The 144179-nt window shown below is 37.0% G+C and overlaps 2 protein-coding genes and 2 pseudogenes across 5 annotated transcripts; 2 read left to right on the top strand and 2 right to left on the bottom strand.

Moving 5' to 3' along the window:
* Positions 1-16140: 16140 nt before the first annotated feature.
* LOC122903597 lies at positions 16141-26839 on the top strand (annotated as a pseudogene).
* Positions 26840-29701: 2862 nt separating this feature from the next.
* NDC80 (NDC80 kinetochore complex component) lies at positions 29702-80448 on the bottom strand. The gene is made up of 17 exons (XM_044243329.1): positions 80348-80448; positions 78756-78865; positions 77126-77203; positions 74553-74676; positions 74302-74474; positions 73501-73603; positions 66080-66169; positions 63369-63462; positions 62047-62153; positions 61151-61295; positions 57005-57210; positions 52205-52357; positions 49306-49395; positions 38206-38298; positions 36862-36992; positions 34892-34994; positions 29702-30199 (listed from the first exon to the last, which is right to left on the bottom strand). Exons 2-17 carry the CDS (start codon positions 78854-78856, stop codon positions 30062-30064), a joined length of 1929 nt encoding a protein of 642 aa, XP_044099264.1. The 5' UTR covers positions 78857-78865; positions 80348-80448; the 3' UTR covers positions 29702-30061.
* A 69-nt stretch (positions 80449-80517) lies between these two features.
* METTL4 (methyltransferase 4, N6-adenosine) lies at positions 80518-116336 on the top strand. Of its 4 annotated transcripts, none has more exons than XM_044243324.1 (10): positions 80518-80619; positions 82251-82328; positions 82662-83062; positions 85399-85461; positions 89867-90236; positions 92242-92311; positions 106138-106312; positions 109100-109206; positions 109622-109713; positions 115370-116336. In XM_044243324.1, exons 3-10 carry the CDS (start codon positions 82670-82672, stop codon positions 115513-115515), a joined length of 1416 nt encoding a protein of 471 aa, XP_044099259.1. In that variant the 5' UTR covers positions 80518-80619; positions 82251-82328; positions 82662-82669; the 3' UTR covers positions 115516-116336. The 4 variants fall into 4 exon arrangements, with proteins under 4 accessions (XP_044099259.1, XP_044099260.1, XP_044099262.1 ...); XM_044243327.1 differs by lacking the exon at positions 80518-80619 and adding an exon at positions 81044-81063; XM_044243326.1 differs by lacking the exon at positions 80518-80619 and adding an exon at positions 81250-81279.
* Positions 110017-110595, bottom strand: LOC122903003 (annotated as a pseudogene).
* Positions 116337-144179: the final 27843 nt, after the last annotated feature.

The following is a 144179-nucleotide window of genomic DNA, read 5'->3' as shown; positions in this document are numbered from 1 at the left end:
TTCACAATCATGGGTAAGTCCCTGTTGTTGCTGGGATGGTCTCTTTCTGAACAAAGCAAGAAATAAATCACCTCAAGGGAAATTGAAAATTTTCCTGGAGCCGTAAACCTTAAAGCAAGTAATGATTCTATAGTTAATTGGATAATTTAAATAAAAACTAAATTGGGCAATTTAAAGTAGGCTTATCACAATTCCTATCTATATCTATAATTATATTAGTGCAACAGTTTATTTGCAAAACTCTCTGGAAGGAAAAATTCTACCATTCCCAATAACCTCTCCACTCAGAGGAGAAGACTACAAATAATGCTGTGTTTTAATAAGCCAAGCAAGGCTTAGTTAAATGAGCTTTCAAAGTTTTTCCTAGAGTATTATACTAAGCAAGTAAGTCAATCAAAGATAGACAATTATCATATGAGCTCACCGATATGAGGAATTTGAGAAACAAGACAGAGAATCATAGGGGAAGGGAAGGAAAAATGAAACAAGATGAAACCAGAGAGGGAAATAAACTATAAGAAACTCTTAATCTCAGGAAACTGAGGGTTGCTGGGTGGGAGGGACGTAGGAGGGATGAAGTGGCTGGGTGATGGACATGGGGGGGGGTATGTGCTATGGTGAGTGCTGTGAATTGTGTAAGACTGATGAATCACAGACCTGTACCCCTGAAACAAATAATACATTATATGTTAATTTAAAAAAAGATTTTTAAAAGCTCCTCCTAGAGAACCATTTCTTTACAAAAGTTTGAAATCCTTGCGTATACTGACTAAAAGATCATGATTTGTGGAAACCAGACAGATGATTAGAAATGTTGCTGTTTCAGACCTACTAGCACAAATGAGCAAACAAACTTTTGTAATTTAAACTATTGATTTGTGTATTTTTTCTTTACCCAATCCCTTTTTTACATGCAGACTCAGTCTTTTCAATATTTGTGTTAATGATTCAATGGAAGTTTGAAAAAACAGTAACTTTATAGTAGTCAGAATGTTATCCAACTGTGTATTACTTACTTTATTGTGAATATTGATGAACAATGGCCAGTGAGTAGTTTTCCATTTCAAAAAACTTAGCGGCTTCAAATAGAAGCCATGCGCGTTTGCTCATAATTCTGAAATTTGGGCTGAGCTTCATTGAGCAGTTCGGCTGGTCTCACTTGAGATCATGTATACAGCAGCGGACACAGGGCAGCATGAGTGGGGCTGACTGGTGCTCATTCACATGGCTGGCAGCTGAGGCTGTTGAGAACTGAAGGTCTGTTCTCCCTTATTAGCTATCTCTAATAGGATAGCTTGGTTTTCTTACTTGGTTGTCACAGAATTTCAAAAGAAAAAGTTCTAAAGTGCAAGTGACTGCACTTGCATTACCTTTGCTGATTTCATTGGTCAAAGCTAGTCACACAGCCGAAATTCCTGAGTAGCCCCCACAATAGAGGGAAGCTGATGGAAATCCCTGCTGACTGGGGGGAGGTGTTAGTGCTATTCTCTGTGTACTGTGATGGTTTGATAAAATATTACAGATCAAGGATAGTTGTCAGAAAGAAGTTGTGTGGGTGTGGAATACAAGCTTGTTAGGATTTGTTGATGAGGTCAAATTATCCTCAAATAACAATACCTAGAAAACAAAGAGGAAGGGGCACCTGGGTGGCTCAGTTGATTAAGCATCAGCTTTCAGCTTGGTCATGATCCTGGGGGTCCTAGGATCATGCCCCACATCTGGCTCCCTGTTCAGTGGGGAGTCTGCTTCTCCCTCTCCTTCTGCTTGTTCTCTCTCTCTCAAATGAATATATGAAGCCTTAAAAAAAAAAAAGAAAGAGGAAGGGGGATGTGGGGATGAGGGGGTAACTAGGGGTGGACATTAAGGAGGGCACATGATGTAATGAGCATTGGGTATTATATAAGACTAATGAATCACTGAACTCTACCTCTGAAACTCAAGATACACTGTATATTAATTGAATTTAAATTTAAAGAAAAGAAAAAGCAAAGAAAGTGAGTTTTTTATATTGCTATCTTCTAAAAAAATAATTTTTTTTTAAGAGAGCACACGTGAGTGCGGGGGTGAGACAGGGGCAGCTGTGGGAAGGGCAGAGGGAGAGGGAAAAAATCTTAAAAAAATTCCACACCCAGCTCAGAGCCCGATGTGGGGCTCGATCTCATGACCCTGAGATCACGACTTGAGCCGAAATCAAGAGTTGGACACTTCACCAACTGAGCCACCTAGGCACCAATCAAAAAAAAAACAAAAAAACAAAAAACAATTTTTTTTTAAAGATTTTGTTTATTTATTTGATAGAGATCACAAGTAGGCAGAGAGGCAGGGAGGGGGCGGCGTGGTGGGGAGGGAGCGGAGCAGGCTGCCTGCTGAGCAGAGAGCAGGAATGCAAATGCGGCTCCCTGATGAGCAGAGAGCCCAATGCAGGGCTTGATCCCAGGGTCCTGGGATCATGACCTGAGCCAAAGGCAGAGGCTTTAACCCACCGAGCCACCCAGGCGCCAGGAAAGGTGAGGACAATGTTAGTGATCTGAGTTCAGACTTCGCTAGCTAAAAACACTTACTGTAATACAGTTTATGACTCTAAGCCTCAATCTACCAGACTGGTAGAAAACACCTTGGGTTTCCTTCTTCTGCCAGTTTTAAGAAGTACTACGTTCTGAGTAGTGGGGAGAGAATCTCATCCTTGTCATCATGGCCTCTTTAGATCTGGTGGCTTCCTGTTGCTTTTGCGCCACCTGGGACATGGGAATCACTGACAAGGCTTCTCTTGATCCTGTCTGCTCGGATGTACTGTATAGCTACTTAGGAGAGTTGGGAGTACCATTTCATCTTACCAGCCCAGAGGGAATCTCTTTTTTAATTTTAATCCATCTCTCTTCATCTTTCTTCAAGATACTCTATCAATCAATGCCTATAAGTCTTTCACTCATTTTTATCCCCTCTTCAAAACCACCTGCATTCTTCTAAGAGCTTAGGCTTTTAGAAAAAAAGTTCCCAGGAGGAAAGTATGCTTTCTATTCTGTCCTTTGTTTCAGTGATCTATTGCCATAATCAATTGCCTTAAAACCTAGTAGCTTAAAACAATAATCTTTTTCTTTATTTGTTCGTGATTCTGCAATTTTGGCAAGGCTTGGTGGAACCAGATTTCTCTGCTCCTTGTGCTATCAGCTTGGGCAGTGTTTAGAGGAGTCACTTCCAGGATGCCTTACTCATGATGCTGGTAAGTTGGTGCTGGTTGTTGGCTGAGAGCTTCCTGGTGTTGTTGGCCATGGCCCTCAGGTCTCTTTTCAACCCTTCCTCTTGGCTTGTTTGGGAATCTCACAGAGGTGGTCTCAGGGTAGTCAGACTAGTGGCTGACCCCCGCTAGAGCAAAAACATAGGAGCTTGCAGAACTTCTTAAGGTTTAGGACTAGAACGGCGTTCGATTGGTTAAAGTAGGTCAGAGGTTCATCCTAGATTAGAGGCAAGGGACTATACCACAGGCAAGAATATGGGAGAAATGTATCATTGGGGGCCACCAAAGTAAGAGTCTGTGACAAAGTTCTCTTGGGGCAAGAAAGCACAGAGCCTGCTATTTTTCGAATGGGGGTAGGGAGTTGGTGGAGTTGGTTAAGGGAAAATCAAAGAAGGAAAAATCATGTTAAAATATGTTAATATCTCAGAATATATCTCTAGCCATATAGGCCTTTGCCAACTTTCTCCTGATATATCAGCTTTAATTTCCATGTCGTTTAAGGAGCTAACTTTGAATGAAACACCTTTCAATTTTTAAATTAACTGTTTGAGGGGCGCCTGGGTGGCTCAGAGGTTAAAGCCTCTGCCTTCAGCTCAAGTCATGATCTCAGGTTCCTGGGATCAAGCTCTGCATTGGGCTCTCTGCTCAGCAGGGAGCCTGCTTCCCCCTATCTTTCTGCCTGCCTCTCTGCCTACTTGTGATCTGTCTGTCAAATACATAAATAAAATCTTTAAAAAAAATTTTAAATAAATTAACCGTCTGATTGTGTTTTTACTTTTTGGTAACAAAACACTGAGTATTTTTTCCTTCACGAAATCTATGTATTTGGCCAGGACCACGGGGCCAGCACCACCCCAGCCAGGGCCTCGAAGCCTCACAGCCCTGCTCATGGCCCACTCGCCCCAGAATCTGGTTGGCTCTGCTGGTGTGAGGAGGACACCGTGGCTGGAGAGGCTTTAAGACTAAATGAATTCGTCCAGCAGAAAAAGGTCCCCGAAGAAGCAAAGAAAGGCCCCAGGCCCCTGCCTACCAGCACTGCAGCATTTTAGAAACCCAGGAATCACATTTGAAGCTGAATGAACCTTCTCACATCCTGCCTAGAAGGGAGGGGTATCAGGAAAAGCTAGCAGCTGAAGAAAGAACTAGTAGTGAAGAAGAAAGGTGTAAGAACACAAGCAGACATGGGAGGGCTCCAGTGAATGAGAACTCAGATTTGGAAGGACTCATTCATTCATTCATTCATTCTGTCCTGAAGTATTTATCACGGCTCCTTCCATCATGCTTAGGGAGGAAACAGACATGTTTTGCATGTCCTCGATACAGCTATGGGCTTTATATAAACTATCTTATTTAATTATTGCACCAACCTTGTACCTTAATAATTTCACAGATTAAGAAGCTGGAACTCAAAATATGTTAGTAAATATGCCCAAAACTCATACCCGGACTGATGCAAATGCTACTTGTTCTTCCAATTATTCTTTACCAAGGGGAGATAGGGAAGCTTTGTCACCAATAAGAAATTCCTCATCTCTATCAGCAATACCTGTCAGCTTTTTTTTTTTAAGATTTTATTTATTTATTTGACAGACAGAGGTTACAAGTGGGCAAGAGAGGCAGGCAGGGAGAGAGAGAAGGAAGCAGGCTCTCCATGGAGCAGAAAACCCGATGTGGGGCTCCATCCCAGGACCCTAGGATCATGACCTGAGCCGAAAGCAGACACTTTAACCCACTGAGTCGCCCAGGCACCCCACCAGTCAGCTTTTGTTGTTGTAACAAACATTCCAAAACTATCAATGATTTTTCTTGATAACATTTTTTATGTGTAATTAACATACACATAAATGAAACTAATTATATTAGTTTCAGGAGTACAATACAATAATCCAACAGTTCTGTACCTTTCTCAGTGCTCCTCAAGATAAGGGTACTCTTAATCCCCTTCACCTATTTCTTCCATCCCCATACCCACGTGCTGCAACAGTTTGTTCTCTGTATTTGAGTCTGGTTTTCCTTTGTCTCTTTTTCCTTTGTTAAGTTATTTTGTTTTTTAACATTCCACATATGAGTGAAATCATATGGTACTTTATCTTTCTCAGTCTTTTTCATTGGCATTAAATTTTCATTAGCATTAAATTCTCTGGGTCCCTCCATGTTGTCCTAAATGGCAAGATTTCATTTTTTATGACTGAATAATATATCATTGTGTGTGTGTGTGTGTGTGTGTGTGTGTACACACATACATATCACATCTTCTTTATTCATCTATCAGTGGACACTTAGGTTGCTTTCATATCTTGGCTGTTGTAAATAATGCTGCAATAAACATATGGTGGGTACAAAAAAATCCATGTAGTTGAATATTTTCTTCATATATGAAATATGTTACTTAGCATCCTAAACTAACAGTACCTCTACAAAGACTTGCATGTTCCCAATCTATGTCTACATTTTTACATTTACATCATGAGAAATTTCATACATCCAAAGAATAGATATAATCTAACTGTTAAAAGACAAAGATAGGAGCGCCTGGGCGGCTCAGTGGGTTAAAACCTCTGCCTTCGGCTCGGGTCATGATCCCAGGGTTCTGGGATCGAGCCCCACATGGGGTTCTCTGCTCCGCAGGGAGCCTGCTTCCTCCTCTCTCTCTGCCTGCCTCTCTGCCTACTTGTGATCTCTGTCTGCCAAATAAATAAATAAAATCTTTAAAAATAAATAAATAAAAAATAAAAGACAAAGATATATGTAGCTGTTACAGGATTTCTTTTCCTTTGGTGCCCAGGCTTCTTGGTTATGCTGCTTTGAAGAATAAAGAGGTAGACCAGACAGAATGATGGGCAGCAAAGCAAGTTTTATTGAGATACGGTGAAGTTACTGATTGATAGTACAAAGCGCTTGAAGAGGGAGGGAACCCAAGAGGGTTGCCACCACAGTTTCTAAGTCCAGGGGTGTTTATGGGCTTGCTAGAGAGCTGTTTTATTTTTATTTTTTTAAAATATTTTACTTATGTACTTGAGAGAGAGAGTGAGCATGAGAGGGGAAAGAATCAGAGAGAGAAGCAGACTCCCCGCTGAGCAGGGAGCCGGAGGCGTCACTTGATCCCGGTACTCCAGGATCACGACCTGAGCTGAAGGCAGTCTCTTAACCAACTGAGCCACCCAGATGCCCTAGAGAGCTGTTTTAATTTGATTAATGCACCTTGAGTTGGTCACTCAATCAGGTTTTTGTCATCTACCTATCATGTGGGAAAGGGTGGAGGGCTCTTTCCAGGCTGGTATAAAATCCTGTTAAGGGCGGTTTCCTCTTAGGGAAGGGGGTTGCTTGTCCCTGCCTGCCTGCCTTCCACCTGTTCTTCATCATAGCCACCATCCAACTTAAGAAAAAGAGCATTCCTAATATTCTGAAGGCCCAGTATGCCCCTCCCAAAATAGCATCTCTTTACAACTGAAGTATTCTCTATCCTGAAATGTGTAGGCATCCTTTTTCCTTTTGTTTACAATAGATTATTTAGTTTTTGAAAGATTTTGAATTTTAAATAGTGTTAGGGACAAACACATTCCTGCTGGGTGTCTCCTCCATTCTCAATATTCTACTACAACACTACTTCACTTCTGACACGAGATGCGTGAGTTTTCCACACATCGAGCAATTTTGCAACACCAGCTGGGCACCCTACAGTTTATTAGATCCCACAGGTTAAAGGTTCAGTCCTATAGGACAATCCCCTTGCCGCATTTCAGTTGCTCAACCACAAGCCCAAACTGTTACCTGTGCTTCTTTCTGACCCAATGGCTATTAATCGGAGGTTCCCACCACCCCCTCCCTGGGTTCAGTTTGTTAGAGCTACTCACAGAACTCAGGAAAACATTTACTTAGCAGATTACAGGTTTATCATAAAAGAATATAATTCAGGAAGAGGTGGGTGGAAGAGGTGCCTAGTGTGAGGCACGGGGGAAGGGACACGGAGTTTCCTTCCATCCTCTCTCTGGGCTCTCCACTCTTCCAGAACCCCTGTATGTTCAACAACCCAGAAGCTCTCCAAACCCTATCCCTTTGGGTTTTTGTGGAGGCTTCATTACATAGGCATGATTGATTAAATCATTGGCCATTGGTGACTGATTCAACCTCTAGCTCATCTCCCTTTCTAGGAGGTGGGCTGGTGAGGTGGGTGGGACTGAAAGTGCCCCTACTTTTGGTGGTTTCCTTTGGCAATGAGCGCCCATCCTTAAGGACTTTCTAAAAATCTAAAAATCCTATCACCAAAAAAAATAAAAATAAAAAATTTTTTTAAATCCCCTCATTAACTCAGATGTATTTGAAAGGGGATTGTTAAGAATAACAAAAGACACTCTTATCACTCTTCTCACTTAAGAAATTCCAAGGATTTAAAAAAAAAAAAAAAAAGAAATTCCAAGGATTTTAAGGCTATGTGTCTGGAACAGCAAGACCAAATATACATTTCATATCATAAGTCACAGTTATCATATATACATTTATATATTCTTCTGCAACAATTTTTTTTGTTCAAATATTTCTGAGATTTATTCATGATGAGTGTAGCTGTGGTTCATTTTTTTTTTTTTACTGCTATATGGTATTTCTTGATGTAAATATACCATAATTTTTTTCATTCTACTTTCAATGGAGATTTAATCAATTATTTATTATTATTATTATTATTATTAATTTTTGGTGTTAAAGACCCATTCAATGTAGACACTCAAGGCCTGGGCAGAGTGGGGAGTGCCAAGGAATTGAGCAGGCAGGCATGGTAGGAGGGGTTCTGTGCTCAGACCTGACCCCATGAAGGGATGCCAGGTGGTGGGGGCTGACCCAGGCACAGGGGAGGGCCCAGGCAGACAAACCAACCAGGAAACCTGTAGGTCAGCCCTTGAGAAGGTATCTAAGCCAGGTGATAAGGGCCCAGGCCAGAGCCTAGCCCTGAGAGACAGATTTGGGGTGCATTGGGGGCTCCCACAGCCTATTCGATGGCATTGTTAGGAACATCCCCCAGCTGCTACCAGCAGCTTAAGACCAGTTGGATTCAAGCAGCTCCCAGAGCCAGGTGTGGAGGTGGTCATTCTTCTCCTCTAGGTAGTCCAGACAGGAGCAGATTTGATCCAACATGGAGCTGATGGTAGTATACACTGCTTCCCTGGAGCTGTCACCCCACCTTCTGTTCTTACATCCAATCGCTTCTCGGCCTTTTGGCTAAGATCAAGTGTTCTTACATCCACAGGCATGTCCAGGTCCCCACTGGGGCCGAAACTGTGACCTCCAGAGCCACTGGAGCCACCCAAGATGGAATGCAGTAACCATGGAACCACTAGCCAGTGCCAGGCAGAAGGTGGACTCAGTAGACTTTTTTTTTTTTTTTTAAGATTTTGTTTATTTATTGAGAGAGAAAGAGAGCACAAGTAGGGGGAGCAGGAGAAGTAGGCTCCCGGTTGAGCAGGGAGGTGGTGGAGGCATTCAATCTCAGGACCCTGGGATCATAACCCTAGCGAAGGCAGAGGCTTAACTGACTGAGCCACCCAGGCACCCCATAATGGACATTTTAATTATTTCCAGGATTTGGGTTTCTTGTTTGTTTTTGCTTTTTAAAAAGGCAGACTTCTAAGAATATTTGTGTGTTATATTCCGGTGTTCTTATGCAATAGAAATATTACATAGGATATATATCAAGTGTCAGGGATTACATGTACTTATAAATTTACCAGATAATGCCAGTTTTTTCTCCCCAGCACTATAGAAGAGTTCCCGCTGTTCCATTTCCTTGTCAACACTTACGAGTGTTTTTTACTCTAAAAAATATTTATCAGGGGGTGCCTAGGTGGCTCAGTGGGTTAAGCCTCTGCCTTCGGCTCGGGTCATTATCTCAGGGTCCTGGGATCAAGTACCGCATTGGGCTCTCTGCTTGGCAGGGAGCCTGCTTCCTCCTCTCTCTCTGTCTACTTGTGATTTCTCTCTGTCAAATAAATAAATAAAATCTTTTTTTAAAAAATTTTATCAGTTTGGTGAATGTGGATAGTATATCATTGTGGTTTTAATTTGAATTCCCCTCCCTATAAATGAGACTGAGCATCTTTCCATATGTGTATTCCTTAACTGTATTTTCTCTTAACTGTATTTTCCTTAACTGTATTTTCTCTTCTGTGAAATGCCTCTTCATGCTGTGCACTGATTTTTCTATGGATTTGAATTTCCTGTTGATTTTTAAGAGTTCACTCTACATAATGACTACTAAACCTCGGCTGGTTTAGTATAAGTCTTCTTGACTTATTAATAAATTATTAACTTATTATTAATAATTAATAACTTATTAACTTATTAAAAGGCTTATTAACATCTTTTCTTCTGTTTGTGGCTTGTATTTTCCCTTCTTTGGTAGAGCTTTTAATGAACAGTAGTACTTAATATGATTGAATTTATTATGTCCTTTATATGGTTAGTGCTTTCTGGTCTCCTTTTAAAAATTCCTCTACTTCCGGGCACCTGGGTGGCTCAGTGGGTTAAAGCCTCTGTCTTCGGCTCAGGTCATGATCCCAGGGTCCTGGGATTGAGCCCCACATTGGGCTCTCTGCTCAGCAGGGAGCCTGCTTCCCCCTCTCTTTCTCTGCCTGCCTCTCTGCCTATTTGTGATCTCTGTCTGTCAAATAAATACATAAAATATTTTTTTAAAATTCCTCTACTTCCAATGCTTTCTCAAATTTTATTCTTAAAGTTTAAATATTTTCCATTAAAAGTTTTTCCTCTAATTTGTATGGAGTTGCTTTGTATCATACTGACAAAGGAACCTACGTCATTCTTTTTTAATGAATAATCGAGCATCATTTATTGAGCAGTGAGCCTATCTTTTCCCTGCTACGTCCCATATAACTGAATGCATGTTTCTATTCCCAGGTTTCCTAGAATGTTGTATTGATTATTTTTTTCCTTTCAAGTAATATTGCACTGCCTTAATAATCTAGCTTCATAGTGCTTTGATATCCTATAGAGCAAACCACATAACCTTTAGGTGTCATGGAGTTGGTTCTTAAGTATCACTGAAAGAGTGATGATTTCTTCCTCTTTTTGCTTAGTATTTTCTCACATAAGAGATACTTGAAGGATGCCTGGGTGGCTCACTCAGTTAGGTGTCTGCCTTCAGCTCTGGTCATTATCTCAGGGTCTTGGGATGGAGTCCAACATCAGGCTCCTTGCTCAGCAGAGAGCCTGCATCTCCCTCTGCCTGTCCCTCCCCCTGTTTGTGCTCTGTCAAATAAATAAATAAAATCTTTAAAGAGAAAGAAAGAGAGAAAGAGAGACACTTGACATTGTATTTAATTGCCATTTCTACAGTAGCGAAACCCATAGTTTAGTAAGTACTGTATAAGCTTTTAAAATTGACTGGTATTGCTTACTACTAAAGACTTGGCTATGCTCGGAAAACTGTTATCTGTCTCCACATCAAGCTCATTATGAGATTTCCCCCAAATCCTTTTTCATATTGTTCTTAACTACCCTGTGCTTTCTGATTCAATTACAACACAGACAAGTTTACCTAATAACACAGAAGGAACAAATTTTCTAATCACTCACTGCTTATACAGATTTTTTTTCCCTTCCTGGATTTTCATGATTTCTACCCAACTGAACTAAATTTGTATATTATTTTGTATATAAATATAAATTTCTATATTAACATGCATGTGGCAAACTTCTTTTTTAAGATTTTATTCATTTATTTGACAGACAGAGATCACAAGTAAGCAGAGAGGCAGGCAGAGAGAGAGGAGGAAACAAGCTCCCCGCCCAGCAGAGAGCTCCATCCCAGGACCCTGGGATCATGACCTGAGCCGAAGGCAGTGGCCTTAGCCCACTGAGCCACCCATGCACCACTGTGGCAAACTTTTTAAGAGGAATAAAATTAGAAACTTTCTCCCTCAAATGCTAAAAGTAAAATTTGACACTCTAGACTAGAATGATGTATTACTTTGTTCTGTGATTTTTCCAACTTCTCATACCCCAAATTGAGAAACACAGCTATCAGCAGTAAGAAGCTAGAGAAAATGTATGTATGTATGTGTGAGTGGCATAACAAGATCTATCTTAAAAACATGACTCGGGCAACAGTGTAAAAGAAGGATGACATTTTGTGCAGACACTCTTTTATACATTTTGTATAGTAAGTAGTGTACCTTATGTATCTTATTTAGAAGATAAAGTGATAATTAAAGATCTATTATCATTCATTCATTCATCAAATAATTTTTGTGTGCCAACTAGATGTTGAGGACATAAATCAATTTCCTGTTTTCATGGTGCTCATATTCAGTAGGGGAAGGCAGAAACAATTTAACAATGAAATATACAGAATGTCAGATGGTGATTAGTGTGCTATGAAGAAACATTTAAAAGGATGGGAGTCCTGGGGGCCACAGGACTCACAATTTTATATAACAGTCAGAGAACATTTTCTGATAGATGATATTTGAGAAGAAAGCTGAAGGAAATAAAGGAATAAGTTGTAAAGATCAATGAGACAAATGTTCTTGGTAGAGGGAAAAACAAGTGCAAAGATCCTGAGTTTTGAACAACACGGGCATTGTGATAGAGTAATAGCGAGTGAGAATAATAATAATAGAGAGATGAATGGGGCAGAGAAGGACTAATAGAAAGGGCCTTGTAGGTTACTATATAATTTTGGCATTCACCCTGAACAAAAGGGAAAGTATTGGAGGACTTTGAGCAAGGGAATGATATGGTCAGACATATTTTTTTAAGTCAGAGGTTTTTGAAGATTTTTATTTGTTCATTTCAGAAATAGAGAGAGAGCGCGCGAGCACAAGTGGAGGTGAAAAGGCAGAGGGAGAAGCAAACTCCCCACTGAGCAGGGAGCCCGGCCTGGGGCTCGATCCCAGGACCCAGAGATCATGACCTGAGATGAAGGCAGATGCTCAATTATCTGAACCTCCCAGGTGCCCCCTGACATATTCTTTAAGAGAACTACTCTGACTGCTATTTTGAAGATAGACTATAAGAGGCTTAATGACTGGCGGCTGATTCAATAATCCAGGGCGGAGATAATAAGGGTTTGCTCTAGGCTGGTAATGGTGGAGCTGAGGCACAGTGATCATGTTCTGATGTATTCTGAAGGTGAAGATGACAGACTTGTCAGCAGTTTGGAGTATGGGGAAAAGAGAGGAGGCAAGGCAATCTCTAAAATTTGTGGCTCTCTAGGAAGGATAATGCATACTTGTGTATTTTTGGCTACTCAGCCTCTCAGGCTCCTATGTTTGGAGGATTCCCCATCATATAAATGTAGGTGCCAGACAGAGCCCATCTCTGACTGAAGGTGTGGCTGTGGATGCCAGAAACTCCTTGTTTTAGTGTCCCAGGCCTCTTGATACACTCATGTAACCAATCAGACATTAATGGGGCAGCAACCACAGCATCCAGCTAGTGGAGGCAACAGAGGCACTCTTAGCCCAGGGTAGAGCCAGGGTAGTGTCCACTGTGCAAGGGGCAGCTGGCAGTGGGGTTCTCATGGAAACAGTTATTGATTCTTATGCTTTTGGCTATGTAGCTCTCAAGTCAGGTGTGCCAACTTCCCAGGAAATCCACAAGCTACATACATTCCAAGTCAAAAATATTGTGTCTGATTTTACAAGAGCTAGAGATCATATTTCTCCCTTGCAACTAAAAACCACGACTGATACATTGCAAATTAATATTCTTAGTGTGAACGTTGTCTTGATGATAACTGCCATTAATGTGTAACTGAGGCACTTATTTCAATTAATTCTGTTGGACAAATACTATTTCTGTACTGAGACATAAAGGCAGATCACTTGGCCAAGTTCGTATGTTTAGTAATTGACAGAGCTGGGACTAAAATCCAAATTTATTTGACTCTGAAGCGTAAGCATTTAAACACTATGGATAAGTTCATTTGGGATTCATATGCAATTGTGAACTGAACCATCTTTTAAAAAGATTTTATTAATTATTTGACAGAGAGAGAACAAACAGGGGGAGCAGCAGAGGGAGAGGGAGATGCAGGCTCCCTGCTAAGCAGGAAGCCCTATATGGGACTCGATTCCAGGACTTCAGAATCATGACCTGAGCTGAAGGCAGATGCTTAACCGAATGAGCCACCCAGGTGCCCCATGAACCACTTTTTTCCATTAATTCAGTTCCCTGTATTGCCTCTACATATATTCACACCAAGCATCAAATTTTCTTGAAATCCTCTAAAACTGTAGAAAGGTATTAAGCTGTGTCATTGTTTTGAAAACTTACACTCTGGTAAAGAATCATAAATCTAATTCAAAATAAATTCTAGTATTTGTCCGTGTTGTTTAAATTTCAGGCAAAATTGGTTGTTTTTTCTGAAAGTTTCAGTCTTAATGAAATCTGTTTTGATCAACTAGAAGTCAGAGGCAAAGTGCTGTTTTGGCAAACACATCAAGATTTTCTTCAGATGGCATCTATCACCATTAAGACATTAGGCACCATGGCAGATTCAAAAGTACACACTTACTGCACTCTTTTAAATACATTAGATACAACGTTTCTATTCACCTAAAATACAAAGGTTTGAATATTTAAACTTCACAGCTTCAGGAAAATGTTGCTTACCCATAAGAGGTGTGGCTAACCGAGAAGAAACGAAACTAATTATCAGAAAAGAAGCTGTGGTTTGTGAGCCTCTGAGAAGCCTCAGAGGAGGAGCGTATGTTTACTTGTACAGCAAGTAAAGACTCACCATGGTGGTTAAGGACAAGAGAAGAGAGCTATGAGTGAGCTAGCCTCTACCTAGCTATGCACCTGAGGGCTATTCAACAACTACTGCATGTAAGATTAATGAATCAGAGATGAATAAAACAGGCACAGAAACATAAATAACTGGGATGCCTTCTTAGATGTATTCACTTGTTTGTTAATCCATTTGGCACTCACTGCTAATCCTATGTATACTGTGTGCCAAGCCCTAGGTGTTCGAAGATGAACAAAAAAGCATCCTCTACCCTATACCCAGGGTATAAGAATCAGACTCACCGTGGTGCTGGCATTGCACTCCCCTCCTCCAATAGACTCCTTTCCCCTTTCTGTGGCTCTTCTAGCTCTCTCCTCTACCAAACACCTCCCTACACCTTTGTTTAACTAACAAGGCTCACTTTAGACTTTATTTCCCCAACTAAGACTTTTTGTGCCCTGGACTGCATATACCCTTGACATGTCCCAGGCAGGAAAGATCTTTAGAATCCTCAAATCTGAAAATGTGATTGTGTCTTCCACTCCATAAGTGTAATAAAACTACAAACAATACAAAACTATAAAATGAGTAAAACTATATATAGTTAATCTTCTCTTCTAGATAATTTAAACCTTGGAAAATCTAATGTAATTTATCATCTTTTCTCCAGGAGTGGGGAGAGAACATATCTGAGCACGTATCAACACATGTGTTTCTGAAGAGACACATGGTCCCCAGATGATTCTAAAACACTATTTAACCCTGAATTTAGAAAAAGGGTTAGTTCCTAGATTCAACTTCAAGGTTTTGTCCTGTGCCAGGACAACAATGAGAGTACAGAACTATGGAAGGTTTTTAATCTGGGATAAGGCACACTTAGATTTGCTCCTTAGAAATTTCTCTCTGGGAGCACCTGGTGGCTCAGTCGGTTAAATCTTCTGCCTTCAGCCCAGGGTCCTGGGATCGAGACCCACATCGGGTCCTCTGCTCAGCGGGGAGCCTGCTTCCTCCTCTCTCTCTGCTTACCTCTCTGCCTACTTGTGATCTCTGTCAAATAAATAAATAAAATCTTGAAAAAAAAAAAAGAAGAAGAAAGTTCTGACTGTAGCATGGAGAATGGACCACAACTTACTAGAGACTGTTATGGGAACCCAAGTGAGAGATTATAGTTAATGGCTAAAGGGTGCTGATTTCTTTCTTGGGTGATAAAAATATCTAAGGTTAGACTGTGGTTGTACAACCCTGTGAATATACATATAACCATTGAACTGTACACATTAAATGGGTGAATTTTATGGTATGTGAATTATATCTCAATAAAGATGATTTCAAATTGCAATAGATTAAAACTAAAAACTCTCATGCATACATAAATAAATGGATTAATAAATAAAGAGATCATGATTCTGTTATGGATATAGTCCATATATCCTAAAAGCCTTTCATAGGATTTTAAAATCCTATGAAAGGCTTTTAGGATATAAGAGAAAGGAATGAGGAGAGGTAGGAGTCAAAAATGACTATTAGGTTTTGGGTTCAGGCCACTGGCTGAATATTGTTGCTTTTATTGAGATGGGAAAAAAATTGAAGTAACCTTAGTGCAGTGGAAGGGTTTCTGGAAGGCACAATAGAAAGGGCTGGAAGGGAACACCAAAGGAAAACTGAAGAGACTGTCACATTTAGGAAAGGAAGGACAAACTTTGCTCATCGTCAGGGCAAGGTGTCAGACTTTCTGAGGAAGCCAGAAAGATTGGCTCACCAAATTCAAAACACACTTAAAGGGAAAGAAAGGTTAAATTATCAAGAGTACCAACTTCACTTTAGCCTGTTCATAGTTGGGATGGGGGGTGGGGGGTGAGGGACAACTTTTTTTTTTTTTTTTTTTTTTTAGAGAATCCAGTTTTGCAAGAAACTTCCCAGGGTTTATTATTCTGGAGACCAGAACAAGTCAGGATGACCCTAGTGTTTTCAGTTTATCCAGCAGTGCAAAATGGTTTAATTTTGCTTCTAACTATAGTATGTGATATGCTTAATCATAGTGGAAGCAGTACGAAGTGTGAGTTTTGCTTTTATAAATTAGTGGTGACATACCTCATGCAGGGGGAAGGAGAGGAGGCAGGAGGGCGGGGCAGACAGTGTGTAAGCATATAGTAGGCTGGACATGGCAGGTAAGTGAGGCAGCGAGAAAATATTAAAGAAGGAAGTATTTGCTCTTTCTGAGTCTCCCTTCAGTCCTGTGTGAGTGGTCAGGCAGTCTAGGTCATTAGTTTCCAACCTTTGACATTGGCTCCAAATAAAATGTTGGTGAGGAGTCATTGTAGTACCTGGAGAAGACAGAACCAAAATACCCAAGAGAGAGCCTACTCAAATGGTAGCAGAACGATATTGTCTGGCTTAAAACAAAACACCTTCATAAGGATTTAACACCAGCCCAACTTGAAAGTTTCAGACTTCGACTGATGGCAAACCAAAGATAAGGTATGTGTAAGCTTCTCTAGAAAGAAAGAGTCAAAGTCTACAGGAAATTACCATCACCTGCAATAACAAAATAAGTCTTCTCAGTTGGCGATAGGAGGTGAATTTACACACAGGCTCTATAAAAAAGCTAAATAGTAAAGCTCCAATCTTCCACTTGGGAATCTCTTTATGTTGTGCTCACCACCAGTTCTCCCTTTACAATTCTATCACTGTTATGAACACAGATCTTCTCCTTAATCGCTGGCAGCACAGCTGAGATCCTGCTGGAGTGATAAGACTTTAGTATGCAGAAGAAAAAAAACCCTGTGAGGGATCTTTGAGACACAGATTTCTAGGTTCCATGTCCAGCGATTTTAAATTAGTCAAGTATAGGCGTACCTCATCTCATCATGCTTCACATTATTGCATTTCACAGATACTGTGATTTATCTGTTTACAGATTGAAGGTTGTGGCATCCCTACATAGAACAAGTCTGTTGATGCCATGTTTCCAACAGCATTTGCTCATTTTTTGTCTCTGTGTCATATTTAGATAATTCTTGCGGTATTTCAAAGTATTTCATTATCGTATTTGTTATGGTGATCTGTGATGAATGATCTTTGATGTTCCTATTATAATTACTTTGGGACACCATGAGCTGTGCACATTTCAAATGGCAAACTTATATGACAAATGTTGTGTGTGTTCTGACTGCTACAACCACCAGTATTCCCGTCTCCTTCCCTTTCCTTGAGACTTATTCCCCAAGACACAACAATTTTAAAATTAAGTCTACTTATTACCCTACGATGGCTTCTGAGTGTTCAAGGGAAAGGAAGAGTCTCACATCTCTCACTTGAAATCAAAAGCTAGAAACAATTAAGCTTCGTGAGGAAGGCATGTTGAAAGATGAGACAGGCCAAAGGCTAGGTCTCTTGCTCCATTTAGCTATGTTATACATGCAAAGCAAAAGTTCTTGAAGGAAATTAAAAGCACTAGCCCAGTGGACACATGAGTGATAAGTAAGCTGAATAGTCTTATTGCTGATACAGAGAGTTTGAGTGATCTGGATAGAGGATCAAACCACCCACAACATTCCCTTAAACCAAAGTCTAATCCAGAACAAGTCCCTACCTCTTTAATTCTGTGAAGGGTGAGACAGGTGAGGAAGCTGCAGTAGAAAGCTTGTAGCTAACAGAGGCTGGAGCATGGAGTTTAAGGAAAGAGGCCATCTTTATAACATCAAGTGCACGGCGAAGCAGCAAATGTTGATGGAGAAGCTATAGCAAGTGATCCAGACGATGTAGCTAAGATAATCAGTGAGGGTGGCTACCCTAAAAAACAGATTTTCAGTGTAGACCAAATAGCATTCTACTGAAAGAAGATGTCATCTAAGACTTGCATAGCTAGGGGCGCCTGGGTGGCTCAGTGGGTTAAGCCGCTGCCTTCGGCTCAGGTCATGATCTCAGGCTCCTGGGATCGAGTCCCGCATCGGGCTCTCTGCTCAGCAGGGAGTCTGCATCCCCCTCTCTCTCTCTCTGCCTGCCTCTCTGTCTACTTGTGATCTCTGTCTGTCAAATAAACAAATAAAATCTTTAAAAAAAAAAAAAAAAGAAGACTTGCATAGCTAGAAAGGAGAAGGCAATGCCTGGCTTCAAAGCTCCAAAGGACAGGCTGACTCTCTTGCTAGGGGCTACTGCAGCTGGTGACTTTAAAATGAAGTCAATGCTCATTTACCATTCTGAAAATTCTTGGTCTCTTAAGAACAATGCTGTTAGGGCACCTGGTGGGTCAGTTGGTTAAACGTCCAACTCTTGCTTTCAGCTTGATCTCCAGGTCCTGGGATCAAGCCCTGTATCAGAGTCCATGATCAGCAGGGAGACTGCTTGAGGACTTTCTCCCTTTCCTTCTGCTGCTTCCCCTGCTCATGCTCTCTCTCTTTATCGAAAATAAGTAAATAAATCTTAAAAAAAAAGAATTATTCTAGGTTTACTATGTGTTTACTCTCTAAGTGGAGCAACAAAGCCTGGATGACAGCGCATTTATTTATAGCATGGCTTACTGAATCTTTTAAACCCACTGTTGAGACCCACTGCTCAGAAGAAAAGATTCCTTTCAAAATAGTACGTATTAATAATGCACCTGGTGAGCCAAGAACTCTGATGGAGATATGCACTTGAATGTATGTTGTTTTCATGCCTGCTAACATAAAATCCATTTGGCAGCTCACGGATCAAGGAGTAATTTCGACTCAAGTCTTATTATTGAAGAAATACATTTCATAGGGCTATAGCTTCCACAGACAGTGATTCTTCTGATGCATCTAGCCACAAAGTCGATGAAAAGTTTTCTGGAAAAGATTCACTATTGTAGATGCCATTAAGAACATTTGTGATTCATGGGGAAAGGTCAAAATATCAAAATTACCAGGAATGTAGAAGAAGTTAATTCCAACTCTAAGGGATGACTTTAAGGGGTTCCAGATTTCTATGGAGGAAGTCAATGCAGATGTGGTGGGAATAGCAAGAGAACTAGAATTACAAGTGGAGCTTGAAGATGGGACCAAATTGCTGCAAGCTCATGACAGAGCTTTAGTGTGAGGGGTTGGTTCTGATGGATGAACAAAGAAAATGTTTCCTTCATGTGGAATCTACTCCTGGTGACAATGCTGTGAACATTGTTGAAATGACAACAGAGGACTTAGAATACTCCATAACCTTAGCTGGTGAAGCAGCAACAGGGTTTGAGAGGATTGACTCCCAATTTGGAAAGAAGTTCTACTGTGGGTAAAATGCTATCAAACAGCACGCATGCTACAGAGAAATCGTTCATGAAAGGAAGAGTCAATTAATGTGGCAAACTTCATTGCTGCTGCCTTATTTTAAGAATTTGCCTTAGCTACCTCAGCCTTCAGCAACCACCACCGTAATGAGTCAATGGCCATGAACACAGAGGAAAGACCCTTCACCCTCAAAATGACGATGACTCACTGAAATCTCAGGTGATGGTTAGCTTGATTTTTATTTATTTATTATTTTTTTTAGCAATAAGGTATTTTTAGGGGCGCCTGGGTGGCTCAGTGGGTTAAAGCTTCTGCCTTCAGCCTAGGTCGTGATCCCAGGGTACTGGGATCAAGCCTCGAATGGGGCTCTCTGCTCAGCAGGGAGCGTGCCTCCCCTTTCTCTCTGCCTGTCTCTCTGCCTACTTGTGATCTCTGTCTGTCAAATAAATAAATAAAATCTTTTAAAAAAAGTATTTTAAAATTCAGATATGTACCTTGTTTCTGGACATAATGCTATTGTACACTTAATAGACTACAGTATAGTGTAAACATAACTTTTAGAGGCACTGGGAAACCGAAACATTCATTTGACCTCCTTTAATGCAATAGTCACTTTATTGTGGTGACTGGAACAGAATCCACAATATCTCCGAGGTGTGCCCATACTGTATGGGACTAGGAATTTTTACTTTTAACAACTTCCAGGTGATTCTAGTGGAGGTAGTCCAAATACCAAATTTTGAGAAAGACTGGACCAGAGGGAATAAAAGGGTGATGAATATAAAAAAGAATATGTAGTCTGATTTACAAAATACCAGTGACTCATTTGCAGCTCACAGCCCCTGCCTTCAGATATGCAGAGGTAGTCTTCCCCTAGCAATCAACAGTCTCTCAAACATTTCTACCTTACTTCCAATACAGTTCCCAAAGAAAGCTCAAAGAGAAAGACAAATTCCCCCGTTAGACTGTTTCCATTTCCTATCTAGGTTTCACTTTCTTGAAAGAGAAGCTTTTCCCTGAAAACTGGTTACTACTCATCCTCCCCTTATAAGGCAGTGGGCCTGTCATAAAGGTGGGAGTCAGCAACCCTCCAGAGATACACAAGTAGCTCATTTACTTTTACATAACCACATAAATTATGAAAAACAAGGACTATTTTTTTCACATTCCTCAACATCTTTATTTTTTAGTTCTAAATGGTCTCATCAGTAATTTAGTTCATACTGACCTCAGCCAAGCTCAGACCTGTTCCTCTTCACAGACCCTCCTTCAGCATGAGGTAAACATCACTCCTGTAATTAATTGCCTCCCTGCTGCCTAATGGGATTTAGCTCCTAATGCTTCCGGAATGTGATCTAGAAAAGAAATACTCTCCAAAGGAAACAATAAATTTGCAAAGATAAAACTGCTTACATCACGCTGGATACATTGCACAAAGAACCAAGCATCTCCCTTCTCCATCATACACTGAGGAAATATGGACTTAAAAAAAATTTTTTTTTGAAATATGGACTTTTTAAAGAGAGTTAGTTGGAACAAAATATGTACAAACACTCGCAATTTTCATGTTTTTGTTCTTCAGTTTTAGAGTAGATGCTTCCTGCTTCTACAGCTGTTGGGTGTGTCCCTCCTCCTGTTCCTGTGATCTAAACCTAAAAAAAGGCTTCTCAAAGAGGAAGAAAGAAGTTGAGTAGAGTCACAACTTCACACAACACACACACACACACACACACACACACACACACGCACAGTATTTTATAGGGTCTCATGAATATTTTAGATTTTTAGATTCACGGTATCTCAACCCTTCCCATTTTAGAAAATATTTTTGCCTGACATTACAAAACTAAATCTGCCCAACCTGTTGCTTTTTCAGAACAAAGGAAGTTTAGGGGCGCCTGGGTGGCTCAGATGGTTAAGCATCTGCCTTTGGCTCAGGTCATGGTCTCAGGGTCCTGGAATCGAGTCCTGCATTGGGCTCCATGCTTGCTGGGGAGTCTGCTTCTCCCTCTCCCTCTGTCTCTCTTCCAGCTTGTGCTTTCTCTCTCTCTTTCTGGCTTACTCTCTCTCCAATAAATAAATAACATCTTTTTAAAAAAAGGAAGTTTATAGTAAATAGTGTATTGTCTCCAATTTTGCTTGCCTGAGAAAGAAACTGCTTATAACTCAAAGCAAATTCCTCAAGGTGTGTTCTAGCACAAAGCCAACCACAACAGGAAGGGGAAGTACATGGTATCTTACATTTAGTACGATTTTGTTATTCTCTCCCTATGTGGCAAAATCTCCTCATAGACTAAAGTATCCATGGAAGTGCAAGAAACAGCTTGTGGGTGTCTGAGGTGAGTCTCACCTTAGATCTTTCAACTATGTTGAGCAGTACACCAGCCATAATTCCCATTGGTCTGCTTTCATGGAATTTTTCCTTGAGTGCTCCTCTAGAGCTACAACCTACTGAGGCTTTTCTATGGCCTACCACTCAGCCAAATGACTTTTCTCAACCAGGACCTTTACTCTCATCCCAGCCTGAGAAAGGACAGCACAATTCTGCTAGCAGTCAGACTGTGATAAACAATGTTTTCCACAGGACTTGGGTCAACAGAACAAAGTTTCTAACAAAACACATTGAAGACCCTACTGCAGTTACAAGCATAGTGAACAACCCATCCATTTTTAGAAATGACCAGCACAAACACAACCCTGTCCTCTCTTACTGAGACATTCCATGATCAGTTCTTTTTAACAATAATCATCAGGTATGACCTGATGACCTTTTCTTTGGTTGGTGGGCTCTAACTGGCTTTTGTTAGTTCTGGGTGACCTCTTCATCTCTCAGAGTGACTGTCCCATAGAACTGGAGTCCCCTTATTTTCCCTTTCCCTAGAAACCACAGTATGCCCCTCACTTGGTGAAGCTCCCCAAATTCCCTTTCTTTGCCCCAGAATAGAGCTTTCTGTAAGGAAAGACACCAGGATATGCTGTTCTCAGTTGCTAGTTACCAAATTACTCCCCTTGTCTTCACCTACAGATGAAGAGTATCACCACAGGCTGATAGGGGATTTGCTGCCTTCGGCACCAACTGCTTACCCATCGCCTTCATCCAGAGGCTCCTGCTGGATGTGTGAGAATCACTTCAACCTTCCCTTCTTCTCCACAGCCAACTTCATTTCTGGCCTGATTTAATTCCACATCGTCTCTTGCTTGCTTGAGAATGGACAATTTCAAGTAACCAGCTGTTCCACCTCTCCATATTTTTCTTCCAGGGTATGAGGCATTAAAGTGAAAGTATGAGAGCAGATCTGGAATTCCTTTTCCATAGTCCAAATAACTTCGAGCCTAAGAAGCCAAGCCTCTCAAATAGACCTAATCTCATCTTCCTCAATCCCAAACTGTCAGATACCTAGGAAATCAGTTTTACAACCATTCCATTTATTCCCTAGCATATTGGTGGAGCTTTGCATTATCCATCTTTGTGAGTAAAGAAGAAAGGCCTTTTCTTATGGTCTTGGGCAACTAATTTGTAGAGAACAAATATTCTTTTTTTTTTTTTTTTTTGAGATTTTATTTATTGGGGCTCCTGGGTGGCTCAGTTGGTTAAGCGTCTGCCTGCAGCTCAGGTCATGATCCTAGGGTCTTGGGATCAAGCCCTACGTGGGACTCCTTTCTCAGCAGGGATCCTGCTTCTCCCTCTCCTCTGCCTTCCTCTCTGTGCTTATGCTATTTCTCTCTCTCTCTGTCAAATAAATAAAATCTTTTAAAAAATTTATTTATTTGAGAGAAAGAGCACAAGCAGGAGAAGCCATAGGCAGAGGGAGAGACAGAAGCAGGCTCCCCACTGAGCAGAGGACGCCCCCCCACCCCGCCCCCACTGTGGGGCTCCATCCCAGGACCCTGGGATCATGACCTGAGCAAAAGGCAGACGCTTAATGAACTGAGCCACCCAGGCGCCCAAGAACAAATATTCTTCCTATTTCTGAGGCCTAAAGATAAGCAGAGAGTAATTTTTCCTTGTAACTATAGTGCTCTGGTTTGTGTCCTCTTTTAGACATTTTACCAAACTACATCCCTCAGGTGAGCTCATTTCTACTAGTAAACAAACTAGCTTCTTCAGCACAGACACCTTTCTCCTTTCTTAGTTGCTTAAAGTCTTGCCATGCCAGTAGAGAGCTACTCATCACTCCATCCTCCATCACAATGGAGCTGTTGCCTCCCTTTCACAGGCAAACAACTCAGGGGCCTTCCCCATTTGTATCCTCCTCCTGCAGTTATCTGGTGGGTGGAGTCTCCGGCTTCAGAGCTCCTATCTTGCTCCCCAGTCAGAGGTTGCGAGGTCTGTAAGCCATGACTATCTCACTATCATAACCCTTTTACAAATTGTTGGTGGAGCTTGTCCCTAACCACTCTGTTACTGGACACTAGCCATTTACAGTCCCCAAATTAACTGTACCCCGCCCTGCCCAATCACACTGTAACCTTGCTAAGTAGGCCACACCCTCAGCAACTTCACTGACCAATATTCCATTAATTTAAGTTCCTTTCTCTCTAGGTGTGTTATATTTTGCACAATTCTTCAATTCTTCAGCTCCTCAGAGAATTACCTGACTTCCTGGATACCTTGCTAAATTGCTTCACAAACTCCCATGTTCTCACAATCCTTTTTTTGATTTTTTTCCCTGGGAGATCTCTGTTCCTCCTACTGAATGGCTTGACACCCCAGAGATGCCACACAGAGAAAAGTCTGATGAACGCCCACAAAAATCAGCATGATATAATTGCTAAAAGTTGAGGTTCTGAAGTCAAACTGCCTGAATTCAGTTTTGCCCTTCCCTAAAGAACATTACCATTTACTAATGAAAACTTGATAAAATTACATTGTCTTTCTGTGTCTCAATATATGTGAGGTCAAGTAAATAAAAAATAATTATGGAAACCTTAGTTATATAGTTGATAAGGTAGATTCGATTGATAATATATCCAATTAAATATCCTTAAAAGGGAATGCTCTTCTCTTTCAATTGCCCATGAATACTCACAAAAACCATTAGGCCACAAAGAAAAGCCTCAGCAAATCCAAACAGTAAACAGTAAAGACAGTATTCTCTAATAACAACACAATGTAACTGAGAATCACTAAAAATTGGGGGGACTTCTTCCATGTGGAAATTTAAAATTATTTAAAACAATGCCTAGAACAAAGAGAAGTCAGGAGCTGAAACTGCAGACAATGATAACACAACAAAGACTTGTGACGTCACTTCCTGCAGGCAGCCTTCACTCCCTCTGCTCTTGTGTCTCTGTCTCCTGGCACCTCTGCTCCCAGGCCCCACAGATTGCAATGCAAAAAGAAATCATACTAGTCATTGACAATGGCTTTGTCAAGTGTAAAGTTGGCTTTGCTGGGGATGATGACTGCTAGCCATATTCCCATTTATTATGAGGTACCCAGTGCTCGCTTCAGCAGCACATATACTAAAATATTATGAGGTACCCAACACCAGGGCATCATGGTGGGCATGAGGTAGAATGACAGCTACATGGGTGACAGGGTCCAGAGTAATTCCTGCATCCTGACCATGACATAGCATCATCACCAACTGGGATGAATTGGGGGAAAACCTGGCTCCACACCTTCTATAATGAGCTACATGTTGTTCTGGAGGAGTGCCTGGGACTGCCCACTGAGGCACTCCTGAACATCAAGTGCAGTGCAACAGACAGAAGATGACTATGGTCATGTTTGAGACCTTCAACACCTGGGTCGGGTATGTGGCCATCCAGGCTGTGCTGTCCCTTTATGCCTCTGGCCACATCTTTGGTATTGCAATGGGTCCTAGGGATGGGGTCACCCACAGGGTGTCCATCTATTAGGGCTACACCCAGCTTCAGTCATACTGGGTCTGGACCTTGCTAGCTGGGACCTGGCTGACTTCTTCATAAAGATCCTCATGGAGCGTGGGTATAGGTTCACCTCTACCACTGAGCAAAAAAAATCATACATGGCATCAACAAGAACTCTGCTATATCACCCTGGGCTTGCAGCAGGAGATGGCTACAACTTTGTCCTCTTTTGTCCAGTAAAATTATGAGCATCCAGACAACCAGGTGATCACATGAGCAATGAGTGGCTCTGGTGTGCAGAGGAGCTCTTTTCCTTTCTCCTTCCTAGGTGTTGAGTCCTGTGAGACCATGTCCATGAGACCACCTTCTACTCCATCATAAAGTGTGATGTTGACATTTAGAAGGACCTGAATCTCAACATGGTGTGTCTGGTGGGACATTGCCAATAAGATGCAGAAATAGATCATTGCCTTGACTTGCAGTACAATGAAGGTCAAGATCATCACTCCTCCTGAAAGTAAGTGCTTAGTGTGGGTTGGGGACTCCATCCTGGCCTCACTGTCCACCTTCCAGCAAATGTGGATCAGCAAGCAGAAGAAGGACAAGTCAGCCCCTCCATTCACTGCCCATTTCTTTTTTTTTTTTTTTTAAGATTTTATTTATTTATTTGACAGAGAGAGATCTCACAAGTAGGCAGAGAGGCAGGCAGAGAGAGAGGAGGAAGCAGGCTCCCTGCTGAGCAGAGAGCCCGATGCGGGACTCGATCCCAGGACCCGAGATCATGACCTGAGCCGAAGGCAGCGGCTTAACCCACTGAGCCACCCAGGCGCCCCTCACTGCCCATTTCTAAATGGGCTTGCAAGAAGATTCACAGCATTTGTTTCATGAGATGACTCAGAAGTATACATTTGCCTCACCTCCTGCTGGCCTCATGGAACTAGAATAAGCCTTTGAAAAGAGGTTTATCATTTATCTGTTTTAGCACTGGATTGTAGAATTTGCTGCTGACTTTGATGTTATATTCAAGTTAAGTGTTCTCTTTATATATTTAAAACCCTGCATATATCTTCGACTTAAATCCTTAGTACATGTGGTTTAGTCACGTTCTAACTAAGGTGAGACAGGTTTATAGAAGAGAAATCCATTGTCTTGGTGAGAACTTGCAAGATCATCAATTTCTTGATATGTGCAGTGTTAATGTGTAAGAACTGACTATTCCAGGATTTCTCTAGAGGCTGGCAAGAGTTCTTGGACCACTTGATTTTTCTCTTTCTTTTTTTTTTTTTTTTAAGTTTTTATTTATTTATTTGACAGAGATCACAAGTAGGCAGAGAAGCAGACAGAGAGAGAGGAGAAAGCAGTATCCCTGCCGAGCAAAGAGCTCGATGCAGGGCTTGATTGCGGACCCTGCGATCATGGCCTGAGCTGAAGGCAGAGGCCTTAACCCCTGAGCCACCCAGGTACCCCATCCACTTGTTACTTCTGTCTTGCTAATCATATAGGGTTGACAAAATGCAAGTCTTCTTGCTCAGTTTCTTTTCTTACCAGGTATTTCCCTGTCAGAACTTGGGGGGTCATTACTTGCCTTGAATTGGAAATGTTTTACATTTACGCCTGTAAACTTATTCATCATTTTAATCTATGTCATTCTTCAGGGGCCATCCTGTTTCTGAGAGCGCCAGACTGGTGAATCAAATGGAGATAGTGAATCCTTTGTCACCTCTGAATTCTTCAGGTCTTTCTATAATGGTTGTATTAATGTTTGCTATCCTTCCTGGTATCTGATGTTATTTTTATTTACTATCCTGATGAAACTGGTAGTTGCAGCAGTTTCCATATGGCTTTCCTCACTATTACAGTTTTTATGCTTGCATACCAGGGACAGATTATGGGGTTGTGGGGTATTCTTCAAATCCCAAATATACCAACTTCATTTATGTACTTGGAGGTTGAGGAAGCGAACTTTGGGTAGGTCCATAAGACCTAATGGGTATATGATGAACCAGATTTTAGCCAAGACTCCATTAATTAGTCCTTGTAGGCCCTACTCTCATAGAAGGGCCATCTGCGTTGGTGCTTTTCGTTAAATGTCAATTCAGATCCTGTGTCAAAGAATCCTAAAACAGTTTGGTTAGTCTTCTTTTCACACTGTACAATCATTCAAATAAGTGGCTGTGGGTCTTTTTCAGGGAAGGACTGGGGGAGTTATCACCATATACATTTGCCATAATGTTGCTAGGTCCTTCCTCCTAGAGACTCAGTTACCTCCTCTTTAGTAATGGGATTCAAATCTGAAAATGGTCCATATCTGGGAACTGAGCAAGGGATTATGACTTTTTGTAGGGATGATCACCCTAAGTGCCACCCCCCCTCCAGTATTCTTGCTTTTTGTTGATTGTAGAGTTAAAAATCACACTTGTTCAATTTCATTGTTAACCTAAGACTCCTCTAAAATATAGTCTATCAGGCGCCTGGGTGGCTCAATCATTAAGCGTCTGCTTTGGCTTAGGTCATGATCTCAGGGTCCTGGGTTCAAGCCCCACATCAAGCTCCCTGCTCCTCGGGAAGCCTGCTTCTCCCTCTCCCACTCCCCCTGTTTGTGTTCCCTCTCTCGCTGTGTCTTTCTTTGTCAAATAAATAAAATCTTAAAAAAAAAGTATCAATTAAAAAAAAAGATTACCCCCTCCTTGGTGTATTTCTTTGGACTTCATTATCACAAAGAGTGGGAGAGTATAGTTCTGTCCTTCCCTTTGGCCTCTAGGGATACCATCTCTATTAACTATGTCCCAGACTTCTTCAGATTAAGCCCCTTCGACCACTTTTCTGACCTAGTCCATCACTGTGGGCAGCTTCTTGGCCTTTGTTACTTCAGAGCTCCATTATCCCAATGGATGTTCATGAGCTTAGTGCTATGCCTGCCTCTGCTTCTGTCAACACAGTCTGTAAAAGAGCTACCACTGAACGTCCTAGTGATACTGCTGCCCTTCTCACCAGGACATTCCCTGTGGCCTTCATGCATGAGTTGTCCTCAAGGTCCTCCTATGAAACCCTGGGGACTCTTCTGCCTTCACATTGTGTGTTGCAGCATTCTCACTTCCCTCAGCCTTTCTGTTCTTCCTTTACTCTCTGCAAGGGCAACACAGGCATTTCCATTTGACTGAGTAATAGCCGTCATCTTATCTATCCAGCCTCCTTATCAGTGAGTTTACCAAATCTGCTGGGGTCCTTTACAGGGTGTTAAATTCTGTATTCTGAAAAAGTATCCCTAAGCCAGGGAATTCTTGCTTATTGAACTTATGTATTAAGCACCTTTGTGGTACTGGAGTGGAACTGGAGATATTAATATGAACTCATGGTTTGTAATATATTGATTCAGATAGAAATATTTAGATATATGTATGTATATAATAAATATTGATATTTTCTAACTCTGTCCTTGGGGAAGACCTGGAAACATTGGCACATTAGGAGCAACGAACACATACAGTGCTCAAGCTTTGGTTTCCAAATATTATTGTCCATTAAAAAGGACCAGTCATCCTTGGAGAACTGGCCAATACCAGGGATTGAGCAGGGAAAGTAAAGACTAGGCCTGAAACATTGGATTGTGCCAGAAAGTAAGTGAATACTCAAAGAATGACAGAGAAATGTCAAAAAAGGATAGAGGAGTCAGCCGGAAGGGGGCTCCCACTGGTCAAACCTGGGACAATTTAAACAACAAAATAAATAATGATAGCTATAGATTATTACCCATTGATTAAAGTATGAATCCATGGGCCCATAGTCATATAAACAGCAGAGAAGGGAAAGTTCTTTGAGTAGAATGCCAAGTGATTAGTGTAGAAGTAATGAATAATAGAAGTTAAAAATCACTTTGCATGTAAAAATTTCTAGAATTAGAAATTAAAAAAACACTTAATGTATAGCAGTGTGGTTACAGTTAACAATACTGCAGTGTGTATTTGAAAGTTGCTTAGACGGCTGATCTTAAGTTCTCAGCACAAGAAAAATGTGTTAACTGTGTGATGATGAATGTTAGACTTACTGTGGTGATCGTTTTGCAGTTATATGAATACTGAATCATTGTATTGTACACCTGAAACTAATATGTCAATTATTTCTCAATAAAAAAAGCATTTTTTTGGCAACTATCATAGTAATAATTCATTCAAGAGATATAGATATTAAAACTAGTAGGTGAAAGCTTAGTGATATTTATATAGTCCCAAAATATCTTCCCATTTCTTTTTTTCAAAGATTTTATTTTATTTTTTTATTTATTTGACAGACAGAGATCACAAGTAGGCAGAGAGGCAGGCAGAGAGAGGAGGAAGCAGGCTCCCTGCTGAGCAGAGAGCCTGATGCGGGGCTCAATCCCAGGACCCTGGGATCATGACCTGAGCTGAAGGCAGAAGCTTTAACCCACTGAGCCACCCAGGCACCCCATGAACTATGTTTTTTTTAAAGAGCCCCAGCCTTTGTAGAGTGTATACCAGGGATTGGAGAAGTTTATGTAAAGGGGCAGATAATTAATTTTTGGGCCTGCAGTCTAACGAATGTAATAAACATTGCCACTGTAACGTGAAAGTAGTCATAGATGATGTGTCAATGAATGGATGTGACTGCATTTGGCCCACAGTTTGCTGATTCCTGGTTTAGATAAAAATAATTGTCTTCTAACCATCTGAAGTTAGATTGAGAAATAAGGGAAAAACACACTTTGTTGATATAATTTTATTAACTCTGGATACATAATATAACTAGTCTTTCACATCTAAAGATAACAATCTAACAAGTTACCATAATTTTGGGTTATACATACTTTAAATTAACAAACTAGGTTTATAAAAAATATAAAAATATTTCACAGGCTTGGGAAGATACGGTCATAAGACTTCATTGTAAGGAGGGGTATAAGATATGTTAGAGATTTTTTGAACTTACAAAGGACATTTAAAAATTTACACTGTTAATAAAGTTCTTGTTTAGATAATCAATATTTTATCTTCATTCATCAGAAGGCTTAATTAGAGCAGCTTTCTTCTTATACTTGTCTCCAATCTCTCTAATATTTTCCAAGAGATCTTCAGACATGTATTCTTCATACTCTCTCTCAACTTTAGCAATCTGCTCCTCAAGATGTTTCTAGTAAAAACAATGAGCAATTATTAGAGAAGAAACATTAATTCATTTTAAAGAGTTTAATTGTGAAATATATAAACAAGTGGTAACATTTGTAAGAACAGGGAATGTAAGGGATACTCTTTTGTGTCCTTTCCTAATCATATCCCCATTTTTCTTCCCAGAGCCAACCACTCTCAACAATGTTTTGTTTTTCTTTATGCTTTTATCCCCCGCCCCACACAGATATGTATGTATCTCTGAACAATATGCTAGTTTAGTGGTACCAGGTTTTATCATTCATATTTACTGAATGATATTAAATATAATATTCTATGACTTTTTTCCACCCAGTATTTCGATTCATTGATGTTAATACAGATAGCTTGTTTATTTATGTACTGCCAAATAGTTTTCTATTGCATGAACATACCAATATTTATTATCCATTTTACTATTAATGAATTTTAGTTTATTTCCAGGTATGGTAGGCTGAATAGCAGCCTCCTCAAAGATGTCCATGGCCTAATTCCCAGAACCTATGAACACATTATCTTACAGGGCAAAGGAACTTTACAGATGTGATTAAGTTAAGGAGTTTGAGAAAAGGGGATCATTCTACATTATCCTGGTGGGCCCAATGTCATCATGAGGATCTTGGTAAAAGGGAATCAGCAATGTGAGAGTCAGAAAGAGAAAATGTAAGGACAGAAAAGCAGTCAGAGGGGTTAGAAGATGTTGTGCTGCTGGCTTTGAAGAGGCTGCAAACCAAGGGGTATAGGTGGCTCTAGAAAAGGGAAAAGGCAAAGAAATTCCATCTAGTCTCTAGAAAGATTGTAGTCTGGAAGGCCCATTTTACATTCCTGACCTCCAGATATATAAGGAAATAAATCCGTGTTGCTTTAAGCCATTAAGTTGGTGGTAATTTGTTATAGCACTAATAGGAAATTAATATGCTGGGTTATGTTTTTTACTATTTCAATTATACTATAACAAATCTCAACATACTATATTGCTTAAGAAATTTATTTTCTCACAGTTTTGGAGGCTTGAAGTCCAAATCAAGATACTGACAGGGCCACTTTCTCTGAAGGCTCTAGGGGAAGAATCCTTCCTTACCTCTTACCAGCTTCTAGCAGTTCTGGGTAATCCCTAGTTTACAGCTGTGTCACTCTAATTTCTGCCTCCATCTTCACAGGGACTCTTATAAGGATACTGGTCCCTAATCTATTATGACCTCATTTTAGCTAATGACATCCACAAAAACCTTATTTTTTCAAATGTCACATGCTGAGATGCTAGATACACATGAATTTTGAGAGGATACTATTCAACTAGTATAGTACTAGTACTAATAGTGCTAGTACTCTAGCACACGTGTAAAAATTTAGCTTAATACCTAGAATGGAACGGCACCATTTTATTAGGGATTGCAAATTTGTTTTCTAAAACTGTTAACATCAGTTTGCAACCCCTGTAGTATAAAGGAAAACTTGCATTTCTCTATGTTCTTGCTGGCATTTAGTATTCCCAAACTTTAAATTTTTTGCCAATTTCTTGAGGGTGGGAAGTGGTAGATCTTTTCCTGTTTATTGGCCACCTTAGCTTTCTGTGAAATTCCCATTCAAGTCTTTTGCTCACCTTCTGTACTTATTTATCAGAGGTCATTATGTATCTGGATACTATTAGTTGTTGTCTTAAAAAATTATTGTTTTGTGGCTTGCCTTTCCACTTTAAAAAAAGAAAAATTTATATATGTATTTATTTAGAGAGAGAGTAAACAACTGGGGGGCGGAGGGGCAGAGGGAGAGGGAAAAGTGACTACCCAGTGAACAGGGAGCTGGATGTGGAGCTGATCCCACGACCCTGGGATCATAATCTGAGCTGAAGGCAGAAGCTTGACCAACTGAGCCACCCAGGTGTCCCTCCAGTCTTTGTCTTTTGATGTAGAGATCTTAATTTTAACAAAGGTGAATTTATAAATAATTACTTTTGTGGTTTTTACTCTTTGTGTCTAATTTAAGAACTCCTTTACAACTCCTGAGGAATAAAAATAGTGTCTATAATTTTTCTGAAAGTTAAAAATTTAGCCTCACTTTGGGCTGCCTGGGTGGCTCAGTAGCTTAAGTGTCTGACTCTTGATTTCAGCTCAGGTCATGACCTCAGGGATGTGGGATCAAGCCCCATGTTGGACTTTGTACTGGAAGAGGAGCCTGCTTAAGGTTCTCTCTCCCTGTTCCCCTGCCCCTCTCCCCAGCCCTCATTCTCTCTCCAAAAAAATAAATGTAGCCTCACATTAATTTCTTAATCCATCTTGAAGTGATTTTTGTTTATGTTTTAAGGTAGGAATCCCAAATCCATTAATTGAACAATTCATTTTACCCCACTAGTCTGCAATACAACCTCTCTTAAAAATATAACTTCTGTCTATGCTTATCCATCTTTTTCTGCACTCTGTCAGAGCTTGGTTTATATGCATCAGTACTATAATGGGTTTGTTATTACGGCTTTATAATAATTTCTGAACATCTTAACAGACAATAAAGATTTTGTGCCCTTCGAGAAGGTAGAATTCTGGAATAGGAGTCAGCAACTTTTTCCTGTAAAGGTCCAAATAACAAATACTTCAGACTTTGTGAACCAAATGGACTTTGTTGCAACTGCTCAACCCCGCTACTGTAGTGGGAATGCAGCCATAAAGAGTATGGAAGTGAATGAAGTGTCTGTGTTCCAATAAAACTTATTTACAAAAGCAACCTGTGGGCACAATTTGGCCTGTGAGCTGTAGTTTGCTCTCTCCTAGTCTAGAATATCAAGACACATACAGGACCTGCATGGGGCTACAACCAGGAACTGCTCAAGGAAACATTTTACCTCAGAGGAAAAATACCCCCTTTTTTTTTTTTTTTTAAAAAAATTTTATTTATTTATTTGACAGACAGAAATCACAAGTAGATGGAGAGGCAGGCAGAGAGAGAGAGAGAGAAGCAGGCTCCCCGCTGAGCAGAGAGCCCGATGCGGGACTCGATCCCAGGACCCTGAGATCATGACCTGAGCCGAAGGCAGCGGCTTAACCCACTGAGCCACCCAGGCGCCCCAAAAATACCCCTTTTAAAGATACCATTAGATCCACAGTCCTCTGTTTTCCACAGTCTAATTTTATCACTTGTAAAATTTCCTCACATTAGGTTTTAAAGATGATTGGTTGACTTTAGGGGCTCCTTCCATAGTTTACTGGCTACTTGTAATTTTTACATAGTGCAAAGTAAGTGCTCTGAAAATGCCATCTGATCTTGAACAACAATGAACTAAATAGAAACTAAAAAGTAATAATCGTTAGGGTTTCAAATCTAACTTCATGTTAACTGAGTAAAACTTTAACAGTTGTGGTTTCCTTTCACATAAATCCCTTGTGATAAATCACTATCGGATTAACACTGAGGTCAAACTAATTGTTATAGATAATAGAGATGCGGAGATGTTGGCAGTGATTTAGCACAACCCTCTCATTACACAGATGGAGAAAGTGAAGACCAAAAGAAGCAAAATGATACATATAAGTAGACTTTCTCAGTCTGAGCCAATCATCACAGGTTGGGAATGAATTTTCCTCTAATGCATTTGTTATACATCATCCTTGAGAGAACAAGAAAGTAATTACTCCTATAATTATCTGGTCTGTGGTTCAAATTAACAATAGTTGTGGAAAAAGAACCTATGAAAGGTTATAGAGCCACTAAGCAGGGAGAAGCCAGGTTTTCTGATGTAGGATCCAGCTTATTTTCTAGTTCTTTTCACCAAGCACTCAAGAACACTAGCATACAAGAAAATGCAGTTCAGTGTCTTTTAGGAGAAAGGAGGAGAAATAGCATATTACATGCTATTTTCAATAAATGGAAGACTAACAATGTGATATAATGAGGTTTTTTTTTTTTTTTCCTCTTAAACTATTCACAATTGGAAATATATTATCACCTAATAGACTACCCTGGAATTTTAAAAGGTTAGCAGTTTAGCTTGGCTTCTGGGCTCTGTACAGCAGGTTGGAGGAATAGTATTATTGTTGAACTTCAAAGCTATGCTTCAGGGATGCCTGGGTGGCTCAGTTGGTTAAGCAGCTGCCTTCAGCTCAGGTCATGATCCCAGCGTCCTGGAATCGAGTCCCACATTGGGCTCCTTGCTCGGCAGGGAGCCTGCTTCTCCCTCTGCCTCTGCCTGCCTCTCTGTCAGCCTGTGCTCGCTCTCTCTCCCTCTCTCTCTCACAAATAAATAGATAAAATCTTTAAAAAAAAAAAAAAGCTATGCTTCACATTTCATAAGTACTTCATTCTATATTTTATAAGTACTTTACATGAAATTAATGGAAAGGAAAAATATTTGTCATAACACATGCTCTTTCATCTTAATCTTACTGAAATCTTAGACGTGTTGATATGTTTTCAGTATGTAGAATGTGGCCTGGCACATGATTATATACTACTGATGTAATAAATACCATTACATGTTGTTTATGTTGTTGTTATGTGAACAAAACAGATTGTTTTATGAAATGCAGATGCTCCTTACACACCACTAAACAGGACTCTTCTGATAACTTTTTACTAGAATATATTTTCCATAGAAATAAAATTCATCATTTAATTTCTATAGAAACAAAATAGAAATACAGTTTTAAAAATCTTCATTAGAATGTAGGAAAGACCTTCATACACTTACCTCCACAGACCCTACATGTGTAGCAACCATCTCTAACAGACGCTGCAAGTTATTTCCCACTTTTCGTCGTTCTTCAGTTGTGGTTTGCACAACTAGTTGGTATCTGTAGAATAAAAACTCTTGCTTGAGTTGTCTAGGAAAAAACCCCTAATCCATCAGTTCTTGTTAGCTCACTTCTCCTTTTCATATTCAATAAACGCAGACTGTGTTTGGTATATGTGCTGTTTGCTTCTCAGCCATTAAGACGGAAAAACATTTTCAAAGATCCTTTGCAAGCAGCAAAACAAAACAGCACCAAAACCTTGTGCCTTAACATACAAAACTTGGGGGCAATTGGTCTTCACTGAATCTCCAAAAGGGTTGTAAACTTAAATGCTTTCAGGGAGAAGGCATTCAATACATTTGAATGGGGAGTGGGAGTCTCTTTTTTTTTACGTATGTAAATTCAAATTAAAAACAAAGACTGCAAGCCAAAAAAATGCTTCAGCTAAGATTTTTTTCCCTAAACTACAAATAAGCAAATGAAGAGGTGTGATTTTCGTAAGGGTTGTACTTCTGATCTCAAAGTCAGAATTTTTTAGTTGAGGGTCACTTAATTAAGACTTTAAAAAAAAGAGCCTATGGATTCAGTATATTGACTTTCTATGCGTTGCATGAGAAAATTATATACACAAAGGCAGAATACTCTTTAAAAAAGGATGTCACCATTTTAGTTACTGTTAATACACAATGTGGCCAAAACGCTTTCTATGTAAGTTTTAAAATAATATGGAAACGAAGAGGGAAAACTTGACAATGTATAATTTGATAATGAAGAACTAAGAAATGTAGCATATAGAGTTAGTTCTGCTGCTTGTTTGGAAACACGCATTTGCTCCATTTGGATTGAAATATTACGTAGCAATTTGACCATAATGCAAAAATTTGTATTTGCTTATGACATTTCTTTCCTTTTTAAGAGTCTGTTTATCTATTTATTTATTTTTAGTATCTCTACACTCAATTTGGGGCTCAAACTCACAATCCTGTGATCAAGAGTTACATGCTTTAAAAAAAAAAAGCTGCATGTTCTTCAGCTGAGTCATACAGTTGTCCCTATGCCATTTTCTTCTTGAGAAACACTAAGTGAATGCAGAAAACTGCCCTCAGCTGAATCCAGATGCAAAGGAATATAAAAACATATAAACACACACCTCAAATGTGTACCAGCTCCCTCAATTCATTACATTATGTGTTGAGTCACATGCATCCACATCTGGTGTTAAAACTTCCCATCTGATTTTGGATAATTCTCCCTCCACCTCATTTCAATAATTTAAAAGCTGCAACCCTTTGAATGCCCCTTTTCCAGGCAAACTTCCGGACTCTTTAAAATAAAGTGTCATATTTATCATAGCATTTATGTACTTCTTAAACATTTAATATATGTACAATTGTGCTAACATTTTACTTAGGTTCCCATCTTTTGTTTATGTGTGTCACTGGCTGATTTTGAGTGTTGTGCCCAATCCCAATTTTACTGTAGGTCCTGATTTTTCATTGCATGATTTTGCAGTGTGGTGATTATTATGAGGGCACATAATGTGTTACAGCACAATGATCATATAATTTACAGGATACAGTTTGTTGTATATATAATTTCCAGAAAGTATAAATATCTTAAAAATAGTAACAAATAGCCAAAGTATTTCAACTGACTGAAAATTTTATGCTGTTTTCAGTGTTTAAAAGCCATTTATTAATCATATGTAAAAATAAATGTTTTCTTAGGAGGCAATAGCTGTAATAGTAGCAGAATACATTTAGGGACAGTATTTCAAGTTATGGGCTCTTTTCTGGGTTCACTACTTCCTCTTTCCCAAGTAGCTCTATAATATAAATTAAAGCTAATAAACATAGATCTGGTTTTACAGAAATGTTAAATAATTAATCTGAAATAAACATTATAAATCATGGTTAAATGAACTTACTCTCGCTGAATAGCATCTAATTCATTCATAGCTTCACTGAGGCCCTCGTTAACAGCGCTCTCCAGCAGATGCTTGTGTTTCTCCAAGGACTCCAGCTCACTGGCACATTTTTTGTCCTCTTCTTCAGCTTCCTATCAAGATAAGCGTATGGTTATCATTTTTAATGTTTGTGTTCTATATAGTCCATATACTATACTCCACATACCATATATATGTAACACATTAAAAAAATCAGGTTGCACCATCATTTATATTCTCAGAATGTGTACTGTTTTACATGTATGAGACTTTAAAAAGCTTCTTTGGAAATTTTATACTGTAAACCTAAATATGTCTTTCCCAACAGGCCTTATATGGAATTCATTCAGCGGTATTTTCAGGTAGGTACTATAAGAAACCTTAGAATAATGACTTAAATATTTCCTATGATCATCAAGAGGTCTTTTATACATGCAAAAATGTGGTTAACTTTCACACTACCTTTATTTCACATATGTGAAATATGCACAGGAAAAGGAGCCCAAAGTCATCAACTCTTAGGTTAAGATGAAATATGAAAGGCTTTCACTGAAGTGCTTTAAGAGGACAAATGCAAGTACTGTCATGGAGAACATATGAAAATAACAATGATTACCAACTGGCTCATATTTCACATGTAGATCATATCACTGTGGTTTATTTTCTAAAAATTTCTCACTACTTAACAAAATGTATAGGCCCTAAATGCAATACAAGGCCAAGAGAAAATTTCCAATTCCTAATACTATGTTGCTCTAACTAAGTAAAAGATATTAGTATGACTAAAATTCTCTTGTAAGTTTTATAAATGGTAATGAATAGTCCCATGAGTGCTTCCCTAAGTAAAACATAGTGAGAAGGTGGATGGGTTAGAGGTGGTGGGAAAAGAATCCTATTATTTTACCCACATTCTAAATTTCATATAAAATATCTTTGTGATTTGGCCAAGTCTTTGTGATTTGGTCAGTTTGCTATAACTCTTTCCAGGCAATCACATACACAAGTCTTATTGGAGGTTTATGCTTTAGGAATACTTAACACTAAATTTCTAAAAAAGGTAGAAGAGATTACATTTAAAACATGTTTTGGTCTTACAAGGGTACAGAATCTCAAGTCTAAAATATTAATGAAACAGTAAACGTGTTCTTGTGTGAAACAGCCCAATTCCTGGAAAAAAATCCTTTAAAAGGACAAAATAACTCTTTATAATAAACTTTAGAAGATTAGACTAAACTTAAACACAGGTTATAGGATATAGCTTAAATGTTTACTTAGATGTAAGACTAGGTCAAAGCTTACCTATACAAACTGTGGCAAAGTTCTTACCTTAACCTTTTGCTGGTAAAGATCGTCCAGCTTTTGAACTTCTTCTTTCAGAGTTCTTACACCTCTCTTGCTTTCTGTTATCATTGTATTTAGCTTGGAGAATAAAACTTGGGTTGAGAAATCATAACCATACACCAAAAACATTTTAGTAAGTTATATAACTTTCATATTACTGATTGAACCATGTTATTTTTAGTCCTTTTGGATTCTCACCTATCATTTGTTCTCAGAATTTATTATTCCCCAAAGAGGAGTTAAGTAAAAACAAACACACAAAAAGACATATATTTTTTTTCATGTACAATATTAAAATACAGAGTTAATTAGGAAAAAAAAGTCTGGCTTAATTCCCAGTAAAAGGAGGATACCAGGTACTTTTCTACTCGTTGCTGTGGGAGTGTTTGTAAGCAATCTTATATAGTATTATAAATATTACATGTATTATATACACTCTGAACATTTTTATATTAATTTGTTAATACATGTAAGTTGTTTTTGCCTTCTAGTTTTGAAGTCTAGATTTACTTAGATTTCATCTCTTTTATTAGTTATCTAGCTTTCCATTTGTGTGTTTCCTTTCTAGGATGTTAAAGAAAAGTTTTCATATTGATTTTACTGGATGTTTTCTAACTGGTTATTAATCAATGGATTCTCCCAAACAGTAATAAATTTAACATATTTAATCTTATTAAAGTTTGCGCTTTAAGATCTGTTGAAACCAAAATTAAAGAAAAAAAGTGTTTCCAAAGCTACTAGAAATTAATATAGAATGTTTTCCAGCTAGGTTAAGAAAATATTTGCTCTAGGAAATAAAAAATAGAAAAATGTATCTATAAGCTGGATCTTTCTTTAAAAGGATGATTCAGCACATATATGAAGTCACAAAAAAATTACGTATACATATTTTGAGGAGAAATTTAGTGAAGCAATTGTTGTTTGGTATATGATAGGATGGTAAAGTGACTATATATTTATTAGAGAAACTTGCATATACTTCTCATTTAATTATCAAAAGTCTCTTTATAAAGAATATTCCTTTTCTATTTTACAAATGAGAAGAGTTGGCTAGAATGAACGCTATTCACGTAGGATCATACAGAGAGCATATGCCCACAACTGCAACCTAGACGTTCTAACTCCAATCAGCTCAACTGATTAAGCGTCTGACTCTTGATCTTGGCTCAGGTCACGATCTCAGGGTCATGGGATCAAGCCTGTGTTGGGCTCTATGCTGGGCATGGAGCCTGCTTAAGATTCTCTCCTCTTCCTCTGCCTTCTCCCTGCCCCCATAAGACTAAAGTTACTGAAGCTATTCAAGCAGGAAAAAATTTTCTCTACCCTTAAGGTTCTTTTGGCTGGTTTAAGAAATTAACTGACATAAGAATGATTAACAGGAGAAAACCAAATTTAATTTTGTATATATGGGGAATGCACAAAGACATGAGATTCTAAAGACAAGCAAAAGGAAGTATATTTGTCATCGTGAGCTAAAGATAAGGGGGTAGGGGTCTGGGATTTCAAGAAAAGCAATTCACAGGAAGATGGAAGAGTTAATGTTTGGTAAACAAATGTTTTCTAGGCCATACAGACACAAATGGGACATAGAGAGGAATTTTAAGAAAGCGACTTTGCTAAGTTCCTCACTGTCTGCCATCCCTAGTTTATATTATACTGTAGTTATCTATGGTGATACCTCCCTTCTGGGAGGAGGACCTTTAATTCCATTAGGCAATTAGGGGGTAGGTGGAGATCAAAGTTTCTTCCAGAGTCTTTTGGGTATTGAATACTTTCAGTTCTGAATAAGCTGCATGCCAAAGTGGCACATCTTGGGGTGATTCACCCTTGACACCTACACTATAAACTTCACGTTTGAAGATATGCTATTTCGGGGGCGCCTGGGTGGCTCAGTGGGTTAAAGCCTCTGCCTTTGGCTCAGGTCATGATCCCAGGGTCCTGGGATCGAGCCCTGCATCGGGCTCTCTGCTCAGCAGGGAGCCTGCTTTCCTCTCTCTCTCTGCCTGCCTCTCTGCCTACTTGTGATCTGTCTGTCGAATAAATAAATAAAATCTTAAAAAAAAAAAAAGATACGTTATTTCTGAAGAAAAGTGCTGAATTAAACCAGTTGTTTCATTAAATTTATCTGCAGTAAGACTATTGCATAGCCAAATAATCAGAACTTCCACTAGGAAGTCATGTTTGTCAAAATCATGTTTACTTAATCTCTGAGCAGCTTCTAACTTTCATGTGAGCTTTGCTAAAATTTCATCAGTTAAACATTCCCATCCCTCCCCCAACCCTATTACAGAAATATACATTTCCACTGTAGTAAATAAGGGAAAAATTAAAGAAAATAAAAATTACTAATAATTCTATAATCTCAAAGAACTGTTATTAATATTTGATATACTTCCTTCAGTATTTCATTCATTCATTGAGTAAACAACTCTCCAACAGTTTATAAGCAGAGAAGATATCATTAGTTACTTTAGTTAGAAATTTTTTTTCTTCTGTCATTGAGAAGACAGAAGCCACTAGATTGGATTTCCATCACTTCCTGACTCCCAACAACTGAAATTATTTCTTATGAGACCCTTCTTCCTTCTGTCAGTTTCAGGAAGCATGATACCCATTTTCCTCATGAAGAGAACCCTTTTACCTCTTCTCTAGACCCCAAGCCTTGGTATTTCTTCATGAACTACGTTCAAATCCATCAATACCTTTCACTCCTAATTTTTTAAACTAATTTTTTAAACTCTTTTCCTTAAACTCATTCTTTCACCTTTAAATTCAAACAACCCTTCCTTCACCCCCTGCAAAATGAAAGTCTTTCCCATACACCACTTTCTAACTACTGTTCCATCTTGTCTCCTTAGACTCAAATTTTGTGATGATCTAATTGTAGCATTCCATAGAAAGTAGACTATTAATACTATAGTATCTTCTGCTACTACCATTCAAATTTAAATCCACAGCAATAAGCTTTCTGGCTCCTCTGCTTCATGAAGTTGCCTTTGCAAAGATCACCATTAACAAATTGTTTGCTAAAGTCAAAGAACACCTTTCATGATTTATATCTGAGTAACATATTTAGTAGATCACTTCCTTCTGAAATCCCCTTTCTTGGTTTCTATGACCATAGACGCTCCTGGTTTTCTCTTTAAGTCTTGTGAGGTCCTTCTAACTCTTCCTTATGGATTTCTCTTTCTCTGTTTGTACTTTGGAAGTGAATGTTCTCCCAGGATTCTGATCTTGGCTGTATTCTCATCTGCTCATTTGGGAGAGCTTGCTCTTTCATTTTCACAACTGGGAAATTTCTTGGCTTTAATTAAATGCATGCTAAATAATACATATATTTATATCTATGTACACAGTCCAACTGCCTACAGGACAGTCTCCACTCTGATGTTCTAGACAATTGAAACTCAGTATATCCCAGACTGAAATTCTTTCTTCTACAACCTTCTCTTTATCAGGATCTAGAATATCACCACCAAAAGATTCTCTCCTTGACCAAACTACTCAGCTCTTCTGAACTCTCTTCTCAAAGAGAGTTTCCCTTTGGCTTCTGTGTTTGTCTTTGATTGTCCAATTTTAGCAAGAATCATGCTTAAGACAGTTTAATTAGAATCCCTAACCTCAATATCTAATCAAGTCCCTTCAACATCCTTCAGCTGGTATCTGATCACGTTGGCCTGCTTTCAGCAAGAACACTATTAGGCTGGTTTAGATAGTATCGTCCCTTACCCCTATTAGGCTGATTTAGACAGTATCGTCCCTAACCCCTAGAGTTTCTTCTCAGTAATTCTTTAACCACTGATCTGCATTCTACTCTCCTTGGTTACAATTCCCTTTTTGTTGTTGTTGTATTTGGAGTTGAGCCTGATATCTCTCACGTACTATAAAACCTCTTTGTAATGGTCCCCCTTGAATGAAATCCACCTTACTTCCTTTAACAAGTGTCATAAATAAATTTTTTTCTTTAACATCATATACCAAAGCTAGACATCTGAACATTCTTAATTCCTCTCTTCTGTAACCTTCACATCCAAATGGACCAGTAAATTACATTGTTCCCATCTTTAAATCATTTTTCCACCCTCACTGAAATAGCCTTGGATTGAGTCTTTACCATTTATCACTTGGGATAGTGTTAGGTCTCTGAAATGTATGCCTCTAGTTTCATGTACTTCTAAACTAGCCTTTATACATTATGGGGCTTACTGTAATACAAGGGTGTTATGCCCTGACTTAAAAATCTTCAGGGGCGCCTGGGTAGCTCAGTCAGTTAAGCATCTTGACTTTTGATTTTGGCTCAGGTCATGATCTCAGATTGGGATTGAGCCCTGTGAGGCTCACATCCAAATGGACCACTAAATTACATTGTTTCAATCTTTAAATATCTCTTTTACATCCTTACTGCAATAGCCTTGGTTTAAGTTTTTTACCATGTATCATTCAGGATACTATTAGGCTTCCTAACTGTGTGCCTCTAGTCTCTTTCCCCTTCTGCAGTCATTTGGAGCTCTCTTCTATTTGCTAAATGGGATGCTGCCCGACTCATGAATTGTTGAACAAAGTCAATTAGATCTTCAGATTTATTCACTTCTTTACAAAACTAGAAAATGCAACTCTAGAAGCATTTCAAAGTTCATCTGTTTCTTTTTACCAGTCCCCAAACCATCCCTAATTTATTTTAAAAGTCTTGTAACTTGTATTCTTTCCTGTGTCTTTGAAATGTAAATGTTAAAGTACAACTTCAGGGATAATTCTTATCAGGAAAAAAATGAAAAAAGAAAACATCATTTAAAACTTACGTTTAAGCCATCCACTCAAGTAGCCTTAAATTACTCTATCTACCAGATAAACAACTTAGATACAAATTCTTTTTAACTAGTAAAACAGGCCAGAAGGTCTCTGTTTATATCTGTTATATGTTTATGTGTGTCTATTGTAAGTGCATTAAAGGTGTGTGGTATTTTTCTACCTCTAAAATTAGTTTGTAAAAAAGCTCTATTTAACTGACCTAAACTAAGTGCTTAAATAAATTCACTATTCATAAAAAGTAAAAAAAAACCCAAAAAACAAAAAAACAATGGAAACTAACCCAAATGCTTTCTGAATTCACAACACCTAAGAAAATATTCATTATTAAGGTTAACTTAAGTTTGTTTGATTTAACTAAAATAAACTTTTCTTTCAAGTTATAAACATTGAATAAAATGCATACATACAAGTCTTATTCCACCTGGGTTTATTGATCAAATCAGTTTATGTTATCTCTTTACAAAATTTGTCAGCAAGAAAAATCATCTTGGGATGATGACTGACTTTGTCTAATGTCTAATGAAATTTTGGTTGGTAATCGAAACACAGGAAAGAACAAGTAAATTAAAGGGATATAAAAAGATAAAAAGTTTTTAGGTGAACTTTTAAATAGTTTCCCCAAGTCTTTTTGGTAACCTGGAAACTTAAAGTTTTGCTAGGTTAAGTTAAATGATCAGTAAAGTTAAATTCATTCACTTTTCAGATCATTTCCAAATAAGATAAAATACTAACACATTAGTTACTGAATATTGGTTTATCTACTTTTTAATTCCTTTTACACAGGAACTAAACATATGTGGACTTAATAATAAACATGTGTCATGACCCTGACAAATTTTCTATGAGAAAACACATTTCTAGAAATCATGAAGAAGTATTTATTAGTCTGCTAATCTACAGAATGGTAATGTAAAAGATGGTTTATAATTTCTTACTTCTTAGATTTCACTGGAAATTAAAGGTTTCTAATGGTAGAAATTTTAATAAGTATAATTAAAACTGGTAGAAATAATAAGGGAAGGACATTCTATGTGTGGTCAAGGTTGTAAGATTGGAATGAATTTAATTAAGAAAAAGAGTTTTTTTTTGTGTTTTTTTAAAAAAGATTTTACTTATTTACTTATTTATTTGAGAGAGGAGAGAGAACACAAGTGCACGTGTGTGTGAGGGGGTAGGGTCAGCGGGAGAAGACGACTCCTCGCTGAGCAGGCAGCCCCATATGAGGCTTGATTTGTGCAGCATGCTTACAAGTCTCCAGTAAAGCAATTTTAAAAAGAGATTTTATGGTCAATTGCTTTTCTTGCTATTCTTATGTAAATAATGAGACCAAGTTTAATGCAAATAAATTACTTTTACCGTGGTTATCTTCAGTAAATATGGGTGTAATTGCAGAGAGAAAAATTAGGTTTGAACCTTTGTAGATATTAAATTATAATCCTGTTACCTTTGAGGTTTTGTTATATACCTATAAACCAGACTAGGTCTTGGATTATTCTAATTTCCTCACACATCTGACTATGACTTTCCAAATTAATGTTTCCAATTTTCTCCTCTGACTTCTGATTTGGAATTACTAAGAACAAAGACTGCCTTGAATCTTCCCTTGAGAGACTATTACTACCTTCTTACTACCCTGATGGAAGGAAAACTTCAGGGACCTGAACCCTAGACATAGCGTCTCACAGCTGAAGAAGGTTCTGCCTGACATTGGTCCAGTGCAAATGATGGAGATCTCCAAAGCAAATTAAGATTAACTAAGAAGAGAACTAGCGGACAGTAAGATAGATTGTTTCCTCCCAAGGTGCTGGATCGGGACTTCATACCTTATCTAAACATGACACCCTCTATTCTTCTCTTTCTTTACTTTGGCATTGGCCTGGAAAGATAAAGCCATCATCTGTATTTCCTAGGCCACTGCTAAGGGAGGTTTTTCTCTGGTATTTGGAACAACTTTTAATTTCAGGCTAGGAGAAAACCTAACTGACCCCCTGGTTTGTACGGGTGAACGCAGCAATTCCTGTGATTTAATCCATTAATGGGACAGCCTTACAGGAATGATCTGGGCCCCAACAGGGTTTTTCTTTGTCTGTGGTAGTTATTATTCTGGCTGGGCCTATGAATGCCTGAATGGCTAATATATAATTGAGCAATGCTTCTTAGGTTATTTAATTGTGCCTCTAACTATCCACAAACTGAGATACCTCACTGGTCACCTCCCTAAATTTAAATTGTCAAGACAGAAGGGATTTACATGACTCAAAGGCATTCATGACTCAAAATTAGCTTACTTTGACTCTGGCCAAAGTTGTTCTTGGTAATAGGATAGCCCTTGATTATCTTTTAGCCAAGCAGGGAGGTACTTGTGTTGAGGTCAACATTACCTGCTGCACCTAGACTAGCAATTCTGGGGACGATGAAAATCAGTTACGTAAGATCACTGAGGAAGCCACTTTTAAAAAGGTGACTGTTGGTCCTGGGTATCATGGTTGTAAAGGCATGCCAAACACTGGGAATTACCTTATTTATTATAATCATAAAAATTTCCTAGTGTGTTGTATTCTCTCAAAAGCTTTAAATGTATGTTTGCAGTCTTGAACTACCAAGCAAATGATCTCCCTAGGACTGGTCAGTCTGGAGTTTCCTGGTTAACATGGGTGAGGTAATCCACCTAATAAGACCCTTAATCTTTAAAGGGAGGTGAAATCTTGCCTGAAATAATTTTTTTTTTTTTTAAGTTTATGACTTCCTTGTCCTGCCTTAAAAATTGTTTTCCTTTCTGTAGTCCTTTAGAATTCTTGCCTGCTAGTTAAATGGGATGCTGCCCAATTGCTGACTTGCTGAATAAAGCCAATTAGATCTTCAAATTTACTCAGCTGGAATTTTAACATTGTTTTAGTTATTTTAATTCATTAATTTATGATTAACCATTACTATTTCATTTTTTAAAAAAAGATTTTATTTATTTGACAGATCATAAGTAGGCAGAGAGGCAGGCGAAGAGAAAAGGGGAAGTAGGCTCCCCGCTAAGCAGAGAGCCTGATGCGGGCCTCGATCCCAGAACCCTGGGATCATGACCTGAGCTGAAGGCAGAGGCTTTAGCCACCCAGGTGCCCCTAGCCATTACTATTTCAAATGCTATCTTATTTGATTAGATAGCTACCTTATGCTATCTTAATTTGGTTAAACTGTCAAATTTTAAAAACTGTTTTAGTCTTTAGTCTTTGAAGTATATGACATTTCTGAGCTTCCTTTTTCTCCCCTAGTTTTGAGATATAATATATACCATTGTAAAGGTTTAAGGTGTACAAAAAATGATTTAATATATGTATATAATATGAAATAATTACCACAGTTAATTTAGAAAAAGGGCTTTCCTGAAAGTCTTCCCTACTTTGGCTTTTATAGCATTTTTCTTCCCGTGACTGTTCTCTATTTTATCCACTTCTTCATCTTTTTTTTTTGTTTTTTAGATTTTTATTTATTTGAGATAGAGAGCATGAGAAGGAGTAGGGTCAGAGGGAGAAGCAGACTCCCTGCTGAGCAGTGAGTCTGATGGGAGACCTGATCCTTGGAGTCCAGGGCTCCCTGAGCTGAAGGCAGTCACTTAAACAACTGAGCTATCCAGGTGACCCTTGTCCTCTTCTAAGAGTTTTTCCCAGAATCTCCTTCCTTTGTCTATCTCATAAGTAGTGCTGTTTCTCAAGATTTGATCCTCTGCCACTTTCCTCTACATAGTCTCAGAAATATCATCCACATTTGAGTTTAAGAACCACCTATATGGTGAAGACTCTTGAAATCTGTATTTTCAGACCTAATCTCTCCCCATGTTCTGAATCTATTACTTTGGCTTCCTTTTGGATGTCTGTGTTCTGCAGACGGCAAGCTCAATATCACCAGTACAGGGCTGATTAGTTGCACTCATTTTTCCTCCCCAAGGTTGCCCACATTGGAAAAAATGGAAGTTACTGTTGGTACTTCTTTCCCTCCCAGCTTTTACAGTCTGCCAAAAATTGCCCGAGGTCCACCTCAACATTTCCTAAATCTGTCCCCTTCCTTCTATTGCTACTGTAATACTTTGGTTTAACTTCTTAACAATTTCAAGTGCTTCCCCACAAGTCACTTTTCTATGACCAAAAGGGTTTTGAAAAATGGGAACCTGATTAGTGTAACTACAGGTCAGTCTTTTCCTCCAAATGGGAGTTTATACTTCATTCAAACTTTTTATATTTATCTACAGCCTATACTATAGTATAGCCTATAATATATAGTAGGCATTAAAAAAAAAAGTTTTATTAATTTCAGAGAGACAGAGAGAGTGTGAGCATGGAGGGCAGTGGGCAGAGAGAAAATCTCAAGCAGACTCCCCACTGGACATGGTGCAGTCCTGACCCCAGGACCCTGAGATCATGACCTGAGCTGAAATCAAAAGGCAAGGATTAACCAACAGAGCCACCCAGGTGCCCCACCTATAGTAGGCATTTTATAACTCCGTGGGCGTCCCTTCCAAGTTTTCCTGCCTACAGCTTTTAAAAAGTTTCAAGTCAGTTTGAAAGTCTGCAGGTTTAGTGCCCATTCCAACGAAAGAGAGAAATCAAACTGAAGGAACTTAAGTGAAGATGTCATCTTAAATAACCCACACACCTGCAGAGTACCTGTTTAAGTAGTCCTAGTTCCTTATCTTCTTTCCATTGTGTGATGTTATAGAAACCCCAAATTATAATAACAATAGTATCATGAAAAGGCCCACTTATCTAATGTTAAAAAGTCTGCTATATTTTTTTTGAGTGGGGATTCTTTCTAATACAAAGTAAGTTTTGATAGAATTTGTTAACTTGAAAAAAATGTGGGTTACTTGCATAATTTGTGAAATGCATAGGTTTTATTTCCAGATGAGAAAAACAAATTTCTATTCTGAGCAAAGACAGGATTTTGTACCTTGAGATGCCACGTTACTAGTTGAAGAGCTGAACTAGAGTTTTCCTTCAGTTGTTTGGTGTCATATAAACAATACCTTTTGTGTGCAGTTGAGAAATAGCTTCTTAATCAACTTTAACAATATTTAAAGGTTACTGAATCAATAGTAGTGTTATCTTTTGGATATATTATCTTTTGGTTATATTATTTTTATATTTATATATATTTATATTATATTTATATATATTATATTATATTTCAAGTATCTTAGAAGAAGGAACTTTATGAAACCTATTTTTGGAAGTAGACTTCTACTGGCATTTGAGTTCCCCTGAATTTCATAGTGCAGAATGAAAAATGTGGTTAATAAAAATCTCTCTTCTTTTTTTTTTTTAAAGATTTTATTTATTAATTTGACAGAGAGAGATTACAAGTAGGCAGAGCCATAGGCAGAGAGAGAGAGGAGGAAGCAGTTTCCCTGCTGAGCAGAGAGCCCGATGCGGAACTCGATCCCAGGACCCTGAGATCATGACCTGAGCCGAAGGCAGCGGCTTAACCCACTGAACCACCCGGGCGCCCAATAAAAATCTCTTAATTTATTATAGCTACTTTGCCTCAAGCCCCAAGTGATACATATCTACTTTTAAGGTAGCCATCTCAAATTCCTTATAGTATAAAAAGATATTAAGGGGCACCTGGCTGGCTCAGTCTAAAGAGCATGCAATCTTGATATCAGGGTTGTAAGTCTGAGCACCATGTTGGGTTTAGAGATATACTTAAATATATAGAAAACTTAAAAAGAAAAAGGGATATTAAATTATCTGAAGTGGAAGGAGATAATTCTCCACTTATTTTTATTTTTATTAAAGATTGTATTTACTTATTTGGCAGAAGCACACACAGCAAGAGAGGGAACATAAGAAGGGGGAGTTGGAGAGGGAAAAGCAGGCTTTCTGCTGAGCAGGGAGCCCAATGCAGGGCTCCATCCCAAGACACCGGGATCATGACCTGACCTGAAGGCAGACACTTAATGACTGAGCCACAAAGACGCCCGGGCAATTATTCATTTAAAATCAAGGATAATTTACTCAGTATTTTATTATTTCATCATCAATGACATGTATAGCCTAGGATGTTTAAGTTATCTTAAAAGTTTTATTTTATGTATAGCCTAGGATGTTTAAGTTATTTTAAAAGTTACCTCAAATGTATCTAAGTCAAGGGCATACTCAATTCTCCTTTTACACAATATATTAAAAATTCATTACTTAAAAGCTACAAATTCATTCCTTAGAAACTACAAACCATCTCTAGAGTTAAAAATCTTATTTTTGCTTTTAAAAACTACATTTTGTTACTTACCTGTTCTAAAGTATCCTCTAACCCCATTTTTTTATTTAGAGCTTTATTAATTTCTTCTTCAGTTTGGTTCAAGAGTTCCTTGAGTGGTACCTATAAAATACATAGGAATATGGGTTACATATGATATATGTAAGTACAAAAGCTCTCATGAGGCATCTACGTATTTTTTGGAGAAAAAAAAGTGAAGCCATTTAGTTTTCACACTAAAATAATACACCATAAATAAGACAATAAAAGTAATTTTTTTTCTTTAAAGATTTATTTATGAAAGAGAGAGAGAGAGAGAAAGAGAGAGAGAGAGGCAGACAGAGGCATGCAGGGGTGGGAAAAAGGAAGAGGGAGAGAATCTCAAGTAGACTCCCTACTGAGCAAGAAGCCCAACTCCGGGCTTGATCTTTGGACTCTGAGATTATGACCTAAATAGAAACCAAGATGATGCTCAACCTAGTGAGTCACCCAGGAGTGACGATAAAACTAATTTACAATGTAATTTCTGTAACTATAGAATGCAACTTGCTTTTGGTTTTGAATACTTGCAAAATTTTAGGTTTGCTTATGGATTCTGGGGATTCACTGCTATTATTCAAATATTTTATAAATACACTTATTTTAATGCAGTGTCTTTTCTGAAAACAATTTATATTTTTCTCTTTAATCCTTTTCAACTGTTTAATCTTAAAATTATCTGCTTATATTTCTTCTTTCTGCTATTCATTGGAATTCTGCTAGAATAGCAAGACTTGAAACATAGCATATGTCCACCAGCAGCGAATGACTGGTTGAATAAGCTACCCAAAGAAGACTCAGAGACTGCAAAAAGAACCACGGACTCCTCGACATACTACTGCAGAGAGATCACCAGGGTGGGTTTTTCCGTGAATAAAGCAAGGTGGGTATCCAGCATAGGCAAATGTTTACCAGTTTATTTAAGAATGATGAAAGTCAGAAACAGCCAGATGGAAAAGATGCATAAGGCAAGGTACTTGGGAAGGAGGACAAAGCTTCCATACCCTCTGGGTGTGCCCTGCATTTCCATGTGTTCACCAACCCTGAAGCTCTCATTGCTTGTTATTTCTTATGCTTATCATCTATTCTACTAATTTTCTTTCAACACAGTACCTCATTGTTTCCCATTATTATTATTTTTTTATTGACATCAAACTCACACTTTAAAATGATTGAATTGAAATAATTTAAAATGAATTTAATATAAAACGACCTCTTTTAAAGTATACAATTAAATGGCATTTAGTACATTCAGTGTTGCATTTAGTACATCAGTGTTGTATAAACACCACCTCTCATTCCAAATCATCTTCATCACCAAAAGGAGACCCTGTGTTACTATGTTTTTTAGTAGGTCTTCTGAAATTACTGTTTTTAATTTTGGCACTCTTTTTTGCAAGATGCAATGCCTTTTTTTTTTTTTTTTTAAAGATTTTATTTATTTATTTGACAGACAGATATCTGTCTGTAGACAGAGTGGCAGGCAGAGAAAGAGAGGGGAAGCAGGCTCCCCGCCAAGCAGAGAGCCCGATGTGGGGCTCGATCCCAGGACCCTGGGATCATGACCTGAGTCGAAGGCAGAGGCCTTAACCTACTGAGCCACCCAGGTGCCCCGATGCAATGCCTCTTTTTTCTTTTCTCCAAATACTACTTGTAACAGTTGGGGTTGCACCTTTTGGATGCTATTTCTATTTTTATTGTTCTATTATTATGTAAAACTCTTTCCAGAGACCATAGTAAAACCTTTCCTCTTTTCTTAGAATGTGAATTCTTTTTGTATTGGGTAATCCTTTCTACACTGATTTGAAGCAGGTAATTATTTTCTTGCATCAGTGTCAAATTACTCAAAATAGTGGTGTGTAAACTATCTGGCTGCCAGCCTGTCTGTCTACCTGCCTACCTAGCTATTGCTTGAGAAACAATTCAGTAAAAGACTGTATGTTTACCAGATGGATTTTTTCAATTGAAAATGAGTCTAGCTTTATTTAATCAAAGTCTGTTCACCAATAAACTGTGATCTCTGGAAATGCAGGAATTGTATCTTTCTGGGTATTTCATCTCCAACACCTAGCTGGTGGGGGCATACTATGTATTTAATCAATAATTTACTGAATGCATGAATGACTCTCAAGGGAAAAATGCATAGCTTTAGACCCTGACATTCTTTATTAAAAAACTAAGTATTTTGAAAAGTGTCATTTTTGAAGGGGTCACTAAAATACTAAAATCTGTGAATAATTCAGAAGATGCAATAGAACGATTTAAAAATTTCCTTCTATAAATTATATCCTTGGCCATATTTAAAAATTAGGTGCAGATTTTTCATTATTGACTGGTGTTACTTAATCCCCTGTTATATTTATGCTTTCACACATGACTTCATGAGTGTCCTTATGCCTGAAGCTCTTTCCACAGACCATCCCAATAAATACCTCATCTTTCAAGATTTCATTCCAGGTTCACCATCTCTGGGGACACTTTTCTTCCCCCCAGTTCTGGCAAGAATTGATCTCAACACCATAACTTTTGAGCATTTCTAATAAAGCACATATATAGCAATTATTTATTTACTTAAGAGCAAGGGTCAGGTAATTTTTCTCTTTACTATTCTGGTGTCTATATTAATTATAATCGAAGTTTCTATTGGTTATTGGTTTCTAGTTGAGTAAATAAAGTAGGTAGAGAGGAAGAAAAGGCTTTATAATTCAAAGAGGATGGTACAATAAAGACTTTTAAATACCAAAACAAAGGAGGATTAAAAGTGTCAGTGTTTTATTCCTGTGTTCAGTCCTCATTTATGAAGATGCTGAAGTTTAAACTCTTACTTATAAGTAAATGAACAAGACATTAGTCATATCATTTAAAAATCTTTTGAACTACTTATAGTACTTACATAAACTTGAGCTCTGTATTTGACAAGGCAGTTGGCACCAGCTTCAGGATTAAACTTAATTTCAAAGTCATAACCTTTGGAATTTTCAGCACCCTTCGGGATAAGTTTTAATTTTCTGGCCAACTTGTGATATTCTGATAATTGTGTTTCAATCTGTAGGAAGAGAACACAGAAATGTTAATGTAAACAAAACAGCCCCTTTCCATATGGTTTTCAATTGGCATTTCTGCAATTATACATAAAAATTACAGTATTTTTTGTAGTTTAGTAATTTGGTTTATTTTAGTAGTAAGGGTGGCAGTTTTAAAATGCAAAGAATTAAAGATTTTATTCACACAAAATCTGTGTAATTTAAAAATTATAGTTAATTAGTAAGCAATATACTACTCTTCTTTCATTTACTGGATAGTTTGGAACGAGAATCCATATTTAGGTATTAATTAAAATTTACTTTAATTGTCAGAGAAATTATGAAACCAAACAAACCTTGGTATCATCAATGTACAAAATAAAACATTTCATTTCTCCAAAATAAGTGAAATGCAATCATAGAAGTCACAAATGCCATTTTAACAAAAATATTTTAATAACAATTCCATATTTCCTGGTCTCCTTCCCTTCCTTCAGGGCTCTGTTCAAATTACATCATCAGAAAGGCTTTTGCTCTATATTTCTCAATCCTCTTTACTTTTATTCATAGCACTTACTAATACCTGATGTATTTATTTACTTTCATTGTAAGCTCCATGAAAGCAGTCCCTGCAGGACTCAGAACAGTGCTTGGCATTTAGGAGGTACCCAATATTTGATTAAATAAATGAATTTGCAGAGTCTAGACAATTTATTTTCATACTGCTTCCTCCATTTCATTTTCTCACTGTTGTTACCTATCTACAAAACTGAAGACTGAGTGAAAGAATACAATTGGGGAAGAGCACCCACTGAAACTTAATTTGTAATTTCCAAAAATTTATCAGCTCTCAAAAGCAAGGCTACTTATATATTAATATATATATATATATATATATATATATATATATATATATATATTACACTTAAGATTTTTAAAAGTTATTTATTTATTCATTTAAGTAATTTCTACACCCAAAGTGGGCTCAAACTCATGACCCCAAGATCAAGAGTTGCAAGATCTTCAGATGAGTTAACGAGGTGCCCCACATTTAATGCCCCACATTAGTAAGATTTCTTACTAATGAATCAGGAAATAATTTCAACTACTCTAATTTCTAAGATAGTAGCTCTCTGGGGATTATTAAAATGTGTAAGCTCTGTTTGTCCTTGTACGAAATGGTTTTATAGGTAGTTGCTTCTGTTCTTCACTAGCAGTTTATTTATCTGAATGAAAACAGTTTTCACAAGCCCATGCACTTTATGACGTCTTACTGCAGGGAGAGCAAATGTGTGGCACATTTATTCTTCCCACACGCAACTCAGAGAGTGAAAGCCAATCACACTTTTTCCTGATGAGCAGATGTTGGTTCAATGGTTATCTTAACATAGAGATCCAAAAAGCTACACTAGCCGGAGGTGGCATGTGGAATAAAAATCAATTCAGAAAAAAAAGATGACGGATCAAATGTTCATATTAAATTTTTGCATTCTGCTATCATTTTAATCTCTCTCTCATCTAGTACCCTAAAGTTTTCTTCTCACTGTGTATGGCTTACTCTGCTCTAATCAGATCACTGCTTACCTATTTCCCACAAAATTTTCTTCTTTTGCGTGATCCTCCAAAATAAAAAACAGCATTTATACAGCTAATTTTAGCTAGTCAAACTCAAGAGTTCACCTTGTCCAGAGATTCATAACTTCCCCATTCTCACACAGTGCTTGAGAAATAAAATATATTAATGTTTGTTGAAGGAGCTTATTTCATATTCACTGATGTAGTTTAACCACACCTTACTTTATTAATAAAGAAACTGAGACTATGAGAGGTGAGATAACATGCTGAGTTCAAACAGGTATATGATGGAAAATCCAGGGTTAAAATATAGGTTTACCAAATTCTAGGTTCAAAGACTTTTGGGATCACCACTACAGCCTACTTCTTATAAATGTCTATGTTTCCCCTTAATACACAGGGACAGAGGTTATCTAGAGGGTAGGATGAGGGAGTAAAGATAGTCAAGGCAAAGCAAAAGTATGGTGAAACAGGGATTAAAAAAAAGAGGCAATGTTTACTGCTCATACTGAACTGTTCTTTCCAGATGAAAAATTACATATGTAGGTGTGCAAACTACAGATTTTTAAAAATATAAAAGAGTTAAAACCTGACTAAGAAACTATTTGTATTATGCCTATAATGTACTTTATAAGGCAACCAGGATGAAAAGCCAATATTGTCCCTTTGGGCAAAAAGAGATGCTTTGAACTACTTTTTTCATTTTAATAACAGTGATAAATATTTTTAAGAAATAATGTACTAAGGAAAGAGCTGGCACTAATATGATACAAAACCACATTACCTTTGAAGCAAAACGAGACTAAATCTTTCTCAGTGAGGTATATATTTTAGTACTATACCTACCAATCAACAAACATTATAACTGAAAATACTAGGGTAGAACACTTTGAAGGTTAATTTTGAAACTCTCTAGTTTATTTTTTCCATTAAAAAAAAAAAGCCCTTTGAAAGACACATTTTATTACCTTTTCTTAAAAAAAGAGTCTTAAATAACTTTTCTTAAGAATGCAATAGTGTATAATAACAGAAAAGATCACTTTGGAATTATTTGATAGGAAAGTTTTATTTGTTCCTAGATAACCTGTTAACTTATTGCTGTTTTAGAATACGTTGGTGTCACATGCATGATTACGCTAAATCATTAAGAAAAAGTTCATACCTACTGAGAGCTACATTAAAGAGTAATAAAGACTGCATAGGTAGCAAGAAGTACAGCAAACAGAAGTATAGAACATTTATTAAGGGATCGCCAACAAAAATAAGGATAATCTTTAATTATCTAGAAATTCATATGGCCAATATGCATACTTTCTCAACAATGCTGGCTAAAAGGATAATGTGCTACCTATAAAACTGAAGTGAAGGGGCACCTGGGTGGCTCAGGGGTTAAAGCCTCTGCCTTTGGCTCAGGTCATGATCCCGGGTTCTGGGATCAAGCTCTGCATTGGCCTCTCTGCTCAGCAGGGAGCCTGCTTCCACCTGTCTCTGCCTGCCTCTTTGCCTGTCAAATTAATAAATAAAATCTTAAACAAAGAAACAAAAAACTGAAATGAAGTCAAGTAATTTGGTTCTGGTGAAGGTCTCTAGTGGCTGCTGTTACGGAATCTGACAGAAATTTTTAAATCCCCTTATTGCATTTGACAATGCTAATTCCTTCCTGACTTCCTTTCTCAGTTTCTATTCTTGTGATCTTTCTGGCTAGTCCTCAAGTTACTTTTAGGTTTCTCTTGAGGAACTTTGTCCACTTTAAGATGCTGGTGCTCCCTTCCTCCTGTGAATTCTTCCTTGGTGAATTCATCTACCCTTTTGGTTTCAGTCACAATACATACTGATTTTTACTTAATCTACATTGCAAACCCTCATATTTTATGCTGAGGTTCAGACTCAAAGAAAAATAGCCTGTTAAATATGTTCACTTGGATGCTCCATGGACATAACAGGTCCAGCATACCATCCCTATTCCTGACTGGCCACTTCTCTTCTATTTTGGAGTAAGCACCAAGCCAGACACAGTGAATGCACCCTTTTTCTTTCATCAGGTCTTATTCACTCTCCCTCCTAAGAGCACCTCCTAAGTAGTCAGAATCCACCCACTTCTTTGAATCTCCACTAGTACTATCTAGATCTAGCTCATAACTTCTTACTGCATAACTTCCACAGATCCTTATCTGCTTTGCTTCCTTCCAATCCATTTTTCACATGACCAAAAATGAGATCTTTCTGAAAAGTCATATGTTTAAAAATCGTAAGGGCTTCTTGGAGCTTTCAGGATAAAGTCCAAACTTTCAAATATGAAAAGAATCATTATTGTCTGGTATACGCTTTTTCTCTTGAGTTTTCTCTTTTGGTGTGCCCCTATCCCATGCTATTAAGCTCCAGCCATATGAAAAGATTCTGATGCCAGAGTACAACACACTATTTTCTCTCTGAGCTTGCCCATATACTTGTTTGCTGACTCCCCTACCCTTGCCAAGAGAACTCTTACTTATACTTCCCAAATCAGTCCAGATGTTACCTCTTCAAGGAAACCTTTCTAAAAATTACCTCATACAACTTCCCACAGCACAAACACTACATCTTCATTAAGAATACTGTATGTTTCCTCAATATCCTGTGCAAACATCTTTTAGAGGTCTGATCACATGGTCTCATATCAACTAGACTGGAAGTTTCTTTAGGGGAGAGTCTGTCTTTATATCTTTATTCTTCTGAGCTCAGCATGGGAAGTGGCACACAACAGATGTTAAACAAATGTTTGAATGGTGAATAGGTAAATGAAGGATGACTCAAATCCTCTTCTAGAATAAAAGGCATGTGATTTATGAATATTATTTTCATGGACTTAGAGACATTTTTGCTTATTTCTTGGCTTACTGCTAAAAAATACAGACTACCTTAAATCTGATGGAGAGAAATTGGGATGTTATTGGAAATGACATGTGTGTTTTAGGGATGAGTGTGTTTTAGTAAAATGTCAATGCTAAAGTTTTAACTCTTTAGCCAATTTATTCTCCCCACTCAGTTTTTCTTAATAGGTGTAGACCTTTATAATGTCAGCTCTAAGTTGCCACTGTGGAAATGGGATGACATACCGCCTCTTTTCCTCTGGCATATTTTAGCTCTTCATTCCATAACTGCTGTTGTTCAGCCTCTAGGTCCTTGGTTAATTTATTAATGGTCTGTTGCAATTCATTTCTTTCATGATTTATTCTCTCGATGTCTGCAACTGAGTACTTCTGGTTATCGACAATATTCTGCAGGCGAGTATTCTCCTGTTTCATTGTTTCACATTCTAGTTCTGCATCGAAGAAAACAAATTTGTTAAGTTCTTTCAATTCCTACAAAGAAATTGAGTCCGTTATTTATTTATTTTTCAAACATTGTTGAAGCTGATTTAAATTTTTTTAAGATTTTATTATTTATTTGACAGACAGAGATCACAAGTAGGCTGAGAAGCAGGCAGAGAGAGAAGAGGAAGCAGGCTCCTGCTGAGCAGAGAGCCTGATGTGGGGCTCAATCCCAGGACCCTGAAATCATGACCTGAGCTGAAGGCAGAGGCTTTAACCCACTGAGCCACCCAGGCGCCCCAGATTTAAACTTTTTTTTAAGTCAGTCTCTACACCCAACGTAGGGCTCAAATTCACAACTCCAAGATCAAGAGTGGCATGCTCTACTGACTGAGCCAGCCATGCACCCTGATGCCATTATTGAATAGAATTGATTAATATGTCTAAATTTCCAAGTTATGTACATGTATATTTTTCTCTTCTCTTTGTGGGGATGATTCTATTTGGTCTCACCTTGTTAATAACATTTCTGAAAGATGATACAACTAAAATTTTATGTTAGAAACTTACTTCCCTATTGGCTTGCATGATTTTCAGAAAGTGCTACATGAAAAAAATATGGCCCCACACATAATGATGAAGAATTATTACACTTAAAAGGAATAGTCTGCCAACGTTCAGTTCAAATGATTTTTATACTCCAGCATGATTCTCAGCAATAATAAAAAACCCCACAAATTCTTCACAAATATAAAAATATTTATATTCAAATACATCACTTTATTCTTATTCATGGGCATTTTCAGTAGTTTGCCTGGGTGGCTCAGTGGTTGGGCCGCTGCCTTCGGCTCAGGTCATGATCTCAGGGTCCTGGGATCGAGTCCCGCATCGGGCTCTCTGCTCAGCGGGGAGCCTGCTTCCCTCTCTCTCTCTGCCTGCCTCTCCATCTACTTGTGATTTCTGTCTGTCAAATAAATAAATAAAATCTTAAAAAAAAAAAAAAAGTAGTTTGATCAAACAGTAAGTAACTACAGTGGTTAAGTTCTTGCTCTACTTACCAAAAATATTTTTTAAGTATTTATTTATTTGAGAGAGTGTGAGTACAGGTGGGAGGGGCAAAGGGAGAGAGAGAGAATCTCAAGCAGACTCCACACTAAGCAGAGCCTGATGTGGGGCTCGATCTTGATCCCAGGACCCCAAAATCATGACTGGTGCTGAAACCAAGAGTCATATGCTTAAATGACTGCACCACCCAAGCACCCTTCTATTTGCCAAAATTTATAAGCAAGAATGAGTATATTATTGTACTAAGACAAAATGATACTTACAAACAGGAAATGATCATGCAAAGGGCAAGAAACGTTATCAAACTTAAAATATTTGGGGTTATATAGAATGGTATTTTCCAACCTTTTGTTATTCACAGCTTATAAAGAATATGACAGTACTTTTAGGCAGGCTGAATAGATGGAGGAGAATATGCATGACCAAATGGGCCAAGACAATCATTCCATGGGTTTACAGGATCAAGATCTTAGCTTTGTTATAACCCATTTGTAGCACTGTTCTTGTGAAGTCCCACATTTGAGTTCAAAATAAAAATAGATGAAGTAAAACATTATATATCACAGGAATCTGTACAATGTACATCCATCCATCTATCTTTCTCTCTTCCTTCCTATCTCTATATCTATTTATATCCAGACAGTTTAATTAGGTCTCTTTGATTCTTGGCTGTGAGTGACTTTAAATAATCATGAAAGGGGCACCCGGGTGGCTCAGTGGGTTAAAGCCTCTGCCTTCGGCTCAGGTCATGATCTCAGGGTCCTGGGATCAAGCCCCACATTGGGCTCTCTGCTTAGCCCCCTCTCTCTCTGCCTGCCTCTCTGCCTACTTGTGATCTCTGTCTGTCGAATAAATAAATAAAATCTTTAAAAAAAATTATGAAACTTAAACCCTGGGTGGCTCAGTCGGTTGGACGATTGCTCTCGGCTCAGGTCATGATCCCGGAGTCCCGGGATCGAGTCCCGCATCGGGCTCCCAGCTCCACGGGGAGTCTGCTTCTCTCTCTGACCTTCTCCTCACTCATGTTCTCTCTCACTGTCTCTCTCTCAAATAAATAAATAAAATCTTTAAAAAAAAAAAAAAAACTCAGAATAAAAACGTCTTAGTTTAAGTTATAAAAATTATTATCCCAAATTAAATCAATCTGGAATAGTAAATGATGGCTAAAGTATCTCCTTCACCTCTTTAGCTTGCAATTATGGGGAAAAAATTCTCACAAGAAAAGTAGGAATATGAAAATTCTCTTGATAAATACCAATGAGGAAGACAGACTATCATAAAGTATTGATTTACAAATTTTTTTTTCAAACACATTTTATTTATTTGTCAGAGAGCGAGAGTGAGCACAGGCAAAGGAAGCGGCAGGCAGAGGGTGAAGCAGGTTCCCTACTGAGCAAGGAGCTGATATGGGACTCGATTCCGGGACCCTGGGATCATGACCTGAGCTGAAGGTAGATGCTTAACTAAATGACCCACCCAGGCATCCCTGCCTTACAAATATTGTTATGATATAAAATTAGTTTATGGCTTCTTGTCATCATGGAGAACAAATGTTAGGGGCCAACTGTAAATTATTTAAAGGCTTGGTTTAGAGCAAATCTAATATATGTAATCAGAATTATTTGGAAAAAATAAGCTGATTTAAACAAATACTCCATATAATTACTATCTTTGACTTGACAGATGGTTAATATTATATAGACTAAGCATTAAATCAAATATCCTAAGGACTATCTACACAAATCCTATGTGAGACAGACACAGTCTGTAAAATCCTATAAGAATAAAACCGAAGTGGACAAACACCTAGAAAAATAGTACAATAGGTCCATAGGATTATTCATTTTGTAAAGTGCCATCCAATGGCTCTGTGATTTATGAATACTTCCCTTTGCTTGCCTTCTGGCAGTACAGAAATATCAATCCATGTGCTACAGTATTTTTAATTTTACAGTTATGACTGATATGTGCTTATGAAAAACAAGGTTAGGAACTCACAGGATATAAACACACTTTCTTTAATTGGGCTTTTGCTTCCAAAGAACTGTAGTACTTTCATCTTTCCATCTTACTTTTTCAATCAGCTTAAGTTGCCAAGTAGTTTAGGAGGTAGTAGTAATAAGACAATTATAGCAGACTGAAGCCAGGAGAGGTTTAAGAATCTGGCTTATTAATTACAAGGCAGAATAGAATATATATTTATATCAGGTATCATATGTTTTTAGATTAGGTCCCTCTTGGCTTTAAAAAATCAGACAACAGAACATGTTAGAAGCTGTATTAGGTTGAATAATGGTTACCCAAACGTATGAAATCCTAAATTTGTAAATATTTCTTTATTTGGAAAAGGGTTTTTTGCAGATATTATTAAATATTTTGAGATGAGATTATCTCATCTCATTATTATGCCCTGGATTATCCAGTGGGTCCCAAATGACATCATAAATGTTCTTAAAAGATAGAGGCTGAGAGAAACAAACACAAACAGAAGAGGAGACACACATACAGAGACAAGGTAATGTGTGGGTGAAGGCAGAAATTGGAGTGACATGGCCAAAACCTCAGGAATACCATCAGGAAACAGAAGCTGGAAGAGACAAGGAATGAATTCTCCCCTAGAGTCCTTGGAGGGAGCTTGGCTGTGCTAAATTTTGGATTTATGGCCTTTAGAACAAATTTCTATTGTTCTAATCTACCAATTTTGTGGTATTTTTCTATAGCAGCCTCAGAAAACTAAAACATGCAGAAGGCATTGAAAATTTGGTGGCCTGCTATAGCCATTCATCATTAAAGAAAAAATGATATGGATGACAAAGTTGTCTGTGGGGACCCAGGCAGGTCCCCATTCCAGTCTGAAGGTCCTCTTTTAGCATTGGTTGTGCTTACCTACTCTAGAGATTTCTTCATCAAGACCATTCAGTTTCTGGTCAAGAATGGCTGAATGAGACTCCAAATTGCTCATGTATGCCTGATATTTTTGAACATCTGCTTGTAAGGAAGTTTTCAATTTTCTCAATGACTCCAGACGATTCTTTAAAAGAAAAAAAAATATTCTAATTGATAACCATTCCTTTACTTGAAAACAACACAATATTATTTAAATTCATCTTAGAGAAAGGTGTATTAGCATTTTCTATCCCTTTTAGAGGGAGCCAAAGAACTAAAAGGGAACTTTGCTGTTATGTTATTACCTAATTAAGAAGAGGTACTTTTTGGGAAGTCAGTTTGGGATACAAAAAGTCAAGGGCCAGAATGAATAAGCAGAAATTTTAAAAATCTGATGTTTTACAGAACAGTCTAGGCGATTCAGTAATATTAATACCCCAAATAAAATTAGGTATCTGGATATTATCATCTAGCTTTTAGAAAGCTCTTAGAATACGGTAACATTATATAAACACACTTATCGCCATTCCCTTTTCACTAACTCAATAACTCAGGGCTTCTTATAAATTGTGCTCCCTAGAGGTGTAAAACATGGGGATCTTGTTCAAAAGATCTTTTTGGACTTATGTAAATAGGTAAGACTCTTTCATCATATTCTGAACACCATTAGTTCAAGACTGATAGATCACAAGGGAAAACAAAGCTCTAGAGATACCAAACATGTTTTCATGAAGAGTCCTGTCCTATGTAAAAAAAAAATTAACATTTAAGAAGATGATTTTGTTATTATTATTTTTTTTTTGGATAAAGAAATAGCTGGTGTTCTCTAAGGAGATCCAAGAGTCCAAAACAGCTAAGTATATAAACCTATTCATGAAATAAACATGTTTACTAACCGGTTCTTTTTCTCTTTCTTGTTCCAATCTTGCAATCTGTTCATTCAGTGCTTTGTTTTTTGCTGCTAATGATTCCAGCTTGGAAGCATCTACATTAAACAAATCCTCTGGAGAGAAAACCCCAAAACTTAGTAAGATCTCAATTCTGCCTAGAAACATTTATCCCCTGGGTCTTCACCATTGCTCTTTCCCTTATTTCCTTTTTGGTCTCTGCTCAGAATGCTACCAGTGAAGGATATCCTACCCTCTAAAATAGCAAACCTTTCCATTCACTACACTTTCTACCCTCTTACCTTGCTTTATGTTTGTTCTTGGAGTTACCACCCTTTGATTTATGGTTGTTAATTTGATTATTATCTCTAGTAGAGGTAACTTCCTAGGACAGGGATTTTCTATCTCTTATTCATTACTGTATCCTCAGTGCCTAAGGTGACTTGCCCACTGTAGGTATACAATAAATATTGTGTCAATAAATGAATTCACTAAATGCTTTTTATATTAGATCACTATGAATGTTCCTCTTTTAAAACGAAACATCATTTACCTTGCTCCCTTTCTTATGCTGACAAGCTGAAACTGTCCTGTTATTTCAGGAAGATATGTCTAATGGGAACATAGGGGAAATGCTTTCACCTTTTGTGCCGATAGTGGCAAGGTGATATTCTCCTGTTTTGATTGATTTCATTGAAGAAATAGTTTTACACATCTTAAATTTATCTGCTTTAGCCACCATTCTACCATTTTATATTTAAGACTATTTCAATAAAGGAAAAAAGATTAAATTAATTCCTCTTGACCACTTTAGAGTTAGCTAGGAAATACGGACTGTCCCTAGGTTATAACAGAGTGGAAATATAATGAAGAATTTCTTTCATTGGAAATATAATGGTCCATTAACTGCCTGTCACACATTTTGAAGGGACCTTAAGACTTCTCACTAATTGGTAATTTCTCAAACAATAAAGCAAGCATATCATAGGAATATCACAGGAATAACATTTGTGTTTATCTTCTGTGTTCCTGGTAGTGTGTCTGATACTTAACATACATGGCCATCTAATCTTGCAAAACCTCATTAGACAGGGTAAGTAATTTGTTAAGGTCATGTAGCCAGGAAGAGGTTTGCCTCCAAAACTGGGATTCTTTCCTGCTTAACTATCACTTCTCTCCACCAAAGAAACAATGAAGACAAAAATTGGTAGGCATGCAAACACATTTAGAGTAGTTCACATAAACTGGGTGTGGTAAAATGAGCTACAACTCCACAAAAAATAGTTTAATACATGAGTAATAGCAAGCACACTAGGAATGAGAACACTTACTCAGCTTTGACTGCAACTCTGCATTCATCTCTTCAAAACTGTCAGCCCCAGTCATGAAACTCTCATAGCATTTTATGGTGTAGTCCAAAAACAACTGATTGGATTAAGCAGATTTAAAAACAAAGCTATTATTCTCTATTTAGTTTGTTTCATTTTTCTAAGTGAAAATTTAAACTTGAATTAAAAAAAAAAGAAAAGTCAGGAATACTTAGTTATAAGAACTCCTATAAATGAGACACAAACCTAGGATCTATCATTAATTATGTTGCACAGATTTACTCAGTCTGCTACTTGTAATGTGACTGAAAATAATAAAGAACAACTTAAATTTGGATAAAGGTGATACTTAGTAAACAGTAAAGAAACCATACATTCAGAATTTCGAGGTCAAACAAGGAAGCTTATTAACAAATATAATTCAACATAAAATGCTCATTCATCTTTATGCAATCAACCTTATGAAAAACTTAAATGAATCGATGATGATGTTAAGTCCAATTAAACTAAGTCTAGCTGTGAAAATCAGAATGAAGGCTATAGTTACATTGTTAACTTCAGTCTAAAAAGAATGGCATGGATAGTAGATATCTAAATAGTAGATATCTTAATAGCATTCTTAATATTTATCCAAGAGAAAAAAACACTATATTTTGCCATTACGAGGTGTTTTGGTCACTGAAGATGTGTGCTTTGTTAGGAGGTGCGGATGGCTGACTAGAATTTTCCAAAGCCTATATGAAATAAATATCCCTCAAGACAAACCAATTCCCTTTGCGCTGATTCTTTGCTAATTAAACAACCTCCATATTACTTGGTTGATATGGAAAGGGAACCCTAAATAGGCAGTATGAGTATTCCTCTAACTAGAAAGGTATACCACTGATGATAAATTAATATATTTTCACTCTATTTCAGATCAGTTTCTTGTGAATTTGGTGACAGTGAATCAGTTTCTTTAAGCTTGGTCAATTTTGATTTTGCAGATATAAAATAAATTAAATTTCTACAGTCAAATGCTCTGCTACTAACAAACTGAGTTTCTGGATCCACAAGGTGAGGCTCAGAATCTGGCGAAATTGTATGCTTTGATAACCTTCTTTAATTTAAAATATTTTAATTTTAAAATATTTTCAAATAATATTTTATATAGAGCAGCGCTTTAAAATTTCTAAAGTCCTGCTCTTGTATATTGTCATTTGAAATAATAGCTAAAATAACAAGAATAACTTTTACTGGTTTAACCTTCAGGATAAATATTAAAAAATTTAATATTTAGTAAGTGTTATATTTGGCTGCAAAATGAGGTACAGATAAATCTAGTCCAGGGCACATATTGTAACACGGGAGAATTCTCTGGAGTAGGATCCAAGGCTTTCTAACTGCTTCTCCAGCAGGGGTCATTGCTGAAGCAGTAAAAGGTATGGTTACTCTGTTTTTTAAAAAAAAAAAAAAGTAATCATACCTCTTTGACCTATTTCCCAGGTAGTAATAAAAATTGAGACTAAAGTTTCTTGCCAGTTTCTTTTTATTGCAAATGCTCCAAAGAGTGCTGATTAGAATTAGCACAGAGAGTAAGTTTTCTTTTTAGGGATCTGCATGGTAATTGATCTTTTACATGTGCTAGGGCACATTAATTTTAATCTTAATATTACAAATCTATTCCTTGGAGGTAGTATTTGCTTTATTCAGACACATACATTTGCTTATTTTAGGAAATAGGGTGAGGTTAGTTACATAGTTTAGGCTCCAGTAAAGTATGGATTGGGAACCAACTTAGATCATGTTTACTTTTATCTCAATCTCTTTTGGAAGCGGTAACTTGGATCTAAGTGGTAATACACCTAACTAAAAAGGCCAAAACAAAACATAAACCCTATATGTAGTATTTTAAGACTTATGTTTTCTATTGACAAAGAACTATCTTAGACTTACGTTGCCAGTACTGCTATCTTCATTATAAAAGGTAGGCAAGGAAAGAAATGTTATATTTATATATAAGAAAATAACATGCTACGATTTAATTCCAACTTCCATGCTTTTCTACTTACTTAGTTAACATTTAATTAATTATTTTTTTAAAAAGATTTATTTATTTTAGAGAGAGAGAGTGCACGAGTGAATACATAAGCATGTGGCCGCTCATGTGGGAGAAGGAGCAGAGGGGGAGGGAGAAAGTCTCAAACAGAATCCAAGCTGGGCATGGAGCCAGCTGCAGGACTCGATCCCATGACCCTGAGATCATGACTTGAGCTGGACACTTAACCAACTGCACCACCCAGGTTCCTCACTTAGTTAACATTTAAAATTTCTATGCCTACTTAATTTTAAGAAATTACAATGTGATTCCAAGAATAAATTTAAGATGAAAAAAAATTCAATTTAAAAATTTTTTTGGGAAGCAAAAAGACAAACTCTACAAAAGACTATATTAATTTTTTTTAAAAAGATTTTAATTTATTTTTGGGAGAGATAGAGTAAGAGAGCATGAGCGGGGGGAGGAACAGAGAGAGAAGCAGAGCCCCCACTGAGCAGGAACCTGAGGTGGGACTCCACCCCAGGACCCTGGGATCACGACCCGAGCCAAAGGCAGACAACTGACTGAACCAAAGGTAGACAACTGACTCAGCCACCTAGGTACCTGACTGCATTAATTTCAATAGTGACACAGTTAAAATACCAAGATAACTAATGTTTGTGTTAATGTAAGGTACCTTATTATGCATAATTCCATCTTCAGTTTCTTCTCCCCAAGGCTGTCCGTCATCAAATAAAGGTGAGCTTTCTTTCATGGCATTATGTAACTAGTAAGTACACAAGCAACATATTTAAGTTGATGGAATGTGAGAAAAACACATAGCTTTCATGTTTTGTAATATTTGTTTTAGTGTCACTTTTAGAAGCATTTACATTATTGCAGGGCTGAAAGTCTTTAAAGAGATCATATTATTGAGCATTAAAATGTAATCCTTTTGCTATTTTAGCAACTTAATCCATTAGAATTAGAAAAGGATGGATTCCATATTTACTTCTACAAAATATGCTGATGTTTATACTACTACTAATTCATTGAGAGCATATATACACGTTTTGATGGAACTCTGAGAATCTTAAAAAAAAGCCTGCGACATTAAAGGCGAACCAAAAAGGATTATTCTTCTTTTATATGAACTCAAATTTGGTGCTTAAATGTTATCTACAGACTCCTTCAGTATGTATAAATATGAACTTCAGATTGATCACAATATGAAATATTCGGAAATGCAATCGTTAAAGCTTAAAAGTGATAACAGATAATACATTATAGCAAAACAGATGTTTATAATAGCCAAAAGGAAAATGGCTAAGGGTTTTTAAGGCAAAGAAATTCCATTTTGGAACACCTATTTTTATAAATTGTTTTAAAAATACAACCTTCCAAACATGAAAAAAATCACTAGAAAATGTAAATGAAATTGCTATGAAATGTAAACTTATAAATGTGTATCTAGTATAATGCACAGTAAGGTTCTAAGAGAAGTACCATGCATTAGGAATGAAAAAGGAATGTGGTTTCTACTAAAAATATTTCATTAATTTTTCTTATCCCAGGACTTACATATCAGATTCCTAAGTTCTTAGCCCAGAGTTGCTTGCCATATCTACTTCTATCCTATTCCAAAGACACTCATATAAGACTTTTTGTACATCTAAGGTGAAGGCAGACAAACTCTATTAACTCATCTTTTACGACTTCTTCCCTTGACAAGGCCTCAGTAATCAGATTTTTAAAAAATTTATTTATTTTTAAAGATTTTATTTATTCATTTGAGAGAGATAGAGGAGAAAGTGAGAGAGAGCACAAGCAGGGGGAGAGGCAGAGGGAGAAGCAGACTCCCGCTGAGCTGGTAGCCCAACATGGGGCTTGATCCCAGGACCTGGAGATCATGACCTGAGCCAAAGGCAGATGCTTAACCATTTGAGCCACCCAGGTACCCCACATTGAGATTTAACTAAGTCTGAAAGACATGTAGGGCAGAGCCCAAGATGAAGAACAGAATCTTCTACCTTGTTATCAGGGTAGATAAGTGTTTCTATTGCTTTGTCAAAGGTCCATGTGAAAATTCTTGATTAACTCCATTAAGTTAAAAAAAGACCCTTATTGAGGGACAAACAACTCACCAGGAGCTATATAAAACATTACTACCAGAATTAAAAGTTCTTCCAAACTGAGGAGATTTGGTTGAAACAGTTTCAACCTGAAACTGTATAGAGGTAACAGAAATGTGGACTTGAGTAATATTTTTTCAGTAAAAGGTGATTATTTTCCAGTATACCACTTCTCTATATAGTGAAATATACGAGAGGAGAAAAGAACTCGGAAAGCCTGAGCCTGCCCCTCTGCCCAAGTAGGGAGTTAATCCATAGCTCCACTCACTGCTCAGTGTAGCTCTTAGCTCGACCTGATCAGAAAGCCTGTCTAGACTCCTGAAATGCTTCTCAGCTCAGAAATACCTGAGCTAAGAGCCTGGAAGGCAGAAGTGATCATCCACTGAGCAAAGCTAGGGACCTCATTTGGACAATAAACTTGGGGCATGGGTTGGTTTAAGTCAAGACCACAAAGAGCAACTAGAGCCTGTTCTCCTGCTCTGCTCAGGCAGGAGAACTAATTCACAATCTTATCCATGGCTAGTATAGCTTCTGGCTCTGTTCAAACTGGAAACCTAGCTGGAGCATCTGGAAAACTGCCTGGCTCAGGAGCTGGTGAAGAGAGCTTGGTTGGGGCTTTGACCACCGGCAGAGGAAAGTCAGCAACTCCATCTAGCCAGAGTCTGGAGCACAGGTTTGCCTCATTAGCTTCCCAAGAAGAATCTTGCCAGCCTTGGGTCTGTTCTCTTCCTCCACTCTGTTAGGGAAACTGATTCATAGCCCTGTCCACTGCTAAACACAACCTCCAACCCTGTTAACCAGAAAAACTTACAAGAGCTCATGGAATCTCAATAGCCTCCCCTCTAGCCCCAGTTACAGCAATTGAGTGGAGAACCTGCTCAGTGGCTCTGTTTCTGCAGACCCAAGACAACAGCCCTGTTATTCAGGGAGCTAAGCATGCAATTCTCTCTGATTTGATTCCCAAAAAGCTTTGCTGGTTGAGGCTTGATCTGAAACCCCAGTAGGAAAGGGAAGATAATTTATGGTGCTATCCAAAGCTGAATACAGTCTCCAGCACCACTTGACCAGAAAACCTAACCAGAGCACCTGGGAATATGGCAGGGAACCGAGCCAGCAGTCTTTTCCTACTGTAAAGTAGCACTTCTCCTTCTCCCCTAACTTCACAGCTTGGGCAGTGACCTTTCCCCAAAATAGACCCTGATATAAGCCGCACCTAACCAAGCACATTATACATCTAGATACATCTAAAAACCCAATGTGAGCTGACTGGTAAAGAACTGTCTCTAAAAGAGAACCTGTCAAATGTGGAAGAAGAGGCCACTTACTCAAATGTGGAGGTACCATCATAAGGAACCAAGGATCATAAAAAATAAGGTAAACATGACATTACCAAGGGAAACCTAATAAAGCTCCAATAACTGACCCTACCGAAATGGAGATCTATGAACTAATTCAGAATAGTTCTCTCAAAAATATTTACTAAGGTATAAGAACACACAGCCAACTAAACAAAATTAGAAAAACAATGTATGAACAAAACAAGAAATTCAACGAAGAAACAGACACTATTAAAAAAAAATCAAAGGAGAGCTGTAAAATAAAAAAGGCTGATCTAAAGAATTAAACAGAGAGCTTCAAAAGCAAAGTCAAGGGGCGCTTGGGTGGCTCAGTGGGTTAAAGCCTCTGCCTTTGGCTCTGGTCATGATCCCAGGGTCCTGGGATAGAGCCCCGCATCGGGCTCTCTGCTCAGGAGGGAGCCTGCTTCCCCCCCACCTCTCTCTGCCTGCCTCTCTGCCTGTTTGTGATCTCTCCCTCTGTCAAATAAATAAAAATCTTAAAAAAAAAAAAGCAAAGTCAACCACGCAGAAGAAGGAATCAGTGGGCTAGAGGACAGGACATTTGAAATTATCCAGTCACATAAACAGAAAGAAAAAAGAATGAAAAAGAGAAAAAAGTATATGGGACTTATGGATCATCATCAAATGATATAATATCTGCATTATGGGAATCTCAAAAGGAGAAGAGAAAGAGAAGGGCATAGAAAGTATAAAGCAACAAAGACTTTAAACAATAAGAGATGAAAGTATAAAGTATAAAAATAAAGTATAAAGCAATAAGAGACTTAAAGCAGTAAGAGATGAAGACTTCCCAAATGTAGAAAGAAAAATGGACATCCAGATCCATGAAGCACACAGGACCCCAAACAGGGCTATGTTGAGACTATTATAATTAAATTGTCAAAAATCAAGACAAAGAATTTTGAAAGCAGAAAGAGAAAAGAGAGAAGTTACAGACAAGAAAACCCCCATAAGACTATTGGTGGAATTCTCAATAGAACTTTTTAGGGCAGGAGAGAAAGGGATGGCATATTCAAAATATTGAAAGGAAAAAAACTGTCAACCTAAAATACTATATCTGGAAAAACTGCCTTTCAGAAATGAAGGAGAGATACAGACATTCCAACATAAAAGCTGAGGGAGTTCACCACCACAACACCTGCCTTACAAGGAAGGTTACAGGGAAGTTCTTTGAGTAGAAGCAAAAAGATGCTACTTAACACTGTAAAAACATATGAAGGTAGTGTAAAACTCATTGATAATGATAAACATACAAAGTCTTCTTTTCTAATGTGGTGGTGTATAATTCACTTATGACTCTAGTTTAATAGTTAAAAAGTAAAAGTATTAAAAAGAACCATAAATGCAATAACCTGTTATTGAAAACACGATATAAAAAGGTATGTAAACTGTAACATCAATAAGCTAAAATGTAAAAGGGGAAGGGGAAGTGTAGAGTTTATGAATGTTATTGAAGCTATCGGTTTAAAATAGAATGTTATAGCTATTTTTTTTTTTTTAAATTAGGCTCTACACGCAGCATGGAGCCCAGTGTGGGGCTTGAACTCATGACGTGAGATCAAGACCTGACATCAAGAGTTGGACACTTAACCAACTGAACTATCCAGGTGCCCTGAATGTTATAGTTTTAAAGATATTTTATCTAAGCCTTATGATAATCACAAGGGAAAAACATGAAGTAGATACACAAACAAATGATAGTCAAAGTATGCTGATATCACAAGGGAAAAACATGAAGTAGATACACAAACAAATGATAGTCAAAGTATGCTGATACCAAAGATCATCACATTTCAAAAGAAGATAGTAGGATAACGACCAAGCAGAACAAAAGATCTACAAAACAGAAAACTATGAACAAAATGGCAATAAATCCTTACCTATGGATAATTACTTTAAGTGCAAATGGATTAAGCTTTCCATCCAAAAGACACAGAATTACTAAATGGACAAAAATAAGATCCAAAAATAGGCTGCCTACAAGAAGCTCACTTTAATTTTAGAGAGACAGACTGAGAGTGAAGGGATGAAAAAGATGTAGCAGACAAAACAGACTTTAAACTAAAAATGGTAGAAAGAGACAACAAAGGTCATTACATAATGATAAAAGAGTCAGTCCATCAGAAGATAAAATATTTATGCAACCAACATGGGAGCACCTAAACATATAAAGCAAATACTAACAGAACTAAAAAAAATAACAGCAATACAATAATAGTTGGAAGACTTTAATACTACACTCTTAACAATGGGGAGATCATCCAGACAGAGAATAAATAAGTTGCAATTTGAACAACACTATAGACCAAATGGACTCAACAAACATACACAAAACATATCCAACAACAGCAAAATATACATTCTTCTCATGAGTACAAGGAACATTTTCTAGGAGAGAACATTTATGACTTATATTAAGTCATAAAACAAGTCAGTATAATTCAAGTCTTAGTATAATTCAAGAAGAAATCATACCAAGTATCTTCTCTAACCAAAATGGTATGAAACTAGAAATCAACAATAGGAGGAAAACTGAAAAAGTCACAGGAACATGAAAGTTAAAGATCATCTCCTAACAACCAATGTAGCAAACCAGAAGTTAAAGGGGAAATGAAAAAGTATCTTGAGACAAATCAAAATGGAATCACAACATACCAAGCTGTAGCTAAACCAGTTTAAAGAGGGAAGTTTACAGCTACTAATGCATACATCAAGGAAACAGATCCCAAATAAAGAAACCTAGCTCTATACCTCAAGCAACTAGAAAGAGAAAACCAAAATAAGTCCAAAGTTAGCAGAAGTAAGGAAACAATAAAGATTATTTAACTACAATGAAGTTATAAAAATAGGAGGGAAAAAAGTGGAAGAAATTTTTTTTTTCTTTAATATCAGAGACTAAAGGAGGCCATTCTAAGTCTGGCTAAATTTCTAGGACTCTGTTAAGTGGGAAAGATAATTAGAACAAGAAACATATGATGTCTCACTGATTCTTACAATCTCTCATTGATTCTTCTAGTGTTCAGTTCTACCACCTCAAGCAAACCAATATAGCGAGGAGGAAATTTCTACTATATAATAGATTTGGAGGCATCTCCAGAGGTCCCTCTCCAACAGAAGCCAAAGCAGGTACTCCATGAGGTCTTGCATCACTGTGGAAATGCTATCTCCTAACCACTTATGAATAACATAAGCTGCTTAGTGAAACAAGGGTAAAGCATTCCATTGACAAGAGGAGTAGTTCGTAGTGGGAAAAGAGAGGTAGTTATCCAACGTCCATGGATATCACTGAGGAGAAACAGATTGAATGCACAGACATTATACATAAAGTTCAATGAAATGTGAGTTGTATTAATGGACTATGTCAATGGATTTCTACTCTTATCTTGACAATGGCGGTGATGAAAGTACTGAGATGTCTTCTGGGTCAAAATCCAACCACCCAGTGCCTGCCTGTATTTTGTCAAGGGATTTCAATTGCCAAGAGAATGTCAGGTGTCAGGAGGACGGTGTTAGTTTTAGGGATTTTAGGACTAAGGACAGGAAACTCAGAAACTATAAAAGGAAGAAAAACTATAAAAGGAAGAGACTGAACTAGACTAGATAACAATTTGTATTTCTCAATAGTGAAAATACAGCACATAAGTCAAAAGGGAAAAAATATCTGTACCATATCCATATGAGCTAACTACTCCAATCTGACTGTTTTTGATGTTCAAAATGGTATTCCTATAAATCATTAAGAAAATAGAAAAATGGCAAAAGACACAAATAGGCAGTTGTAATAAGTGTGAAATATGTTCAAGTTGAGAAGAAAAATTGCAAATATGAAAAAAAATCACGTTTTCACTCATTTGTTTAAAATATTGATAAATATAAGCAGTTTTATAAAGGTTAAAATTAACAGAAGCAAAAAATATATATACATAAAATAGGGCAAAAAAGTCCACAAGAAATAGTAATGACAAACCATATAAAAAGACAATTCCTTTTATAACATATATATGTTAAGCTATTTTTTTCACCTTTCAAATGGTAAAGATTTTAAAAGAATGATGTAGATGCCATGGGAAAAGGCATATGTTCACATTGTTGAGGAGCTTTTAACTGGTGCAAGTTTTCTGCAGAGAAATTTGTCAATATACATCAAAATTTGAAAGAAAAAAACCCACATACTTTGCATAACAAAATTGCATCTTTAAAACTACAGCCAAGGAAATGTTTTAAATTGTTGTCTCTGAGTTGTGGGATTATGGGTATATCACTTTCTGTGTATTTCTGTATTTTCCAAATTTTTTTTCAATGAATATGAATTTTAATTAATAAAGGGGAAAAAACCCAAAGTAATGTTATGTATATAACGGGGGAAATAATTTCCTACTCTTTTTTTTTTTAAGCTTTAAAACCTCATGAAAACAAATAATTTCCTTGCCAGTGTGGTAATCCCTTACTCTCACCTCTAGAAGCATTATTAAGAGTCTGAAGAACTTAAAAGCAAATGTGCTTTGGAAAATGAAAACAGTTGCAAACTTTGAGATAACTGGCAAAAGACATAGAGAAATAACACTATCATAAGGAAAAAAAAAAAAAATCTTTCCTACATATACATTTTAAAATGAAAAACCAAATACCTTGATGCAGTCTATCAGCCAAACCAAGGCTGCCACAATGTGTGGCCATGTATGAGGGGCACCCACTGTATACATGGAGCTTTTGGATAATGCAAAAGGATACCTATGAAAAATTAGAAAAAAAAAAATAGAGGCCAACAATGTTAATTTTGTGAAAATAAGGCTAAATTTGGCAAGAATTTACATTAGAAAAATTCCACATATATACCCACAGTCTTGACTTATTTAGAAGATATTTATTAAGGTTTCATCCTTGGTCATCTTATTTTGAAATGAGATTTCAGAATCTCATTGGTTTCTTCTCTGCAGATTATTTCATGCATGTATACCTAATACTGTAGAACTTGATTTATAACCAGTATGCTGGACTTCTCTCCTAAAAGACTTTTTGTTCTCTCAAATTCAATGTACTCCAAATAAGCTACATGTGTAAACTCTTCATCTTCAAATCCATTCCTTCCCATGTTTACTCTACACAGCCATTCTCGACTTTACCCACCCCATTTTCTCCAGGCCTCCTATCCTGTCTTTTTTGCTGCTATAAAATCTGTGGTATCCAGCCCATCCTATCTATTCCTCGTCATCTCAGTATTTGGAAGGCCTTATGAACTATCTTCTATAGTTTTGCAATAACCTTCAAACAGTGGTTTTTCTTGCCTTTTAAATTTATCCTAAGATATACTGCTCACAGTGATCTTAAATATAGGATTTTTCTAACTCAGAATCTTTACAAATTAATTGACTCTGATTCTTCTTTGTGTTTCAACAATCTCTCTAGGCTAATAAACATAACATACAAACCCAAGATCTTTAAAGATTCTTGGAACCTCTTCTTCAAACTTTGTGTCAGGAAGTTCATATGAAGGGCACAGGAAGCCATAAAGAAAAGTGAAGATCTTTAGGAAGTCTTTAACAGAAGGAGCTTGTAGAGATTTCATGGATACGCTATATGCATAACCATTTTCTGTAAGAAACTACAAAAATTTTTATGAAACATCAAACACTTTATAATAGAAAAATTATTGAGAAATACTTAAGAGAATATAAAATACCTCACAGAGTTGTCGAATACACTGCTGAATGAATGCTTTGTCATTAAGTGGTCGTGGGTCCTTGATTTTTTCAGAACTGGAAAATATACCAAATTGACTATTCCGGGATCCATGTCCACTAGTTCTGGAAACATAAACAGCCAGTCAAAAGTATTTCTGGCAGTGGTCAAGTCTAAATTATTTCAGGTGATCTTGTATTTTCCTAGCAGCAACAACATCCAAGTTCAATTCTTTTATTCAAAGCAGAGAAAAAGGGCAAATCATGATAAGTATAAAATGAGATGGGAAGAAAAATGCACTGTGGTGCTTTGCATTCCTAACACCATCACCTAAGAATGTGCATTTTGAGTCCACTAGATCTTCTGTAAAACCATTCTCCAAGTTTATTCAGTAACCCAAGTTCTTTCGCCACCCTTTTTAGCTTTTCATGATTGCTCCTTCACTCTTAACCCCTTCATTTGGCATCATTTCTTGTGGGAAAATTGCTTTTGAGATGTTAAAATAGGTGGTGTATGCTTTTTCTCTTGAATATTTTTGTGTCATGCAATACTATGTACCCGATTGTTATTTACCATAAATTTACATGGTGCAACTTTTTAGTCATTAATGGATGCAACATATATGTTCCATTCTAAGCCTTCCCCACAAAACAAAACATTATATTTTTATAATGGTTCCTTTGCCTAACTTTGTAGCCTGATTTGGCTAACAACTGTAGCTTATTAAATACCCTTAGAATAATAATTTTCTTTATTGAACATATGCCACAAAACTGAGATGCAATGAACATTGGTGTAATATTTGAACTCTGTTCATCAGAGATCTATTTCTCCCTGCAGGTTTGCTTACTGCTTTCAACTTCTCTCCTGCCAAAGCTCTAAAAGTTCTTTAGCTTGGGCCCTCTCATTCCACAGCCCAGATTAGCTATTTTTTCCCGAGAATTGCTAATTTGAGAACCACTTTTCTACATACTGTTATTACTTATTTTTTTTTCTTTTTACCAAAAGGAGTACATGTATAGACTCAGCTGTTACTCTACACAAAACTGCACTATTAGACATCTTTTTAAGTTAAAAGAGAATACCCTAACTGATCAAAATATTGTATCATTCAATTTATAGCTTAAGAGCACAAGGCCTAGAACCAGAGTTTGTGGTTTCAAATTCTTCCTCTTGTTTCTAGTTGTATGACCCTAAATAAATGACTTAATCTCTCTGTGCTTCAATTTCCTTTCCTATAAAATGGATACAATAACAATGTCTATTCACAGGGCAGTTCTGAGGATTGATTAAAAGAGTAAATACAGAGAAAATACTTAAAACAATGTCTGGCTCAGAAAATGTTAGATTTTATAATAATTACCATTATCTCTGAGGTTCACCACTGAGGGAAAAGTTACAATACAAAAATGTCTTAAGATTCTTCTTCAGCAGGAATGAATACCAGAAAGAGCTTAATTTGGTTTAAAGGCAAAGACTTTTGTAATGTAACAAACATTTCATTTCTGAATAATTTCAAAACAACTGAACAGGTTTGCCTTAAAACAGTTATATTTGGTTTTGGTGAGATAAAAGAACAGATTATTTTTTCAGTTTTGGGGCTTATCATTTCTTAAAAAATAGATCAATTTTATTGAGTTGTAATTTGCTTAGAGTAAAATGTATTTGTTTAAAGTGTCCAGTATGATGAGGTTTGACAACATATACACACGTGTAATCTCTGCCACAATGAAGATATGAAGATACTGAACATTTTCATCATCATTGCAAAAGTTTTTTTACTCTTTAACAATCAAGATTTGCCCTACCTTCAGCATAGGCAACCACTGATCTACACTAACCAGTGGTTCTCAAAGTGTGATCTCAGAGATCTGAGAAGTCAGAGCTATTTTCATACTGAAAAACTAAGATGGTACTTGCCCCTTTCATTCTCATTTTCTTATGAGTGTACTCTGGAGTTTTTCAGAGGTTGACTATATGATGTATGATATTTTAACAATGTGGAAGCTGATATGAGAAGCTAGCGATCTTCTATTTAGCCAGACATTAAAGAGATTTGTAAAGATGTAAAACAACATCACTTTTCTTACTGAAATAGTTTTGTATTTGGAAAAAAAAATATACTTACGATATTTTTGTTAACATGTAAGGGGTTATTATTATTTTACATTCAATGAATGCATAATTAAAAACTTTTCAGTTTTAATATCTAATATGATTAATATCTGTGAATACAGCCCATAAAATAAAAAGCTCTTTGGGATCTTAATATTTAAGAGTATAAAAAAGCCTGGGCCTAAAATGTTGAACTAGATGATAGTTCCCCCAAATTTAAAAATGCTATGATTCCATACTATCTGAAAGCTAGGTATAGAATTTTTAATCTATTCACTTATAACATGAAATAGTGGTCTGAATGTGCTGATAGATCTCTTAGCACTATCTAAAACAGATATAACCATTTCATCATTTAAAATGGAAAAAAGTTAGCTTATAACTTTCTTTTGTAAGAGAACATGCCATCCAATTTTTTTTTAGAATCCCTTCATTAAAACTAATAAAAAATATCATTACCTTTTACCAAACACAGAGACTTTTCTTTCAGATGTGGGTTTGCTTATATTCAACTTTCCAAAGGTTGGTTTCTCTTTGCTTTAACAAAATGAAAAAGACAAACTTTAAAAAATAAATATAAAAAAATTAATTTAAGAAAATTTTGGAAATACGTTGGAACTAGCACCTCTTTTCTGTTACCTATAAAAATAATTCAGAATCATGAAAAAAATATATTTTTTTAAGATTTTATTTATTTGGGGCGCCTGGGTGGCTCAGTGGGTTAAGCCGCTGCCTTTGGCTCAGGTCATGATCTCAGGGTCCTGGGATAGAGTCCCGCATCGGGCTCTCTGCTCAGGAGGGAGCCTGCTTCCTCCTCTCTCTCTGTCTGCCTGCCTCTCTGCCTACTTGTGATCTCTCTCTGTCAAATAAATAAATAAAATCTTTAAAAAAAAAAAAAAAAGATTTTATTTATTTGACAGAGAGACATAGCGAAAGAGAGAACACAAACGGGGAGTAGCAGAGGGAGAAGCAGGCTTCCCCCAGAGCAAGGAGCCCAACGTGGGGCTCGATCCTGGGATCATGACCTGAGATGAAGGCAGACACTTAATGACTGAGCCACCCAGGGGCCCAGAATCATGAAAATTTTTAGTAGCAATCGTAGCTGTTAAAAATGGTATAGGCTAATAACATGCACAAGTACTAATGCTAAAATGTTAAGAAGAAAGTAGAAAAAACCATTATCTATATTCTCATTTCAATCATTTTAACGTATGTACATTTATGGATAACCTTAAAGGAAAAGAATTTAAAAATGGGTATCTTCAATCATAGGATGATAGCTACATTTAACATTTTTCTTTTAAGGCCTATTGTATCAGAATGCAGCTACACATAAGAACATACATTATGTAAATAACAAACCCAAAACATTACCAGTGACAGCTGTTTAGTTTTCAATATAATTCCAGGCATAAATCTTTAAGTGTATGTAATGTGTAATGATACAAAAAATTTCTGATTTCAGAAGTTAAAGATACAAATAATTCAAATTTCTAAAAGTAGCTGAGGCTTATACAATGTAAACCTAAGTAACTTAAGTAGAGTTAGCAAGTAACTTGTACCTTGGTATCACAGGGTTGATAAAGCCCTCAGTGGCTTACAAACAGCCTTCTTTTAATTAGAACAAACTTAAAGAGAAAAACTTGTTTATGATAGTATAATTATATACCACTTTCCAGTGAATACTAAGAAAACAGTTTGGAGAAGTGGTTCTGTAGGCTCTTCTAAACCACAGCTTATCATCAAGCAAATAAGTAATAACTCTGGTAAAGTTGGATATACTTCAGTAAATTCAAAGTTCTAGCAATAAGCTTGAATTAAGCAGGTCTAGAATAAAGGAGGAAAATAAGAAAAAATGCTGAAAGGGAATCAACAGTCCTTTTTAGGAGTTGCTGGGCAAAGGTTGTAGCTTTGGAAATTTAAGGAACAAATGAGATAAAACACACTTAATAATATGCCAATTTTTAGCTTTCATTAACCCAAATTAGGTACCAATGTGAACAAACAAGATTCATCAGAACATCATAGTACACTTTTATATTAATCATCTTCACAGATTTTTTTGTCCAAGACAGGCACGAGAACTTACGTTTGAGGGGTATGGAGGCCTTGTTTATTGAGATCCTGAGACCTTAACTCCTGCATGGAGAGTCGGCCAGCACCACCGGTGGAAACTGAACTGCGCTTCATGCTTACCACCTGCATTCATGAATGAATTCAGTATTAAAAAATCTTTCCAGATACAGATGCTTCATTAAGCACCAGCTGTTATCTTCATCCCCAAACAGAAAGAAACCGAGCATTGTTTCTTCAAGATAATCTTTCCCTGGGCCCTCTTGTTCATATAACATGAAGCCCTCATTTGCAGGGAATGTGTATTTAACTTCTTTTAAAAATATTCAACACACACGAATATTTACACCCGAGTGTGCAAGGCAACTGAAATGACACAATGATAAATAAGGTTTAATTCCTGCCTTGACACATCCATGGTAATTAAAGCCCTGAAGCCTAACCCAGATCACCTTATTGCTGTTGGCTGCGCCTTTTCACTGGGAAAGTCAGAGGCTACCTGACAAGAACTACCTCAAGATGTTTCCTTGGGGCGCCTGGGTGGCTCAGTGTGTTAAAGCCTCTGCCTTCGGCTCAGGTCATGATCTCAGGCTCCTGGGATCGAGCCCCGCATCGGGCTCTCTGCTCAGCGGGGAGCCTGCTTCCTCCTGCCTCTCTGCCTACTTGTGATTTCTGTCTGTCAAATAAAAAAAATAAAATCTTTAAAAAAAAAAAAGATATTTCCTTTACTTTGGTCTGAGAGAATACAGCTGTTGTTTTCTTTTCCTAATGTCCATCTCTCTTGCTCTGTCTTTAACCCACTGTTTCCTATTTATATTTAATTAGTGCCCCTCTTACTTCAATCTCCCTTCCAACAAGGATCAATTATCTGGTCCACAAAATGGTCTACAGGCTGCTTCTTATTTCTCAGAAAATTAACATTTCTTTCATCTCTACTGAAGCAGTTGTCTCCTAGAATACTCATGATTGCAAATCTTTTGATCCTACCTCATCTCTGTGGCATTAGACACTATACACCTAGATTTCTCAGGTCCTGTCTTGATTTCCAGCGCTGTGGACATTTGTGGGTATCCTGTCACTTCTCTAGGCTCTCCTTTGTTTTTTAAACTGATCACATTCTTTCCATCTTGTTCTGCCACCTACTTCTTTCACATCTTTATACATTTCTGCTATGCATTCAAATTTCCCACTCACCCACATGTACATTCCAAATCTTCACTTCAAATGTAATTTAAGATTAAGATTTCCCTACACACCCACTAGGACGTTACACTAGTATCTCAAACGCAACACCTCAAACAGTTCTTCATCTTGTCCCTCCTCTCCCTGCTCCCATCAGTTCTTCCCCTTTCTTCCCTCCAGACTCTCTGCTCCCCAGCAGAGTGCCCTTAGGTCTCCCTCTTCTCCCCTGGAAGTCACTGTCAGTTGAAATTTATTGGACTCCGGGAAACTTGCTTCCCGTACAGACTCGGCCCGGAGGAGGCTTCTCACAATAGCAGACACCAAAACGTTGCTCCTCAGGGCCTCTAAATCTAAGCTGTTGGCGCCATCGCTTTCTCCCTTGGAACAGTTCTGACGGCATAAAATTAACTCAAAGTCATTAATTACCTTTCTTCCAGTTTCCTGACACAACCCAGGGACCGAATTCCTGTAACCTGTGCAACTATTCACCAGGCAGGACAGCAGCCGCCGAAACACCCAACTCCTCCCTCCACCCGCCGTCGCAGTTCGAATTTTAAAATCTCCGCCGGCGTCTACGTCAACACGTACGTCCAACGTGTGCACAACTCTTCCGCGCCGCTCCCCGTCGCGGGAATTGTGCGTATTGCTGGCCGCCTGCCGCCTCGGTCAGCACACTGGTCAGCACACTGGCGTCTCTGGTAAGTGCAAGCGTCCCCTACAAAGTCTGGTACGATTTCTAAAATTAGCGCTGAAGACCTGGGCGCTCTAGGTCTCTGAGGAACGGGTGGAGAGCTCCAAATCGCCGTGGAAACACTTTTTCCGTACAGCAACATGGCAGCGCCCGTTGACTCGTAGAAAAATTTCTTTCCTTTGCTATGAAAGTGGCGTCTTTCATGACCACTCTTTAGAGGGTTGCTTCTTTCCTGATGCAAGTCTGGGAGACGTCGTGCAGGTTTTCTGACAGGGGATGCGGTGAGGTAGGAGATAGGGACTGCTGAGGATGGGTGTCACCGGCTTCGAGGATCTAGCGGGTGTGGCGCCGCTGCCGCTAAGGATCGGGTTCGCAGTTTGCTCGCGAGGCTTTCACGGTCCTCTAGTGGTGGCCAGAGACTAAAGCTACGAGGAACTCAAGAGGGTAGAAGGTGGGTTTGGTTGTGAAGGGGAGAGGTAGAAGAGAAAGGATTTAAGCACCGTAGTGTACTTTGTTAAAATAGAACTTCCCTGTTTCCCTGAGTTTAAACTCAGAGACGTGTACTGCCCAATACCCGGAGAGTGGTGGCTTTGGGAGAAAAGCTTTGAGCCAAAGTCCGCATACTGATTCTTGGAGCAGATTTGCGGTTAACGAATTCTAATATTGGGTATGTCATCTTTTCTGAGTTTCAGTCTTCTTGACTAAATTTCTTGCTCTCATTAGCCATTATGTTACCGCAAGTGGTGACTCTGAAGGGAGGACCAATACCAGGATTACCATCACTAATAGCATTTGTTTGAGCAGTTGCTGTGTGTCAGACACTGGGCAGCATTTAGATTATCTCATTTAGTTCTCTAAATTGCCTTCTGAGATATCATAAAAAATGGATGAATTTGAGACTCAGTGAGATTAAATAACTTGTCCATGGTCACACTGCGGACACTACATGGAGTTAGAAGTTTGGATCTAATTGCTCTCTTACTATCTGTAGTGTTAAAACACTTATTCTATCCTCTTCTTAAGTTCTTCATTATACTACATTTAGAAGGCAATACCGAGAATTTTACCCCCGCCCCCCCCTTTTTTTTTTGTAAAAAGGAGGTTTTGAAAAAACATAGTTGCTGAAAGAGGACTGCTCAGAACCAATAACCTTGCAATTTTGTTAGGGTTTGGTACTTCTTTTTTTTTTTTTAAAGATTTTATTTATTTATTTGACAGACAGAGATCACAAGTAGGCAGAGAAGCAGGCAGATAGAGAGGAAGGGAAGCAGGCCCCCTGCTGAGCAGAGAGCCGGATGTGGGACTCTATCCCAGGACCCTGAGATCATGACCTCAGCGGAAGGCAGCGGCTTAACCCACTGAGCCACCCAGGCGCCCCAGGGTTTGGTACTTCTGATATCTGTTAAAATTGCCTTGTGCTCTGCCTAGACCAGTCTTTCATTTTGTTTTTCACACTCCTGTGGTAGCAGTGGTTAAGTGTGGCAGTGTTGATGGGCTGGCTTGTTATGGCAAATGTGCTTTGAAAAAACAAGGACTGATTTGTTAGCAGATCCTCTGGAAATTATGTGACCTCTTTAGGTTTATCTCATTAAAAAGGATGAATTCACATAGGTAATGTAGTATTCTTTGCTTTGACAGAACACTCTCATCTTTAAGAATTGAGTGACTTTGTGACTTGGAGGATGTGGACTTAGTGGCTGGATTCAAGGACGAACAGTAGGTTGTATGGAGGGCCCAGGAGGATTCAGTTGGGATCCCAGAAATAATATCATGTTTTAATGCTTTTTTGCTAAATTGGCTGAAAAGTTTGAATTATCAACCCTGTAATTAAAAGTTCATATTAAAACATTACATTTTCCTTAACATATCATGACTCTCAAATTCTCTTTTGTGTATATGTTAAATTTATGTACATGCACATGAAATTACCTGTTTATGTGAAGTATATTTTTATTGAAATGCAGGACATTTAAGAAGTTAATCGGGAAAATCGGGTTTTACATCTAGACCCTCATTTCCAGAGTTTTTTTTTCCCCTTTCTTTTTTAAGAGAAGAGAATGTCAGTGGTGCATCAGCTCTCTTCAGGATGGTTATTAGATCATCTTTCTTTCGTTAACAACATAAACTACCAACTTCACCAACATCATGAGCCTTGTTGCAGTAAAAATGAACGCACTTCATCTGCCCACTTGGATCCTCTTCAAAAGGATTCTTTGATGTCTTTGGGAGCCTCTGCTACATTTAGTGCTTTTGACTCTACCACTAAGCCAGATAATGATGCCAGAGGAAATTGTAAAATCGTCATACAGAGATACGTTTTTCGATCTGAGCTATTTAATGTCACCAAACCTTATATAACCCCAACTGTTCACAAAGAATGCCGGCAAAGGAATGAAAAGGAAGATCCAATGGATGGTGTTAAAGAAGAAAACTGCATTTCTATTGGGAAGGTAGAAAGTTTTAATACATTTTTATTTTTCTACAGAACATGCAGAAGAAGTTTATTATTCCAGTATCTTAAATATCTTACAACTTACTAAGTCTAAAAAACAATCCATAAAGCATAGGAAGGTTTTAGTTATAGCCAACGTAATTTTTAAAAACCTTTATTTACTGGGGCACCTGGGTGGCTCAGTGGATTGAGCCGCTGCCTTCGGCTCAGGTTATGTTCTCAGTGTCCTGGGATCGAGCCCTGCATCGGGCCCTCTGCTCAGCGGGGAGCCTGCTTCCCCCTCTGTCTCTGCCTGCCTCTCTGCCTACTTGTGATCTCTCTGTCAAATAAAATAAATAAAATCTTTAAAAAAAAAAAAAAGGTAAAAACCTTTATTTACTTATTTATTTGACACAGAGAGAGAGAGAGATCACAAGCAGACAGAGAGGCAGGCAGAGACAGAGAGAGTGGGGAGCAGGCTCCCTGCTGAGCAGAGAGCCCAATGCAGGGCTGGATCCTGGGACTCTGGGATCATGATCTGAGCTGAAGACAGAGGTTTTAACTCACTGAGCCACTCAGGGCCCCAAGGCAATGTAATTTTTAACTCTTTCCTAATGTTCTACCATTCTTAGAAGATCAGATTTGCATATTTCAAAAGTAAGCAAAGTTTGCTCAAAAGTGAATGCTCTGTAAATTAAACAAAACAACAAAAAAAGCCCTTTCTGCTAGTCATTTGTATTAATTGCATATTTTTAGAACTGTTTTTGTTCAACAGTGTGCTGCTTTGTCTGCAAAATCCCAAAGCAGTTTATGGATTTGGGGAGATTCTTAGAGACCTGTCCATTGGGGATAAGTTCATATAATGAAGTTTGCAGGAAGGGTGATATTTCATAAAGTTTTTAATAATAAAAGTGGAAAGCTACTATAGGAAATTGTGTATGCTCTTAAAGCATATGTGTTTGTATATACACTGGTGCAGTCTTTTGGTGAAGTTTCAAGAATGCTATACTCAAGATCAAATTAATTATGCTTTAATACTTTTTATGTTTCTGAAGAGTTCAGAGGTGATTATACAAAATTCATTTCAGATAGATTATATGAACATTTTCTTTGATAGAGTAGGAGTAACTTTATTACTCACCCACAAATATTTGAGATCTTTCTGTGTGCTGTTGTACATACAGGGATGAAACAAGATAAACAAAGTTAGTACCTTCATGGATCTTATAACTGAGATCTGTGAAGAAAGATATTAAATAAGAAAGCATGTTGAGAATTAGAATAAGGAAAGTAATAGGGGTAATTTATTACATTGTTCTCGTTTCCTGAATAGGACTTTTAATATTCTTGTAATTTCTTCTGTCTTTCTTTTCCTTTGGACAAATATTTATTGACCATTTGCTGTGTGTCAGGCATAGGAAGGAAAATATATAATGTCTGAGATTTCAGTGAAATATTACATGGATTATCAATATTATTACTAATACAGAAAAATAATAAGCATTTGCACTTCACTAAGTATGGGCATCTTTTAATGTTTTCACTATTATGTTGGATAAATTTCTCATTTTAATATGGAAAAATATAGATGAGTGTATGTAATGAATATCTTCACAAAAACTTACCTTAATTCTGATATGCTAAGGCAAACTGTTCAATTAGCTTAGTCTTCAGTCCATTTATTTATTCAGCCAGGAAACATTTATTGTTAGCCTGCTGGGATTATGCTACCATGTATGCACTTGTGTTTCAGCAATAAGAGGTATAAAGTCCCTGCTCTATATTGCACTGTCTTACATGTTCTTTTCTGTGGAGTTGTTAGACACAGAATGGTGTTAGTATAGCTGATTTATACCTAGCCCTCAGATCAGTCATAAAGAGCTATTGAAAATGCAAGGGATTTTTAAAATGATAGTATATGAATAGTTCCTTTCCTCATAAATGAACTTGAGAATTGTGTGATATATATCAACTGATAGATGACACTAGTAATATTATACAATGTCACAGGTTTCTAGTGTTCATGGATGTCTGTGCTACATTTTGTCATTGGTACTAGTTCTTATTAATAACAGATACAGGTTAGGTGACCTTATATCATTCATTAAGTTTGTAGTAATAACAATAATAATAACAACTAATAATAACAATACATAGTAATTTTTCTATTTGGGAAAGCTTATTTCCTTAGTCCATTCACTTTTCACTGATTTTGACCTTCCTTGTCGATTAACCTCTTCAAGACTAAGATACACACTGTGGAAAATGTGATAACAGAGAAATACTAATATATTTCAAAATATCAATATTGTGATAGATGGCAACATAATTTTGTCTCTGTAATTTACTTTTTAGAAGCGTAAAAGATGTGTCGTTTTCAATCAAGGTGAATTGGATGCTATGGAATATCATACGAAGGTAGGTGTGAAACATTCATTGATGACATTGGAAGATTAATGTGAAGTAGTATAAATAACCAATATAAATAAGGATGTTCTTAAAAATTAAGCAATTATTTTGATCAAAGTTAGAATTTAATAGTGGAGTGATTTATTTTTACTTTTATAGTAAACAGTTCAATTTTTCTTAAAATTTTATATACTTCTATTAGTTTTACTATTTAACACAAGTAAACTTATTCTATATTGGTTAAGTTTAGAAATTTGATAAGTTTTAAAGTCTCTTGTCCATAGGTAAGATGACTTAATAAGATAGTTGCAGAAGAAAGCATGAACGATGTGAAGGATGTATTTTTAGAGCATAACAATAAAGGGGATCTAGTAAAGAAATGAGAGGAAACAGAGGGTACTCCAGTATTTTAAGCTTTAACTCTCTTGATTGAAATGGGAAAATTGGGGTTGGAATTTGGCTTAGGAGGGATGATAGTAAATGCAGTCTTGGACATGTTGAGTTAATTTGATGATAGGACCTAAGATTTTTCTCTTTTTTTTTAAAGATTTTTTTTTTTAAGATTTTATTTATTTATTTGACAGACAGAGATCACAAGTAGGCAGAGAGGCAGGCAGAGAGAGAGAGAGAGGAGGAAGCAGGCTCCCCGTTGAGCAGAGAGCCTGATGTGGGACTTGATCCCACGACCTTGAGATCATGACCTGAGCCGAAGGCAGCGGCTTAACCCACTGAGCCACCCAGGCGCCCCTTGACTCAAGTCTTATTGAAGAAATACATTTCATAGGGTATAGCTTCCACAGACAGTGATTTTTCTGATGCATCTGGCCACAAAGTCAATGAAAAGTTTTCTGGAAAAGATTCACTATTGTAGATGCCATTAAGAACATTCGTGATTCATGGGAAGAGGTCAAAATATCAAAATTACCAGGAATGTGGAGGAATTCCTAATTAATTCCAACTCTAAGGGAAGACTTCAAGGGGTTCCAGATTTCCGTGGAGGAAGTCATTGCAGATGTGGTGGGAATAGCAAGAGAACTAGAATTACAAGTGGAGCTTGAAGATGGGACCAAATTGCTGCAAGCTCATGACAGAGCTTTAGTGGATAAGGGGTTGGTTCTGATGGACAAAGAAAATGGTTCCTTCAGGTTGAATGTACTCCTGGTGATGATGCTGTGAACATTGTTGAAATGACAACAGAGGACTTAGAATATTCCATAAACTTAGCTGGCGAAGCAGCAACCGGGTTTGAGAGGATTGACTCCCAATTTGAAAAGAAGTTCTACTGTGGGTAAAATACTATCAAAGAGCATTCATGAAGAGTCAACTGATGCAGCAAACTTCATTGTTGTCTTAAATTTTTTTTTTTTTTAAAGATTTTATTTATCAGAGAGAGGGGTAGAGAGCAAGCACAGGCAGACAGAATGGCAGGCAGAGGCAGAGGGAGAAGCAGGCTCCCTGCTGAGCAAGGAGCCCGATGTGGGACTCGATCCCAGGACGCTGGGATCATGACCTGAGCCGAAGGCAGCTGCTTAACCAACTGAGCCACCCAGGCGTCCCTATTGTTGTCTTATTTTAAAAAATTGCCATGGATACCTTAGCCTTCATAAACCACCACCCTAATGAGTCAATAGCTATCAACATGGAGTAAGACTCTCCACCCACAAAAAGAATATTACTTGCTGAAATTTCAGATGATAGTTTGCATTTTTTAGCAATAAGGTATTTTTAAGTTAAGGTATATACATTGTTTTTAAGGCTGTAATGCTGTTGAACAGTATAAATATAACTTTTATTTGCACTGAAATCCAAAAACTAAATTTGACTCACTTTATTGCTATAGTCACTTTATTGTGGTGGCCGGGAACTAAAACCCCACTATCTCCTGTATGGGAGTAGGAATTTTCATTTTTAACAACTTCCAGGTGATGCCAATGGAGGTAGTCCAAATAGCATATTTTGAGGACTGCACCAAGGGGGACAAAAAAGATAATGATTATAGAAAATAATATATAGTCTGATTTATAAAATACAGGTGAATCTTTTGCAGCTTACAGACCTTGGCTTGAGATGATTGACTTTATTGCAATAAGTCTGTAACTCAACCCGCAATATTCCTGTGGTATGCAGTTTTTTCCCTGTGGAAGCTCTTGATATTGTTTAGTAGTTTTTGTGTCTCTTTAATGTTCTCATTTTTTTCTGTACATTTTTTGAACATATGAATATGGTTATGATAAGTGCCTTATTATATTCTACTTTTGTTCCTAATTTTTTTTTTAAGATTTTATTTATTTATTTGACAGACAGAGATCAGAAGTAGGCAGAGAGGCAGGCAGAGAGAGAGGGAGAAGCAGGCTCCCTGCTGAGCAGAGAGCCGGATGCGGGGCTTGATCCAGCGACCCTGAGATCATAACCTGAGCTGAAGGCAGAGACTTTAACCTACTGAGCCACCCAGGCTCCCCTGTTCCTAATCTTTTAATGGGCTGCAAGTAAACCTATCCATCCTTTTCTGCTGTTTGTTCATCTGTGTTATTCTTGTGTGTTTCTATTGAGTGATTATTCCTCCGTAATGTGTTGCATTTTCCTGCTTCTTTATATATCTGATAATTTTCAATTTTTTTGTATAACATTTCAATTTTAGTTCTTAGGTACTAGATATTTTCATATTCCTATAAATATTCTTGAAATTTGTTCTTGGAGAAATTTATTTTGAAAATGGTTGATCTGGGACGCCTGGGTGGCTCAGTCGTTAAGCATCTGCATTCGGCTCAGGTCATGATCTCAGGATTCTGGAATCAAGTCCCACATCAGGCTCCCTGCTCAGCGGAAAGCCTGCTACTCCCCCTGCTTGTATTCCCCCCCCCCGTCACTCTTCTCTGTCAAATAAATTAAATCTTTAAACAACAATAACAGCAACAACAACTCAAACAGTGCTGGCCAATGGAAATATGTGAGCAACATCAAGGAATTTAAACCTTCCTAATATCTGGGTTAAAAAAAAAAAAGAAAAAGAAATGGTTGATTCTTTTGTGACTTTTTTTTTTTTTTCTCAAGTTTTGAAGCTTGTTTTAAGATTTTTTTTTAGTTAAGTCCAGAGCAGTCTTTGGAGCTATTTTTTTTTTCCTGACTCATGAGGCAGTACCCTTTTGAGAAGTCTACCTGATGCCTTGTAATTAGGAGAGTTCCATTCTGGCTAATGGGAGCACTGTTCCAGCCCGGCGTGAGCTCTGTGGGTTGTTTTCTCTGAACATTTGACATCATTTCTTTCCCTGACCTTGGGGAGACTTGAGTGGACATTCTGCAGCTTTTTTCTTTTTTTTTAAATGATTTTTTAATAGATTATTTCTTTATTTATTTGATAGAGAGAGAGATCACAAGTAGGCAGAGAGGCAGGCAGAGAGAGAGAAGGGGGAAGCAGGCTCCCTGCTGAGCAGAGAGCCCGACGCGGAGCTCGATCCCAGGACCCTGAGATCATGACCTGAGCTGAAGGCAGAGGCCTAAACCACTGAGCCACCCAGGCGCCCCCCCTTCTGCAGCTTTTAAGAATTCTCTCTTTGTGCCCCTCTCTCCTCTTTGGTATCCTGCCCTGCAAACTCTAGCTGCTTTGACCTTTTCAGACTTTGAGCTCCATCTTCTCTACTCAGAGACTTTTGGACTCTGAAAACTTTTGCTCTGCTGCTGCCTGGAAACTTTCTCAAAGCAGTAAACTGGAACAATCATTCTATTTCTCCTTTTTTAGGGGCCAGTATTTTTCACTACTTGACATCCATCTAAGGTTTGAAAGCCTTTTAAAAAAATTACACTTTATACTTTTTTAAAAAAGTAATTTCAGATGAAAAGTTAAATCTGACCTCTGGTATTGCCTTGCCCGGAAGTGGAACTTAGATTTTAATTTTCTAATGGTTGAAGTTGTCTTTTCACAAAACTTTGTTTATATGTTCATTTAATGGTTACTTTTTTTCTTTACAATTTAAGAAATATAAATTCAAAGGTAAGTTTATTTTAAAATTAGATCATTAGAAAAATATAATATTAAATCTGATCTAAGCTTAGTTTGCTTTATAGATTAGAAATTCTGCTTTCTTCTAGAAACATTCATGTTATCAAATTCATATTTATTTATTTCTCATCTATCTTAATACATTTTTAAGAATGTGTTTTTTATGTATATTGTTTGGTTATTTAATTGTAAGTGAATTTATGAGGTTTATTTTATTCCACATTTAGGAAACAGCAATTCAAAGGTATACTCACACATTCTTGCCTTTACATTTTATCATAAAATTATTTTAGTATTTTAAAATACTGATTTCAATCCATAAGTTCACACATTCAAAGCATCATTGAATTTCATTATTTAGAGAATTATCTTAATGTAAATGACCTTTTAATGTACCTTAACAAATTTTTCTTACAGATCAGGGGACTGATTTTGGATGGCTCTTCAGAGTTAATCCAAGAAGGTCTCAAAAGTGGCTTTCTTCATCCACTTTCTGAAAAATGGGACAAGTGTAGTGAGCCCATTACTTTACCACTTGATACCTGCAATTTGTCAGAATTATGTGCAATGGCAAAGCATTTGCCTTCTCTGAATGAAATGGAACTTCAGGTGTTACAATTGATGGATGAAGATATGTCCGTTACAGAACAGGATTTATTTTCACGGGTTGTTGAAAACAACTCTAGCATTACAAAAATGATTACTTTAATGGGACAGAATTACCTGGTGCCACCAAAAAGCAGTTTTCTTTTGTCTGACATTTCTTGCATGCATCCACTTCTGAACTGTAAGTAACTACTATGTTATTAGAAAAATATAATTTTTTTTGTGGCCTCAGAACTCAAGAGCTAGTCTGAATGCTGAATGTGGGTCAACATTATGAGGATAGAGTAAATGCTTAATTTTCTCTGTGTGATTTTTTCTTTTAAGTTTAATTTTAAAAGTCTTTTGATTTAAAAACATTTAAAAATTTTGAAAAAATTAAAAAATGAAACTAATGAACAAAGGGTCAAAAAGTAATTGGTCCCTGTGAAAGCAAATGTAATTTGCTGCTCTGTACTTAAGAATTCATGATAGAGTTGGGCTTGGCCAAACAATTTTATTTAACTTTTCTCTATAGTGAAGTAGGAACACTTCAGACATAAATATTAACACTGTAGCCTTTTAAGTTACAGTTTAAGCTGGTGTTCTAGTTTATTGTCTAAAATTTCTTGAAATATTTTCCTATATAATGTTAACAAAATTTAAAGATTGAAATTCACATTCATTTATACCTGAATTTGAATTTAGATTCTAAAGCTTATCTGTTAATCTTTGAGCTATTCATTTACAAAACTGAGCCTCAGTTTCCTAGTTTATAAAATGGTTATGATAATTATCTACTTCTGAAGGTCATCTGTATCAATTGCTTATGTCAGGGATTTATACGTATTTAACAAGTCATAATATTCTAAGGGATGAAGTAGGAAAAGAAATGTATTGATGAAGTTTAAATTAATATGATATTGTTATTTGGATATTTAATATAAAATTTTTAAATTTATTAAATGACATAGTTTATTAAGGAAATGCTTCTTTTAATTTCTGTCAAGCCATGTTACATATGAGTGGTCATTCATGTCACAGTGTCATAAATTCTTTAGGGTAAATGACAGGGTAATAAATTAATGGGAAAGTTATGTTTGAATGTTGTTTTCTGTTCTTTTTGGTTTTTGTCACTTTAATAGTTTAAAAACCATTACTTCCTTATTTTAATTTGCACTGTTTTGATTGCTTGTAAAACTGTACATATACCAAAATATACATATGTCTATAAAAAACAGAAGGGACAGCTCTTCCTTATAGTAAAATTCAAGTTAAAAAATGTGGGTGGAATGGTAGAACTAGAAAGTTTCTATTTGGCAAACATCATGGTAATTAGATGTCAAAATAGTAGATGAAAAGATGAGACACAGGATATCTGCACAGTATTAAAGTATCTCCTTACAAGATACTTAACTAATTACAAAGTGAAAACTGGAGAAACCTGGTAGACAAGCCTTTAACCAAGTGATCAAAGGTAGTATCACCAATAATGAGACATTTTGACATCGTGTATTTCCTGATTACTTGGTAGTGTTCTTGCTAAAAATTAATAATCTAAATTAATCACGAGGAAATACCAAACCTAAATTAAGAGACATTCTATAAAATAACTGGCCAGTAGCCTTCAAAGTGTCAAGGTCATAAGTGACAAAGAAAGACTGAGGAACTTTCCCAGATTGGAAGAGATTGAGGAGACATGGCAGTTAGATGCAGTATGTGATTCTGCTTTGGATCCTGGGCCAGAAAAAAAGACACCTGTAAATTGAGGAAGTTTTACCAAGGTCAGTGTATCAGTTTTAACATAAATTATTTCAAAACAAAGCTTAAAATAAATGAAAGCAAAAAAATGACAAAAACAAAACACAACAACAACAAAAAAAACCCACTTAGGTTTGAAAGGATCATGTTAATATGGCTGTCAAGACATAAAAGACATTTACAAATGGTTGGTGTCCAGCTAAGTGAGCTATAATTATTTTCAGGTAGTCTTTGCAAAAATAGGAATAGGTGAACTTAGGTTAAAATCCCAGTGGTACTAAATTATAAGGGAAATCTCAATTTTTTAGATTCAATTATTCCATTTGAATAAATGTTAAGTGCTTTTGTTGAATTCCATTTTATTTGTGTCTATAGTCAATGCACTTTAGTTTTTAAAGTGATCACCTACAGAAGGTAGGTATTTTCTGAAGTTGTGTATTTCTTTTCAGGTAGGAAAACATATGATGTAATTGTGATAGATCCACCATGGCAGAACAAATCAGTTAAAAGAAGTAACAGGTAAGTATAAATAAATTGTCTATTAGATACGCCTTGGGTTATTTATTTATTTATTTATTTTTAAATTTCCAGCATGAACCCCAGTGTGGGGCCTGAACTCACGACCCTGAGATCAAGACCTGAGCTGACGCCAAGAGTCAGGTGCTTACATGACTGAGCCATCCATGCACCCATACTTTTCTAAGAGCTAATTGTCCTTTTTACATTCTGGTTACATTGCTAAAAGTATTAGTTTGAGATGTAGGTTGTCTGAAACTACTAAAATATTTTCAATTTTTCATTCCCCTAATTAGGTAATTCTCTTGCACTAGAATGACATATAGGTATAAGAATGTAACAAGTAATATATTTATTAATGACTGAGGTTACTGACTGAACCAGTTGAGGGATATTTCTGTAACACCAAAGGGCAACATTTTTGCTTCCTTTGATATCACATTTTAAAGTTTAGAAATACGTGCCAAAATATGGGCATACCTTGTTTTATTGTGTGTGACTTTATTGTACTTTGCAGATATTGCCTTTTTAAAAAATAATTGAAGGTTTGTGGCAACTCTGCATTGAGTGCATCTGTTGGTATCATTTTTCCAACAGCATTTGCTCACTTCGTATCACATTTTGCAATATTTCAAACATTTTCATTATTTGTTTTGGTGATCTGTGAATAGAGATTATGACTCAATGAAAGTCAGATGATGGTTAGCAATTTTTAGCAATGAAGTATGGATGTTGTTTTCTTAGACATAATGCTATTGCATACTCAGTTGACTACAGTATAGTGTGAACATAACTGTTACATGCACTGGGAAGCCCCAATATTAATTTGACTCACTTTACTAAAAGTGATATTAGCTTTGTTGTGGTGGTCTGGAACTGAACTGGAGGATCTCTGAGGTTTGCATAGTTTCCCTCAGTAGCTGCTATGAATGAATTTGTCTAATCCATTTAAAATTTGTTTTATGTCACCTTTTTTGTTTATGTCACCTCTTAGAGTAATCAGTTCCATTAATTTCTGAGAGGACATTTCCTTTTTTTTTTTAAGATTTTTTTTATTTATTTGATAGAGATCACAAGTAGGCAGAGAGGAAGGAGAGAGGGTGGGGCAGGGGAGAAGCAGGCTCCTTGCTGAGCAGAGAGCCCCCATGTAGGACTCGATCCCAGGACCCTGGGACCATGACCTGAGCCGAAGGCAGCGGCTTAACCCACTGAGCCACCCAGGCACCCCTGACATTTCCTTTTAACAGCTTTTTAAAACTAAGTTTTTCTGTCCCATTCTAGTGAATATCTTCAGTTACAGTTTCTTTCATGTTCAATTTATAGTCTGAACAATTCTATTACCTTGACTTTAACTTCATATGAAATTTATCTCCTCAATTATCTCCAGCTTTTTTATGCTTTTTTGTTTATGAGCTGTACAGTGGGATTTTTTTCTCTTAAAGTTGCAAGAATCATACGAAGTATTCATGTATCTGTTCTCTATGTGTTTGTGTGTATAAATATTTATATCTGTACATACTTCTTTAAAAATCATTTGAAAATAATTTAGGAGAAAATAAATTGCTCTGAAATGTTTAATTTTATATTTCCTGAAAACAAAGAAATTCTCTCATAACATAATTGTCAAAATAGGTACTTAACATTGATATAGTACTGTTATTGATATAAACTAGTATCTAATCCATACACTTTATTCAGGTTTTACCAGTTATCCTAGAAACCTCCTTCATAGCAAAATAAAATTCTGGATCATTACTTATATTTAGTTGTTGTGTCTCTTTAGTATACTTTTTTTAAAAAAAAGATTATTTTATTATTTATTTGTGTGAGAGAGAGAGAGACAGAGAGTATAAGCAGGAGGGGCAGAGGGAGAGGAAGAGAGAATCTCAAGCAGACTCTGCGCTGAGTGCAGAGCCCAATATGGGCTTGTTCTCAGGATCTGAGATCATACCCTAAGCCGAAACCCAGAGTCAGAAGCTTAACCCATTCTGTCATCCAGGCACCCCTCTTTAGAATCCTTTAATTTGGAAGTTCCTGTGTCTTTACTGGTGTTTCATGAAACTGACATTTCCGAATGCAGCAATAGAAAACTAATATTGCATCTATTGTTGAATCTGCCCAAGTCAGTTATTATTAAGGCAGTTGCCAAATGGTGATTGTGTATGTGTGGCTTTATTTTTGGGCTCTCTATCCTGTTCCATTGATACATGTATGTTTTTTTGTACCAGTACCATACTGTTTTTATTAGCATAACTTTTTAACATGTTTTGAAGTCAGGGAGCCTGATAACCTCTAGCTTTGTTTTTTTAAAGATCACTTTGGCTATTTAGTGTCTTTTGTGGTTCCATAGGCATTTCAGGATTCTTTGTTCTAGTTCTATTAAAAATGCCATTGGTGGGGCACCAATGGGGCTCAGTGGGTTAAAGCCTCTGCCTTTGGCTCAACTTTAGAAAACATGATTTAAGGGTGCTTGGGTGGCTCAGTTGGTTAAAGCCTCTGCCTTCAGCTCAGGTCATGATCTCAGAGTCCTGGCATCGAGCCTCGCATCGGGCTCTCTGCTCAGCAGGGAGCCTGCTTCCTTTCCTCTCTCTCTGCCTGCCTCTCTCTCTGCCTGCCTCTCTGCCTACCTGTGATTTCTGTCTGTCCAAATAAATAAAATCTTAAAAAAAATGCCATTGGTATTTTGAAATGGATTGCATTAATTCATTTTTTTTTTAAATTTCCTTTGGTTGAGAGAGTGAGAGTGAGCAAGAGACAGATTGTGAGAACAAATCGGGGTGGGACGGGGAGAGGCAGAGGGAGACGTGGACTTCCTGCAAGGCAGGGAGCATGATGTGGGACTTGATCCCAGGACTCTGGGATCATGACCTGAGCTGAAGGTAGGCACTTAACTGACTGAGCCATCCAGGTGCCCTGATAGGGACTGCATTAAATTTATAGATTGCTTTGTGTAGTATAGACATTCTAACAATATTAATTCTTCCAGTCCACGAACACAGTAAATTAATTTCCATTTATTTGTGTTGTCTTCAATATTTTCCATTTTGTACTCTTCAGAGTACAGGTCTTTCACAGGTTGATTTTTTTTCTAGGTATAACTTTTTTATGCAATTTTAAATAGGATTGTTTTCTTGATTTCTCTTTCTGATAGCTTGTTATTAGTGTATAGAAATGAAACAGATTTCTCCATATGTTCATTTTGTATCTTGTGACTTTACTGAATTATTTTATTAGTTTAACAGTTTTTTTGGTAGAGCCTTATGGTTTTCTGTATATGATATTATATCATCTGTAATTAGTAACAATTTTACTCCTTTTTCAATTTAGATACCTTTGATTTTTTTTTTTCTTGCCTAATTGATGTGGCTGGGATTTCCCTATGTGGAGTAAGTTGTGAGAATGTGTATCCTTGTCTTGTTTCTGATGTTAGAGGAAAAACTTACAGCTTTTCACCATTGAGTATAATGTTAGCCAAGGGTTTATCACATCTGGCCTATATTATACTTGGTATGTTCTTTCTGTAATTGCTCCATTAGGGTTTTTATCATAAATGGATGTTATATATGTCAAATGCTTTTTTGTATCTATTTAGATGATCACATTTTTATCTTTAGTCTTGTTAATGTGGTGTATTATGTCGGTAAATTTCACTGGATCATGGAATATGAACCTATTAATGTATTGTTGATTTTGATTTGCTATTATTTTGAAGAGGATTTTTGCATCTGTATTCACTGGGGATATTGGCCTTTTTTTAAGTGGTATTTTTGATTCTGCTGGTCTTGTCAAATGAGTTTTGAAGCATTTCTTCCTTTTTAACTTTTTGGAATAACTTGAGAAGGATGGTTACTAACTTTTTAAATGTTTGATAGAATTCATATATGAAACAGTCTGGTCTTGGACTTTTGTTTTCTGAGAGTTTTTAAATTACAGATTCAATTTTGTTACTTGAAATTGGTACATTCAGATCTTCTATTTCTTTGTGATTCAGTCTTGGAAGGTTGTATGTTTCTAGGAATTTATCCATTTCTTCTAGGTAGTCTCCTGTGTTACGTAGTCTCCTATATATTTTTGTGGTTTTAGTTGTAACTTCTCTTTCATTTTTGCTTTTATTAATTTGAACTCTTTCTTTTTTCATTTGAGCCCTTTTTTTCTTGATGAGTCTGGCTCGAGTTTTTCAATTCTAGCTTTTCAAAGAATCAGGTTTTAGTTTCATTGATTTTTAAAGTTTCTATTTCAGTTATTTTCACCCTAATCTTTATTATTTTTTTCCTTCTACTAACTTTGGCCTTCATTGTCCTTTTTCTAGTTTAGGTTAGATTGCTTACTTGGGGTTTTTCTTGTTTCTTTAGGTAGGTTTGTATTGCTATGAACTTCCCTCTTAGAACTGTTTTGTTGCAGTTTTAGAAAGTTGTATTTTCATTTGTCTCAAAGTATTTTTTAATCTCTTTGATTTCTTTGTTTACCCATTTGCTGTGTAGTAATATTTCTTTTTCTTTTTCTAGTTTCCTTCTTGGAAATGATTTCTAATTTCATACTGTTGTTGGAAAAGATGGTCGATATGATTTAGGTCGTTTTAAATTTTTTTTTTTTTTTAAAGAATTTTTTATTTTTTTAAAGATTTTATTTATTTATTTGAGAGAGAGAGACAGTGAGAGAGAGCATGAGCGAGGAGAAGGTCAGAGAGCGAAGCAGACTCCCCATGGAGCTGGGAGCCTGATGTGGGACTCGATCCCGGGACTCCAGGATCACGCCCTGAGCCGAAGGCAGTCGTCCAACCAACTGAGCCACCCAGGCGTCCCTAGGTCGTTTTAAATTTATTGAGATTTGTTTGTGGCCCAATATATGATCTGCCGAAGAATGTTCCATGTGCCATTGAAAAAAATGTGCATTCAGCAGTTTTTGGGCCAAACATGCTGTGTATATGCATTAAGTCCATCTGGTCTAATGTGTCAAGAGCAGTGTTTTTTTTTTATCAATTATCTGTCTGGATGATCTATGCATTGATGTAAGTGGGGGTATTGAGGACCTTTATCATTATTGTATTAAAGTCAATTTCTTCCTTTAAGTCTGTTAAGATTTGTTTTATATATTTAGGTGCTACTATATTAGATGCATAAATATTTATAACTGTTACATTATCTTCTCAGGTTGACCTCCTTATCATTATGTGATTCTTTTCTTTATCTTTTGTTGCAGTCTTTTTTGTAAAGTCTCTTTTGTCTGATATGAGTATTGGTACTGCAGCCTTCATTTTGTTTTTATTTGCATAGAGTACTTTTTTTCATCCCTTTATTTTTAGTTTATGTTTGTCTTTAGATGTGAAGTGAGTTTCTTGCAGGCAGTATATAGATAGGTCTTGTTTTCTTTCAGCCATTTAGCTTCCCTATGTCTTTTAATTGGAGCATTTTAATCCATTTATATTTAAAGTAATTACTGATAGGCATGTACTTATTGACATTTTAATTATTTTATGGTTATTTTTGCATTTCTCCGCTTATTTGTCTTTCCTTTGGTTTCTTCCCTTGTGATTTGATGGTTTTCTTTAGAGTTATGTTTGGGTTTTCTTGTCTTTATTTTTTGTATATCTACTGTAGCTTTTTGGTCTGTGGTTCCTATAAGGTGTATATATTTATATTGACCTAGATATTTTTTAAGCACTGTATTTTAAGCTGATAGTTATTTCAGTTTTAATGCATTCTAAAAGCACTACTTTTTTACTGCCTTTCAACATTTTCTGTTTTTGACATCATAATTTACATCTTTTTATTTTATATATCCTTTAACTACTTATTGTAGTTACAGTTGAGTTTACTTTTTTGTCTTTAACCTCATACTGGCTTTTTCATTGGTTCATGCACTGCCTTTACTAGACTTTTGCTTTTATGAGTGAGATTTTTTTCTTTCATATATTTTATTGTTTTTCAGTCATGGGATTTTCTTTTCTGCTTAAAGATCTTTTAACATTTTTTGTAGGGCTGGTTTAGTCAGGGTGAATTGCTTTAGTTTTTGCTTGTCTAGAAACCCTTTATCTCTCTTTTAATTCTGAGTGAGAGCCTTGCTGAATAGTGCCAGCCTCCTATTGGAGGCATTCCTATTGCTGGCACTCCTTCTGGCTTGCAAAGTTTTTGCTGAAAAATGAGTTGATCATCTTATGGGATTTTCCTCATTTATGACTTTTTTTTTAATTGCTTCCTTCAACATTCTCTCATTACCTTTTACCATTTTATTTATAATATGTCTTGGTGGATTTTTTTGGTTTAATTTTATTAGGGACTCTCTATGCTTTTTGCATCTGATATGTGTTTCCTTTCCCAAGTTAGGGAAGTTTTCAGCCATTATTTCTTCAAATTTTCTGGCCCTTTCCTTCTGGTACCCATAAAATGTGAATGTTAGTATGCTTGTTGTTCCAGAAGTCCCTTAAAACTGTCCTCATTAAAAAAATCTTTTTCAATGTTTTCACTATTGTCTCTTCCAGATTGCTGATTCGTTCTTCTCTATCGTATAATCTGCTTTTGGTTCTTTCTAATGTATTTTTCATTTCAGTTATTGTATTTCTCAGCTCTGATTGATTCTTTTTTATGTTTTCTTTCTCTGTGTAGAAGTTGTCACTGTGTTCTTCCATTCACCTCCTGTGTTTGATGAGTATCTTTTTGATCATTACTTTCAACTTTTTATCAGGTAAATTACTTATCTCCTTTTCTTTAGGTTTTCCTTTTTTTCCTGGGTTTTTTCCTTGTTGTCTTGTTTGGAATATATTTCTCTGTCACCTCATTTTGTTTGACTTTCTGTGTGTTTCTGTGAATTAGCTATAAGAGCTAACTCTCATGGTATTGAAGGAGTGGCCTTATGTTGGACTGCCTGCAGTGTAGAATGTATGCCTGATGGCTTTGGCAGGCTGGCTGGAGCTGGAGTGGGTTGGTTTGGAGGTTCTGGTGGGGCATGTTGTGCTGTGGATACCTTTGTGGAATTGCTGGAGTGGAAGTGGGCATAGGCTGGATGTGTTCCAGGATGGGCTATGCTGTGGACATAAGCTAGTTGGATCCTGGAGGGTGCTGCCCTTGGCAGGATGGCTGGATCTGGGGCTGATGTATTTGGGGTCTGGGGGTGTACTACATGGGTGCTGTCTTTGAGGGATGGCTGGAGCTGGAGTGGGCCAGGTGTCTGGAGTGTGCTGGGGTGGCCCTACCAGGTTGGAAAAGTACCCGGACCTGTTCATGTTTACACAATGGAGGTAGATGCAGAACGTAAAAGTGGTGCTTGCTGGTTCCTCTGTGAGAGTTGCATTGGTTCTGTACCTATTTATTGGAGGCTCTAGTGTTAGTAAATGGATTTCCTTCATTTATAAACTATTTGCCCTTTAAACTGCTATGTCTGAGGGCAGATGAGTCTGTACATTGGCCTCTCATCAATATCCTTCTCTACTGTAGGTTACCTAATGAAGAGTGGGGTTCCTTTTGTGTCCACACTTCTGTTTCCCTATTGTTTATTGTCCTTTATTGTTTGTTGTGTAGAAGCTGTGCAGTCAGCCCTCTCTTCTTCTTCTGGAGGAATGTCTCTATATATAGGTATAGATTTAGTTTGTGGGAGGAGATAAATTCAGTCTTCCTGTGTCACCATCTTGGACCCTCTTAGCAAATTTTAATGTTTTCAGTCTGTTCTGTATTTTAGTTACAGTGGTGAGTGATCTCTTTTTTCTTTTATTATTAGGTTGTAAACATTAGATTGGGTGCTCTTTGAGAGAAGGGTGCTAATATAGTTTTTTTAAAAAAAAGATTTATTTATTTATTTGAGAGAGAGAGAGAGAGAGAGATCATGAATGGAAGAGGCAGAGGGAGAGGGAGAGAGAATCCCAACCAGACTCCACTCTGAGTGTGAAGCTTCACTCAGGGCTTGATCTCATGACCCTGAGATCATGACTTGAGCTGAAATCAAGAGTCCAGTGCTTAACCAACCCAGGCTTCCCAGGGAGGTTTTTGAAAACTAGATAACATTAACCATTTTAGCCACTTTAAAGTATAGAGTTTAGTGGTTTAATTCATTGATGTTGTGCAATTCATGTTGTGCAATTATTACCTTATCTAATTCCAGAATATTTCTATCACCCCCAAAAGAATCCCTGTTCCTTCTAGTTTGCCTCTTTGCCCATACTCTGACAACTGTTAATCTTCTTTTTGTCTCTACCTTTTGGGACATTATGTATCAATGGAATCATATAACATGTGGCCTTTGTGTCTGGCTTTCTTCATTAGATATTTGTTTTCATAGTTCATCCATGTTTTAGCATATATCAGTACTTCATTCCTTTTCATGGCTGCGTAATATTCCATTGGATGGAATATTATACACACACACACATACACATATGTACATACATACCACATTTTATTTATCCATTCGTCAGTTGGTGATGTTTGCATGGTTTCCAGCTTTTGGCTATAGTGCTGCCATAAGCATTTGTGTACAGCTTTTCTTTTCTTTCCTTTCTTTTTCTTTTCCCTTTTTTCTTTTCTTTTCTTTAAGATTTATGTGTTTTAGAGAGAGAGAGTACATGCATGAGCAGTAGGGGCAGGAGAGGGAGAGCGAATAACAAGCAGACTGCATGCTGAATGTGGAGCTTACATGGGCTTAATCTCACAGCCTTGACATCAGACCTGAGCTGAAACCAAGAGTTGGATACTTAACCAACCGTGCCACCCAGGCGCCCCTGTAAAATCTTTTGTGTGAACAATGTGTGTTAAAGAATTTGGCGCTGCCCAAACAAAGTTTGACTGTTCTCTTAGGTTCTGGGAGGGAATCTATACCTGATAGGATTATTTTTGCTTAGTGTGCTTGGGTTGGGCGAAGGTAGCTGGGAGACTGGCTGTATAAATAATCTTAGGATAGGGATTGGTGTACCAGAAAGGCCAACCATGTCATTTAGGGTAGACTTTGGTCCCAGTGGTATTAGTTAACCTGGAGACTGAGTTCAACCACCTGGGCTATTAGTCACTTTATTTTGCCTATGTAATATATCTCCAATTAAAACTCTGGAAACTGAACCTGAGGTGAATTTCCCTGGTTAGCAGTACTCTGTGTGTATTATCACACATAGATGCCAGGAAGGTAATGTGTTCTGATTCCATGAGAGAGGACTCTTGGAGGCTCTGTGTTTGTAAGCCCCCCCAACTCTGCTCTGAGTTTCTTCTTTTGGCCGATTTTAATCTGTATTAAACCATAATAACCTTTATGTGATAAATTGTAATTAGTCGTCTTTTGTTATAAGCTATAATCATGATTATAATAGCTTTCAGTAAAGTTCTGTGAGTCTTTTTGACAAATTATCGAACCTGAGTGGTTTTGGAAACTGCCCAAACTTCCAGTTGGTTGTAGGAGAGAGGACAAAATTAAGGCCTGTTCCGAATTAAGGCCTATTCCTTCAGACTTTGTAGTTGCCTAATTCCAGATGACATGTTTTCATTTATTTTGGGTATATACCTAGGAATAGAGTTGCTGCATCATATGGCAGCTCTACCTTTAACTCTTGAAGAACTATTGAACTGTTTTCATGATGGATGTGTCATCTTTCATTCCCACTGGAAACATAGGAAGGTTCCAGTTTCTCTACGTTCTCAGTGACACTTATTTTTTGTTTTGTGTGTATTTTTGATTATAGCCATCCTGGTGAGTATGGAGTGATATCTTGTGGTTTTGATTTGCATTTCTCTAATGACTAATAATATTGAACATCTTTTCATGTTCTTATTGGCCATCTGTGTATATTCTTTGGAGAATTGACTCTTCAGATCCTTTGCACATTTTAAAATTAAGTTGTTTGTCTTTTTGTTGATTTCTAAGAGTTCTTTATGTTTTCTGGATATTAGGCCCTTACCTTATATGGTTGGCAAGCATTTTCTCCTATTTTCTTTTCTTGCCTTTTCACTTTCTTTCTAATGTTTTCAAAGCACAAAGCTTTACACTTTGTTGAAGTCCAGCTTAACCTATTTTTATTTTTGTTGCTGTGCATTTGGTATTTTATTTAAGAAACCATTGCCTTAATCGGGGTCACAATCATGGACACCTGTGTTTTCTAAGCGTTTCAGCTCTCATGTTTAAGTCTTTGATCCATTTGAGTTTAATTTTGTATGTGAGGTGGAATCACAATTTTATCCTTTTGCATTTGGATAGCCAGTTGTCCCAGCATTATATGTTGAAAAGACTGTTCCCAATTACTTCTCATTATTAGAGTTAAGTGTTAAATTCAAAAGAATCAAAGAGCCCAATTTTGTAATATTCTTTGGTAATGTGTTCCAGTTTTCTCTAAGAATTATTTTTAAAAATACTAACATTAAGTTTCATTTGCCTTTTATCTTAATGAAAATTGATAGCTTTTTTATATGTTATTCTTGAATACTCTTTAGAAGTTTAAAAAAGGTAAACAAATGATCAGAATTAGCAATATCTTTGGAGGCAGTTTTTATAATTCTGGAAAATAGATTCATTCCTTTTATAATATTTTTATGATACTTTTATATAGTACATTTTGAAATTTTTTGTTTAAAAATTTTTTGTTTTTTTTCAGCCTGTAAGTGTATCTTCATGATCTTTTTTGTAATGATTTATTGTATTTCTTTCCTTCAACTTTTGAGTTTTAAAATTCCAAACTTTGAAAAAAGTTGAAAAAATAGTACATGAATATCAAATTACCTTTCCTCTAGATTCACCAGTTTTTAATATTCTACCACAATTGTATGTATTTTCTTTTCCATCTCTCTGCTTGATATTGTAGACATCATGCTTCACTTATAAATTGTTTCATGTGTATCTCCTAAAAACAAGGATATTCTTTTACATAACTATAATACCTTTATTACTTCTAATAAAATTAATATTACCATTAATAATATTATCAAATATACACGATATATTCTTTTTTTTTCACGTCTTCTCAAAATGTTTTTTTTTATGGCTATATTTTCCTTTTAATTGTTCAGATTTAGGCTCCAGTCAGGTATCACACATTACATTTAGTCTTTCTTTTTCTTTTCTTCCTTTAATGCAGAGTCTCTTGGCCGTTTTTTACTTTTCAGGATGTTGACTCTTTTTTAAGATCCCATGTCCCTTTTTTGTATATTTTCCACCATTTGGATTTGTCTGATTGTTTCTTCATGATTAGATTCAGGTTAAACAATATTATCTTGGTGATAAAGATGCATATTTTATAGTTTGCTCAGTGATTTCCAGGAGATTGAACAACAACAACAAAAAGGAATATTTCATTCCTCTTTCTTTCTGCCACATCAACCCAATTAAAAAAAATTGAGGGAATCAAAGAATCTGCAATTATTGGGAACATCAAACTTCAAAATCTTGACCTGATGTTTTTCATACTTTGGCAAACTTAGTTTTTTTAAGTTATCACTTTGATTATAAGAAAAGCTAGTCTACTAGAAGAGCACCAGTCTGGATGGTAGGAAATGGGTGCATAAGATGTGAATTGTTTTACTCATTTGTTTATTTAAGAAATGCTGTTGATCATTTCCTCACATCATACAGTTGCTAAGTGTGCGAGAACTGGATTCCAGTTTTTATTGCATTTGGCCATTAAGATGTCATTTACTTTTTACACAGTAGGTATAGTAGTAGAAACCTCATTATAGTCATTGGAGGAATAAAATAAAGTAGTGAAAGTAGTAACACTAAATGCATACCAGTCCTTAGCTTAGTTGTAGAATTGAGGGAATTTCTCTTTTCTTTTTTCTTCCCCTCCCCACCTTCTCTGTGTCTTTTTCTTTCTTCCTTTAAAACCTAGGCTGATGGTGAGGAACTGCTAGAGAGGTTGAGACACAAAAGGAGAGGAATAACTAGCATCGTAAGATACTGGAAGATGGGAATGAGAGAACACAGGTGGAGGGATAAGCTTTAGATAGGCAAAGCCATACCATTTGATTTAAGAGGAAACGTATCCAAATGGATAGGTGAAGGTGTGTAAGGGGAGAGGGTTAGGTACTTGAAGGAGTCCGGTGGACTTTATTTTTAGTGATATATGAGTTAATTTCATCTGCCAAGAGTGAGTTTAGGTAAGAAATTTGAAAAGAGATGAGGGTTTGTAGTTGACCAAGGATAAGTAAATGAATTAATGAGTCATTTTGATAGCCTGAGAATGGGTTTAATTGACCTAGTTCTTCACTTCTGCATTTTTCTCTGCCTGATTTTCCCCATATAAAGGGTTGAATTAAATTCTTTGGAAGTGGGATTGAACTGAAGATTAGAGGTTTGAAGGAGTTTGGGGGTGAAAGGTAAAGGGAGGATGGGAATTTAGGATGCTAATGAGAGGGCCGTGAAATGATTGGTAGTTTTTGGAGAAGAGGAGCATGTGTGCAGGAAGAAATGATTGACTCAGTAAAGTAGAGGGATGGGGCATGGTTTACTTCGATAAGATCAAAGAATAGATGAGGACTAAAAGGTTATAGCCAGAGATAAATCGATGTTTAGTTTCAGAGTTGGAATAAGTGTGAGTGGTGATGAGGTCCAGGTTAGGGTTCCTGGAATGGATTAGTGGGATGAATGCAGTTGTATTTGTGTAGGGGAAGAATAGTTGAGGTACGCACATCATATTGATTGTGCCTTGAAATTGCCCAGGGTAATGACAAGATTTGTGTTGGTAAGGTAGAAGGATCTTAGCTTAAGGCTTCATTGATTATGGAGAGAGGAACACAAATGGGTTCAATAAAGGACATTACATTCTAGCACAGCCAGATAGCATACCTCTCAAAGAGAAGTGGATTTTATGCAAATGTGGAGGAGTTTTAGCCTAGAAGCAACTAACAGAGGAGCTAGGAGAATATGGACTCTCCTCTCTCTGTTGTGTATGTAGGGTGTTAGAGAAATCCATTAGATTGGATTTTATAGAGCAAGTAGTTCCAGCAAGAGAAATGAAACTTTATACTCTTAATGACTGGGGTGGGAATGCAAGACTATCGAATTTTTTTAAAAATGAAAGCATGAGGCTTTCTTTTCTTTCTAAGAGATTTTATTTATTTGAGAGAGCGAGAGAATGAGGACAGAGCATAAGCAAGGGGAGTGCCAGAGGGAGAGGAAGCAGGCTCCCCACTAAGCAGGGAGTTCCAAGACCTGAGCAGGAGGCAGACAGGTAACTGACTGAGCCACCCAGACACCCTGAAGGCATGAGGATTTCAAAGACCCCAGTGGAATTGATTGGAATAAGAAAGAAGCAGGATGATAAATTGAGGGTTGAAAATATAGTAGAATATTGAGATAGCAGTTTGAAGACTGACTGTGATGGGGATCCCTGTGTAAAATACAGATTATGGAAACCAAACAATGGTATTTGCTTAATTTTGAATGGGGGAGAAGGATATTAGTGAAATTACTGAAATGTAATACATTTAGAAATGATAAAGATAGCTGAGGGGCGCCTGGGTGGCTCAGTGGGTTAAGCCGCTGCCTTCGGCTCAGGTCATGATCTCAGGGTCCTGGGATCGAGTCCCACATCGGGCTCTCTGCTCAGCAGGGAGCCTGCTTCCCTTCCTCTCTCTCTGTCTGCCTCTCTGCCTACTTGTGATCTCTCGCTGTCAAAAAAAAAAAAAAAGAAAAGAAATGATAAAGATAGCTGACAATTTTATACTATTAAAAATGAAAAATGGTTAATTCTGACTTGCTTGTAATAATGTGTCCACTGGGTGTCGCTGTGGCTTCATGTTTAGTTATACAAATAACTAGGTATAGGGGCTTTGTGTCTGTGGAGTCCATATTACATGGGTCTTCTGTCTGCTTATTTTTCCTTTTTGCAGTGAATTTTGCTGATATCACTTTCTGTTTATTTTTAGGTATAGCTATTTATCACCACTGCAAATAAAGCAGATACCTATTCCTAAACTGGCGGCTCCAAACTGTCTTGTTATTACTTGGGTGACCAATAGACAGAAGCACCTACGTTTTGTAAAGGAAGAACTTTATCCTTCTTGGTCTGTTGAGATAGTTGCTGAGTGGCACTGGGTAAAAGTAAGTTGAAAAAGTAACTTATTTGTTCATATAGTGTGACATATAAGTCATATAAATGTAGCATCTAATTTTTAACACTTAACATGTCACTGCCCTATTCCTTCGAAACAATCTATTTAAAACTTTTACCATACTACGTTTTTTCTTTTTGATGCTAAATACTTATATCTTCTTATTCTCAAAGGGTCTTTACTTTTTGTTCTCTTTTTGTAGTAGAGTCTCAAACTGCTGGCCTTAGGAAATATTTGATTCAGGGAGCGATAACTGGATGGCATTCTAAAAAGCTCTGATGTCTGTAGTTTAAAAAACAACAACAAAAAACTTTGGAGAATCTGTCAGTAAACATTGAAATAGTATTGTCCTTCATCTTCTTGCTCTTTATGCATCCACAATTTTGAAAAGTCACCCTTTTTGAGTTCTTTCCTGTAGTTTTTTTTTTTTTTCTTTTTTCTTATGTTGCTGGGCATGGGAGGGAGAATAGCTAACCCAGCACAGAAGAGGTGGAAAGAACCAAGAACCTTAAGTACTTTAAACTTTAACTTAAGTCCTCAGTGTCTTATGTGCCGCTAGGCCTACTTTTGAAAGAAGTTACTCAACTCTTGGATTGGTTGAATGATCTGTAGTATCTCTGTTTACTATAAGAACCAAAAAATACAGAAAAATAAGGCATCTATTCAGAGTCCATTACACATCTGTTTAAAGATGCATTGTCTACTTGATGAATTTTGCAAAAGCCCTCCTACATTTTAAAAAGATAAGCCAACTTGTTATCGATTGAATGTTTAGTATTTATATAGCTGATATATTCATTTTAGACAGGAGAATTCTGTTTTTATGTACTTTGTCTGTATTTTGTGGGCTACCAGAATATCTTATAAAAGGTGTGTACATTGTTTATTTGCACCTATTTTAATGGACTTAGCGAACAAACATTAACTGTTGTATCTTTGCTTTTTTTTTTAAAAAGATTTTATTTATTTATTTGACAGATAGAGATCACAAGTAGGCAGAGAGGCAGGCTGAAAGAGAGAGAGGAAGAAGCAGACTCCCTGCCGAGCATAGAGCCCAATGTGGGACTCGATCCCAGGACTCTGGGATCATGACCTGAGCCGAAGGCAGAGGCTTAACCCACTGAGCCACCCAGGCGCCCCTGTATCTTTGCTTTTAATAGCATACTTTGGGCTTAGCTTTGGTTGATTTGGTATTTAGGACATTGATGGCAATATAAAACTCCATTCTACCCTGTACATTATGACAGTTCTTTTATTGTCAGAGATGAGGGCCAAAGTCAGGAAAAGGGGAACCTTCTGAAATCCAGTAAATGTTAATACATAAAATCTAAGAGTATCCTACTTATTTGTAGTACTAATCAGTACAAGAGATGATATGATAAGCCCAGAGTTTAAAACAACAAAAAAAAACCAGTATATTATATGAAATACTGTTAGGTAACTATTTGTACTGGTATAACAAAAGGGGTAATTTGCATTGAATATAAAATATATCAAAAGAATAAGAATTTGCCTATATTTATACAGCACTGTGTGGAAGAGATACTGTCTCTCCTGGGCCCTAGAGGTGATAATAGGACTTTAATGATTTGGCTTTTTACTTATCTTGATACTGAGTTAAAGGTTCAACAAATATTCTGTTGGTGAAAATATGTATTTCAGTGGTTAGTTAATAAATTGGTATTGCTATTATCAATTATGTTTTCAGTTTGATTAGCTTTAAGTGAGTCTTTGAGAGTATGATCACTCCAGGGTGAAATGACAAAATTGAACTTCTGGATTTATAATGCCAAGGGTTTAGACTAAGTATTGTCTATCTTACCAGTCCCTGAGCTTTTTTTAATTACTAATTCTAGCTCTGACAGTTTTTAATGACAGTATATTTTACAAAGTTTAATAAGATATACTTTATTATAATCCACTTAGTCACATAGCCAGTAATCAATAAGTATTGTTTGAATGAATAAATGAATTAATGATAACATGGTTTCAGGAGTACATTTTTAATGAGAAGTAGATTTTTATGTATAAGATGATAAAGTAGTATTTAAAATATTTTAGTCCCTTATGGGTGCTTTGTGAAGTGATGCTCACTAGCAATATGTGGCTCCTTAGCACTTGAAATGTGGCTTGTCAAAATTGAATTGATATTAAGTGTAAGATACACATTGGCTTTCAAACACTTAGTATGAAAGAAAAAAATGTAATATACCTCAATAACTTTTTGAATTTATTACATATTGAAATAGTATTTTGGTTATGTGAGACTAAGCTAAATATATAATTATAATTATTTCCTCATTCTTCTTACTTTTTATTTTTAATTTTAATTTTAATTTTTATTTTTTTTAAAGATTTTATTTATTTATTTGTCAGAGACAGAGGGAGAGAGCGAGTGAGCACAGGCAGGCAGAGAGGCAGGCAGAGTCAGAGGGAGAAGCAGGCTCCCTGCCGAGCAAGGAGCCTGATGTGGGACTCGATCCCAGGACCCTGGGATCATGACCTGAGCCGAAGGCAGCTGCTTAACCAACTGAGCCACCCAGGCGTCCCTCTTCTTACTTTTTAAAATGTTTAATATTAGTAGAAAATTTAAATTACACATGTGGCTTGCATTTGTGGCTTACATTACATTTTCTGGATAGCACTAGCCTAAAGGTTTAATTTCTTTTTCTTTGGTAGAAACTGTATAGTGATAGGAAAAAAGCCAGACCCTTTCCTGGATATTTACAAATGTATGGTTTTATTTTGTTTTGTATTTTTGTCTCCTTCCTATCAGATCACCAATTCAGGAGAGTTTGTGTTCCCATTAGATTCTCCACACAAAAAGCCTTATGAAGGTCTTATACTGGGGAGAGTTCAAGAAAAAACTGCTGTACCATTAAGGTAGGAAACATGATTTTTTCAAAATTGTATAAATGTATGCATTTATATGTTTTATAATATTAATAGTACAGTATAGATCATTAACTTCCCTTAATTTTTTTACATTTTTGAAAATCTGGAAATGGCTCAGATCAGAAAAGTGTGAATGATATGGCACATGAAATTTTATATTATCTATTGTTTTATCTGGTTATTATATATAACTTCAATATAACTGTCATTATATTGAAGAAAAGGAAATTTTCAGTAATGTCTCAGTACTTAAATTGCTGATTTCCATTATTGCTTCTGTTCTTGAGTTTATTTTTAAATTCAGATTCTGTTTGAAAGGTGAAAAAGAATCAAGGAAACTATGGCTTATGTATGAAAAATTGACCTTAAAATATAATTTATTTTGTTGTTTTGTTTTAATTAGGAATGAAGATGTAAAAGTACTTCCCATTCCAGATCACAAATTAATTGTCAGTGTGCCCTGTACTCTTCATTCCCATAAGCCACCTCTTGCTGGTATGTTTTTATAAAATAGAATTTTTATGACATCTGCAAATTGAAAAAAGAATTGAATTTATTATTTGAGTGTAGTAGAGATTTGGAAACTAAATGGATGTTTTATTTTCATTAATATTCTAAAATTCATAGCAGAATTTATTTGTTTTGTTACAAAAGCTTTATTGCTTTCATTTGGTCCATAACTTGGGAGATGGCTCTATGATGGTTAAAGGGCTGGCTGCAGGGAGAGGCACAGGCAGAAGCTCTGACATCAGGGGGATGTGGAGGTGCCCCTCAAAGGCTGCTGGGCTCTGGAAGCTTCTAATTGTGCTTGAGGATGAACCTTTTGAAGAGATACTTGACAGGCCCAGCCCAGCCTGGGGCCAGCCACCAGCCAACCTATGGAGGTTAGTCAGGTGGTCACCCAAGTTTTTGAGGAGTTTTGCCTCCTCATCTGGAAGTAGCTCTCCAGGAAGTCCCACAGATGGGGATTTATGTGGGTAGAACCCAGAGCATGCATATCTAGAAGGGCCTGGTTCAGGCCCTTCTTCAGGGCCATGCAGCTTCCATGGCATTCATGGCTTTGCCTCACTCATCTTGGGAGGGCTTCTTCATGTTTTGAAAAAAGGTGTGGCTGTCGTACTGGTTTTGCATCTTCCAAGAGATGCCTGGCCAACTCGAGGTAGAAGTGCCTAGGCCTTCTACAGTCACATTGTTACAATCCAAATAGAAGCCCTGAGAGGTGAAGGAGGTCTGCAAATTCAGGTTGACCAGACAGTGAACAGGGGCCTCCACCTTGGGAGGATAATTCTGAGAAATCTGGGAGCTCATCATTGGTCAGCAATAAGGAGCTAACCACAAGAAATGAGGTTGGCTGGTCCTGGAAGTCATTGCTGGAAAGGAGATTGGAAGGTGGTTGTAGAGTAGTCAGAGACTGGAAGAAGGGAGTCTCTGGGTCTGTTCCATCCAAAGACTGTTGAACAAGATTGTTGAACTGTTGAAATAAGAGATGGGTTTGTGGGATTGCCAGCTGCACTGTGTAAGATTAGTTTCATTTCACTTTTGCTTTTCCTTTTATACCAATTTTTTGGTTCCCCTTATTATGGTTGTTACTCCCTCACTGTCCTTGATAGACTGAAGACTGATGGGGCATCTAAGGATTGTAGTTCTACTAGGGGCTTTATTTCACTCTATCCCTTGCTTGTTCTGAGACCGGGAACTCAGAATAGCAGAGAGAGATAGAATCTCCTTGATACTTGGTAGAGATTCAGTTTTATGTTGAGGTAGTGTGGCTTTTCTGAACAATTGGAAAGGTAATTGCTGCAGCCTAGTCTTACTAGCCTTAATGCTTTAATATAATGTTTATTATTCAGTGAAACTAAGCAGCAAGGAATAATGGAAAGTTTTGGCTTTGGAGATTGACTGACATGGGTTTGAATCCTGGCTCTGCTACTTTATGAGTTATTCTAACAATTTTTTATCTCAAAGTCCTCATTTAAAGAGAGACTAATGGTATTTGATTTTTAAGAGTTGTTTAATCTTTTAGAGTTAAGATTGCTTATAATATATTTGAAATTATATAGCATATAGTGGAAGCTCCGTAAATGCTAAATTTTTCAAGTACGAGTTTAAAAAAATAGAAATGTAGGGGCACCTGGGTGTCTCAGTGGCTTAAGTGTTTGACTCTTGATTTTGGCTCAGATCATGATCCTCAGGGTCATGAGATTAAGCCCCCATGTCAGGCTTCTCATTGGCCATGGAGCCTGCTTAAGATTCTCTCTCTCCTTTTCTCTGTGCCATCCCCACCCCCAAATAGGAATGTAAATGACATACTCAATTTGTGATTGTTTCCTCTTCAAAAATTTTTTTGAGGAATATCTTTTTTATTAATTTGGTGATTCCTGCTTAAAAAACCCAAAACTTTTAAGCTGCCACTCAGGAAACTACAGGGTCCCCAGCCTATCTATTATTTTGTAGAATATGGGATAGTTCATGAGCTAGAATACATGGGAAAGTGAATTACAGATTCCCAAGGTAATTTTTATTGATTGCGCTTAGGATTTCTGTTATCTTAAATTGCTTATTTGGAAGAGTTTGTAGTGTTACTTCATTTGAGAAATATTCAGATGTGTACCTGATGATCCATTCTTTGCCATAGAGGCATGCTGAATGAATAATCATCTTTAAGCTTTGTACTGTCATAGACTGTTCATTGCGTTAAATATTAGTGACTTAAATGAGAAGTGAGATTGCACTGTTCTTTGAGAAAAAAATCATGTTTGGTACATTATTCAATGTACCAAAACAGTACTCAGTGGAAGGAATCTAATTTGTATTCTTCTCATTTGAATTATCTTTATCATTCAGTGAGTATCAAAGCATAATTAAGTATTTGTCTTAGGGCTTATTATTTTACTTTTAAAAATCTAAAAGCTAAGATCCAAACTTTCTCAAATTACAGTTAAACTGTTTATCAATTCTTTTTAAATAGGATAAAATTATGTTTAAAGATTAATCTAAGAAACAGGGTTTTAAAATAGTAGGTAAAAATTAGTCTTTTATTAATACTAAAAAAATTAGTCTTAACATCCCGTATCTATGAAGTGCAGTTCTGCCATATTCCCAATAGAGGGCAGCACAAACAAATTTATTTATTTATTTAAAGGATTGAGACCCTTTAAAAAGAAGAGTTAGATTTTTGGGGGGAAAATCCACATTACTTGACATATAATCCTTATGTTTTGGTTAGGTGGTGGTAGACAGGAAGTATTTGTAATTCTATATTTTTGAATTTATGTTACTGTGTAGCAAGTACATATATTTTTAGGTATAGAGCTCTAGAAATTAAAGCCATCAGAAAATAATTTCTGCATTGTATTTTACTCTGAAATCGTAACTCTAGGATTTGGGATAGTACATGTTCTATATGTAATGCTTAGAACTTTTACATGTAAATGTTCTTAAGCTGTTTTATGCAAATTGATAAAATGAAATGTTCTCTCTTGCTCCTAAAAGCACCAAGATTTTTTAAAAAATTTTGACTTATTGCTGCATTTACTCTGTTTTTAAATTTTGAAGTTTCCTGCCACAGATTAAAAGATAAACCATCAATAGCTATGCCTTGTAATCTAACATTATAAATGTATATGAAGTTTAAGATTTAAAAGTATTTGGATCAAAACTGTTTTTTTAATTTTTACTTTAGAGGAATTTCCACTCCTTTTACTACTTTACTCGCTAACAGTTTCTATCTGAAGATTGAATCAGTTTGATGAGATTCTGTGCACTGTTTTGAGCCCCTTCTCCCCTCGCCCTGTCCTTTGTTTTCAGAGCAAAAGGGGAATGACTGGCTATGTGTGCATTATTTCCTCCTCTTTGATTAGAAGTGTGTTTTGCTAATGTCAGATGTTATATAATTATCTAAGTATATGTGTATGTCATATTCATACTTTATACATTTGAATTTACTTTTTAAAAATTGAGGTATAATTGACATATACCATTGTTTTAGTTTCAGGTGTACAACATAATGATTTGATGGTATATATAGAGAGAAATGATCACTGATCACAATATGTATAGATAACATTTATTACCACACATAGCTACAAATTTTTTTCTTTGTGATTAGAACTTTTAAGATCTTGAGTTTACTTTTAAACTGATACTTAAAATTGGTAAGAATAAGACATTTCCATTCATTTGCTTTTATTTCTTTTGTTTTGTTTTGAAATGTAGTTAACATTTTAAAAATATTACTCCTTTAATTTCTATTTTTCTCAAACTGAAAGGAAAAAAAAATCATGCAGAAATGAGTTACATGTAGAAAGTAGGAGGTAGTAAATGGTTTTCGGTTTTATGTATTATAGTTGTCAACTCCCAAGTGCCTGGCCATCTTTTTCTTTTTTTTTTTTTTTAATTTTTTTTAAAGATTTTATTTATTTATTTGACAGAGAGAGATCACAAGCAGATGGAGAGGCAGGCAGAGAGGGAGATAGAGGGAAGCAGGCTCCCTGCTGAGCAGAGAGCCCGATGTGGGACTCGATCCCAGGACCCCGAGATCATGACCTGAGCCGAAGGCAGCGGCTTAACCCACTGAGCCACCCAGGCGCCCTGGCCATCTTTTTCTACTAGATTGTATACTTTTAGGAAACATGAGTGTCTGTTTCCTTTGTTAAGTTCCATAGTACTGATTATAGTGGCTGTTCAGAATAGTAAACATTTTTGACTGGCTGACTCCTGCCCGTTTAGACTCCAGACTATGGTTCCAGAATAGAGTTGCTAATGTATTGTACCAAAACACTGAATAAACAGGCAAACAAACAAAACCTTGCTTCAGTATAACCTTAGACCACATTAAAAGTGAATTGAGGTTGGTAAGGCATTGAATTCATGGAGAAAAAAATGGAAAAGTGATATAAGTTTATTGTCCTCTAAGGCTCTGGGGCAATCTTTCTCTTTCAGGTTTAGTAATTTTTAATTATACACTTATTAAAGGACTAGAACTCTCCTGTTAACATCTCCTAAAAGCTATTGAAGCCCAAATTTGACTGCAGTTGGATTATAGACAATGAATGCTTTAAATTCTTTGATTTTTGATAAACAGGACCAATATTTTTATAAACAGTTATTTTGCTGTGAGAGTGATTGGAGAACGTTATGAACATAAAATTTTATATACTTTTTCTTTAAAACTTTATCTATGTCAAGTACTCCTAAGGAATGCTTACTGTTCCTAAAGGGAATTTGATCAATTTATTCCAAGCTCAATCTTGTATGGTAATTAAGAACTACATTTAAAAAAGAGCTCTTCTAGAACTCTTCATGCCTAAATTGTTATTTTCATGCCCGCTTCATGTAATGGTTAATGTAGCTAACCAACAACAATCAAAGTTAAATTGATTTAAATATTTGCAATCCAAATGAACATGTGCTTTAAAAAAAAAAGCTTCTATGGTATTTTCTTTCTGTTACTGTGTATCTTAGCATTTAATCAGCATATGTTTGAGGTACCTTTTCCCTGATAAAATATGATTTTTAGTAGTTATTAATACATTGCATAAGGACTACTTACTTGTGGAAATATATGGTGAAATTTTAGGCAAAAAGGATCTATAGTTTGGGAATGATGGAATGTGCTACCAAGTCAGAGCTATGAAAGTGTTTTATTTGTTAGTTATATGTGTTCAGTATTTTTATTGGTATCTAGTTCTTCATTTACTGCTCTTTCACTAATATATTGCTAGCATAGCATTATATTTTATTTCAGTTTTTTAAAGTGGGTTATTTTTGTGTTGTTCCTATATACTTCTTTTTCACACACAGATTACATTTATTAAAAAATAAAGTTAGTATTCAGCAGATATATTAGCAGTATTGGAAAACTGAAAAGTCACCTGTGAGTGTGTTGAAATTCTTTTTTCTTATCCACAAGTGCAAACTGATAAATCAGGACTCCTGAAATTTCTGATACTGTGTTTCCAATCTCAGGAGTGCTTATTTCAAATGATTTCTAACTATAAATAGTAAAGCTTATGATGAAATCCTTGAAATTAATTAACTGTCCCCCCACATTTTTTAAGGAAATCTTCTTGTTTTTCTGCTTTAAAATGCTAAAAGGAAATTGATTCCTTTCTTAATAATAATTTTTGTGTTTTTTCTCTTTTTTGGACAGAGGTTCTAAAAGACTATGTCAAGCCAGATGGGGAATATTTGGAATTGTTTGCTCGAAATTTACAGCCAGGTTGGACTAGTTGGGGCAATGAAGTTCTCAAATTTCAACACATGGATTATTTCGTTGCTCTGCAGTCTAGAAGCTGACTATGATCTTAAAGTTCTGATTTTCTTCAGTTTTTCTTACCCCGTTTCCCCTTATTCTAATGGATATTTCATTTTCTTACCAACCAGTATGCTTAGACATGTAAATAGGACTTGGTTTCTGTGCAGAAGATCAGAAGTGACTAGTCTTTATGTAATTTTGAGATGAATTTACTTCATTCGTACCAGTATTCCCCATTATTCCAGGTTCACTGCAAATAAAGAGGTAAGCAGTTAGAAAAATGACAAGACTTTGTTATCGAAAAAGTTCGGAAAGCATGCACTGTGAACCAGAGGTCATAATTCTGCCTATAGATGTGTTTTATTTGGCTCATATGGTGTTGTAAAAGAAATTTGAACCATCATCCCGAAAAATCAGGAAATTTCACGTAAAGTGTAGATTTTTGCTTTACTTTAAACATCGGAAGCTCTGGCTGCACTGCAGTCTGTGTTCTTACTGGGCATCAGTCAGTAGGACCCAGTGGTAGCAGTTCACTTGGGAAGGGACATGGGCTCTGCAGTTTACCACAGTAACACTTGCTCCATGCCACTCGCTTTTGTTGTCTACTTGGCCTCTGTGCAACCCAAATTTTTGACTTCTGGTATACTGTTACATTCTGGAAAAATATTGAGAGACCTACCAAGTACCTCATCATTGTACTGAGCTTATCCTTTATGGAGGGTTTTAAATTGCATTCAAGATCACTCTTCAAGTACTTCTTAGTTTTGCTAGTTTTTTTTAGAAGATTTAAAAAGTATTTCCTATAATAATGTCAGAAGATAACACTGCTTATCATTTAAAAGATATTTATATTATTTACAGATTTTCCATAAATATTTTTTTACTAAATAAAATACTTTTTACTGAAATTATTTGAAAAGCATGCTGATTTATTGTGTATAAACTTCTTTAAAATTGAGATACAATTTCACATAAACTTCTCCAATTTTTACTATAGGGTTCAGTGAGTTTAGAAAACATATGTATGGTTGTCTGTCTACCACCATATTCATGATATAGAACATTTTCTTCACCTCCAAAACTCATGTGTCCTATTATAGTCAGTCTCTTCCTCCCACCCCGGGCCTTTGGTGAAGAATGATTTGTTTTCTATCATTAGTTTTGCTTTTTTAAGAATTTTATATAAACAATTGTAGAATATGTAACTTATTGTATCTGGCTTCTTTCATTTAGCATTTTGACAAAGTATTTATATAATTTACAGCTTTTCTACAAGTAGTTATCTGTTAAATAAAATGTTAGATTGAAATGGTTATCTGACAGGGTTGCCAATATGTTTACTGATTTTGCCAATGAAAGATGTTATTTTTCAAGTTTGTTCATTCTTTGAGTGTGTGAATATAGTATTATAGGCTTAACTTTATATTTATAGGGATATTCTAACTTGTTACTGAAATGGAAAAAAAGGTATTAAACATGAAGCAAAACATCTCACAACCGCATTTGAAACCCTTTCCAGCTTCTTGTAGTATTTATAGATTTTATATAATTTATGGAAACATTTTATCCTCACCAAGGTTTTGGATCTTTATTTTTGTACCACAAATACTGATACTTGAGGGAAAAAGAGAGAGGATTTTTATTCACTGAATGTGGTATTCAAGACACAGAGGTTTTTTTTTTTTTTTTTTTTTTTTTTTTTTTTTGTTATCTTAGCTCTGTTCCTAAATTATACAACCTGTGGGCCTTGTTTGTAATGACTGTTTAATTATTCGGCTCTTTTTTGAACAAAGGATGGTTCTGGAAAATGAAATAATCATATACCTTGTGAGAACAGAAAGGCCAGAGTAAGAGCATTGACCTTTGTTTGACTTCATTACCAGAGTTGTAGCCAACTGACCTAATGAACTTTATTATTTGTTTAATGTTTTAAGATATCTTCATTCAGAGATTTTTTTAAAAAAAGATTTTATTTATTTATTTGACAGAGAGAGAGACAGTGAGAGAGGGAACATAAGCAGGACGAGTGGGAGAGGGAGAAGCAGGCTTTCTGCTGAGCAGGGAGCCCCATGCAGGGCTGGATCCCTGGACCCTGGGATCGTGACCTGAGCAGAAGGCAGAGGCTTAAATGACTGAGCCGTCCAGGTGCCCCTCATTCAGAGATTTTTATATTGCTTTTACAACCTGTAAGGATTTTATTTTCTGTCATATTCTTTTTACAGACTCAAAGTCTTTTAGGACTCTTAGAAGTGCTTAGCCAAAGGGATAGAGCTAATGTTTGTTCAATAGTGTGTGTTACTCTTTGCTATGCTTTTTACATTTTATTGCATTTAATCCTTGTACAGTCCTGAGAGATATTATTTCCATTTAATAGTCAAGAAAACTGAGGCCAAGGAGACTGTTTTGTCCTAAAACCTTAGTAAGTATTAGAACTAGGATTAGAATGCATAGCTTCCTGACTTCTGAGCCCTAGAGTTTTGTTTGATTTGGACTTACCTGGAGGCCATGCAATCACAGTTGGCATCCTGAGCAACCACACAAAAAGCCATTTCACCCACACATAGTTAACAGTGGACACCACACTCAAGAAACTTTGGGGAATCTTGCCTCAGAAGATTGTATCCTTAAAATTCATGGCCTTTCTTTTGACATTCTTTCACCTTCCTGTTCAGGGTCCATTAGAGTAAAATCACAGAGCATGTAACTACTTTTTTGGGAGAAGATTCTCTTTAACTTGGTCCTTTCTGTCTTCCTTTCTCAGAAATGGGAAATAATAATACTTATTTCTGAAGTTGTTATGAGGATTAAATGAGTTAACACATGTAAGGTATTTGGAATATTTTAAGCAATCTGTGTATAAACTCTTCACATATTTTTTAGTTTCAGGTCAAAAAGCTTTTCTTTCACAATCTGTATTCCAATTCAGGGCATTCACCTGAATACTGCCCATGAAGTTTTTCTGTCTAAACATCATATTTTCTTGATGTTTTTCTTGAGATCAGATTTTCTAGCTTGTACCTGGTTTCATACATGAGGAAGCTTTGAAATCCATCATTTGGATGGATTTGTGGTCTTGCCTAGAAACAAGTGGTCTTGTTTCTATTGTGGTCTTGCCTAGAAACAAGTAATTGAAAATTAAAACAAAGGCCCCATGTAGCTCTTGGGCTTCAGCTTGTGTCTCTGAACTTCATAGTTACTGTATATTGTTCTTTGATGACTTCCATAGGTGGTTAATTGGTGGCCTTTTCTCATATTTCTTCTATATTCAGAGACTTTAATTTTGGTTCAAAATAGATCTGTTATACTTGCAGGACCTTGATTTTTATGTGCACCAACTGTGGGCTGAACTGTTTGTACCTCCCAAAATTCATATGCTGAAACTCTAACTCTCAATGTGATAATATTTAGGGGTAGGGCATTTGGGAGGCAATTAGGGTCAGATTAGGTTGTCAGCATGGGGCCCTCATGATAGGATTAATTAGCCTTATAAAAAGAAACATGGGATCTCAGTCTCTGGATGCAAGCACCAACAAAAGGTCAGATGAGGACATAACCAGGAAGATGGCTTACAGGGAACCTGACCATGCTGACACCTGATCTTGAACTTTGAACCTCCTGAATCCCAAAGAATAAATGTTGATGGTAATTTTTATAGTAGCCTGGGACTGACTGAGACAGCCATCAAAGGGATTTTCTTATTGATAAGATACCTACCAAGTAAATAAGGCCTTTTTCTTTGGATGGTCTGAAAGTGAGAATAGATTTTCTTCTCGGATGTCAACATTTGAGCTCCCTCAAAAAAGCCAGTGTCACTGTGGGCTGGTTGTCTTCTTGAAGGAGGACAGAGAGATTAGTCCGTGACTCAGGTCTGGGCCTTGCCTCAACTGCTACCTTGCTCTCTCCTTGCTGTAGGCTGTATTCACCTTGTCCTATTCTAGTCCTCCAAGTTCTATGACTCAAACTCTTTCTTATTAGAACACCAAATTCACCTTTTCAGGTTTGGTACTTTAGAGACATATCTTTAGTGAATTTTTATATTTCAGCTTCAGTGAGACTTTGGGTTTTCCACTGATAGTGATTCAGAGGAAGATTATAATCACATTAAAAGGCCTTCCCTTCCCTGAAGATGCTCATCAGTTCACCTCATTTGACTCATATCACCACTAGCCTACCACACCCTGGGAAGCACCACGACCCTGTTGGCATAGTTCTCTGGTTATCAGAGTGCTTTTACTTCAATTATGTCACTTTACCCTCAAAGCAGTTTTATGAAGTTGTAGTTATAATGAGAGAACAAGTTCATAGAGGCTAGCTGACATAGGTAATAAGTGATAACCAGGATTTGAATTCTGATTCCTAAATTAAGGCACTTTATGTTGTATAATGTTTGTTCATGAACTTGAGATCTTACTAATAGGCTCATCAGCTGTTAATGAGAGGATCCATTGGGTAGCCTGAAGCAAATTTAGAATGGTTCATATATAATCATCCAAACATACCTTTCTCAATATATGATATCATATATGATGTATCTATCTATCTATCTATTGATAGAGGATATCAATATATGATAAGTTATTAACACAATAGTTTTCATTAAAGATTTTAGTGACATTGATTGAACTGATAGCCACAATGCCATTCAGAACCACTCAGAATCAGTTAGGCTGTAAAACCCTTTGACATAAGTTATTAGCATATTTACCATGCAGTTCTGTGTTCCTCAATTAGATAGCCATTTTCAGTTCACGTTTTTAAGGAAACTTATGCAAAAATACAGATTTGGATTTGAAGATGGCTATTCAAGTAGTGAGAAAGGAAAGATTAAATAAGGTAAGTGCAGGTGCAAATTATTTTATGTACTGTGATGATCTGTTAGCGGTGTTTGGATGTATGGACCAGTCCAGAACTATGCAGATGGTCTTAATTCATGGTTCTATTGACTAGTCCAGTTTGAAAGCAAGTCAGATTACCATGATAACTCCACAATCAACCTTTTCCCTTAAATATTCCTAAGAGTTAACCTAAATCTTCTGGGACTTCTGTGAACTTGAGGGGAACTTCTTGGTCTTTTTCAGTAGCAGTCCAAGACCTTGGGACCATATAAAAACAATTTGATCTCTAGGGGTGGAGAATATGAGGAAACTATTTTTTCATTTACTTTCTCTGATCGGGCTTTGGCCCAATTACTAGATAACTGTGACACAACAATGGGATAACTTTGGATGACAACTAAGGCAAATGGATGGTCACTTATGCTCAACAGTGTTAAATCATTTTTGGGCAGTATCTTTAAGGAAAAATACAAGGCACCCAGCTGATTTTTAGCTCCTTCTCCCCAAATTGCCCACACAGATCCTGATTATTAGTCAAACTAGACTGTTTGTTGTTATTTGACTTTAGGACTCTGTGCTGTTGCTTATGACTCTTCCTCAGTTGGGAAAAAACAAGGCTGTGGGATCAGCTGGATCTATATTTTGAGTCTTGATATTCATCTTCTGAGTGACTGAATAATTATTTAAACTATGCCTTCCTGTTTTCTGAGGAATAAGTAGGCTAATCTTTGGGCTTTGTAAGATTATTATGAAGATGAAGTGAAATAATGTATATGAAGTTGCCTAGCATAGGACCTGGTACTTAGAAGTTATTCAATATATATGCTTATTTCTCTTTATTTACAGTCTTCCTGACAACATGTCTTAGCTTCGTGATCCACTTTTCCCTCCCCCTAAAAGAAGGCTTTTATTCTTTTTTTTTTTTAAAGATGTTATTTATTTATTTGACAGAGAGAAATCACAAGTAGATGGAGAGGTAAGCAGAGAGAGAGAGAGGGAAGCAGGCTCCCTGCTGAGCAGAGAGCCCGATGCGGGACTCGATCCCAGGACCCTGACATCATGACCTGAGCCGAAGGCAGCGGCTTAACCCACTGAGCCACCCAGGCGCCCCAAGAAGGCTTTTATTCTTGCTCTGAGAGCCGCTTTTCACGTGTGGATTATCCAGATAGGTTTTCCCTCACATTTATCATGGAAAGAGAAAAGTGGTTAATTCTTTAGGTGGCTCACTGAAAAAAAAAATAGACTTTTTAATCCTCTGGAACACCTATTGAGAGGAGGACAACCTTTTATTTATGTTTCTCCTACCAGCATACCTGAACTGCCCATATTAATGAATGAATGAATGAACCCTTGGCTTTCAAGTATCTTTGAATTCTGTTGAGTAGCTAAGACTTGCATAAAAAACCATTACAGCATAACAAACCACAGTGTATAAAGATTAAGTGGTGGAATAGACAGAAAGTGATGCAGAAGTTTAGAGAAGCAGATCATAGAGATCACTAAGCAATGTGAGAAACAGCGAGCAAACCAAGTCTTGATTAAATTTTGGTTTATTTTCTAGCCATAATGACGTTACTAGACAGTAGGCAGCTAAAATGTGTGAGTTCAGAAGAATTACAAAGAAAGCATTTTATTCTTTGTAAATTGTAAAAAATTAAAATATTATATATTTCTCTAGAAATATAGAGGATAATAGTACATGCAATTTGTTTTATCAGTTTGTTAGAACAGGAGTTTCTTTTTTTTTTTCCCCAGTTTATTTATTTTCAGAAAAACAGTATTCATTATTTTTTCACCACACCCAGTGCTCCATGCAAGCTGTGCCCTCTATAATACCCACCACCTGGTACCCCAACCTCCCACCCCCCCGCCACTTCAAACCCCTCAGACTGTTTTTCAGAGTCCATAGTCTCTCATGGTTCACCTCCCCTTCCAATTTACCCAAATTCCCTACTACTCTCTAACGCCCCTTGTCCTCCATGCTATTGGTTATGCTCCACAAATGAGTGAAACCATATGATAATTGACTCTCTCTGCTTGACTGATTGCACTCAGCATAATCTCTTCCAGTCCCGTCCATGTTGCTACAAAAGTTGGATATTCGTCCTTTCTGATGGAGGCATAATACTCCATAGTGTATATGGACCACATCTTCCTTATTCATTCATCCGTTGAAGGGCATCTTGGTTCTTTCCATAGTTTGGCGACTGTGGCCATTGCTGCTATAAACATTGGGGTACAGATGGCCCTTCTTTTCACGACATCTGTATCTTTGGGGTAAATACCCAGGAGTGCAATTGCAGGGTCGTAGGGAAGCTCTATTTTTTTTTTTTTTTTTTTTTTTCCCAATTTATTTATTTTCAGAAAAACAGTATTCATTATTTTTTCACCACACCCAGTGCTCCATGCAAGCTGTGCCCTCTATAATACCCACCACCTGGTACCCCAACCTCCCACCCCCCCGCCACTTCAAACCCCTCAGACTGTTTTTCAGAGTCCATAGTCTCTCATGGTTCACCTCCCCTTCCAATTTACCCAAATTCCCTACTACTCTCTAACGCCCCTTGTCCTCCATGCTATTGGTTATGCTCCACAAATGAGTGAAACCATATGATAATTGACTCTCTCTGCTTGACTGATTGCACTCAGCATAATCTCTTCCAGTCCCGTCCATGTTGCTACAAAAGTTGGATATTCGTCCTTTCTGATGGAGGCATAATACTCCATAGTGTATATGGACCACATCTTCCTTATTCATTCATCCGTTGAAGGGCATCTTGGTTCTTTCCATAGTTTGGCGACTGTGGCCATTGCTGCTATAAACATTGGGGTACAGATGGCCCTTCTTTTCACGACATCTGTATCTTTGGGGTAAATACCCAGGAGTGCAATTGCAGGGTCGTAGGGAAGCTCTATTTTTAATTTCTTGAGGAATCTCCACACTGTTCTCCAAAGAGGCTGCACCAACTTGCATTCCCACCAACAGTGTAAGAGGGTTCCCCTTTGTCCACATCCTCTCCAACACATGTTGTTTCCTGTTTTGTTAATTTTGGCCATTCTAACTGGTGTAAGGTGATATCTCAATGTGGTTTTAATTTGAATCTCCCTGAGGGCTAATGATGATGAGCATTTTTTCATGTGTCTGATAGCCATTTGTATTTCTTGATTGGAGAAGTGTCTGTTCATATCTTCTGCCCATTTTTTGATGTGTTTGCCTGTACTTCTCTATATTTTCCACCTTTTGAATGAACATGTTATTTGGGCATTTTTTCTATATTTGTCTTATAGGATTATTTTTATTATTTTACAGCTGTACTGAGGTATAATTGGTGTAAATAAATTGCACATACTTAACAATGTAAAGTTTAATAAACTTTTACCTAAGTGTATACCCATGAAGCTACCATCACAAACAAGATAATAAACATAATCTCCCAAGACTTTGTCAAAGCCCTGTATATCCATCTTCTGTAAGTACCCCTGTACATTTTATCCCTACACAATCTAGCCAAGTGAACTTCAGGCAGACTTCCTTGATTAGACCTCAGTGTAAGTTCGTAAAGGTTGGCAGTCACCTTGGCTCCTAGCTGTTGGCTGCACCCTCTGAGCTCTGGTCCAATTCTCTTGACTTTTGTTTTCATCCTTTGAGTTATCCTCCCTTTTCTATGAAAGGTGGCATGTGTTTACAGCTGACTTAACAGCTTGCTTCCTGTCAGTATAATTTGGGAGATATGACAGCCTTCTTTTCATTTTATACACTCTCCCTTTGAGTCCAAGCTCGTATCATTTCTGCTGGCATAAATTCTCAAGAACCTTGTGGATCTTGTTTGGAACTTTTTTTTTAAGATGCTTTTTATTAACTTGGGGAAGTCTATTCCTATTGTCTTGAGAGTTTTTATCATGACTAGATGCTGTATTTCATTAGATGTCTTTTCTGTGTCAGTTGATAAGATTATATGATTTTCCTTCTTTAGTTTGTTAATATGACAAATTACATTTATTGGCTTTCAAATTATGAGGTAACCTTTCAAATTGAATAAATCCCTCTAGGATGAGGTCTGTAATTTTTTTTCCCTACAGTGCTGTTTTGGGTTTGTGAATATTTAAAAAAATGTTTACTAAATCCAAGATTATTTGCATTTCCTGGCATTTTTTTCTTCTAGAAGTTTTATACAATTTGGTTTATGATCTATTTATAGTTATTTTTATGTGTAGTGTGAGGTAAAGGTCAATGTTTATTTTTTTCTAAATGTATAGCCAATTAATATAGCATTAATGGTTATAATATTTCTTTTCTGCTACTGAATTGCGTTGGCATCTTGGTTGAAAACAACTGACAGAGATATGTGGATCTATTTCCAGATTCTTAGTTTTGTTCCACTGAACTATGTCTTTATGCCAGTTCCACACTATCTTGATTACTGTAGTTTATATTAAGAAGTCTTGAAATCAGATAGGGTCAGCCACAAACTTTGTTGTTATTTTAATGATTTTTGATCATCACTTTAAAAAAACTTTTTAATTTAGTTAACATATAGTGTAATATGGGTTTCAGAAGAAAAATTTAGTGATTCATCACTTATATATAACACCCAGTACTCATCACCTGTGAATTATGAGTACCCTCCTTAATACCCATCAGTCATTTAGCCCACCCCCCACATACCTCCCCTTCAGCAACCCCCAGTTTATTCTCTATAGGTAAAAAAGTCTTTTACGGTTTGCCTCTTTCTCTCTCTCTCTTTTTTACCCCTTCCCCCATGTTCATCTGTTTTCTTGCTTAAATTGCACATATGGTTATCACTTAAGAGATACCAATTTTATTTGTAAAATTTACATTAAAATTATTAGTAATACCAAACATTTAAAAATACTAGGCCAGGGGCACGTGGGTGGCTCAGTGTGTTAAGCCTCTGCCTTCGGTTAAGGTCATGATCTCAGGGTTCGGGGATCGAGCCCTACATCGGACTCTCTGCCCAGCCAGGAATCTGCTTCCCCCCCCGCTCCCCCCCCACCTGCCTCTCTGCCTACTTGTGATCTCTGTCAAATAAATAAATAAATAAAATCTTTAAGAAAAAATACTAGGCCAGTCATATTTTTTTCATGAATTATCAACAGTTCTGATTATCCATTTTCCTGATGAGGCATTTATATTTTTAAATGAATTTTTCCAAGCTTTATAATATGGAGATTCCGGGCGCCTGGGTGGCTCAGTGGGTTAAGCCTCTGACTTCGGCTCAGGTCATGATCTCAGGGTCCTGGGATGGAGCCCCGCATTGGTCTCTGCTCAGCGGGGAGCCTGCTTCCCCTTCTCTCTCTGCCTGTCTCTCTAACTACTTGTGATCTCTTTCTCTCCATCAAATAAATAAATAATCTTTACAATATGGAAATTTAAAACATACACAAAGTAAGAGGCAATAATATAATGAACCTCTATATACCGTTTCAACAATTATCAACCTATGACCAGTTATTACTTTATACCCCTGCCTACTCCTCCCACCTGGATTGTTAAAAAGACAATCCCAGACATCATATTATTCTACCTGTGGTGACTTCATTCATTCTACAGATGAGCAAAGTGAGATTCAGAGAGTTTAAATGAGTTGGTCAAAGTCATACAGGTAAGAAATAGTAAAAGTGGGACCTGAACCCCAGTCTGTTTCACTCCAAATCCTACACTATGATTTACTTGTTTCTTTCTTCATTTTAAAACTACTTTACTGAGGTGTGATTGACATGAAAAAGCTGTACATATTTAATGTATACAACTTAATGAGTATGGGAATAAGTATATACCTATGAAACCATCACCACTATCAAGGCCATAAACATATCCATCACATCTCAAAGTTCCCTCCTACCTTCTTTTTATTATTATTATTATTAGTAGTAGTAGTATTGTATATGTGTCTTTGTATGTATGTGTTAGAACATAGTCCTCTGTCTCCCTCTCCCCTTCACCTGTTTTGCCAACCTTACACCTCCCCTCTGGCAACCATCAATCTGTTCTCTGTATTTATAATTCTGCTTCCTTTTGTTTGTTTATTCATTGTTTTTTCTTAGATTCCATTTATGAGTAGAATCTTTCTCAGTCTGACTTTTTTTTTACTTAGCATAATAACCTCTAGGTCTATCCATGTTGTCTCAACTGGCATGATTTCATCCTTTTTTGGTTGTGTAATATTCTGTATATACATAACATTTTCCTTATCCATTCTTCTATTGATGGACCTTAGGTTGCTTCCATGTCTTTGTTATTGCAAAAAAAAAAAAATTGCTGCAATAAACACCTGGGATACATCTATCTTTTCTAATAACATTTTCATTTTACCTAGATAAATACCCAAGAGTGGAATTAGGGGTCATATGGTAGTTCTGTTTTTAATTTTTTGAGGAATGTCCATACTATTTTCCAAAGTGGCTGTGCCAATTTATATTCCCACCACAACAGTGCATGAGGGTTCCTTTTCCCCACATCCTTGCCAACACTTGTTTCTTATCTTCTTGATTTTAGCTACTCTGACCGATATGAGGTGGTATCTCATTGTGGTTTTGATTTGTATTTCCGTGATGCCGAGTGATGTGGAGCATCTTTTCATGTGTCTGTTGGCCATCTGTATTTCTTCTTTTGAAAAATGCCTATTCAGGTCCTCTTAACATTTTTTAATCAGTTGTTAATTTTTTTTGGTGTTTATTGTGTTCTTTAAATGTTGTGGATACTAACCCTTATTAGATGTATCATTTGCAAATATCTTCTCCCATTGAGTAGGTTGTCTTTCTGTTTGGTTGATGGTTTCCTCTGCTGTGCAAAAGCTTTTTATTTTGATGTAGTACCAATAGTTTATTTTTGCTTTTGTTTCTCCAGCCGTAAGAGATATATCTAGAAAAATGGTTGATGTCAGAGAAGTTATGGCCGATGTTCTCTTCTAAGGTTTTAATGGTTTCATGCCTCATATTTAGGCCTTTAGTCCATTTGGAGCTTATTTTTGTGTATGGTGTAATAAAGTGGTCCATTTTCATTCTTTTGCATTTAGCTGTCCAGTTTTCCCAGCTCCATTTATTGAAAAGGTAGTCTTTTCCCCATTGTATATTCTTGCCCCCTTTGTCATACGTAGGTTAATTGATCAAATATGTGGGCTTATTTCTGGGATCACTATCGTGTTCTCTTGATCTGTATATGTGTGTGTGTGTGTGTGTGTGTGCATGCGCGCGCGCGCCTGTACTATTCTGTTTTGTTTACTACAGCTTTGTAGTATATCTTGAAATCTGAAATTGTGATACCTCCAACTTTGTTCTTTCTCAGGATTGCTTTGACTGTTCGGGGTCTTCTATGGTTCAATACAAATTATTTGTTCTAGTTTTGTGAAAAATGCTGTTGGTATTTTGATAGGGATTGTATTGAATCTGTAGATTGCTTTGGGTAATATTGATATTTTGACAATATTAATTCTTTCAGTCCAAGAGCATGGACTATTTTCCCATTTGTATAGTCTTCAATTTCTTTCATCAATGTTTATAGTTTTCAGAGTGGGTCTTTCACTTCATTTTTATTTTTAGGCATTTTATTTATTTTTAGGTTGTTAATTTATTTATTAGGTTATTTGTTTATTTTTAGGGTTAGTTTATTTTTAGGTATTTTATTCTTTTTGGTGCAATTGTAAATTATGTTGTTTTTAAATTTCTCTTCCTGCAACTTTGTTGTTAGTATATAGAAACACTTCTGGTTTCAGGGTATTAATTTTGTATTTTGGCAGTTTACTGAATTTGTTTATTACTTCTACCACTTTTTTTGGTGGAATCTTGAGGATTTTCTATGTATAGTATCATGTTATCTGTGAATAGTGACAGCTTAACTTCTTTATCAATATGGAAGCCTCTTCTTAATTTTTAAATTTTTAAAATTTTAATTTATATTTTTTATTTTTTGTGTCTTATTTTTCTTGTCTGATTGCTGTGGCTAGGAATTCTTTTTTAAACATTTTAAAATTTAAATACAGCTTAATTAATATATGCTGTATTATTAGTTTCAGAGGTAGAATTCAGTGATTCATCAGTTGCATACAGCACACAGTGCTCATTACTTCAAGTGCCCTCCTTAATGCCCATCATCCAGTTACCCCATCTCCCTACCCACCTCCCTATCAGCAACTCTCAGTTCCCTGTAGTTCGGCATCTCTTATGGTTTGACTCCCCTTCTTTTTTTTCTTATTTTATTTTTCCTGCCTTTCCCCTATGTTCATCTGTTTTGTTTCTTAAATTCTAAATGAGTGAAATCATATTTTTATTTTTCTGACTGACTTATTTCACATAGCATAATACCCTCTAGTACCATCCACGTCATTGCAAATAGCAAGATTTCATTCTTTTGATGACTGAATAATATTCTGTTGTGTGTGTGTATGTGTGTGTATACACACACACATATGTGTATATATATATGCACACCACATCTTCTTTATCCGTTCATCCCTTGTTTTGGTTCATGTGGTATATAATGTCAATTTGTGAATATTTAACCACTAGGAATAAATCCTACCCAATTGTGGTGAATGGTCTTTTTAATGTATTGCTGTATGCTGTTTGCTAATACTTTGTGTAGGATTTTTTTCATCTATGTTTATCAAGGATGTTGACCTGTAGATTTTTTTTTGTGGTGTCTTTGTCTGGTCTTTGCATTAGGCTAATGCTGACTTTGTAGACTGTATTTTGGAAGCTTTCCTTTCTCTTCTATTTTTTTGAATAGTTTGAAGAGAATAGATATTAACTCTTCTTTAAGTGTCTGGTAGGAATCACTTGTGAATCCGTTTGGTCCTGGACTTTTATTTTTTGTTAGTTTTTTTTTTTAATTAGTATTTCAGTTCTGTTACTTGTAATCAGTCCATTGAGATTTTCTATTTCTTCGTGGTTCAGTTCTGGAGGGTTGTATGTTTCTAGGAATTTATCCATTTCTTCTAGATTGTCCAGTTTGTTGGCATATTATCTTTCATAGTATTCTCCTACAACCTTTTGATTTCTGTGGTATCAATTGTTGCTTCTCTTTCAATTCTAATTTTTACTTACTTGGGTCCTTTCTCTTTTTTTCTTGGTGAGTCTAAGAGTGTATCAATTTTGTTTATCTTTTCAAAGACCCAGCTCTTGGTTTTATTGATTTTTTTTCTAATGTCCTTTTAGTCTTTGCATCATTTATTTCTGCTCTGATCTTTATTACTTTCTTTCTTTCTTCTCGCTTTGAATTTTGTTTGTTCTTCTTTTTCTCATTCCTTTTGGGGTAAGGTTAGATTATTTGAGTTTTTTCTTTCTTCTGAGATAGTTCTGTATTGCTATATATTTCTCTCTTAGAACTGCTTTTGCTGTGTCCTAGAGATTTTGGATTGTTGAATTTTCATTTTTATTAGTCTCTGTTTTTTTTTTTTTGGCTTAATATTATATTTATGTTTAATATTATGTTTATGTTTAATCTTATGTTGTTTAGTCTATGCGTGTTTGTACTTTTTCCAGTTGTTGTTGTTTTTGGTGTGATTTATTTCTCATTTCATATTGTTGTGGTCAGAAAGGATGCATGGTATGATTTCAGTCTGCTTAAATTTGTTGAGGCTTGTTTTATGTCCTAACTCGTGATCTGTTCTGGAGAATGTTCTATGTGCTCTTGAAAAGAATGTTTATTCTGTTGTTTTTGGGCAGAATGTTCTGTATATACCTGTTATGTTCATCTAGTCCAGTGTGTTGTTCAAAGACATTATTTCCTTATTGATTTCCTGTCCAGATTATCTACCCATTGATGTACTTAGAGTGCTAAAGTCACCTACTATTATTGTATTACCATCAGTTTCTCTCTTTATGTCCTTTAATTTTTGCTTTCCGTGTTTAGGTGCTCCAGTGTTGGATATTATAACCTTTTGTTGGGTTGATCCCTTTATCATTATGTAATGCCTTTCTTTGTCTCTTGTTACAGTCTTTGTTTTAAAGTTAGTTTTTGTATGATTAATAATTGCTACCCCAGCTTTTTTTTTTCACTTCTATTTGCATTGCAAATGTTTTACCCTCCTGAACTTCACTTTCAGACTGTATGTGTCTTTAGATCCCAGGTGAATCTCTTGTAGGCAGCATATAGATAGGTCTTGTTTTTTAATCCATTCTGTCACTCTGTGTCTCTTGATTGAAGCATTTAGGCCATTTACACTTAAACTAATTATTTATAGGTATTTATGTATTAACATTTTCATAATTTGTTTTCTGGTTGTTTTTGTATTTCTTCTTTATTCCTTTTTTTCTTTTCTTGATCTCTTTCTTTGTCATCAATGAGTATCTATAGTGTTTTTTCTGACTTTCTCTTTATTTTTTGTGTGTCTATCATAGGGTTTGGGTTTGTGGTTACCATAAGGTTCATATATAACATATGTCACTCTGTGTCTTTTGATTGAAGCATTTAGGCCATTTACACTTAAAATAATGTACATATTGACATATTTATAATTTGTTTTCTGATTGTTTTTGTAGTTCTTTATTCCTTTTTTCTTTTCTTGGCTCTCTTTCTTTGTCATCAATGAGTTATGTATGGTGTTTTGTCTGACTTTCTCTGTACTTTTTGTGTCTATCATAGGTTTTGGGTTTGTGGTTACCATGAAATTCATATATAACATCCTAATTAAGTAGCAGTCATTATTAATTTGATGGTCACATTAAGTTCAAATACATTCTAAAAATACCCCAAAAACCAAATTTTTTTTCTTTTCCTCCCCCTTCTCTTCACTTCACATTTTATTTAAGTGTACATATTTTATATCTTTTTATTCATTTTTATGTCTAATGGCCATTTTTTTCCCACTTAAGTCCCTTTAACATTTCTTTTAAGGCTGGTTTAGTGGTTATAAATCCCTTTATCTTTCTTTTGTTTGTGAAGCTGTTTATATCTCCTTTAAATCTGAGTGATAACCATTCTTGGTTCTTTATCTTTCTTTTGTTTGTGAAGCTGTTTATATCTCCTTTAAATCTGAGTGATAACCATTCTTGGTTGTAGGTTTTTTCCTTTCAGCACTTTGAATAGATCATGCCATTATCTTCTGGTTTACAGAGTTTCTGCTGAAAAATCATCTGAGAATCTTTTAGGATTTCCCCTTCTAGGTAACTTTTTGTTTCTCTCTTGCTGCTGTTAGGATTCTTTATTTTTAACCTTTGACATTTTAATTATTATGTGCCATGGTGTGAACCCCTTTGGATTCATCTTGTTTGGAACTCTCTGTTTCTTGGGCTTAGATGTCTTTTTCCCTGTAGGTTGAGGATGTTTTCAGTTGTTATCTCTTCAAATAAGTTTTCTACATCTTTCTCTTTCTGTTCTTCTGAGACTCCTATTGTGTGAATGTTTGTTCACTTGATGTTGTTCAAGAGCTCTTATTCTATCCTTATTTCTATCCATTCGTCCGTTGAAGGGCATCTTGGTTCTTTCCATAGTTTGGCGACCATGGCCATTGCTGCTATAAACATTGGGGTACAGATGGCCCTTCTTTTCACGACATCTGTATCTTTGGGGTAAATACCCAGGAGTGCAATGGCAGGGTCATAGGGAAGTTCTATTTTTAATTTCTTGAGGAATCCACACTGTTCTCCAAAGAGGCTGCACCAACTTGCATTCCCACCAACAGTGTAAGAGGCTTCCCCTTTCTCCACATCCTCTCCAACACATGTTGTCTATCCTTATTTTTATTTATTTCTTTATTTTTTAAAAGATTTTATTTATTGAGAGAGAGTGAGTGAGAGCATGAGCAGGGGTAGGAGCAAAGGGAGAGGGAGAAGCTGAGCAGGGAGCCTGATGCATGGCTTGATCCTGGGATTCTGGGATCATGACCTGAGCTGAAGGCAGATGTTTAACCAACTGAGCCACCCAGGCACCCCGTATCCTTTTTTTAAAAAATTATTTTCTCTTTTTGACATTCAACTCGTGTGATTTCCATTACCCTGTCTTCCAGATCACTCATATGTTCTTTTGCATCTTCTTACCTACTGTTGAGTCCCTCCAGTTTTTTTTTTATTTCAGTTATTGTATTCTTCAGCTCCTATAAAAAAAAACATTTTCTTTCTCTTTGTTGAAGGTCTCACTGACTTCTTCCATCTTTTCTCCAACCCAGTGATTATTTTTATAATCATTTCTTTAAATTCTTTATCAGGTATGTTGTGTATCTTTGTTTTGTTTAATTCTGTTACTGAGGTTTTTTTCTTACTTCTACTTTTGAAGCATATTATTGTTTCCATTTTGCTTGACTTTGATTAGTGAAATGATTACTAATATTGAAGGAATGGTCTTGTGTGTGGTGACCTATATGTAGACTGTGTGTGTTTGGTTACTTTTTCTGGGTGGCCGGTGCTATGGCTGTATATACTACCTACTCTTTTAAACTGTGGCTTTTTACAGAGAGAATAAAAAATAATAATAAAAGAAAAAGTAAAAGAAAACAGAAAAAGAGTGAAAAAAAAAAAACTTAAATAAAAAAAGAAAAGAATAAAACCAAAAAGGAAAAAATAAAGACAAAACAAGACAAGTATTCCTGCCCTTGGCCCCTCTAAGCCATGTTTTTGTTTTTGTTTTTGTTTTTGTTTTAGTTTTCTGTTTCCCAGTGCAGCGAGGGCTGGTCTGGGCCTATGTAGTCTGTGCTTGCTGAGGTCCCAAGCCCTCTATGTTGATCTGATCTTCCATTTATGGTGTCTGAACCCTTATGACCACCCCTTATGGTGGTCAGACCTTGCTTTGGTCTAGGCCCTTGAAGTGGAAGGGGACAGAGATTACCACAGTTCCCTGGCCCCTCTAAACCTTGGATTTTCTATGTCCCAATGCATCTAGGGCTGATGTGAGCCTGTGGACCATAGGCTCACTGAATTTGCAAGCCAACCAAGACCATTGGACTTTCCTGCCGAGGTGTCTGGACTCTTCTCCAGTCCAAGCTTCCAAGGTGGGGTGGGAGCATAAGCCATGTGGTTCTCTAGTCTGACTTGGAGAACTTCCCTGCAGCAACTCTGCTGCTTGGCAGAGTTCTAGTGTTGTCTCTTTTATATTCTAGTTGCTCGTTTAAACCATGGGTTTTTTTCCTGTGCCCAAGGACAGAGGAATTTGTTCCTAGTCTGTCAGCATTATCCCTCCCCACCACAGTTTGCGGGCAGCTTTGGGGATGGAAGTTCCCTTTGTTACTGTTTGCATCTCTCTTGCTCTTCTGTCTTTGTTCAGTAGCTATTCAGGCAGCCCTTAGTTCTTCTTCAGGAGGAGTTGTTCTATTAATGGTATAATTTGGTCTATTCCATAGAGGAGGTCAGCCTTCCTCTGTCACCATCTTGAACTGGAACCTTAATCCTTTTTTATAACTGGATTTATGCTTGGTACTATAGCCATGGCTTCAGTTTGTTTAGGAATCCTGTTGTCTCATGTCCGAATCTCTCTGTCTTAACTCCCTCCCTTTCTTTTTGGCTTATGATATGTCTGAGGAGACCTCTTCTTATCAGGATGTCAGCCATCTAATCTTCTGTCTGCTGGAAACTCAGCCTTGACCTGAAGCTAAAATGAATAAGCTTTTGGGTGGCAAATAGCTGCAATTCAGTCCTTAATTCTTGGTACCGTGGTACAGTGAAAGTGGCATGGGATTTTGGAATCAGGAGGTTGACCTACAAATCTCATATCTGCCTATAAGAATACCTCAGTTAGAGACAAGACCAGCTTTATAGTGTTATTGGGGGGTCTGAGGAAGAAATTCATAGGGAAATGCTTCATCGTGCTTGTTAGTTTTATTTCTTATTTTTTGATTATTGTAAGACCCCAGAATTATTTCAGGTACCTGGAAGTCCTTGAAAAACAGATATTAGGAAAGGAATATTCATAATTTTGATGATTTGCAATTCTGATTTAAGGTTATTTTCAGTTTCTCAGTATGTGGAAAAAGAGATCCTCAAATTGAAGGTACTCAAGGCATTGTTTAATTTTCCCTTATCTAATAGGATATCAAAGTAATGCAGCATCCTGACCTCTGTACTTCTGTCATGCTGAATCCTTGACAGGAATATGAGAGGAATTATGATAAGACAACTTAAAATTCTAGCAGTAACATTAACAATTTTTAAAAAAATTTTTATAGTAACATTAACAATTTTAACATTAAGTAAGGACAGACTTGAAGTTTATACTTCCACTTATGAAATAAATAAGTCACAGAGATAAAAAGTATAGCATTAGGGAATATAGTCAGTAATAATGTTGTATGGTATCAGATAGTGACTAGACTTATGATGGTAAGCACTGAGTAATGTATAGAATTGTTGAATCAATGTTGTACACCTGAAGCTAAAACAACATTGTATGCCAGTTGTATATCAATAATGAAAAGGTAAAAAAATGTAAGGACAAAAGTAAAAATAAAACTGAGTGAAAGGTACAATTAGATAAAAAGCTGAAACTGAGGTACATGGTAGATTAAATAAAAGAATTGAGATATAAAGGTAAATAGGTGATTTAATAGTTTAAGTTGTGAGTGAGGTAACTAAATAAACTAAATAAAGAGTTGTCAGAAATAGAGAATGAACAGGAAGGAGTGGAATGGAGGCCCTCTGTTTTCCTGCTGAAAACTGACCATAGTAGCCAGGAGTGGAGAGAATTGAGAGCCTCCTCAGCCACCCCTCCTTGGGGTCAACAAAGTCCCTTTCTAGTGTTAGTGTGCTGTCTTTTTTCACTGTCCATGAATGTAGCAAATATAGCAATATAATCTGACCCCAGGAAACACCCTCAATTTCATTGTTGATACTATTTTTTAAATAATAAATATTGACAACAGAGGGAGCAATCTAGTGGCATGCTGGGAAATGTTTAAAAACCACCTGTGGGGATGGAGATGAACATAGGGGAAGGGAAGGAAAAACAAAATAAGACAAAAACAGAGAGGGAGGCAATCCATGAGAGACTCTTAATTGTAGGAAACCAATAGAAGGTTGCTGGAAGGGAGATGGGTGAGGAGATGAGGTAATTGGATGATGGGAATTAAGGCGGGCACTTGATGTAATGAGCACTGGGTGTTATATGCAACTGATGAATCACTAAATTCTATTCCTGAAACTAATAATACAGTATATGTTACCTAAATTGAATTTAAATAAAAGATTTAAAAAAAATTATGGGGCTTCTGAGTGGCTCAGTAGATTAAGCATCTGACTTTAGCTCAGGTCATGATCCCAGGATCCTGGGATATAGCCCCTTGGTAGGCTCTGGGCCCAGTGGGGAGTCTCCTTGTCTGTCTGCCCCAACCCCTGCTTATGTGTTCTCTCTCTCTGTCTCTCAAATACATAAATAAATCAAATCTTAAAAAAAAAAAAAAGAGGGGTACCTGGGTGGCTCAGTGGTTTAAAATCTCTACCTTTGGCTTGGGTTGTGGTTTCAGGGTCCTGGGATTGAGCCCCTCATCAGGCTCTCTGCTCAGCGGGGAGCCTGCTTCCCTTCCTCTCTCTGCCTGCTTCTCAGCCTACTTGTGATCTCTGCCTGTCAAATAAATAAATAAAATCTTTAAAAAAAAAAAGAAAGAAAGCATTAAATTATGGTTATTCCCTTGTTTGGTTAGATAGGTGAGTATCAGGTACTTGTTAAACGAGTTCCAGAAAAGTGTAGTAAAGGTGCTAAACTTTATATTCACCTTTACATAAAACTTATTATTAATGCCAGGAAACGATGGCTTGCTGTAAAGTTTCCCATCTCCCTTTCTGTCTCTAATATAATTTTTATCTTAGTGTTCTTCTTTTTCATTGAGCTCCATTTTAAGATTCCTTTGATCTTAAAAAAGAAATAAGTTTGTCTTTTACTATAATAGCAAAGAATTTCTGAAGCAATTTGCCTCACTTTAGGGCCAGGTTCAATATTAAATTGAAATCTTTTTAATGGTGATACTATTTTCTCACATTCTTTATGTTCCTTTAGAGTATTGTCAGAAAAGTATTTTTACTGTAGGAGATTTTAAATTATAAAATTTTAAATTATAAAATTTTAAATTATAAAAAACTGGCTCAACTTGGATTGGTCTTGTGGAGAATATATGACAATCAATATAGGGTTCCTAGATTCCTCCCCTAACGCTATTTAAAAAATCTTTGGAGGAGTGCCTGGGTGGCTCAGTGGATTAAGCCTCTGCCTTCGGCTTAGGTCATGATTTCAGGGTGCTGGGATCAAGCTCCGCATCTGGCTCTCGGCTCGGCGGGGAGCCTGCTTCCCCTTCTCTCTCTGCCTGCCTCTCTGCCTCCTTGTGATCTCTTTCTCTGTCAAATAAATAAATAAAGTCTTGAAAAAAAATCTTTGCAGTGCTATTTCCACCTTTTTCTTTACTTCATGTAGGATTACATTAAGAAAATGTAAACGATTACAGTTGAAAAAAAATTTTTTTCATATGTAAACTTTCTCCTTGAACACGATTGGCTGTATTGAGAAATGCGATAGCATAAATTCCAAAGTTTTTCTGTGGCATATATTTATTTGTGTTTTCACTAGAAGAAAGTGCGGAGTAAAATGTGCATTTTGCCCAATTCTTCTTTAAAAGGGATTATAATACTGAACTGAGGTGATTAGTATCTGTTGGTGCCATTTGTGACACATGAATTAAATGCTGTTTCATTCAGACAGTGCTGGGATACCATCTACACCATCACTTGCCAATAGCACTTTCTGCAGTGATGGAGCTGTTTTATATCTGTGCTGTCAAACAGTAGTCACATGTAGCTATTGAATGCTTGAAATATGGCTAGTGTGACTGAGTAACGGAATGTTTGATTTTAATTAAAGTGGAAGCCAGTGGCTACTTTGTTAGACAGACTTTCAATTTGTTTTTCTTTTTCCTATTATTTTCCTATTATTTTTCCAAAAAAATAACAAATAATTTGAGTTAGAGAAAAACATGTTAAGTGTGCATAGGTTCTCTTTGTCTCTGTTTAGTTGATTCTGTTAAGGATGTTTTTGGATAGGAGGCAGTATAGTATCATTGAATTGGAAGTCTTGGATTCTCATCTGGGTATGCCATTAAGCAGCTTGGCCAAATTATCTTTCTGGGTAATTTCCTTGCCTGGAAAATGAGGAATCTGTTGGTTTTCAAATTTATCTTTAGTATTGGGACTTTTTTGTAAAAACAAAGCCAAACTGAGCAGAAACCTCATAGATAAGACAGAGGTGAAAGTTAGGGGTGGGATGGGATTAGGCAGCAGAGTCCTGTTCCCAAGCTCCTCTACTACAGTGGAGAGCTCAGTTTGCAAAGCATTGGAGTGGATGAGATCCAGAGTTCCTTCTAGCTCTTATAGAGTGTGGTTTTTATAGGATTGAATGTAGAGTTGTCTCTCCATTAATCCCATCTCGGAAGTAGTAATTCTTCAAAGGCCAATCTTTACATATATTTTGACCCAACTCAAATCATTAAAGTTGAGTTTGAAATGAACTTAGGGCATTCGGTAGGGAGAGGTCTCTGTTCTCTTAGCTCACCAAAAATTAAATAAAAAACAAGAGCTTAATGGTCATAGCAGATATGGGCAGGTCCAAATAATTTTGCATGCTCATTTGAAAAAAATAGCCATTTAAATTTCCTTCTTTGTGAATGGTTTTATCATTTTGATACCTTCAGGACTGAGTTTCATGAAAAAAAAACTATCATTGAAATGGTTAAATTGGTATTCTTAGTGGCTTACTCTGGTCTCTGTGGGATCAAGGAACTCATGCTTCCTTCTCCCTCCCTTCTAGGGAAAAGTAACTCAGATCTGGAATGGAGTCCTCAGGTGCATAAACTGGACTATGGGGTTGAACTTGGCATAATAGGGAAAGTTTGAGAGGGGAAGTATAAAGAGGCTAAAAGGGCTTTTTTCACATGAATTTTTTGGAAGTGGTAATGTATTTTGGATCTTTTCCTCTACTCTTTCTTTCCATTGTCCTCTCTCTTCTTCTCTCCAATCTGCCTAGTAAGATGGGCTCTGGGCTACCTCCCCTTTCACTTTCACACCTGGGAAGGCTAGCAGGCACTAGGGTAGGGAATAAAAGACATGGAGAGTCTGACTATAGCCTTGGCTGGTGAGGTCGTCTGTCCAAGCTTACCCAAACAGGAGAGGTCTTAGGGGCTTAGGACCAGAAAAAAGCATTTATGGGTTTCTGATGAAGTTAGGTAGTTAATGAAAGAATCAGGGACTTGAAAGATTCTGTCAACCTTTCTATGTGCTAAGACTAAGAAATAAGTTTGAGGGATGCCTGGGTGGCTCAGTTGGTTAAGTGGCTGCCTTCAGCTCAGGTCATGATCCCAGGGTCCTGGGATGGAGTCCCACATCGGGCTCCTTGCTCGGCAGGGAGCCTGCTTCTCCCTCTACCTCTGCCTGCCTCTCTGTCTGCCTGTGCTCACTTGCGCTCTCTCCCTCTGTCTCTGGCAAATAAATAAATAAAATCTTAAAAAAAAAAAGAGAAATAAGTTTGATATTACAGTACACTATGATTTTAAATGTATTGATGGGAAGGGTGGTTTGTTGTCTTTGAGGACAGTGTTTTCTGTAGCAACTCAGTGCTCTGAAAGCTTTTAATTAAATAAAATTTATGTTTCCTCTCAGCATTCTTGAAATTTAGCAAGTGAACAAAGAGAGAAAAATGAGAAAAAAAACTTAAAGTCAAGCATTTTGATTATACTTATACACAACATGGCTCAAGGTAGTTCTGTTGTTTTAAAAACATTGGGACAGCTGAGCCCATATGATTTCCTCCTTTTTCCTTGAGCATTCCTTTTTGGATCTTTAGCTTCTAGTACACTGAATATAGAAAAACTTACATAAATGTTTAACATAGTAAATGTATTGTTTTGGAATTGGATTGGATTGTTAGCATTAAAGTTGAAGATGAATGTAGAGATGACGTATCTTTGATGGAATGAGTCAATTTTAGTTGCCAAATAATAAGACACTAATAGGTCTGTAAAACTTTACAGTTTACAAGGGAATACTACACACAGTGTCTTATTTTTCTCAAATCAACCTGTCAGGTAAATATTATTTCTTTTTTAGTTAGGTGGCCCAGTGAGGTTAAGTGACAGTTTACTGTCTTATCTACAAGCAGAGTTAGGTCTCAAATGTACTTTTCTTTTCTTTTCGAATGGAAGAGTTTTCTAGAAGAGGATTAACTGAAGATACAGGGCTACAAAAATATTAAGGAAGATTCAATTTTACAGTAACATTCATGGGTTTCCTGGGTGGGGGGAGAAAGCCATTTCAGTGGAACAGAATGCTTATAAGACAGTTAAAGATGGGCAGATCACTGAGTGACTACCCATACTTTCTTCATGGGGGAAAAATCTTATCCAAGCAAAATAGTTTTCTTCCATATTTATGAATGGAGAAAGGTAATGATTTGAATAACTCCAGGCTGTTCTATAATATTAGCTCAACTGTAAATGCATAGTTTCTAAATAATTTAATAATTTAAGGTTGCTAAAGTGGTAGAACTTATAATACCAGGAGAGTATTAGTCCCTTTTATTTTTCTGTATTTAAAAGTAATTATTTTTTTGAAATGTTTAAGGGCTACAAATCTGTGCTACGTTTCTCTGAGGTATTCACATGCATTTGCTAAAACACATATACTGATAAGAACTGTTATTATGAAGGGGGTGCCTGGGTGGCTCAATAGGTTAAGCATCTGTGTTTGACTCAGATCATGATCTCAGGGTCTTGGGATCTCAGGGTCCCTGTTGGGCTCCCTGCTCAGTAGGGGTTCTGCATCTCCTTCTCCCTCTGCCCTAATCCCCTCTCCCCAAACCCCATTCATGTTCTCTCACTCTCTCTCCAAAACAAAATTGTTATGCAAAATGTACTTTAATTAGGATTTTACTGAATTTCTTATATCACCAGTCATTTTTTTCTTAAGATTTTATTTATTTATTTGACAGAGAGGGATCACAAGTAGGCAGAGAGAAAGAGGGGAAAGCAGGCTCCCCACTGAGCAGAGAGCCCGATGCGGGGCTCCATCCCAGCACCCTGAGATCATGACCTGAGCTGAAGGCAGAGTCCCAACCCACCAGTCATGTTTTTTATGTCATGTTTTTTCCCAGTGCTCACAGTTTATTGCTGATACACCTGTGCAAATTAATATATTTAAAAATTTTTTTAATTTTCTAAAATTTATTTTTAATTTTAAAAAGAGATTTTTATTTATTTATTTGAGAGGGAGAGAGAGAGCGTGAGTAGGGTGGAGGGGCAGATGGGGAGGGAGAAGCAGACTCCCTGCTGAGCAGGGAAGCCCAATGTGGGGCTCAATCCCAGGACTCTGAGATCATGACTAGAGCCGAAGGCAGATGGTTAACCTGCTGAGCCACCCAGGCACCCCTGGTAATTAATATTTTAGAAAACCTTTTCTATAAATGTCAAGATATTTCTCTTTAAAGTTATATAGCTGCTATCGTTCTGATAGTCATGTACCAGTCCCTCCACATTACCACCCTCTGTCCAAATATGGCAAAGAGTACATTTGCTTGATAGAAGTGTAGTGCATGCGGGACGCCTGGGTGGCGCAGTTGGTTGGACGACTGCCTCCGGCTCAGGGCGTGATCCTGGAGTCCCAGGATCGAGTCCCACATCAGGCTCCCAGCTCCATGAGGCGTCTGCTTCACACTCTGACCTTCTCCTCGCTCATTCTCTCTCTCACCGTCTCTCTCTCAAATAAATAAAAAAAATAAAAAAAAAATCTTTAAAAAAAAAAAAAAAAAGAAGTGTAGTGCATGTAGGGATGGAATGAATATCTGAAGCTTAACCACACCTCACCTCAGTGAAACCCAGGAGATTTAATGTGTTGATATACTGTATTTTTACTTTCATTATATTCTTAGTATCCTACTTATTATTTCAATTATTAGAGTTTGCCCTAAGTCCTTAATCTATGATATAATAGTTATGTACATACCCAAGAAAATGGGGCTGAAAAATGATGTAAGAATATTTTAGAAGTTGTCTCTTAAATTTTTCAATATATTGTGGTAAAGTGAGAGATAGGATGATAGAGTATGTAGCACTTGGGTAAAAATTTAATTTATTCATTAGTTCAACAAATATTTATTATGTATCTAATTATCAGGCACTGTACTATGTGCTAGGGATATGGTATAGAACAAGACAGACATAGTTCTTGACCTCCTGGGCTTATAATTTATAACTGCCAGATTTGCAGAGTATAGAATAGAACCAGACTGATTGGAAAGTTATGTGTAAAGATAAAAGTAGAACAGGAATCATGTAAGTTTGACTTTGAGGACAGAGATCATCTTAATGTCATTTTACTTTGCTTCTTTAAAAGGTTGCCAGAATGTTGGTTATTGCCATTCTGACATGGGCCTCACCCTCACCTGATAACTTAGTGTACTGGTGCCTGTAATTTGCTAAAGCATAAAACTTATTTTTTTCCCAACCAGTTTTCAGCTCAGAGCCCAAAGCATATCAGTCCTCTGTAGAGATTTCTGCTTATACAGCAATAACAAGGCAACACTCAATTCCTTACTATGTCTCAGCATAGTAACCTGTGGTGCATTCCAGGCAGAACTGTGCCTGGCTAATCTCACTTTGCCTCTAGCTCTGTCATCTTTTATGTCCCTGAAATGTCAGCCCATTTAAGCCTGTGTACTTTCCAATATGGCTGTTCTAGCTTGGCTCTGTGCTGTGACCCCTTTCTCTCAAACTAACCCTTCCACGGCTCTCTGTCAGTTTTTTCCTCTGTGCCTTTTGGACCTCCTTGCTGGAATTCTCCAGATTAACAGGGCTGCTTATCATTGCAAAGGATTTCATAGTTTCAAAAATGAGCTCTTTAGAGTTCAATGTATTAATTGTCATAATTGGTCATAGTAAATTTATTGCTTTGGGACTGAAGCTGAGTCTACGATGCGGAGATGGAAGTGATTTTATATAGATAGAACCTTGGAACAATCTGCTCTGTAAGACCTGACACTGAAGAGAAGAGGGTCCTGGGATCAAGCCCCACATTGGGCTCCCTGCTCAGTGGGAAGCCTGCTTCTCCCTCTCCCATTCCTCCTGCTTGTGTTCCCTCTTTTGCTGGTGCTTTGTCTTTCTCAATCAAATAAATAAATAAAAATTAAAAAAATTATTTTGCCCATTCATGGGAAGCAGATAGGATGCCTGGACTGTGACCACCAACTGCGGTGTGTTAAGTGAGGCAACCATAGTCTTTGTGCTGTTAAAAAGAAACAATAGGGGGCGCCTGGCTGGCTCGGTTTGAGCCTCCGCCTTTGACTCAGGTCATGATCTCAGGGTCCTGGGATAGAGCCCCACATTGGGGGTGGGGTGTCTCTGCTCAGCAGGGAGCCCCCCCACCTGCCTTTCTGCCTAATTGTGATCTCTGTCTGTCAAATAAATTAAAAAAAAAAAAAAAAACACTTTAAAAAAAGAAAAAAAGAAACAATAGGCCCCAATGGAGTCCTTTTGCCAGTCCCACCCAGACTTAATACCTAACCTAATTGCAGTGTCAGCCTCTCCCAGTAGTGGAATTGTAAACCATTCAACCTGGAATTTCTTGAGCAGCTTAATCTACTCATTTACCTTCTATGGCCCATCCTCCTTCTGGTTATAAAAGCCTTCCATTTTGTATAACTACTCAGAGCTCTCTTCTGTTTGCTAGATGAGAGGCTAACGACTCATGAATTGTTGATAAAGCCAATTAGATCTTCAAATTTACTCAGTTGAATTGTTTTTTTAACAGTGCCTTTCCCAGAGATGGGCTATATAATCAATACAAGAAAACAAGGAAGGCCTACATAACTGCTAGAAACCCTTTCATTTAGCAGTCGTGGTCATTTGCCTTACATGTTTCCCTAGGTTGCTCTTGAAAGGTTAGGGAAAATTATGACTAGCCATGTAATTTGAATATAACTTCTTGCCTGAGTGAAACAGTGTATGGGGTGGGAACAGTACTGTCTTCTTACCCTTGCTTCCACCTTTTGCCCTGCCTTGATAAGACTTTTCACACCTATGGAGGCTTAACTCTATCGATAAAGTTCAAGGACCATCCCTTTGTCACCCAGAAAAACTCACTGCCAAGGGAGGTTCATCCCTCAAACCTAGGAATGTTGATATGGTTGTGGTATCTTATTTTCAGGCATACATAAGAATTGTGCAGGCAGTACTACTGGGCCCTGCGTTTGATAAGAAATAGAGAGTAAAATCTTTTAACAAGTTTTATCTCTTATATGATTTCTTTTTCATGGGGATCCAAACAACCAAAACCCAATCTGGGAGAGACAGGAGATATTCTTAATTTTGGAAAGCCCTTAGGATACCTTGGCATTTTCTTTTTTTAAGAGAGAGAGAGAGAGCATGTGCAAGAGTGGGAGAGAGGAGAGGGGAGAGAGAGAATTTTTTTTTTTTTTCTAAAAGATTTTATATACTTGGGCGCCTGGGTGGCTCAGTGGGTTAAGCCGCTGCCTTCGGCTCAGGTCATGATCTCAGGGTCCTGGGATCGAGTCCCGCATCAGGCTCTCTGCTCAGCAGGGAGCCTGCTTCCCCCTCTCTCTCTCTGCCTGCCTCTCCATCTACTTGTGATTTCTCTCTGTCAAATAAATAAATAAAATCTTTAAAAAAAAAGATAAAAAAAAAATAAAAGATTTTATATACTTGAGAGAGAGCATGAGCAGGCGCGTAAGCAGGGGGAGGGGCAGAGGGAGAAACAGACAACCCCCCTGAGCACGGAACCCAGCAGGGTAAGGCTCCATCCCAGGATCCCGAGATCTGAACCTGAGCTGAAGGCAGGTATTTAACTGAGCCACCCAGGCACCCCCCCACCTTTGGAAGTTAACATTTTAGAGTAGGAAAATACCAAGATATTTTATGTTTACGATTCCTAACAGCTGC

The sequence above is a fragment of the Neovison vison genome, chromosome 3, assembly GCF_020171115.1.
Source record: "Neovison vison isolate M4711 chromosome 3, ASM_NN_V1, whole genome shotgun sequence".
NCBI lineage: Eukaryota > Metazoa > Chordata > Mammalia > Carnivora > Mustelidae > Neogale > Neogale vison.
The sequence above is the reverse complement of the archived record's forward strand: the minus strand, read 5'-3'. Positions and strand labels throughout refer to the sequence as shown.

Coding starts and splice junctions, on each gene's coding strand:
- NDC80 (XM_044243329.1), bottom strand. CDS start 78,856: ATGAAGCGCAGTTCAGTTTCCACCGGTGGTGCTGGCCGACTCTCCATG. Junction 77,204..78,755: donor GGCCTCCATACCCCTCAAAC/GTAAGTTCTCGT, acceptor ATTTTGTTAAAG/CAAAGAGAAACCAACCTTTG. Junction 66,170..73,500: donor GGCTGATAGACTGCATCAAG/GTATTTGGTTTT, acceptor TGTACTTACTAG/TTACATAATGCCATGAAAGA.
- METTL4 (XM_044243325.1), top strand. CDS start 82,670: ATGTCAGTGGTGCATCAGCTCTCTTCAGGATGGTTATTAGATCATCTT. Junction 106,313..109,099: donor CTGAGTGGCACTGGGTAAAA/GTAAGTTGAAAA, acceptor CCTTCCTATCAG/ATCACCAATTCAGGAGAGTT. Junction 109,714..115,369: donor CCATAAGCCACCTCTTGCTG/GTATGTTTTTAT, acceptor TTTTTTGGACAG/AGGTTCTAAAAGACTATGTC.